The sequence below is a fragment of the Onychomys torridus genome, chromosome 17, assembly GCF_903995425.1.
Source record: "Onychomys torridus chromosome 17, mOncTor1.1, whole genome shotgun sequence".
NCBI classification, from domain to species: Eukaryota; Metazoa; Chordata; class Mammalia; order Rodentia; family Cricetidae; genus Onychomys; species Onychomys torridus.
In genome coordinates this window covers 60688885-60833063 of record NC_050459.1, presented here as the reverse complement: position 1 = coordinate 60833063, position 144179 = coordinate 60688885, and the positions used below count along the sequence as shown (strand labels likewise).

The 144179-nt window shown below is 39.6% G+C and overlaps 4 protein-coding genes across 5 annotated transcripts; all 4 read right to left on the bottom strand.

Annotated features, from left to right (window-relative positions):
• Nucleotides 1–15867: 15867 nt before the first annotated feature.
• On the bottom strand, nt 15868–16815 carry LOC118569084 (olfactory receptor 7E24-like). The gene has a single exon (XM_036166801.1). It carries the CDS (start codon nt 16753–16755, stop codon nt 15868–15870), a length of 888 nt encoding a protein of 295 aa, XP_036022694.1. The 5' UTR covers nt 16756–16815.
• A 31624-nt stretch (nt 16816–48439) lies between these two features.
• LOC118597782 (zinc finger protein 844-like) lies at nt 48440–49932 on the bottom strand. Its single transcript, XM_036209446.1, is given in 1 exon segment — nt 48440–49932. A coding segment is annotated over 1 exon segment (1032 nt). The 3' UTR covers nt 48440–48900.
• Nucleotides 49933–51452: 1520 nt separating this feature from the next.
• LOC118569061 (zinc finger protein 431-like) lies at nt 51453–135285 on the bottom strand. Of its 2 annotated transcripts, XM_036166770.1 has the most exons (4): nt 135233–135285; nt 91799–91965; nt 51719–51845; nt 51453–51517 (listed from the first exon to the last, which is right to left on the bottom strand). In XM_036166770.1, exons 2-4 carry the CDS (start codon nt 91889–91891, stop codon nt 51453–51455), a joined length of 285 nt encoding a protein of 94 aa, XP_036022663.1. In that variant the 5' UTR covers nt 91892–91965; nt 135233–135285. The 2 variants fall into 2 exon arrangements, 1 of the variants encoding a protein (XP_036022663.1); XR_004943013.1 differs by lacking the exons at nt 51453–51517; nt 51719–51845; nt 135233–135285 and adding an exon at nt 88689–89060 and having other exon boundaries at nt 91799–91859.
• Nucleotides 112815–135332, bottom strand: LOC118569058 (zinc finger protein 431-like). The gene is made up of 4 exons (XM_036166769.1): nt 135233–135332; nt 116162–116288; nt 115907–115967; nt 112815–114790 (listed from the first exon to the last, which is right to left on the bottom strand). The coding sequence occupies exons 1-4, from the start codon at nt 135269–135271 to the stop codon at nt 113749–113751; spliced, it is 1269 nt and encodes a 422-aa protein (XP_036022662.1). The 5' UTR covers nt 135272–135332; the 3' UTR covers nt 112815–113748.
• Nucleotides 135333–144179: the final 8847 nt, after the last annotated feature.

The following is a 144179-nucleotide window of genomic DNA, read 5'->3' as shown; positions in this document are numbered from 1 at the left end:
TTGATCTCCTCCAGCTGCCTTATTTCTCAGGCAAAAACATCAAGTACTATATTACATAGATATGGGGAGAGGGAAGAATTTCATATTATTCCTGATTTTAGTGGAATTGGTTTAATTTTCTCTTCATTTAATTTGATGTTGGATATAGGCTTGCTTTGCTGTAAATTTCCTTTATTATGTTTAGATATATTACTTGTATTCCTAGAACTTCTATCATGAAATGGTGTTAGATTTTTGATCGTGACTTTTTTTTCTTTCTGTTTGATATAAAGTGGATTATATTTACTGCTTTTGTATATTGATACTTCTTCCCATCTTTTGGTTAAAGTCTATGTGGTCATGGTGGATGACCTTTTTTATGTGTTCTTGGATTCAGTTTGCAAGTATTTTATTGAGTAATTGGGCATCTACGTTCATAAGGCAAATTGGCATGTAGTTCTCATTCTTTGTTGAGTCTTTACATAGTTTGGGTATCAAGATGACTATGGCCTCATCACACAAATTTGACAATGTTTCTTCTGTTTTTATTTTTGCAATAATTTGAGGAGATTTAGTGTGAAATCTTCTGTGAAACTTGAATAGAATACTGCCCTAAAACTGTCTGGCCCTGGGATTTTATTGATTCACAGACTTGTAATGACTTCTTCTATTTCACTAGGGATATATAGGTCAATTTAAATTGTTTTATCTGATCTTTATTTAATGTTAGTATTTGGCACCTATTGAGAAAAATTATCCATTTCTTTTTTATAATCCCATTTGGTAGAATGTAGGTTTTTAAAGTACGTCCTTATAATCTCTGGATTTCCTCTGTGTCTTTTGTTATGTCCTTTTTTCATTTGTGACTTTGTTAATTTGGATATTCTCTTTGTCTTTTAGTTATTTTGGATAAGGGATTTTCTATCTTGTCAATTTTCTCAAAGAACGACTCTTTGTTTCATTTATTCTTTGTATTCTTCTCTTTGTTTCTCTTTTATTGATTTCAGCACTCAGTTTGATTTTATCTTGCTGTGTATTCCTCTTGAGTGTGCTTAATTAGTTTTGTTCTAGAGCATTCTTGTGTGTTTTCATGTTAGTAGTATGTGACCTCTCCACTCTTTTGTAGGCAGTTAGTGCGATGTGAGTGGCTCTTACCACCACTTGCATGTGTCCCACTAGTTTGGTGGGTTGTGTGTTAATTTTCAGTGAATTCTAGAAAGTCTTGAATTTCTTTATTTCTGTCTTGACCCATTTTTTTTTTTTTTATTCAGCAGAAAGTTGTTCAGGTTCCATGAGCTTGTAAGCTTTCTGTTTTTGTTATTCTTGTTGATATCCAGCTTTAATCTGTGGCAGTCTGATAGGATGCAGGGAGTTACTTCAATTTTCTTGTATGTGTTGAGACTCACTTTGTGTCTAAGGATGTGGGCAATTTTATTAGATACCCAATGTCCTTCTTAGGTTCCATTTTCTAAAAATATCCTTTTCAACCCTCAGGAAATGTCTATGATTATTGTTGATGTGTGTTACTTGAATGCAGCAGGATAGCTCCTGCTTTTTCATCCATTCTGTTTATCTGTGTCTTTTATTGTGAAATTTTGTTGTCGTTAGTAGTGGTAGTGGTGGTGTGTGTCTTTGTGTGTGTGTGTGTGTGTGTGTGTGTGTGTGTGTGTGTGTGTATGTGTATTTGTGTATGTGTCTTTGTGTGTGTGTGTGTGTCTGTGTATGTGTATTTGTGTGTGTTTCTTTGATTTTGGTTTTGCTGGTTTGAGATTATTTATTTCTTGGGTTTTCATGTATGTAGTTAAGTTCCTTGGTTTAGAATTTTCCTTCTATAACATTCTTTAGGGCTGAATTTATAAGTAAATTTTTTATTTGAATTTATCATAGGATATCTTAATTTCTCTTTTCATTGTGAATGGAAGTTTTGCTGAGTATTGTATTCTGAGAATCTGTGGTCTGTTGGAGTATGCAGCACATCTGTCCAAGCCCTTCTGGCTTTTAGAGTCTCGACTGAGAAGTCAGGTGTAAATCTGATAGGTCTGCCTTTATATGTTGCTTGGTCTTTTTTCTTTCAGGTTTTAATATTCATTCTTTGATCCGTGTGTTCAGTATTTGTTTATTATTTGGCTAGGGGACTTTCTTTTCTGATGCAATTTATTTGGTGTTCTGTATGCTTCTTGTACCTTTATAGGAATCTCTTTCTCTGAGTTAGAATAATTTTCTTCTGTGATTTTGTTAAAAATATTTCATGGACCTTTGAGCTGTGATTTTCCTTCTTCCTCTATTCCTATTATTCGTAGGTTTGGTATAGTCACAGTGTGCCAGGTTTCCTGGATGTTTTGTGTCAGGGATTTTATAGATTTAATATTTTCTTTGACCATTGTATCCAATTATTCTATCATATCTTCAATGCCTAAGAGTCTTTCTTTCATCTCTTATACTCTGCAGCTGAATCTTGTTATTGCAATCCTGTTCGGATTCCTAAATTTTTCATTTCTGGAATTACCTCAGTTTTTTTTCCCTTAATACTTATATTTCTATTTTCAGGTCTTAAAATTTTAAGTTCATTTCCTTGAATTGTTTGTTTTTTCTTGGTTTTATCTAAAAGATTCATTCATTTCCTCTATTTGTTTGTTTGTGTTTACTTGGTTGTCTTTGAGGGATTTATTAATTTTTTTCAATTGTTTGTTTATGTTTTCCTGGATTTGGTTTTTTGTTTTTGTTTGTTTGTTTGTTTGTATTTCAAGACAGGCTTTTTCTTTGTGGCTTTGGAGCCTATCCTGGAACTCTCTCTGCAGACCAGGTTGGCCTTGAACTCACAGATATCCACCTGCTTCTGCTTCCCAAGTGCTGGGATTAAAGGCATGAGCCACCACCGCTCAGCATTCCTGGATTTGTTTAAGGGATTTTTTGTTCCTTTTTAAGAACATTTATTATCTTCATCTTGTTGGTTTAATGGTCTCTTCTTGTGCCTCAGCTATGTTGGAATGTTCAGGGCCTGCTGTGGTAAGACAGCCGGGCTCCAGTGGAGACTTATTGCTCTGACTGTTACTGATTGTGTTCTTACTCTGGAGTCTAGGCATCTGGATTTGTGGTGATTATAAGTCTAGGCTATAGTTTCTAGGCTTTCATCATTCCTTGGATTCTGTTTCCTGTCTGGATTTCTAGAGATTGTGTTGACTGTCTGTCACCTGTTACCTTAACCTGTTCTCCTGGTGTGTTCATGAGGAATGCTTGCTGGTGTGGGAGGCTGGAAGAAGTGGGGCCACTGGGAGAAGGTCTGTTGCAGTTCTAGGGATGACCCTGAGGATTGGGTCTGGGAAACAAGATAGTAGAAAAGGTCTTCAGGCAGGTTGCCTGGTCATCTGGCAGGTGTGGCCTGTGATTGTGTGTGGGGTGTCTGCCCAAGTTGAGGGCTGAGATATAGCAAAAAGCAGATTAGCAGAAGCTGAAATTCTGTCAGATCCACAGGATGCATAGATAGGAGGAGGGGTAGCTGTAGATTGTGTTCTGTTAAACCACTGTGGAAGACCCTAAGAACTGGGCCTGGGGAAAAGAGAGTGAGGAGATAGTCCAGAGGCAACTTAACTGGTCTTCTACTACTGTGCATATTTTTGTAGAACAAGGTGCTGGCCTCTCTGTGGTGTGATTATATCCTATATAAACTTGATTATAGTGCCAATATTTCAGATTTTGAGGAGTGTATATTACAGATTATTTTTTTTACTTCAAATTAATTCCTTCTTTGGTTCAATCCTCAAAAAATGTATTAAAGCCTTCATTCATTCTTGTGGCTTTGGAGAGGAAAGGCTCCATTTCATATAATATTGGCATCATGAATGTTAGTTTTTTCCATAAATAACATGCTAATAAAAAGAATCAGTAATATAAAAAGTAGATTAATTTAGAAAACCTTGACAAAGCCTATCAATAGATTTGTCAGGCAATATTCTGAAGTCAGACAGGAAAGGCATACCTTTTATATTTGAAGAAAAATTATGTTCATATTTTTTCATTAATGGCAAAATTGCAAGTTCATTAAGTATTTATGAGTCTTAAAATATAGCTTGCACAATAAGATTTTAAAGAGAGAAATACATGAATAACCTCAGCAAGATGTAACTTACTCTTAGAATATTGGTGAGTCAATTTCAATTTCAGCCTAGACACCAGATAATCAAATAACTTTGAAAGAATCTGCAAGGTTATAAAAAATGACTCCTCAGAGGTAACCAAGTAATTGTTCTTTTTCAGTGCCTATAAACCAATGTTTAACTTAATGTAGATTTTGAATATTTTTATATTATAAGTAATTTGAATTTAGTTTTTTAATTTAAAAGGGGAGTTAATGATTTAAAGTAAAATCTCTATATATGACAGAAAAATCTTTCATGTCAGAAAACTCTCACAATGTATTATTTGTACATAAAAAACTTATGTTAATGCTGAAGTAGGATGAATACCATTTGGTGACACTGAATATTTTCATAAGGATATTTTCTCACAGAACTTAAACCTTAAGTGTGTTTTATTACTTCTTGTAACTCTTGTAGTAATGTTTTCATTTCTAATATTTCAAATGACTCATAAAGTGAGTTCTGGTGACTTTTGGTGATTTAGTACCAAACACTGAAATACAGATTGGCAACTTAGCATAGTCAGAGCACCATCTGTGCAAACACAGCAAACCTTTTCCAAGAGGCTTTATGCTCTTTCTAAATGCATCAACTCTGTCAAATACATTATGTGCCATAGTTGTTTTCCAAGAGGTTTATAAAAAGGAAACTTATTTTTAAATTGCCATCATTAATATATCTCATGTAAACCAGTAACTGTGGACAGTTTGAAACTTCTGTAGATTTATCAAACTAGATAGTAAATGTTGGAAGTGAAGCAAATATAATTTCTTTGACTACTTGCTCAAGAATATCAACAAACTTGTCACTTACTCTTCTGCAGACAGTGTTGTTAGATAAGTAAATTACATTCAATTGTGTAACAAATTCATCTCTGATCATAACTCAAATAAGGTCTTTGACAACTGGCAACAGTAAATCTGCAGCGATTGTGTGAAGTATCATAGCTCTGGTGATTTTAAGTGCTATCAAATGTGAAACTTTGATAGATACTAATGGGATTATATCACTAGCAATCCACAGAACCTGTTTAATAGTCAAAGGAATTTATTTGGGAGTTAATCACAAGACATGATAGAGGTATTTGTCACAGTATTCTAGAATGGTGAGGCATGGTCCAATATGGTTCTCTGCCAAGCTCTGGTCCATACCAGCATCCAAAACCATGATGTAGTGAAGAGAGAGAGCATACATGCATCCCAGGTCTTAAGAGTTCCCCAGCGGCCACATCCCAGAGGCATGTACCTCAAGGCAGGTGGATCAGCTACCTACTACATCAGTAGGGGTATTGCTTCAGGGGCATGGCTCAAACAGCCACCCACTACAGGATGCTACATTTTGTTTGTGGTTCTTGCCATCAGTGTTAAGTGTGGCTTTCTTGAGCCTATCAGCTTTGCTTCTAAGATAGTTGGTATCTTTGGCAGCAAAGCTCAGATGCTTGCTGTCAAAATGGTGGTTTAGTTTGTTCAGCATTATAGATTCAGCTCATAAAACTTCACAACAAATAACACATTGGAGTTTTCCCATTACTAATGTAATTAATGAAGTAAAAACCTACTGTAAAAATTCTTCACCATATTTTCTTTTCTTTCTCCTTTACATGATCCATTGTCATAATATGGTATTCTAGTAAAATAATATATAATAATAGCTTTAGTAACACATAAGATGATACATGACATACTTCAGTCAATAGAGTTCACTAAAGTTTCCTATGACTTACCATTCTCTGTGCTGTTGTTTTTACATACCTCTAATTATCACAATGGGGGCATATTCACATCAACTATAGCTGAATATAAAAATACAGATCAGCATTCAGATTAAGTTCCTATGGTAAAGATTTTTTGCAGTAGTACATGATTTTACATTTACCCAGTAATTATAATTCTTGAAGTGTTTACCCTTGATAACATATTAGCTACTCTCTACTACACATGAGTGACTGAATAGCTTGAACTGTTGTGGAGGCACCCAGGCAGTGGGACCAGGACATTTCCCTAGTGCATGAGCTGGCTGTTTGGAACCTGGGGCTTATGCAGGGACATTTTGCTCAGCCTGGGAGGAGGGAACTGGACCTACCTGTACTTAATCTACCAGGTTGAACTGAATCCCCAGGTGAGTCTTTGCAGTGGAGGAGATGGAAATGGGAGGTGGGCTGGGGAGAAGGCAAAAGGTAGTGGGAGGGGAATCCATGGCTGATATGTAAAATTAAATTAAATTATAAAATAAAAAATTAAATTAAAAAAGAATAATGTAGAGGTAATAAAAATAAGAATAAAAGCAAAATGTTACTGTTTAAAAAAAAGATTTCCTATTTCAGATATGTTTAAGTTTATGTATACCTGACAACTTCCCATGAAACGTAATATGAAGAGGAGTGACGGAATACTAGGTATTGCAAATGCAAGAAAGGATTGGATCAGAATGATGGGAGAGAAGGAGGAGGGTCTGGGTATAGATAACAAAATGATAGATATATGAAAAATCACTATAAAATAATTAGTTTATAAAATAACACAGGACATATGTTTTAATTTTATTTTATAATTTAATTAAATTTTACATATCAGCCATGGATTCCCCTGTCCTCCCCCCTTCCGCTATGCCCCCCCCAATGGCTTCCCCCCAGGCCATCCCCCATTCCAACCTCCTCCAAGGCAAAGAACCCCTATGGATTCAGCTCAAACTGGTAGATTCAGTCCAGGCAGGTCCAGTCCCTTCCTCTCAGGCTGAGCAAAGTGTGCATAGCCCCAGGTTCCAAACAGCCAGCTCATGCACTGAGGACAGGTCCTGGTCCCACTGCCTAGGTGTCTCCCAAACAGTTCAAGCTAATCAACTCTCACTTATCCTGGGGGTCTGATCTAGTTGGGGGCTCCTCAGCTATTGTTTCATAGTTCATGTGTTTCCATTAGTTTGGCTATTTGTCCCTGTGCTTTTTCCAATCATGGTCTCAACAATTGTTGCTCATACAATCCCTCCTCTTTCTTGCCAATTGGACTCTTGAAGCTCCACCTGGGGCCTGGCCGAGGATCTCTGCATCTGCTTCCCTCAGTCATTGGATGAGAGTTCTAGCACAACAGTTAGGGTGTTTGGCTATCTTATCACCAGAGAACGTCAGTTCAGGTTTTCAGTGGAGGTATCTTTGTGGATTTCTGGGGACCTCTCTAGGACATTGCTTATTCCTGTTCTCATGTGGTCATCATTTATCATGGTCTATTATTCCTTGTTCTCTCTTTCTGTTCTTGATCCAGTGGGGATCTCCTGCTCCCCTAAGCTCTCTCTCCCTTGATCCTTGCCCTGCATTATCCCCACTCATGTCTGGGTTGTTCATGTAGATCTCATCCATTTGTTTGTCATTGGGTGATCCCTGTGTCTTTCTTAGGGTCCTGATTTCTAGGTAGCCTCCCTGGAGTTGTGAGTAGCAGTCTAGTCATCTTTGTTTTATATCTAGTATCCTACTATGAGTGAGTACATACCATGTTTGTCTTTCTGAGTCTGGGTTACCTCACTCAGGATGATTTTTTCTAGACCCATCCATTTGTCTGCAAACCTCATGATGTCATTGTTTTTCTCTGCTGAGTAGTACTCCATTGTGTATATGTACCACATTTTCTTTATCCATTCTTCAGTTGAAGGGCATCTAGGTTGTTTCCAGGTTCTGGCTATTACAAACAAAGCTGATACGAACATAGCTGAGCAAATGCCCTTGTGGTATGATTGAGCATTCCTTGGGTATATGCCCAAGAGTGGTATATCTGGGTCTTGGGGGAGATGGATTCCCAACTTTCTAAGGAAACGCCATATTGATTTCCAAAGTGGCTGTAAAAGATTGCATTCCCACCAGCAGTGGAGGAGAGTTCCCCTTGCTCCACATCCTCTCCAGCATAAGCTGTCTTCTGTGTTTTTGATCTTAGCCATTCTGACAGGTGTAAGGTGGTATCTCAGAGTCATTTTGATTTGCATTTGCCAGATAATTAGGGATGTTGAGCAATTCCTTAAATGCCTTTCAGCCATTTGAACTTCCACTGCTGAGAATTCTCTGTCTAGTTCTACAGCCCACTTCTTAAGTGGACTGTTGGGCATTTTGATGTCTAATTTCTTGAGTTCTTTATATATTCTGGATATCAGCCCTCTGTCAGATGTGGGGTTGGTGAAGACCTTTTCCCATTCTGTAGGCTGTCGCTTTGTCATGTTGACTGTGTCCTTCTCTCTACAAAAGCTTCTCGGTTTCAAGAGGTCCCGTTGATTGATTGTTTCTCTCAGTGTCTGCTACTGGTGTTATATTAGGAAATGATCTCCTATGCCAATGCTTTCAAAACTACTTCCTACTTTCTCTTCTGTCAGGTTCACAGTAACTGGATTTATGTTGAGGTCTTTGATCCACTCGGACTTATGTGTTGTGCACAGTGACAGATATGGATCTATTTGCAGCCTTCTATACATTGACATCCAGTTATGCCAGTACCATTTGTTGAAGATGCTTTCTTTTTTCCATTGTACATTTTTGGCTTCTTTGTCAAAAATTATATGTTCATAGGTGTGTAGATTAATGTCAGGGTCTTCAATTTGATTCCATTGGTCCACATGTCGGTTTTTATGCCAGTACCAAGCTGTTTTTTATTACTATAGCTCTATAGTAGAGCTTGAGGTCAGGGATCATGATGCCTCAGGAGGTTGTTTTATTGTACAGGATTCTTTTGACTATCCTGGGTTTTTTGTTTTTCCATATGAAGTTGAGTATTATTCTTTCCAGGTTTGTGAAGAATTGTGTTGGGATTTTGATAGGGATTGCACTGAATCTGTAGATTGCTTTTGGTAAGATTGCCACTTTTACTATGTTAATCCTGCCTATCCATGAACATGGGAGAGCTTTCCATTTTCTGACATCTTCATTTTCTTTTCCCAGGGACTTAAAGTTATTGTCATACAGGTCCTTCACTTGCTTAGTTAGAGTTACCCCAAGATATTTTATAGCATTTGTGGCTATTAAAAATGGTGATGTATTTCTGATTTCCTTCTCAGCCTGTTTGTCAATTGTATACAGGAGAGTTACTGATTTTCTTGTGTTGATTTGGTATCCTGCTGTGTTGCTGAAGGTGTTTATAAGCTGTATCAGTTCCTTGGTTGAATTTTTGGGGTCACTCATGTATACTGTCATGTCATCTGCAAATAGTGAAAGCTTGACTTCTTCCTTTCCAATTTGTATCCCCTTAATCTCCTTATGTTGTCTTATTGCTCTGGCTAGAACTTCAAGTACTATATTGAATAAGTATGAAGAGAATGGACAGCCTTGCCTTGTTCCTGATTTTAGTGGAATTGCTTTGAGTTTCTCTCCATTTAATTTGATGTTGGCTGTTGGCTTGCTGTAAATTGCCTTTATTATGTTTATGTATGTTCCCTGTATTCCTGATTGCTCCAAGACCTTTATCATGAAGGGGTGTTCAATTTTGTCAAATGCCTTTTCTGCATCTAGTGAGATGATCATGTGGTTTTTTTCTTTGAGTTTGTTTATATGGTGTATTCCATTGATGAATTTTCATATGTTGAACCACCCTTGCATCCCTGTGATGAAGCCTACTTGATCATGGTGGATAATTGTTTTGATGTGTTCTTGAAGTCTGTTGGCCAGTATTTTATTGAGTATTTTTGCCTCAATGTTCATGAGGGAGATTGGTCTGTAGTTCTCTTTCTTTGCTGCATCTTTGTTTGGTTTAGGAATCAGGGTAATTGTAGCCTCATAGAAGGAGTTTGGTAATGTTCCTTCTGCTTCTATTGTGTGGAACAATTTAAAGGGTTTTGGTATTAACTCTTCTTTGAAGATCTGGTAGAATTCTGGGCTGAAACCATCTGGTCCTAGGCTTTTTTGTTGGGAGATTTTAATGACCATTTCTATTTCCTTAGGGGTTATTGGACTATTTAAATAGTTTATCTGGTCTTAATTTAACTTAGGTATGTGGTAACTACCCAGAAAAGTATCCATTTCTTTTAGATTTTCCAGTTTTGTGGAGTAGAGGTTTTTGAAGTATGACCTGATGATTCTCTGGATGTCCTCATTGTCTGTTGTTACTTCCCCCTTTTCATTTCTGATTTTGTTAATTTGGATGTGCTCTCTTTGTCTTTTGGTTAGTTTGTATAAGGGCTTCTCTATCTTGTTGATTTTTCTCAAAGAACCAACTCTCTGTTTCATTAGTATTTTGTATTGTTCTCTTTGTTTCTATTTTATTGATTTCAGCTCTCAATTTGATAATTTCCTGGCATCTGTTCCTCCTGGGAGACTTTGCTTCTTCCTGTTCTAGAGCTATCAGGTGTGCTGTTAAGTCACTAGTATGAGATTTCTCCAGCTTCTTTATGTGGGCATTCAGTGCTATGAATTTCCCTCTTAGCACTGCTTTCAAAGTGTCCCATAAGTTTGGGTATGTGGTATATTTATTTTTGTTGATCTCTAGGAAGTCTTTAATTTCTTTCTTTATTTCTTCCTTAACCCATTGATGATTCAGTTGAGCATTATTCAGTTTCCATGAGATTGTAAGTTTTCTGTATTTTTTGTTGTTGTTGAAATCTAACTTTAAACATTATAGTCTGATAGAATGCAGGAGGTTATTCCAATTGTTTTGTATCTGTTGAGATCTGATTTGTGGCCAAGTATGTGGTTGATTTTAGAGAAGGTTGTTGAGAAGAAGGTGTATTCTTTTGTGTTAGGATGGAATGTTCTGTAGATATTAAGTGCATTTGAGTCATAACATCAGTTAAGTCATTTATTTCTCTGTTAAGTTTTGATTTGGCAGATCTGTCCAGTGGTGAAAGTGGAATGTTGAATTCTCCAACTATTAATGTGTGGGGATTTATATGTGATTTAAGCTTTAGTCATGTTTCTTTTACCTATGTGGGTGCCTTTGTGTTTGGAGCATAAATGTTCAGAATTGAAACTTCATCTTGGTGGATCTTTCCTGCGATGAGTATGTAATGTCCTTTTTGATCTCTTTTGATTGATTTTAGTTTGAAGTCTATTTTGCTGGATATTAGGATGGCTACACCCACTTGCTTCTTAAGACCATTTGATTAGAAAGTCTTTTCCCAGCCTTTTATTGTTAGGTAGTGTCTGTCTTTCAATTTGAGGTGTGTTTCTTGTATGCAGCAGAAAGATGTGTCCTGCTTTTGAATCAGTTCTATTAGCCTGTGTCTTTTTATAGGTGAATTAAGTCCATTGATATTAAATGATATTAATGACCAGTGATTGTTCATTCCTGTTATTTTCTTTTTCTTTTCTTCTTCTTCTTCTTCTTCTTCTTCTTCTTCTTCTTCTTCTTCTTCTTCTTCTTCTTTTTTTTTTTGGTGGTAGTATTGTGTACTTCTCTTCTTTGGGGTTTACTACTGTGGTGCTATCTATTGCCTGTGTTTTTGAGGGTGTATCTCATTTCTTTAGGTTGGAATTTTCTTTCTACTGCTTTCTGTAGGGACGGGTTTGTGGATAAGTATTGTTTACATCTGGCTTTGTCTTGGAATGTCTTGTTCACTCCGTCTATGATGATTGGAATTTTTCCTGGGTATATTAGTCTAAGCTGGCATGCATGGTCTCTTAGTGTCTGCATTATATCTGTCCAGGTCCTTCTGGCTTTCAAAGTCTACATTGAGAAATTGGGTGTTTTTCTGATGGGTTTTCCTTTATAAGTCACTTGGCCCTTTTCCTTTTGCAGCCCTTAATATTATTTCTTCATTCTGTACATTTAGTTGTTTAATTATTATGTGGCGAGGGGACTTTTTGGGGAGTCTAGTCTGTTTGGTGTTCTATAGGCTTCTTGTATCTTCATAGGCATTTCCTTCTTTAAGTTGGGAAAGTTTTCTTCTATGATCTTGTTAAATATATTTTCTGTGACTTTGAGTTGGTATTCTTCTCCTTCCTCTATCCCTATTATTTGTAGGTTTGGTTTTTGGTCTTTCATGGTGTCCCAAATTTCTTGGACATTTTGGGTCATGACTTTGTTGGTTTTAGTGTTTTCTTTGACTGATGAATCTATTTCTTCTATCGTATCTTCAACACAAGAGATCCTCTCTTCCATCTCTTGCATTCTGATGGTTATACTTGCATCTGAAGTTCCTGTTCCTTTTCTCAGATTTTCTATTTCCAGCATTCCCTCTGTTTGTGTCTTCATCATTTTTCTATTTCCCTTTTCAGGTCTTGGACTGTTTCCTTCATCTGTTTCATTGCTTTCTCATGATTTTCTTTCAGGGACTTATTGTTTTCTTCTGCTTTATTTGTCCTTTCCTCTAGTTTTTTATAGTGTTCTTCCCATTTTTGTTTGTCTGTTCCTCCACTTTATTTTTGATTTGATGTCCAGTCCAACTACACTTCGCATATTTGGAGAAAATACTTCATTATCTATCCTCTCTTGGTGAGCCCAAAGTTTTGTACCTAATTTATCTTCTATAATATTGAAGGAAAACTACAACTATAACTATCTAGTCTTCAACTCCATCAAAGACCACAGAAGGATATAATATTACCTGAGTAAACAGGAAATGCAGCACAAGCTACTTCTAAGCCTATAGAAATGACAGACATCTGGCTGCCTAGTCAGTCATCCAAGATCCCTATGCAACATTGGGGCATCCAATCTTCAGCCTACAGACATAGAATATCTGACAGATTCTTCTGTGAAGCAGGCATTTTGAAAGACTGTCCTGCCTTATCTTGGCAAAGCTCACCAGTCCCCCAAACAATGACTAACATCCATAACCCACTGAATGATCAAAAACTGCATTCCACATCTTTTGAAAAAGAGAGAATTGTGCTCTCTAGACAGATTCCTGTTGTCTGGGTGCATTGGAAACTTCAGGGGACCCTGAGGAAATTAGAATAATGGTTAAGTACTGACTAGAATAATATGTGAGACTGGACCATCACAGACAGCAATCTTGAAGCTGTTCTGGATGCAGAACTCTGAGGAAACTGTAACAGGAGCACTCTGAGAGGCTGTATTATATGGGCCACCCATTTTCATTAATGTCTGGTCCCCCTGCTCTGAAAACACATAAACTTTCACAGGTAACATACATATCTGCATTGACACAAGTATGGACTGTGCATTGTGAACAACAGGCCAGCCAAAGGTTATTTTCTGTTCTATATTTGAGCAGGTAAAATATATGTCACCTGTCTTATAGTTATTTCTGGTTTATTTCTTTATGTCTGTAACTAGGATTTTCAGGGGGTCAAATCTGATCTCTATCAACCTTGAATGAATCCACATTCTTTTAGTTCCTATGGAAACAAAAGCACAATCTCTTCCCTAAAGCAATACATTTTTTGAGTTCCATTTTAAAGTTTATGCATTCTTAAAGCATCTAAGTTGGCTATGTCTCTCAGCAGCTGTCATTTGTTTATCAGCACTAAAAAAAAATTCAAAGTTAGAACAATAGCATAGAAGATCCAGACTCCCTGTATATTTCCATCTCTACATGGCTTGTTCTTTTTTATTATTACTTTACTCTTTTTTAAGACTTTACTGTATTATTTTTTAACTATTTTTACAACTGTCTATACTCTTTTTCTTTCTTAAGCCTGTGCACATTGTTAAACACACTGTAACCTATTTAGAGGGTTTTTTTTTTTCATTTTAACCTGTTTTACTATGTATCTGCAACCTTTTATGTCTGCATGAGCTAAATCTTAAACTACCATGCAGCTTAACTCATGGAGTGCAGGTAACTGGCTCTGCCCACCTCAGTTCCCTGAGAGACTAGCTTCATTGTGGAGATACCAACTGGAGCCATGTTTACTGCCCCAGGTCTCAGGAGTTTCTGTGTCTGTGCTGCTGTATGTGTTTCTACCCAGTCTTATGCTACCAAGCAACATCCTGCCCACCAATGCTCATAAACCCCATTCAAGTGCTTTGTATCAGGGTCTCTCTTAAAAGAACCATGCCTCTGTGCTGTGTGCCACTAACACAAAGCCTACCTGAAAGACCATGGTCAACAGGAAGCTGCATGTGATTCTGTGTTCTGAACTTTTTTTTAAAGCTTTTTTGGGCCTTATGTGGATATATGTGGCCAGATGTTTGGTGTCATATATAGGCAGACTATTCTCTCCCACCTGCCAGCTTCCAAATAACCACATGGAGTCTTTTTCTTAACTATGAAAGTTTGGCCAATAGGTTTGTTTCTAACTAGCTCTTATTACTTAAATTAGCTCATGTCTATTAATTTACTCTCTGACACATGGCTTTGTTACCTTTATTCTGTACTGCACATGTTACTTTCCTGCTTCCTCCATGTCTGGCCTATGACTCCAAATTCTTCATCCCAGCATTCTTTCTGATCAAAAAATTCTGCCTAGCTACTGGCTGCTCAGCTTTTTGTTAAACCAATGTAAGTAACCTTTCTTCACAGTGTAGAAAAGGATTATTCTCCAACATGAGCCTTTTAGGTTTGCATGTCAGTTTGACTTCTGATGCCACTCTCTGTTTTCTAATCATCCAATATATGAATATTGACAGCTACACAGACCTTCTACCCAGCATTGCACAACTCTTCCGTGCACTACTTTACTTGATGTAGTGTGTTCTCTAAAGGCACAGGATAAATAAATCCTATAATCCTTAAGATGTCTATGATATTTACTTGGTGACAGTAATAAGGTAGGAACTAATAGTAAAAATGTGGAGTTGGGTTATTGCTGTGGTGAACTTATTGTAAAAGGATAGAATTAGTTGGAATGGGGAATGTAGGAAACTTTGGAGAGGGAGACAAAGGAGGCTTTACATAATTTAGAAAGAGAAGAATAGAATATCTTGATGGATAATTGGAAAAAGAAAAAATAGGAATGAATATAGAGAGACTGGGCACTTCATATGGCATTCTATTAGGAATTGGATTGTAGGACAATTGCATTTAATTCTGAAAAAGAGTACAGATCCATACTGACTGGTATGTTATGTGAAGCTAAGAGGTAACTAAGGTTGATGGTAATAGTCTATGTTGTTTGGGGAGTCTGTTGGACTACCTTATCAATAACTCACATGAAAATTTGGGACTGTAAAATAAAACCAGTTGTCAAAATGCAGAAGTCAAATAATCCTGCAGGTGTGTCTAAAGTACAACTCCTGTTCCTAAGGATCAGGAAGCATCAAGGTAGAGATTACTAAAAGTTTTAGATTCAGGAAAAAATTAAAAGGTCTACAAAGAGAAGATATGAAATAATGATATACTTAGACCCCACCAGCAGACAAATAGGTTTGGAAATTAGTTGGGTCAATTGTGTTTCCAAATGAGCAACAAATATTGGTTAACATGGTTAGATTATTGGGAAAACTTAAATGTGGCAACATTTCTGAGAAACTATGAAATATAATTCCTTATTTAATATCATTAGGAAAAAGTGATGTTGTTCATGAAATGTTTGAATAGCCGTGGAGGAAGTTAGAATATATAGAAGTGGCAGAAAATCTAATTATTCTACTGAAAATAGGTTTCAACAATTCAACTACGTAACACTTCAAGAAGTTAAATATGTTTCAAAGGGAATCAACTAACCTATATAAGATTCAAAGGAGTGAGGGTTATAAGGGCAAGATATGTGTTTTACCTTTGAGGGTTACTATAAGTATATTTTTAAAAAACACATTCAGTTTGTAACATTTATTAGCATTCCAAGTATCTGGAAAAACACAAGGGTGGAATTAAATAAAGTTTTAAATATTAAAGTTTGAGTATATCCTAACTTATTTTCCAAATGAAGACACAATGCCTAAGTTTAAACTTTCTTCCTATAGACTCTCTTCAAAGCACTAACAAAATCCCTGTTCCTCAGGCTATAGATGAAGGGATTCAGCATAGGGGTGATGACAGTGTACATTAATGTGGCCATGATGCCATTGCTGGGAGAGTGTGACACAGCTGAACCAAGATACTCCCAAATGCCTGTTCCATAAAATAAGCAGACAACAGACAGGTGAGACCCACAGGTAGAGAAGGCTTTATACTGTCCACCTGATGAAGAGATCTTCATAATGGACGAAAATATTTTGTAGTAGGAAAAAAAGATTCCTGACACTGGAAGAAAACCAAATATAGCACCAACAAAATATGTCACTAAGTTTTTGGTAAAAGTATCAGAACAGGAAATATTAAGAACTTGAGAAGGATGACAAAAGAAATTAGAAATTTCTATGCTATTAAAGTAGGAAGGTTGTAAGATAATCAAGTTGTGGACCTGGGAGTCAACAACGCTAATGAAGTAAGATACCAAAACTAAGAAAACACAGAAGCGAGGTTTCATAATGACTGGATAATGCAGGGGATGACAGATGGCCACATACCTGTCATAGGCCATGGCAGTCAGAAGCATGTCATCCATAACTAAAAACAGTATAAAAAGGGACATCTGTGTCAGGCAGCCTACACAAGTGATGACTTCACTGTGTGTCTGAATGTTCACAATCAACTTTGGGATTGTGGTAGAAATAAAACAGATGTCAACAAAGGAGAGGTTGGCCAGGAAAAAGTACATAGGTGTATGGAGGTGGGAGTCGCTAGTGACAGCCAGGATGATGAGCAGGTTCCCAAGCACTGTGACCAGGTATATGGACAGGAACAGTCCAAAGAGGATGGGCTGCAGGTCTGGATCTTCTGAGAGACTCATGAGATGGAATTCTGAATCACATGTTATGTTTTGACTTTTTATAATCCTTGGTTGCCTTTTAAAATAGTTGAGAAGTAAACACAAATCAGGCTTCCAACAATATATAGATAGTTTCAGTTCAAGCATCTGTAAGTCAATGGTTCATACTATGTTCAGAATATACATTAATATTTCTGAGCTACAATAATCTCACCTCTGAAACTATAATTGTTTTCATTTGTATCCAACTCTCTATCCACATCTTTAAATATAAGACACTGGACAGATGTTGGAAAGCTAAAGACCCTTAGTTTTAACATTTCTATGATCATAGCAAAATGCAAACTATTCAAAATACAGACTTAAGTATTATCATTAATCTTTGATGAAGTAGAAAATTAGTTGAATTAATCTATAGGCATTATATGTTGTCAGGTAACCCAATTTCAGAAAGAAGACAGCATCACACATTCTCCTTTTTATATGGATATAGCCTACAAAGTATATGTGTATATATTTTAAAAGGTGTAATTGTAGCTAAAATCTGTAGTTCTAGAAAGAAGACCAAAAGTGGGAAATAATATATGAGGTAAAAGGATAGAGAGTAGGCAAAAGGACATGTGGCATAAACAGCAACAGAATATTGTCTGGGAAGCTGCAGGAGAAACAAAGTTAGCAGAGCTTGAGGAGATGATGGAAATAATAACCATGAAACATGCTTTGAGTGTGCTACAAGGCTGTTATTTGTTGACTGAGAAAGATTTTAAAAATAATTTACATATTTTATTTGTTCTAAGAAAATTATATAAGCTCACTGGCACTTGCTTCTTCCCCTCTACCTCATTTACCTCATAAATTTTTCAAGACACACTTTTGATCTACAGTCCATGCTCGCCTAGAAGTATGAATACCAAATATTTAACATATTTTCTGTAAAGTGTCATAATTACATTAAAACATGGTTGTAAGTCTTTCAGTGAAGTACTTTTGCTTAGGTAAAACAGTTTAAGGAACAGATATTACCTGTGCCATACCTCATATAGGTAGTGGGGTTTGTATTATAAAAAAATTCTTTGAAAGTTTTTGTGCCTGTCAATGTCACATGAGTGAGGATTTTAAAATAAGACATAGGTTGTTAGTAGACATTGTCTGGTGTTGAACAATACATGACTCCAGAATGTTACTAGAAGTAATCAACATTTGTTTTCTGGATTGTAGAAAATCATTGTATATCTCATTCATGAGATGTAACAACATAACATACCTAAGATCTTAACTATTGGATTTTGATAACAAAACAAGAAATGCCATTCTAATAGTAAGGAAGTAATAGTTCCATTAAGCTCCCACAGAGGACATATTGTCATAGGATTAGAGGCATAGCATAAATGTTTTCATCCTACTTTAGAGATCCCATGCTGATTAGAATATGTCTAACCTTTCTATCTCTTTCACCAGTGGAAACAGTAAGAATAAAAGCCACTTGGATAGCATGTGTGGCGAATAAGAGAAACCTGGGATTTAATAAATAGTGATCATTGCTGGAGACTGGAAAAATAAAGATAGTGATAGCTATAAAAACCCCAACTTTATAGAGACCACAGTTTAAATGAGCTAAAACATGGAAGGAAATGTTGTTTGTTTAGGCCTGAGCACCCCACAGACTTGTATCCTATGTACTTTGACCAGTCATGATTTTCTTATTAACCACTACCAACTGTAAAAGAAGCTTTTTTGATGATTTTTGAGAACTGAACTAATTCATGAGTATTTAGGTATTCATTTTAATCCAGCACATATTTAGGCTCTTGATTCTCCAATGGATTATCCTACACTCATCCTCACACTGGCAGCACTAAGTAGACTGAGAAGTTTGAAAAGTGCATGAAGTGGGTATGGGAATGACATGGATGTTTGGGAAGGAACTGAAGGGTAGGGAAAGGGAATGGAATTGATAAAAACACAGTTATATATGCATATATAATACTTTCAACAAAAAATATAAAGTGTAGCTTAAAAATGTGTTTCCATTTTCTTGCATTGTACCTTAATGTCTCCTTTTCCTTTTTCCTCTAAGCAAAATTCTAGTTTTTTAGTAACTGATGAGTGTGTATGTAATTAGATTAAAAATAATTGCTAGATGCCCAGGTTATAAACACAATCATTGGCTATTTGGATTCCATGAAATATTCCTGAAAAGATGAAAGTAAAGACAGGAGAGGACTGTGCTGAAGCCACAGAGATTACACACCTGTGGGAAGGACAGTTTCTATTGTGGTGTCCCATCTGTTCTAATCATTTTAGTGGCTCTTTCCTATAGGACAAAAAATTGTTAGTGGATCTAATAATATACTAAACTAAACTGCCATGCCTATCTCTAAAACATTGATTAGATCTTAAAACCCTTCAGATTGTATCTGGTGTATTCTGTAAGTGTGATTAGTAGCTTAAGTATTAATCTAGTCCAGAACTGATAGTGTATATCTATTCAAGATTTTTTTTTCTTTTTCAGAGCTGAGGACTGAACCCAGGGCCTTGCACTTGCTAGGCAAGTGCTCTACCACTGAGCTGAATCCCCAACCCCCTGTTCGAGATTTTTTTATGCTGATATAATGATAAATAAGATGTGAAAAAGCTGCACAGACATCCTAAAATGGTGAGAACAAGTGTGCATAACTGTAACCTTATTGCTCTTTCTGTGATCTGTGAGTGACTTTCCTGTCATGTCTGTGCTGGTGTGAGTCTTTGCCTTCTTTGGAGATCTGAGAAGATATTCAGCAAAAATAGAGTAGAAATCAAGGAATCTCTTTTCATAGTAAAATTGCAGTGACTATTTTAGTCTTCAAGGGACCTGAAAATATCCCCCTGGTATAAGATCCTGTTTTCAAAAAGAGACAAGCCAGTGTAAAGATTTTTCATCCATTTTTATTATAATAAAACTACTTGAGATAGGAGAATGCAAATATAAAACAACCTCAATTGTGAGGACTATAATTATATTATTTCTTAATGTACCTAGAGTAGTTAAAACTACTATAATTCTTTATGTTCTGTAACTCCATAGTAATGTGGCTACTTTTCACTACTGGAAAATTAAGCCCATAGAATGAAGAACAATTATAGTTTATGACCTCACTTAAGATCCAGTACAAAGTTGTATTAAAGTGACTCTGGTCTTCTTACAGAACCATTTGTACTGCTTAACAAATGGTTCAGAAAAATCTTATTTTCTCTTGCTGTGGGTTAAACATCTAGGGGAAGTAGAATATTGTAGGCACAATGAAATTTCTCAGTAAGTTTCATTTACCTCACCACACTAAAAACAGAAACATGAAATTCCTCATAATTATAGTTGTTTCATATTGGCATTCTCCTACCCATGAGGCTCATGATGACAAATCAATAGTTATCATAGTTCTACTAATACAAAAATCTCTATTAGCACTTACTGGATTGGGCTTCTTCCTTGATGGGCCGTAACAATGAAGTGCAGATATGAAGATTCCTCCATTTACTGTGCCCAGTGACTCGTCAATCTCTGACCGAAAGATGGATATGATTCCAAATAGGTATTTCTCAATGCAGAGCGCTGTAGCTGAAGAGACACAGATATTCATAACTAATGAGCTACTGAGCAGAATGACTAGCAAGGCTAGTTATTGTCTTTCTATGGCCCATAAAATCCCATTCAAACCTCATTACCCAAATTGGTCAGTGTTCTCCCAGTCTCTAGGGAGTAGCTGCAATTAATGAAGGAAGAAGGAGAAAATATTTTTTCACATAGGATTTGGATTATTCCTCTATTTGGGTGTTATTCACTATATGTATATATATTCAACAATATATAGGCCCACATGTATAGACATATTTGAAAGTCTCACTTGATATTATTATATTTCAGTAGGATAAAGCATAGTTTTAAACACTTAGCACTTTCATCACAGAGACTCACCTCAATGACATCAATCAAATTCTAACTTCCTTGAAGCAATCAACATTAGACAACTCCAGAAACTGTCTGTTTTTTTCCCAAATAGAAAATATATACTCCATTTTAGAATCTACATTCTCTCTAATATCCAGTTATGGACATTATCATTTCACTATTAATAGGATGGGGAAATTAAACAATGAGAAACCAAAAATAATGTGATCAAAATGTTTTCATTTGCATTTAATTTACACCTGTTAAATTAATTCACTCTGTTGTCAATTTTTTTTTTATTTTTTAAGATTAATGTATAATTACATAATTCCCCCTTATCCTTCCTCCTTCCAAGCTACCTAATATACCTCTCCCTCCTTTTTTCATATTTGTTGCCCCTATTTTCATTAACTGTTGATATGTATGTATGTATGTATGTATGTATCTATCTATCTATCTATCTATCTATCTATCTATCTTTCTGTCTATGTATAATTACATTAAATGAGTTACATTCAATTTATGAGCTTTCTCCTGGAACTGTTAGATAGGAAAATGTACTCGTGTATAGATAATATAATACAAAGTACTCAGATTTCATAAACAATAGTATGATACTCTATGAAATATATGATTTGATATAATTTAGTATTAGTGATATAACATAAGCATTGATAGTAGATAGTCTTAATTATGATAATGGTTACTACACATCTAAGTTCAACAAATATTTTCGATTTTTAATTTATCTTGAATTTCTCACTTGTGTGATATGTCATAGCATGATAATTTTGGAAGGAATGCCCAAAAAGTAAATGTCAAACAAAATCATGGCCTCATGGAATTGATATCACATAAAACAGATCATTTGATGCTGGGTGGTGGTGGTGGCGCACCCCTGTAATCCCAGCACTTGGGAGACAGAGGCAGGTGGATCTCTGTGAGTTTGAGGCCAGCCTGGTCTACAGAGCTAGTCCCAGCACAGGCTCCAAAGCTACAGAGAAACCCTGTCTCAAAAAACCAAAAAAAAAAAAACAACAAAAAAAAAAACCCAGAACATTTGAAGTTACTGTGTTTCACTGAGAGACAAATGCACTTGTCGGTGAAAACTAGGGCATTTCAGGAACAATAGGTGCATACTGTATGCTCCTATGGACCAATAGCTGTGGAGCCTCCACTGGACTAGACTAGGTCCTCTGCATAGGCCAGACATTGTGTAGCTTGACCTGCTTAAGTGGTTTCCTGGCAGTGGGATCAGGATACATCTCTGGTGCATGAGCAGGTTTTTTAGAGCCCACGACCTATGGTGGGACGCCTTACACAGCCTTGGTGCAAGGGGAGGGGCTTTGACCTACCTCATCTGAATGTACCAGGCCCTGCTGACTCCCCATGCAAGGTCTTGCATTGGAGGAGGTGAGAATGGGGGATGGGTTGGGGGGAAGGCTAAGGGGTGGGAGGAAGGAAGAGAGGGAGATCTGTGCTTGATTATACAAAATGAATAGAAAATTTCTTAATAAGAAAAAAAGAAAAAAAGGCATTAGCACAGCAGAAGGATGGATCACATTTTGTATCCATTCTGTTAGCCTGTGTCTTTTCATAGAAAAATTGAGTCCACTGACATTAAAGGACATTAATTTCCAATGATTGTTAATTCCTATCATTTTTTCTTGGTTGTGTGGTGGTAGTATTTGGATTTGTTGGTGTGGGATTATCTATTACCTGTATTTTCATGGGTGCATCTAATTTTTTTTCTTTAATTTTATTATTTTATTTATTTATTTATTTATTTATTTATTTATTTTCTATTACTAGCTTGATACAGTATAAATTCTTATCTTAACAATGAAATGTTTCATTGAGGCTTGCTCAGTAATTGAGCAAAACCAAAATTTATTATAAGGCACCCTAATCCTAGGGTCCCCCCTGTTATATATATATAGCCTCCATGGTTCTGTGGGTTGCAGTCTGACTGTTCTTTGCTTTATACTAGAATCCACTTATGAGTGAGTACATACCATGGTTGTACCTTTGGGTTTGGGCTACCTCACTCAGGATCATTTTTTCTAGTTCCATCCATTTGCCTGCAAATTTCATGATGTCATTGTTTCTCTCTGCTGAGTAGTACTCCATTATGTATATGTACCACATTTTCTTAATCCATTCTTCAGTTGACAGCATCTAGGTTGTTTCCAGGTTCTGGCTATTACAAATAGTGCTGCTATGAACATAGTTGAGCATTTATCTTTGTCGTATGATTGAGCATTCCTTGGGAGGCATCACCATCCCTGACCTCAAGCTGTACTATAGAGCTATAGTGAGAAAAACAGCTTGGTACTGGTATAAAAACCAACATACAGACCAATGGAATCAAATTGAAGACCCTGACATTAATCCAAACACATATGAACACCTGATTATTGACAAAGAAGCCAAAACAAGTTCTATACAATAAAAAAAGAAAGCATCTTCAAGGTATTTTATATCATTTGTGGCTATTGTAAAGGGTGATGTATCTCTGATTTCCTTCTCAGCCTGTTTGTCTATTGTATATAGGAGGGCAACTGATTTTTTTTAAGTTGACCTTGTATCCTGCTATGTTGCTGAAGATGTTTATAAGCTATATCAGTTCCTTGGTTGAATTTTTGGGGTCACTCATGTATACTATCATGCCATCTGCAAATAGCGAAAGCTTGACTTCTTCCTTTCCAATTTGTATCCCCTTAATCTCCTTATGTTGTCTTATTGCTCTGGCTAGAACTTCAAGTACTATATTGAATAAGCAGGGGGAGAGTGGACAGCCTTGCCTTGTTCCTGATTTTAGTGGAATTGTTTTGAGTTACTCTCCATTTAATTTGATGTTTGCTGTTGGCTTGCTGTAAATTCCTTTATTATGTTTAGGTATGTTCCCTGTATTCCTGATCTCTCCAAGACCTTTATCATGAAGGGGTGTTCAATTTTGTCAAAGGCTTTTTCTGAATCTAGTGAGATGATCATGTGCTTTTTTTTCCATTGAGTTTGTTTATATGGTGTATTCCATTGATGGATTTTCATATGTTGAACCACCCTTGCATCCCTGGGATGAAGCCTACTTGATCATGGTGGATAATTATTTTGATGTGTTCTTGGAGTCAAAGAATAATATTCAACTTCATATGGAAAAACAAACAACCCAGGATAGCCAAAAGAACCCTGTACAATAAAACAACCTCTGGAGGCATCATGATTCCTGACCTCAAGCTCTACTATAGAGCTACAGTAGTAAAAACAGCTTGGTACTGGCATAAAAACCAACACGTGGACCAATGGAATCAAATTGAAGACCCTGACATTAATCTACACACCTATGAACATATAATTTTTGATGAAGAAGTCAAAATTGTACAATGGAAAAAAGAAAGCATCTTCAACAAATGGTGTTGGCATAACTGGATGTCAACATGTAGAAGGCTGCAAATAACTCCATATCTGTCACCATGCACAACACATAAGTCCAAGTGGTCAAAGACCTCAACATAAAGCCAGTTACTCTGAACCTGATAGAAGAGAAAGTAGGAAGTAGTCTTGAAAGCATTGGCACCAGAGATCACTTCCTAATATAGCACCAGTAGCAGACACTGAGAGAAACAATCAATCAATGGGACCTCTTGAAACCGAGAAGCTTTTGTAGAGAAAAGGACACAGTCAGCATGACAAAGCGACAGCCTACAGAATGGGAAAAGGTCTCCACCTACCCCACATCTGACAGAGGGCTGATATCCAGAATATATAAAGAACTCAAGCGAGGCGGTGGTAGCGCATGCCTTTAATCCCAGCACTCAGGAGGCAGAGTTCGAGGCCAGCCTGGTCTACTAAGTGAGTTCCAGGAAAGGCGCAAAGCCACACAGAGAAACCCTGTCTCGAAACCCCCACACACAAAAAAACAAAAACAAACAAACAAACAAACAAAAAAAACTCAAGAAATTAGACATCAAAATGCCCAACAGTCCAATTAAGAAATGGGCTATAGAACTAAACAGAATTCTCAACAGAGGAAGCTCAAATGGCTGAAAGACATTTAAGGAATTGCTCAACATCCCTAATTATCTGGGAAATGCAAATCAAAAAAACTCTGAGATACCACCTTACACCTGTCAGAATGGCTAAGATCAAAAACACAGAAGACAGCTTATGCTGGAGAGGATGTGGAGCAAGGGGAATCTCCTCCACTGCTGGTGGGAATGCAAGCTTTTACAGCCATAAAATCATTGGAAATTACAGCCATTGGAAATCAATATGGCGCTTCCTTAGAAAATTGGGAATCCATCTCCCCTAAGACCCAGATATACCACTCTTGGGCATATACCCAAGGAATGCTCAATCATACCACAAGGGCATTTGCTCAGCTATGTTCATATCAGCACTGTTTGTAATAGCCAAAACCTGGAAACAACCTAGATGCCCTTCAACTGAAGAATGGATAAAGAAAATGTGGTACATATACACAATGGAGTACTACTCAGCAGAGAAAAACAATGACATCATGAGGTTTGCAGGCAAATGGATGGATCTAGAAAAAATCATCCTGAGTGAGGTAACCCAGACTCAGAAAGACAAACATGGCATGTACTCACTCATAGTAGGATACTAGATATAAAACAAAGATGACTAGACTACTATACAACTCCAGGGAGGCTACCTAGAAAACGGGACCCTAGGAAAGACCCAAGGATCACCCAATGACAGAGAAATGTATGAGATCTACATGAACAACCTGGATGAGAGTAGGGGTAAGGGCAAGGTTCGAGGGAAAGAGAGCTTAGGGGAGCAGGAGATCCCAGCTGGATCAAGAGCAGAGAGGGAGAACAAGGAATAACAGACCATGATAAATGATGACCACATGAGAACAGGAAGAAGCAAAGTCCTAGAGAGGTCTCCAGAAATTCACAATGATACATCCACTAGTTGATAGTTGAGAGAAAGCCCAAACTGACCTAGTCTGGTGATCAGATGGCCAAATACCCTAACTGTCATGCTGGAACTCTCATCCAATAACTGAGGGAAGTGGATGCAGAGATCCTCAGCCAGGCCCCAGGTGGAGCTCCAGGAGTCCAATTGTTGAGAAAGAGGAGGGATTGTGAGAGTGTGAATTGTTGAGACCAAGATTGGAAAAAGCACAGGGACAAATAGCCAAACTAATGGAAACACATGAACTTTGAACCAACAGCTGTGGAGCCCCCAACTGGATCAGGCCCTCTGGATAAGTGAGACAACTGAATAGTTTGAACTGTTTGGGAGGCACCCAGGCAGTGGGACCTGGACCTGTCCTTAGTGCATGAACTGGCTGTTTGGAACATGGGGCATATGTGGGACACTTTGCTCAGCCTGGAAGGAGGGGACTGGAACTGCCTGTACTGAATCTACCAGGTTGAGCTGAATTCCAAGGGTAGTCTTTGCCCTGGAGGAGATGGGAATGGAGGGGAGGGGCTGGGGGAAATGCTGGGGTAGGGGCGGGAGGGGAGAGGACAGGGAACCCATGGCTGATATGTAAAATTAAATTAAAAAAAATAAAAAAGCATCTTCAACAAATGATGCTGGCAATACTGGATGTCAACATGTAGAAAAATGAAAATAGATCCATATCTGTCACCATGCACAAAACTCAAGTCCAAGTGGAACAAAGACCTCAACATAAATCTAGTTACACTAACCTTAAAAGAAGAGAAAGTAGGAAGCATCTAATTTCTTTAGGTTGGACTTTTCCCTTCTAGTGCTTTCTCTAGGGGTGGATTTGTGGATAGGTATTGTTTAAATCTGGTTTTGTCATGGAATATCTTGTTTACTCTGTATATGGTGACTGAGAGTTTTGCTGGGTATAATAGTATGGGCTGGCATCCATGGTCTCTTAGTGTCTGCATAACATCTGTCCAGGATTTTAGAGTCTCTATTGAGAATTCTGGTGTTATTTTTCCGGGTCTGCTTTTATATGTTACTTGGCCTTTTTCCTTTGCAGCTCTTAATATTTTTTCTTTATTCTGTATGTTTAGTGGTTTGATTATTATGTGGCAAGAGGAATTCTTCTTCTATTCCTATTTTTCTTAGGTTTGACCTTTTCATGGTGTCCCAGATTTTCTGGTTGTTTTGTGTTATGACTTTGTTTGCTTTAATGTTTTCTTTGACCAACAAATCTATTTTCTCTATGGTATCTTCAGTGCCAGAGATTCTCTTTCCCATCTTCTGCATTCTGCTGATTATGCTTACATTGGTAGTCCCTGTTCGTTTACTCAGATTTTCCATTTCCAGTATTCCCTTGGTTTGTGTCTTCGTTATTGCCTCTATTTCAATTTTCAAATCTTGACTGTTTCCTTCACTTGTTTGATTGCTTTTTCTTGATTTTGATTGATTTCTTCTATTTTGGTTTGTTTTTTTCCTTGATTTCTTTAAAGGAATTTTTCATTTTCTTTTTAAAGACCTCTGTCATCTTCACAAAATCATTTTTAAGGTAGTTGTCTTCTGCTTCTTCTACATTGGATGTCCAGGTCTTGCTGTAGCAGAACTGCTAGGTTCTGGTGGTGCTATATTGATCTTTATGTTGTTGAGTGTATTCTTGGACTGGCACCAACTCATCTTATCCTTCAGTTGGTGCAAACGGTGTCTGTGTCTGGGTTAGCTGCTATTGGTCCAATCTGCACTGGCTGAGTTTGTGTCTCAGGAAGCTGCTGGGGTCTTGGTGGGGATGGGTGAGTTTTGGGGACAGAGTGGGGACTTAATGATTGTAGGGTCCAATGTGGGAATGGGGTTGGGAAGGCTTGCCCAAAGGAGTCTTGCCTGCTGGCCAGCAACAGGGCTGCAATGTGTAGGGGGCACGAGTTATGCCCCTGAGCCTAGGACCTAGATGCTGGGGTGATCAGCTGGGAGAAGAGTCATTCACCTCTTGGTCCAATCAGAGTCTGTGTCTCATGGAGCAGCTGTGTTCTCAGGGGATGGGTGGGTTTGGGGGACAGAGTAGGGCTTGTTGATTACAAGGTCCAATGAGGGGATAGTCAGGCATGCCTTCAGGAGTCTTGCCTGCTGGCCTGCAAGTGGGGCTGCAATGGCTGGGGGTATGGGAGCATGGGTTGTGCCTCTAGGCTGTGACTGCCTAGGAGAACAGTCACTCACCAAAATGAATCTTTTTATTAATGAGGACCTTAATTACTTCATTCTCCTCCTTTTCTGTGGCACTAGGAATTAAAAACAGGACCTCATGCATGTGCTTTACTCCTGAGCTATATCCCCAATATGATTAACAACCACACATATGTAATATACATATGTGTGTATATATATATTATATATGTGTGTATATATATATGTATTATATATATATATATGTATATATATATTCTCAAAACTTAAATATAGTTGATTTTTGGGAAGAAGTATGGTTCAGGGACAAAACAGACACTTTAAATTATATAACTCTATATAAAATTTGGAATTTATATTCAGAAACCATAATGTATTTGGGCTAGGAACTTAGGAACTTAGCTTTTAAAACCTCAGTTTCACCAGATCTGGTCTCCCCATAGTTCTTTCCCTTTTCTCCTTTCAGTCTTTCATTCTAAACATTTCCAGTCCTTTGTGAATCTCCCAAGCCCTGAGAACTTCTCTCTACCATGGACCAACTGAGGATACACTAGGCTGGGACTCAGCCTATCTTAATTTCCTTGTAACTCCTGATGAACTGCAGAACCATTCTCTACCAGGGATCACACAGACACCATGTTAGGCTAAGGCCCATATCTGGAAATTGCAAACAGGAATAGGACAACCACTCAACAAAGACAAGACAAGATAACTACACGTCAAGCATCTTAACTCCAGATGCATAGTGCCAGCACAAAAAAAAAAATGAACATAAACAACCAAGACAATATGCCTTTCCCAGAAGCCAAATTTGTTGGACAAGTAAGTTCAGAAAGTCCATTTTTCCCCATATGTCATATATTGTACTGCATATGATTTCTTCTATCAGTTTCTGTGATTCAGATGTCATGGTTATAGGCTTTGATTCATTCGTAGTTAATGTTTGTGCAAGGTGATAAATACAAGTCTAATGTCAGTCTCTGCACATGGATATCCAGCTTTCCCAGGACCATTTGTTGAAGATGTTTTCTATCTCCAGCCTATATTTTTAGCACCCTTGTGAGATGATGAATATGAAGTTCCATGTACTCATGTTTGGATGTTCAATTTACTTCCATTAGTTTTAATGTTTGTCCTGCCAGTGCCATATTATTTTTCTCACTATTGGTCTGTAATATATGTACATACATAATATATACAGAATGCTAATCTCTCCAGAATTGTTCCTTTTGTTCCAGATTATTATAACTGTCTGGGGTCCATGCGAGTTTTAGGATAGATTTTTCAATTTTTATGAAGAATGATATGGGGATGTTAGTTGAGATTGTACTAAATAGCTTTATGCAAAATGGTCATTTTCACATTATCATCTATCAATCTGTGAGTACAAGATGATTTTTGTCTATGTACAGAAAAAGCTGTTGATTTGTGCAAGGCAATTCTGTATCCTGCCACGTTGCTGAATTAGCTTATTTTTATAAGTTTTCTGGTAGAACTTGATATCCCATGCTATAAATAGGGATGATTTGACATTTTATTTCTGCATCTGTATTCCTTTAATTTCCTTCTCTTATCATATTACTCCAGCTAGTATTTAGAGCTTAGAACAATATAACTGAGTGGGTATAATGGACAACCATGTCTCATTCCTGACTTCAGCTGGCTTGCTTCAAGATTCTCTCTGTTTTGATTACTGGTAACTGTGTTTCTCATATACATCTTTATTATGTCAAGGTAGGTTATGTCTATCCATACATTGTCTAGGACATTGATGGTGAAGCCATGTTAAATTTTCTCAAAGGCTTTCTCTTCATCTATTGAAATGATCATGTTATTTTTGCATTTTTGACCATTTATATCATTTATTACATTTATTGGCTTCCTTAATTTGTAACATCCCTGCATTTCAGGGATAAACTCTACTTGGTCATGCTGGATAACCTTTTTGGTTCATGTCTGTATTCTGTTTGCAAGTAACTTTATTGAGGCATTGGAGTCTATGTTTATCAGGGATATGGACCTGTTGTTATCTTTTTGTTGTGTCTTTGCCTTGTCTTTTGTATCAGAGAGACACTAGCTTCCTAGAAGAATATTGGGAATATTTTTCCTTTTCAGTTTTTAATAGTTTAAGAAAGACTGGTTGTAGATGTTCTTTAAAATTCTCAGAATTCTCCTATGAATTCACCTAACCCTGAACATTTTTTTGTAGTTAGAGTTTTCCTGCCTGGCCCACAGTCAGGACAAATCTCTCACCTGCCAGGCCCATAGACACTCAGACCCAACCAAGTAAACACACAGAAACTTATATTGCTTACAAACTGTATGGCCATGGCAGGCTTCTTGTTATCTTAAATTAACCCATTTCTGTTAGTCTTCACTTTGCCACATGGCTTGTGGCTTACCGGTGTCTTTACATGTTGCTTCTCATGGCGGCGGCTGGCGGTGTCTCTCTTCCCCAGCCTTCTACCTCCCACAATTCTCTTTTCTGCTTGTCCCGCCTATACTTCCTGCCTGGCCACTGGCCAATCAGCACTTTATTTACATAGAGCGATATCCACAACATTTTTTAGCTGTGAGAATTTTTATTACTATTTTTATTTTTATTAATATATTTAATACTATTGAAATGCCCTTATTGTTCAGAGTCTGTTCATCTTGTTGATGTCATCTTGGTTTAATTTTTATGTTTTTTATTGAATCTAAGAATTCATCCATTTTCTTACATTGTTCAAATTAATGAAGTACAGGGTTTTTTTTTAACTTTCCATCATTATATTTGAAGTTCAATATTAATATGTCTGCCTTTTGATGTCTCAACAGAGACTCTAAAATCCAGAAGGGCCAGGATAGATGTGCTGCAGACTATAAGATACCACAAATGACTGCTGAAACTATTATATACAGAAATATTTTCAATCACAATATATGGACAAAATAAGGTATCCCATGATAAAGTTAAATTTAAGCTACATTTATCTATAAATCCATTCTTACTAAAGGTGCTAAAAGAAAAAGTACAACCAAAGTATGTTCTATATACCTGTGAAAACACAGGGAATAAATAATTTGACTCCAGCAAAATAAGAAAACACACACAAAAACATACACACACACTCACATGTATACACACCCCATGACCAACAACAAAATATCAGGAAATAACAACCATTGATATCTCTCAATATCAATGGTCTCAATTCCCCCAATAAGAAGACATAGACAAACAAAAAAAATATTTTGAATTTCATTGTTTCCTTTAATACCATTTCCCTGTTTATTTCTGATCTTTTAATTTGGGTTTCTCATAGGTTTATTTTGGATAGTTGGGCCACGGCTGTGTCGGTCTTATTTGTTTTCTCAAAGCATGAGCTCTTAGGTTTGTTGATTCTTTGAATTGTCCTTTTAATTTCTTTTTCATTAATTTCTGCTCTGCATTTTATTATTTCTTGCCATTCATTGGATTTGGAATTGGTTTGTTCTCATTTTTCCAAACGATTGTATTGCATCATTGTAACTGGCTTTCTTTTGGACCATGAACCAGCTCACTAATCATGATGTGAAGACTTGCTAGTTATGAATGTCCAGCCTAGCTTAGGCTCATTCCTTGATGTCTCCTATAAGTTAAATTACCTTGTTTCTCTTCATCTATGCTTGGCCTTGGGGCTTTTATCCTTTCTTCCTTCTGTGTATCTTACTTTCACTGCTTCTCATGTCTAGATAGCAGGCAGATACCTGGCTTCTAGCCTTGGGCATCTTGCTTTCTTCCCCTTCTTCTCTCCTCCTTTTTCTCTCTTGTTCTATTTATGTTCTCTGTCCACCAGTCCTGCCTGTCCATTTCCTGCCTAGCTATTGGTCAGCTTTTTATCAGACAAGTCTGGTGCCTTACACTGGCAGTGTGAAACAAATGCAACATACATATCTTTATATGTCTAAACAACTGCAACATAAACAAATATAACACATCTTTACATGGCTAAAAAGCAGTATAAACAAATGTAATACTTCATATTGTTAAAGTAATATTCTGCAGCATAAACAAATATATCACATCTTTGCCCAGTTAAAATAATATTCCACAACATGCCATGAAGTCTTTTATTTGTCTTCTCTCTCTCTCTCTCTCTCTCTCTCTCTCTCTCTCTCTCTCTCTCTCTCTTCAAGTAAGTACTTGGAACTATGAATTTACCTCCAAGTATATTCCATTGGTTTTGTTGTGGTTTCATTTAGTTTCAGGAATTTTCTTCCTTCTTCCTTGATTACTTCTTTGACCTATTCTTAACTCAGTAATGATCTCTTTATTCTCTAAAAGTTTGGTGGAATATTCTGTAGATATCTATATCAGTTAAGTGCATTTGATGTAAGATAAATAGACATGCTAATCTGGAAGGGGGAATCTCAGGAGCTCACACTTCTAAAAATAGACCTATAGTCAACTGAGAACTGTTAAGAGAGGATGAATTGGTGACTTCCAGTAATGAGTCCCCTGCCTGGTTACAAAATGCAGAGTGGTCAGCCCTGAAATCATTCTGTCATAGACATATCAACAATAAAACTGACTCTGAAAATTGTATTTAAAGACTTTTAAAGCGCTTTCTTTTTTGTTTCTCTCTGAACGTAAGCATGACTGTTAATTTTGTCATTGCCCACATCTTATTTAAGCATCCCTTTTGAGGGAAGATTAGTCTCACAGCAGACATCCTAACCCTCTAACTCTTAAATGGCTGGACTCCCCATGATCCATTGTTCTCTGCATATATCAAGTTGTGGTCCCACAGTGGTTTCCATTTGCAGTAAAGAGAAGTTTCTTTGATGAATGCTTACACTACACTCATGTGTCTATATCACATCCATTTGACTGAAAATTAGGAAGTGCATTAGAGGACTTGTCAGGTGGAAAGGGTAATCAACATAATTATATTTTAATTTTAAATATATACCATTATAGAGAAAAGACGAAATAAGGCTTTATTTGATAAAAGACTAAAAAAAATATGGTCTATATCAGAATAAAATTGTATTTCTCCTAGAGATTTGAAGATTCTTTACCATATATGTAGTAAATCAAACAAGTAGATAAAAACATACAATTTGCTTCACTGGGTGTATAAAAAGCCTTTGCCAATATCTAGCATGTGTGTATGACAAAAATCTTTGGAAGTACCTTAGAGAACATAATACATCATAATAAAGGCTATATCTTTCTACAAGGGAAAAACTTTAAAGCAATCCCATTAAAATAAAGAAGAAGACAAGGCTGTCCACTATCTCTATTCCTTTCCAATATAATGTTTAAAGCACTCACTAAAGCAATAAGGAAAGAGAATAAAATTAAAAGAGGAAAAAAATTTTATTCATCCCTTTTTGCAAATGATACATATAATAAACAAGAGATTCACAATTATTTCCAGAAAACTTCTAGAAAATGTCAACACATTGAGCAAAGTGGTAGGAAATAATTCAGATGTCCTCATATGTACCAATAATAAGAATGCTGAGAAATAATTCATGAAATTCCTCCTATTTACAATATCCTCAAAATCAATTTAAAAAATTAAGTAGACATAAGCCTAAAAGAAAAGGTGAATCATTTCTACAATGAATAATTTAACGTTGTGAAAAGAAAGATTAAAGAAGATCCTGGAAAATATAAAGATTTTGAAGAACTATGTACTGGTTAGAATAATATTCTGAAAATGATCAACCCACTGAATGAAACTTCCAGATCAAAATATATTATAGAATTAGTCATAGAAATATTAAACAAAAACTGTAAAGTTTAAATGGAAGCCCAATGGACCCAGATACACAAAGAACCCCAAGTAAAGGACAGTTCTGGAGAGATAACAATACCAGACTTCAGTCTATATTATAAAGTTACAATATTAAAACCAAAATGGTACTAGAACAAAACTGACTTGCATGTCAGTGGAATAAACAAAAGATGCTTCAAGAGTGCACAAAACTACAGTTATGTGATACTTTCCAATAGTGCTAAAAATACACCCTAAATGACAGTAACCATATTCAACAAGTCATGTGCTAGGTAAATTTGAGGCCCATCTGTCTTAGAATGAAATTGGACGCATATCTGTGACACTCTACTATATTCAACTTCAAATAACCATGTCCTGTCATATGAAACCTAAAACAACAAATAATTTTTGTTTTGTTTTTTCTTTTATTTTTTTATTTATTTTACCTACCAACCACAGTTTCCCTTCCCTTCTCTCAGTCCATTCCCTCACTTCACCTCCCTTATAACCCTCCCCCACTGTTCCTCCATCTCCATTCAGAAAGGGGAAGATCTCCCATGGGAGCCAACAAAATGTGACATTTCAAGCTGAGGCAGGATCAAACTTCTTCCCCTGCATCAAGGTTGGGAGAGGCATCCCAGCATGACAAATAAGTTCCAAAAAGCCAACTCATGCCAGGGACAGGTCCTGCTCCCACTACTAGGGACCTCACAAAGAGCCCAGCCTACACATCTGTCACCCATGGGAAGAGAGTCTAGTTTGGTCCCATGCAGGCTTTCTAGCTGTTGGTCCAGAGTCCCTGAGCTCCAAGGAGCTTGGGTCAGCTGTCTCTGTAGGTTTCCCCAATATGCTTTTGACCTGCCTTGCTCATATAATCCATCATCCCTCTCTTTAACTGGACTCCTGGAGGTCTGCCCAGTGCTTGGCTGTGAATCTCTGCATTTGCTTCCATTGGTAATTGGATGAAGGCCTATTTATTTATTTATTTATTTATTTATTTATTTATTCTAAATTTTTTCATTTTACATACCAACCACAGTTCCTTCTCCCTACCCTTTCCCCTCTCCCTCCTCAAATACCCCCCACACACTTCAGCCCCATCCATTCCTCAGAGAGGGTAAGTCCTCCTCTGGGGAGCCAACAAAGTCTGGCATACTAAGTTGGGGCAGAACCAAGCCCCTTCCCCTAGCATCAAAGCTGAGCAAGGTATCCCACCATAGGGAATAGGCTCCAAAAAGCCAGTTCATGCACCAGGCATAAATCTTGGTCCCACTGCTAAGGATGAAAGCTCTTTAATGACATTAGGGTAGTCACTTGTATGATTACAGGAGAAGGCCAGTTCAAGCAGCCTCTCCACTATTGATAGGATTCTTAGATGGGGACATCCTTGTGGATTCCTGAGAATTTCCCTAGTACCAGGGTTCTCCCTAACCCCATAATGGCCCCCTCTATAAAGATATCTTTTTTATTATTCTCCCACTCCATCCCACTCCCAACTTGACCTTCCAGGCCCTTTGTGTTCCCATACCCCCATCAACTTCCCTCAACCTGCCCTGCCCCCAGTTTACCCAGGAGATCTAATCTAATTCTCCTTTCCAGAGAAATCCTTGTGTCCCTCTTAGGGTACTCCTGGCAATCTAGCTTCTCTGGAGCTGTGGATTGCAGCCTGATTATCCTTTGTTTTACATCTAATATCCACTTATGAGTGAGTACATACCATGTTTGCCTTTCTGGGTCTGAGTTACTTCACTTAGGATGATTTTTTTTTCTGGTTCTATCCATTCACCTGCAAGTGTCATGATGTCATTGTTTTTTGTTTTTTGGTTTTTTTTTTTTTTACCACTGAGTAATACTCCATTGTGTAAATGGACCACATTATCTTTATTCATTCTTCAGTTGAGAGCCACCTTGGTGGTTTCCAGGTTTTGTCTATTACAAATAATGCTGCTACAAACATAGTTGAGTCCTTGTGGTATGATTGAGCATCCTTTGAGTATATGCCCAAGATTGGTATCACTGGGCCAAGAGTGATACCAAATTTTCTGAGAAACCACCATACTGATAAACAATTTAAATTGACCTATAACCCCTAAAGAAATAGAAACAGTCATTAAAAGTCTCCCAACCAAAAAAAAAAAAAAAAAAAAAAGCCCAAGGCCAGATACTTTCAGTGCAGAATTCTAACAGAATTTCAAAGAAGAGCTAATACACATATTCCTCAAATTGTTCCACACAATAGAAACAGAAGGAACATTGCCTCTCTTTATGAGGGTACAGCTACCCTGATACTCAAACCACACAATGATATAATAAAAAAGAGAATTACAGACCAATCTCCCTCATGAACATTAAGGCAAAAATATTCAATAAAATACTGGCAGACAGAATCCAAGAACACATCAAAAAATTATCCACCATGATCAAGTAGGACTCATCCCAGAGATGAAGTGATGGTGAACATGAAAATCTGTAAATGTATTCCACCATATAAGCAAACTGAAAGAAAAAACAACATGATCATCTCATTAAATGCTGAAAAACTTTTAGCAAAATCCAACACCCTTTCATGACAAAGGTCTTGGAGAGATCAGGGATACAAGGAACATACCTAAACATAATAAAAGCAGTATACAGCAAGCCACCAGCCAACACTAAATAAAATGGAGAAAAACTCAAAGTGATTCCACTAAAATCAGGAACAAGACAAGGCTGACCACTCTCCATATCTATTCAATATAGTACTCAAAGTTCTAGCTAGAGCAATAAGACAACAAAAAGAGATCAAGGGGATACAAATTGGAAAGGCAGAAATCATTATATGCCAGTGATATGATAGCATACAGAAGTGATCCCAAAAATTCTTCCAATGAACAAATCCAGCTGATAAACACCTTCAGTAATGTGGCTGGATATAAAATTAACTCAAAAAAATCAGTAGCCCTCCCATATAGAAATTATAAATAAGCTGAGAAAGAAATCAGAGAAACAGCACCCTTTACAATAGCCACAAGTAATGTAAAATATCTTGGGGTAACTCTAACCAAACAAGTGAAAGACATGTATGACAAGAACTTTAAGTTTATGAAGAAAGAAGTTGAAGAAGATATCAGAAAATGGAAAGATATCCCATGCTCTTGGGTAGGTAGGATTGACATAATAAAAATGGTAATCTTATCAAAAGCAATCTACAGATTCAACGCAATCCTATCAAAATCCCAATACAATTCTTCACAGATCTTGAAAGACCAACACTCAACTTCACATGGAAAAGCAAAGACCAAAGGATAGCTAAAACAATCCTGTATAATAAAGGAACTTCTAGAGGTATCACTATTCCTGACTTCAAGCTCTACTATAGAGCTATAGTAATAAAAATAGCTTAGTATTGGCATAAAAACAGACACATGGATCAATGGAATAGAATTAAAGACGCTGACAATAAACTGCACATGTATGAACACCTAATTTTTGACAAAGAAGCCAAAACTTTACAATGGAAAAAAAAGCATCTTCAACAATTGGTGCTGGCATAACTGGATGTCAACATGTAAAAGAATGCAAATAGATCCATATCTATTACCATGCACAAAACTATAGTCCAAATGAATCAAAGACCTCAAAATAAATCCAGTTACACTGAACCTGATAGAAGTGAAAGTGGGAAGTGGTCTTGAAAGCATTGACACAGAAGACTACTTCCAATCTAACACCAGTAGCACTGATGCCTAGAGCAGCAATTAATAAATGGGACCTCCTGAAACTGAGGAGATTCTGTAAGGTAAAGGACACACAGTAAGACAAAATGGTAGCCTACAGAATGGGAAAAGATCTTCACCAACACCACATCTGACAGAGGGCTGATCTACAAAATATATAAAGAACTCAAAAAAACTAGACATCAAAATACCAAATAATCCTATTTAAAATTAGGGAACAGATTTAAACAGAGAATTCTCAACAGAAGAATCTCAAATGGCTGAGATACACTTACAGAATTGTACAACATTCTTAGCTATCAGGGAAATGTAAATTATAATGACTCTGAGATACCATCTTATACCTATCAGAATGGCTAAGATCAAAAATGCTAATGAAAGCTTATGTTGGAGAGGATATGGAATAAGAGGAACACTCCTCCACTGCTGATGGGAGTGCAAACTTGTATAGCCACTTTGGAAATCAGTATATGGCAATTTCTCAGAAAATTGGAAGTCTATAAACAAACAAATTAGAAAATAATGTATATTCTCTTAAATTTCATTTTACAATGTTCAAAACAGAGTAGTCAGATGTCTTAGTTACTTTTCTATTACTGTTATCAAAGACAATGACCAAAAGCAGCTTAGAGAGGAATTTATTTCTACTTACCATGTATCTTCCAACATCCCAGGTAGTCAGGGCAGGAACTCAATGCAAGATTCTAAACATGCTAAGAGATTGCAAGTGTTCCCTGAGACAGAGCCTGCCAGCACCTGACTAGACTAAGAGATGAGTCTTTATCCTCATACCTGAATACCCCAGCCCCTAGGCTTTGGGCCCAGGGGCACAAACCTGCCCCCCTACACCACCACCCATTGCAGTTCCAGTTTCAAGCCAGATGGCACACAGACCTCCTACACACAAGTCAGACTACCACCATCTCCCATTAGACCCTGTAACCCAAGCCCTACTTCCCCCAAATCCCACCCACCCTCAGAGACTGCAACTGTTCCCTGAGACAGAGCCTGCTAGCACCTGATTAGACTAAGAATCCCAGTTTCAGGCCGGTTGGTGGGCAGACCTCCTGCTGACATATAAGACCTACTACCATCTCCTGCATGCTAAGACTGCAGCTACTCCCTGAGACAGAGCCCACTAGCGTCAGTTAAACTAAGAGCTGCTCCCTGAGACAAAGAGTCCATCAGCATTGACTAGATCAAGAGCTCCCACTGGATCAAGAGTATCAATCAGACCAAGAGAGACTCCCTCAGACACAGACACTGCTTGTGCCAAGTGGAGAAAGAGATGGGTAGATGCCAGTGCAAAAATACAGTCAACAACATAAAAACCAATATGGTTCCATCAGAACCTACATCAGCAAGACCTGAACATCCCAACACAGAAGATATCTACCAAAAAATTGACTTTAAGAAGATATTAGAGATCTTAAAAGAAGAAATGAAAAATTCCCTTAAAGCAATTGAGGAAAAGTCAATCAAAAAAATGGGAAGAAATCAGTAAATCCCTTGAAAGCCAAGAGAAAACAATTAAACAAGTGAGGGAAACAGTTCAAGATTTCAAAACTGAAATGGAGACAATAAAGAAGACACAAACTGAAGAAATGATGGAAGTGGAAAATCTGGGTAAAGGAACAGGAACTATGGATGCAAGTATAACGAACAGAATGCAAGAGATGGAAGAGCAGATCTCTGGCATCAAAGATACAGTAGAGGAAATAGATTCATCAGTCAAAGAAAATGCTAAAGCCAACAAAGGCATGACCCAAAATGTCCAGAAAATTTGGGACACCGTGAAAATACCAAACCTAAGAATAATAGGGATAGAAGGAGAAGAATACCAACTCAAAGGCACAGAAAATATATTCAACAAAATCATAGAAGAAAACTTTCTCAACCTAAAGAAGGAAATGCCTATAAAAATAAAAATTAAAAATAAAAAAACAGGCCAGGCAGTGGTGGCTCATGCCTTTAATCCTAGCACTCAGGAGGCAGAGGCGGGCGGATCTCTGTGAGTTCAAGACCAGCCTGATCTCCAAAGTGAGTTCCAGGAAAGGTGCAAAGCTACAAAGAGAAACCCTGTCTTGAAAAAACAAAACAAAACAAAACAGAACACCAAATAGACCGGATCCAAAAAAACAGTCCCTTTGCCACATAATAATCAAACCACTAAACATACAGAATAAAGAAAAAATACTAAGAGCTGCAAAAGAAAAAGGCCAAGTAATCTATAAAGGCAGACCTATAAAAATAACACCTGACTTCTCAATGGAGACTCTAAAAGCCAGAAGGTCATGGACAGATGTTATGAAGATACTGAGAGACCATGGATGACAACACAGACTATTATACCCAGCAAAACTCTCAATCAACATAGATGGAGTAAACAAAATATTCCATGATAAAACCAGATTTAAACAATACCTATTCACAAATCCACCCCTACATAAAGCACTAGAAGGAAAAATCCAACCTAAGGAAGTTAGATACACCCATGAAAACACAGGCAACAGATAGTCCCATACCAACAAATACCAAAGAAGGAAAACATACAACACTACCACCAAAAAATAACAGGAATTAACAATAACTGGTCATTAATATCCATCAATAACAATGGTCTCAATTCATGTATAAAAAGATACAGGCTAACAGAATGGATACCAAAACAAGATCCATGCATTTACTGCATACAAGGAACACACCTCAACTTCAAAGACAGACACTACCTCAGAATAAAAGGCTGGGAAAAGTCTTTCGAATCAAATGGATTTAAGAAGCAAGCTGGTGTAGCTATCCTAATATCTAATAAAATAGACTTCAAACTAAAATCAATCAAAAGAGATCAGGATGGACATTACATATTTATTACAGGGAAAACCCAACAAGATAAAATCTCAATTCTGAATATTTACATCCAATATACAAGAGCACCGACATTCGAAAAAGAAATGATATTAAAGCTTAAATAGCACATCAAACCAGATACACTAGTAGTGGGAGATTTCAACACCCCACTCTCACCAATGGACAGGTCTGCCAGACAGAAATTTAACTGAGAAATAAGGAAAATAACAGACATTATGACTCACATAGACTTAATAGATATCTACAGAATATTCCACTCTAACACAAAGGTGCTTCTTTTCAGCACCCCATGGAACCCTTCTCCAAAATTGACCACATGCTTGGTCACAAAGTAAATCTCAACCTCCTGTATCTTATCAGACCACTATGGCTTAAAGTTAGAATTCAACAACAACGAAAATTACAGAAAGCCTACAATCTCATGGAAACTGCCCAATTGAATCATCAATGTGTCAAGGAAGAAATAAAGAAAGAAATTAAAGATTTCCTAGAATTCAATGAAAATGAATGTACAATATACCCAAACTTATGGGATACCATGAAAGCAGTGCTAAGAGAAAAATTCATAACTCTAAATGCCCACGTAAAGAAGTTGGAGAAAACTCACACTAGTGACTTAACAGCACACTTGAAAGCTCTAGAACAAGAAGAAGCAAAGTCTCCCAGGAAAAAGAGATGCCAGGAAATTATCAAATTCAGGGCTGAAATCAATAAAATAGAAACAAAGAGAACAAAACAAAGAATCAATGAAACAAAGAATTAGTTCTTTGAGAAAATCAGTAAGATAGATAAGCCCTTATCCAAATTAACCAAAAAGCAGAGAGAGAACATCCAAATTAACAAAATCAGAAAGAAAAGGGAGACATAAAAACAGACAATGAGGAAATCCAAAGAATCATCAGGTCATACTTCAAAAACATGTACTCCACAAAATTGGAAAATCTGAAAGAAATGGAAGATTTTCAGGATAGGTACTCTAATACCAAAGTTAAATCAAGACCAGATCAACTATTGAAATAGACCAATAACCCCTAATGAAATAGAAATGGTCATTAAAAGTCTCCCAACCAAAAAAAGCCCAGGACCAGAAGGTTTCAGCACAGAATTCTACCAGATTTTCAAAAAAGAGCTAATACCAATACTCTTCAAATTGTTCCACAGAACAGAAACAGAAGGAATATTACCAAACTTCATTTTATTTATTTTTTTATTTTATAATTTAATTTAATTTTACATATCAGCCATGAGTTCCCCTGTCCTCCCTCCACCCGCACCCGCCCCCAACTTCCCCCCAGCTCACCCCACCATTCCCATCTCCTCCAGAGCAAAGACTCCCCTGGGGATTCATTTAAACATGGTGGATTCAGTACAGGCAGGTCCAGTCCCCTCCTCCCGGGCTGAGGAAAGTGTCCCTGCATAGGCCCCAGGTTCCAAACAGCCAGCTCATGCACTAAGGACAGGTCTAGGTCCCACTGCCTGGGTGCCTCCCAAACAGTTCAAACTATTCAACTGTCTCACTTATCCCAAGGGCATGATCCAGTTGGGGGCCTCTCAGCTTTTGGTTCATAGTTCATGTGTTTCCATTAGCCAAACTTTTTTTTTAATGAGGCTACAGTTACCCTGATACCCAAACCACACAAAGATGCAACAAGGAAAGAGAATTACAGACCAATCTTCCTCATGAACATTGATGCAAAAATATCAATAAGATACTGGTTAACTGAATCCAGAAACACATCACAAAAAATTATCCAGCATGACCAAGTAGGCTTCATCCCAGGGATGCAAGGATGGTTCAACATACAAAAATCTGTCAATGTAATACACCATATAAAAATACTGAAAGAAAAAATCCACATGATCATCTCATTAGATGCTGAAAAAGCCACTGACAAAACCCAATGCCCCTTCATGATAAAGGTTCTAGAGAGATCAGGAATACAAGGATATATATATAATAATATATATATATATATATATTAAAAGCAATTTACATCAAGTCGACAGCCAATGTCAAATTAAAAGGAGAAAAACTCAAAGTGATTGCACTAAAATCAGGAACATGACAAGGCTGTCCACTCTCCCCATACTTATTCAATATAGTACTTGAAGTTCTAGCTAGAGCAATAAGACAACAAAAGGAGATCCAGGAGACACAAATTGGAAAGGAAGAAGTCAAACTTTCACTATTTGCAAACCATATGCTAGTATACATAAGTGACCCCAAAAATTCTAGCAGGGAACTCTTACAGCTGAAAAACTCCTTCAGTAATGTGGCAGGATACAAGATTAACTGAAAAAAATCAGTAGCCCTTCTATATACAAATGATAAAAGGGATGAGAAGGAAATCAGAGAAACATCACCCTTTACAATAGCCACAAATAATATAAAATACCTTGGGGTAACTCTAACTAAGCAAGTGAAAGACCTGTATGATAAGAACTTTAAGTCTCTGAAGAAAGAAATTGAAGAAGATATCAGAAAATGGAAAGATCTCCCATGATCATGGATAGGTAGAATTAACATAGTAAAAATGGTAATCTTACCAAAAGCAATCTACAGATTCAACACAGTCCTCATCAAAATCCCAACACAATTCTTCACAGACCTGGAAAGGCCAAAACTTAACTTCATATGGAAAAACAAAAAACCCAGGATAGCCAAAAGAATCCTGTACAATAAAACAGCCTCTGGAGGCATCACAATCCCTGACCTCAAGCTCTACTATAGAGTTACAGTAATAAAAAACAGTTTGGTACTAGCATCAAAACTGACACATGGACCTATGGAATCAAATTGAAGACCCTGACATTAATCTACATACCTATGAACATACAATTTTTGACAAAGAAGCCAAAATAGTACCATGGGGGAGAAAGCATCTTCAACAATGGTGCTGGCATAACCAGATGTCAACATGCAGAAGATTGCAAATAGATCCATATATGTTGCCATACACAAAACTCAAGTCCAAGTGGATCAAAGACCTCAACATAAATCCAGTTACACTGAATTTCATAGAAGAGAAAATAGGAAGTAGTCTGGAATGCATTGGTACAGGAGACCACTTCCTAAATATAACACCAGTAGCACAGACACTGAGAGAAACAATTAATAAATTGGACCTCTGGAAACTGAGAAGCTTTTGTAGAGCAAAGAACATGGTCAATAAGACAAAACAACAGCCTACAGAATGAGAAAAGATCTTCACCAACCCCACATCTGACAGAGGGCTGATCTACAAAATGTATAAAGAACCCAAAAAGCTAGACTTCAAAATACTGAATAATCCAATTAAAAAATGGACTACAGAGCTTAACAGAGAATTCTCAACAGAAGAATCTCAAATGCCTGAAAGACATCTAAAGAATTGCTCAACATCATTAGTCATAAGGAAAATGCAAATCAAAACAACTCTGAGATACCTGTCAGAATGGCTAAGATCAAAAACACTAAAGACAGCTTATGTTGGAAAGGATGTGGAGCAAGAGGAACACTCCTTCACTCTTGGTGGGAATGCAAACCTATACAGCCACTATGGAAATCAGTATGGTGGTTTCTCAGAAAATTGAGAATAAGTCTTCCCCAAGACCCAGCTATACCACTCTTGGGCATATCCCCAAGGAATGCTCAATCTTACCACAAGGACACATGCTCAACTATGTTCATAGAAGCATTATTTGTAAAAGCCAGAACCTGGAAACAATCTAGATGCCCTTCAATTGAAGAATGGATAAAGAAAATGTGGCACATATACACAATGGAGTACTGCTCAGCAGTTAAAAACAATGACATCATGAAATTTGCAGGCAAATGGATGGAACTAGAAAATATCATCTTGAGTGAGGTAACCCAGACTCAGAAGGACAAACATAGTATATACTCACTCATAAGTGGATACTAGATGTGAGGGAAGGCATAACCAGACTCCAACCCACAGCTCCAGAGAGGTTAGCTAACAGGGAAAGACTCTAGGTGGGACACATGGATGGCCCCATGAAGAAGTGGATGAGATCTACATGAGCAGACTAGGAGTGGGGGAGTGGAGGGCGAGGAGTGGGGCATGAAAACATAGGAAAATGAGAGGGTCGAGCTGGAACAGGAACAGAGTGGGAGAGCAGGGAGGGAGATACCATGATAGATGAAGACATCATGGTAATAGGAAGAGGCAGGGTGCCAGGGAAGCTCTCAGGAGTCCACAAGGATGACCCCACCTTGGAGTGCTGGCAGTGGTCTATAGGGTGCCGTCACTGGTCTACTCTGGTGACCAGTCTAGTGAATACCCTAACCATCATCACACAGCCTTTGTCCACTGACTGAGGGAGGCAGATGCAGAGATCTATGGCCAGGCATCAGGCTGAGCTTGGGAATCCAATCGATGAGAGAGAGGAGAGATTCTGCAGGTGGGGGACATCAAGATCATGATGGGAAGATGTGCAGAGATGACCAGCCACACTACTGGAAGTCTATGAACTGTAGACTAGGGGCTGTGGAGCCCCCATGGGGCTGGCCCTCTAGATATGGAAGACAGTTGTTTGGCTCGAACTCTTCGGGGGGCACTCAGGCATGGGGATTAGGATCCATCCCTTGTGCATGGATGGGCAGGCTTTTGGGAGTCTGGTGCCTGTTGTGTGATGCCTTGTGCAGCCTTGGTGCAGTGGGGAGGGAATTGGACCTGACTAGGCTCAGTTTGCCAGGTTCTGCTGACTCCCCATGGAGACCTTGATTTGGGAAAGTGAGGATGTGGGGATGTGGATGGCTTGGGAGGGAGGGCTGGAGGGTGGAAAGAGAGAAGAGGTGGGATCTGTGAGTGGTATGTAGAGTGAGTAGAAAATTTCTTAATAAAGAAAAATTTAAAGAAAATGAAAGGTGGTATAAGTAGGATGAGCAGTTATACTTAATAATATTGAAAATCAACTTATCTTTGTCGAGCCTGGGTTTCATTATATATAGAATAAGGGCAGAACTCTGACCTAGTCCCTTAATGAGTTGTAATAGACTCGTGATAAAGAAAAACAATGTTGCTCATATTTGAAAGACAGCGGACTTTAAGGCAGGAGGGCTGCATTTGATGTGAGCCTCTGGTACTAGCGTTAGGATAAGAGCCTGTCCTGGCTACCCTGACCAGCCAGCCATAGCAACTCATCTTTATTTAAGCCACTCATTTAAAAAACCGAGTTATGCCAGAAGGTGGTGTCACACTCCTTTAATCCCAACATTTGGGAGGCAGAGGTAGGTGGATCTCTGTGAATTCAAAGCCAGCCTTGTCTACAGGGCTAGTTCCAAGAGAGCCAAGGCTACACAAAGAAACCTTGTCTCAAAAAAGCAAAACAAAACCAAGTTAGTTGTTTGTGGTGTACCCACCTATAATTCAGGTACAGTGGAGGAAAAGTTGGCAAATCTCTTTGATGTTCTAAAAGAGTCTAGACTATATAGTGAGTTCTAGGCCAGTCATATATTCATAGTGACACTATTCTTTAAAATAAAAAGAAAACAATAGAAAAGAAAAACTAGTAAATATTAATAAAAAACTAGAAACATGGTAATATTTCAATGTGATTAAATTGGAAGATGGATGAAATTATAAGGTAACTAATCCATCTTTGGATCCTAAGGATGGTTTAGATAGAGGGCAAAAGACATGCAAAATTAAATAATCTAAGCAAGCTCCTCAGCTCCTTTCTCTCCTGAAAGGTATTCAGATGATGAATAAATGTTTCTTCAATAGAGACATTCTCATCTGGAAGATTCAGTCCTTTCCCACAATGAGATTCCTACAGAAATTAGAATGTCATTGACTCCCCCATTTCACTTGCAGTTAGCTAAAGGGAGAGTTTAAATGTCTTGTTAGAGTATCCTTATTCGTACTAGGAAGGTAGAGTTCAGGGATTGACAGGATAGGGACTGAATAGCTTTAAAGTCCAAGTGGGCAATACAAAGTTGGGTCCTGCATGGAATTGTCACTGACAGTTGCATGTAGTTGCCAAAAGGGGGTAGGGAAGTAGAAGACCTGGAAGGGGCTGACCCACAACTAAGTTAATACAGCGAGCACAGTAAGAGACAGTTTGTCCTCAGGTACACCCTAAGCATTGCTTTGTGGAATTTAATCCTCAGGCTTTCACACCCAAAGCTCCATTCCTAGCAATTCCTCCAAACTCCACAGCTCTTTGTAAATGCCTGATTGTCCAAGCTTAGCGTGACTTAGCCACTTTCAGGGTGCTCCTTTATTGCTCTGGAACAATAAGCAAAATTAAACTCTTTTGTAAGTTGACTTAGACATTATGTTCTATCACAGCATGAGAGAAGGTACTAATAAACATCCATAACATCTTTTTTCTTTTGATTCTTTGTGTCTTTCACATCATGCATAGTGATCATCATTTCTCCATCCCTGTCTGTCCTCTCCCTTTGCAACCTCCCACACAAAATAAAATTTAAGACAAACAAGAAAAACATCAATCTCATAATGAAAGCTGTAGTGTGACACAGTGAGTCAGTAAATCCTTTTATTCATAAAATTTTAGTTGTTTATTGCAAAGAATCATTAGTCTAGTTCAAGGCCTTTGGTTTCCACTACACTATCAATGGTGGACCCTCACTGGGACTCCTCTTGGATAGCCTGTTGTTGCCCTGTGTCATGGAGATCCTTCAGCTTTGGGTCTGCCAAACTGGCACCTTCATGTGCTCCTACAGATCACAGAAGGGGTGGGCCAACTTATAACCCTGGTTCTGGGCCTGGGTAGTTGCAAGGTTGGTCTTCTGGCCAGCTCTCCCTTGTCCTCACCTCCAAGATGAGCTCTCCAGTATGCCCTGTCTAGCTCACCCCTTGCAGCAATGAGCCAGTTATCCCACTTTCATGTCCTCAGGGTGAGCTTTCCCATACAATCATCAGGGCGAGCTCTATTGTGTTGCCCAGGTGAGGTGCAGGGGCCACTCTCCCGAGTGCTACAGCTGATGAGGGGCAGAATCAGCTCTCCTGCTCTTATGACCTCAGGGCCAGTTCTCCCACCCATCTCGGGCAGAGAGGGGCAGGGGGGAATCTCTCCCCTGCTGATGCCAACACATGGCAGATGAGGGGTGGGCCCAGATCTCCCATGCTCACATTCTTTGGCCTGCTCACCCCCAGTACCACCAACAGGTTCAGCTCTGCAGTGCTGCCTAGATGAGCTGCAGGGCTCGTGTTGAAGCTAGTAAAGGCAAGGTCAACTCCTTTGCCAGCTAGAAGCAGTAGAGCAAGGGCATCTTTCCTTCTCCCACATAACTATACCACAGACAAGGGAGGTGGTGCCAGCTATGCCCCTTTCATTCCCCCAGGGCTGGCTCACCTGTGACCTTGTTTACAGGATCTTCTCTACTGTGGTATCCATGTGGGAATACAGGGCTCATTCTCCTTAGTGCTGCAGCTGGTGAGGGGTTGAATGAGGTACCCTACCTGCTGCAGGTGTCAAGGGGGTGAGAAGAGGTATCTTTCCATCACCAAATGGCAGAAGCAACCTGCTCTCCCAATCTCACATCCTTAGTTCCAGCTTGCCTTTATCCCTGCAAACAGGGTCAGCTTCATTGTGTTGCCCAGGTGGGATGTAGGACCCTCTCTCCTGAGTGTTTCAGCCAGTGAGGGGAAGGGCCAGTTCTCCCTAGTATTGTAGCCAGTGAGGGAGTGGGATCAACTTTGTACAGCCCTATCTTCTCAGTATTCAGTGGGATCAGGAGACTTGGACATCAAAACAGACCATAGCTGCATCGGGGCCATGAAACCAGACATGGGTTCTGGCAGCAGCCCAGGCCCAGACATCACCATGGCCCTGGGTAGTAATCAATCTACCTACATCAGCCTGCTTGACACCTCTTTCAGATATACCTCTTTCCATAGGATGTGAACCATTCTGGCTCTCTCCCATCCCATCCCATACATTCACTCACCATAATAGTGCCTGTCTGCCTGGTGCTGCATGTGGGTCTCCTTGTCCCACTCAGTCTGTTGTGGTTCTGGGAAGGTTCCTGCTTCCAAAAATTAAGATGGTGAGTGAATGCCCAGTGCCAGAGACCCACCAGGCCTAGAAACGGTGGGTGGCTCACGGCTGATATCCTTCCCACACCAAGTCTAATGACCAGAAGCAGAGCAGTGTTTGTCTTCTGAGTCTGCCAGGTCAAGTAATGGCAGGTGGCTTAAAGGTGAGATTCTTCCTGCCCCAAGTCTAGTGACCTGGGGCAGAGCTGTGTTTGCCCTCTGGGGTCCACCATGCCTAGAAATGGAAGGCACATCCATAGTTTTACACCTGGATTGTTATTTTATGTAATTGAAGAGAAGTATGAAATCTAAAAGCATTACCTTATTGCTTAAATTCATAGGGCTTTTGTCCAAATCCATTTGCAGGTGCAAACAAAATAAAGAGGGACATCATAATGCTTGAACACATAGTTGATATTATCAGATTCTTTTCTACAGAATAATGTTGTGTAACTGAATTTAAATGTGTTGGCTAAAGATATTCCCAAATTCTTTACAGATTCCCTTTGGTATGAGTTTGTTCAGGTCCTCAAAGACACACTGTGATACACAAAGGCTTGAAAAGACCAATTACACATTTAAAGTTTTATGCTTATATAAAAACTACCATGAATTGTAAAACTTTTCTGTACTAACTACATTTATAGGGTTTCTCAGCACTGTGATTTTTTTCTAAAGAGTTCAGAGACTACTGACATACACAAAGGCTTTATCACATTGATTATATTTGTAGGGTTTCTCTCCAAATGTGTTCATTTTTGTATTTGAATATTACAGTGATGTGCAAAGACTTAATTGCATTCATTACATTGGTAGGGTTTCTCTCCAGTATGTGTTCCTTTAGATATTTGAAGATAAGTGTGACTTTCAAAGGCTTTAGCACATTGATTACATTCATAGAATTTCTTTCCAGTGTGCTTTCTTTTATGTATTTGAAGATGACTGTGAGTTTCAAACCTAAGTGTGACTTTCAAAGGCTTTACCACATTCATAGAGCTTCTCTCCAGTATGTGATCTTTTATGTATCTGAAGATGGTTGTGACATGAAAAGGTTTTACCACATTGGTTTCACTCGTAGGGTTTCTCACCAGAATGTGTTCTTTTATGTATTTGAAGATTGTAGTCATGTGCAAAAGTTTTACCACATTGATTACATTCATAAGGTTTCTCTCCAGTATGTGTTCTTTTATGTATTTGGAGACCACTATGACATGCAAAGGCTTTAGAACACTGATTACAGTCATAGGGTTTCTCACCAGTATGTATTCTTTCATGTATTCGGAGATTACTGTGCTGTGAAAAGGTTTTATCACATTGATAACATTTATAGGGTTTCTCTCCAGTATGTGTCATTTTATGTATTTGAAGATGCGTGTGATGTGCAAAGGCTTTTCCACATTCATTGCATTCATAGGATTTCTCTCCAGTATGTGTTCTTTTATGTGTTCGGAGATTGCTGTGTTGTGAAAAAGCTTTACCACACTGCTTACATACATAGGGTCTCTCTCCAGTGTGCGTCCTTTTATGTATTTGGAGAATAATGCATTGTGAAAAGGCTTTATCACATTCATTACATTTGTAGGGTTTCTCTCCAGTATGTGTTCTCTTATGTGTTTGTAGATGACTGTATTGTGAAAAGGCTTTACCACACTCATTACATTTATAGGGTTTCTCTCCAGTATGCATTCTTTTATGTATTTGGAGAATAAGGTGTTGTGAAAAGGCTTTATCACACTGATTACATCTGTAGGGTTTCTCTCCAGTATGTGTTCTCTTATGTATTTGTAGACTACTGTGTTGTGAAAAGGCTTTATCACATTCATTACATTTGTAGGGTTTTTCTCCTGTATGTGTTCTTTTATGTAGTTGAAGATGACTATGATATGCAAATGCTTTACCACATTGATTACATCCATAAGGTTTCTCTCCAGTATGTGTTCTTTTATGTAGTTGAAGATGACTATAACATTCAAAGTCTTTACCACATTCATTATATTTGGATGGTTTCTCTGCAATATTAGTTTTTTTATGTATTCTGAGATTACTGTGACATACAGAGACTTTAGTATACTGAATACAACCATAGGGATTATCTCTAGTAGGAATTCTTTCTTGCCTTTGAAGATAATCATGATATGCAAAGGCTTTAACACAATGAGTATATTCAGAAGGCTTCTCTCCAGTATGACTTCTTTCATACCTGCAAGGATAATTGGCACATGTGAAACTTTTACCACATTCATTATATTGTTAAATATTTACATCCGCATGAATTTTACAATTTGGTCTAATTATAAAGAGGAATCAGATCTTAAGGCTTTATCACTTTGTTTACACTCATGGTGTTCCCCGTCATTAAGGTTCTTTTGCATCTTTGAAAATACCTGTGATGGTAAGAGCTGTTATTACATGGCTCAGAGTTATATTATCTTTTTCTATATGAGGTTTTTCACATATTTGAAGAGGACTAGAAGAACTCAGAGTTTACTACACATATTAGATTATTAAATTTTTCTAAAGTGTGAACAGTACTACATTTGCAAAGTAAACCAGGACAGAGGTTTTCACACATTCCAATACTCATAGGGCTTTTCTACAGTGTCAGTTTGTTGATGTATTTCCTATGAAGTTGGAAAACCAATTAACTATAAACTTGTATCACATTCTACAAGTCTACTCAAAGTGGGGACTAGTACATATTTTTTCATTGTTTTTGGAATGAGAAAGATATGCTGCTCATTTCCATATTTCACATGGCTCACATGGCTTGTATCCAGAGAGACATATGTTATAACTACTAAAGGAAGACTAACAAATAAAAAATTTCCACATTGCATTCACACAGTTTGACTTTCTGTTCCTCAAAGACATGTGAGACAGGACTAAGGTTTTTCCAAAACAACCTTCTTGGCTCATATAAACTGCCCCCTCATTAAACTTAGCAAAGCCACTACAAGTATAGGAGTAACACCAGCTTTACTCTGGACTATTTGCTTATTAGAAGATTTTGGACATATACTGATCACCTATTCAATTATGTATACATTTGCAATATCTGAATGGTATGTAACTAAATGGATTGGAAGTTCTATAGTGTCGGTCTCATGGGGCTATGATTCAAATGGTGATACCATTTAAGTCATTGTGTCCTTGTCTTTTTTCTTATATGAATGCCTTGCAAACACAGATCAGCTACCTGACATTGAGGTATATAGTTCTGTGAGATTTTCATAATCACCAATACAGTTTAAGCTGTATTTATTTACAGTTTCCTTCCTTTAACACATCTGGGACACATTATAATTTCTTTAGAGGCACATTTGTATCAGCTTGAACATAAAAATTACCTTCCATGTATTCTAGAGTTTCCACAATGTTCTTCAATATTATGGTCTTCACAACTGTAGCCTAAAATATGGTAGCATAAAATGTATGATATATTATTGGAAATTGTGCAAACTTTAACTTACTATCTTCACTCTACCTTAGAACCATGCCTGATTTCTTCACTTCATCTTTCCTCTTTCTAAATAAAAATTATAGAAGAGTATCAATAACCAAGAAACAGTTACCCATTATTTTAAAAAGTGAAGGAAAATTCAGTCTTACCTATATCTGTGAGGTTCCTGTAGATCTCCAGCATCACATCTTTGTAGAGACACTTCTGGGAAGGATCCAGCAAAGCCCACTCTTCCCGAGTGAAGTTGACATGCACATCATCATAGGTCACTTGATTCTAAAACATCCCACACATGTGAACAAAAGAAAGTGTGATACTGACAACACTGTAAATGAATATCTCTTTGTCAATGTAGTTATATAATTCTGGTGCTTTCCACACTTATTCTATTACACAGAAGTTCTAATATAATCACCAAGTCACTTTAGAAGGAAACTGAAAAGGAAGTTCACCTCCATCATTTCTGCAATCATTGAAGATGATATAGCTGCTAGGCCCTGGGGCACAACCTGTGCCCTGGAAACTCCACCCATTGCTACCCCAGTTGCCAGCCAGCAAGGAGGACTCCTGTGGGCAGGCGTCCCCACCAACACCCCATCAGACCTTGCAATCTACAAGACCCACTCCTTACCCCAAACCTAGGCATCATCCTGCAACCTCAGTGGCTTCCTGAGATATAGAATCCACCAGCTTGAATTGACCCAAGAGGTGAATGATTCTTCTCCCACCCAGAGAGTTCTGCCTCTAGGACCTAGGATTGGGGGTACAACTATGTCCTCAACCCCCATCCATCACTGTCCCAGTTGCAGAAGAGCAGGGAAGACTCCAGTGGGAAGGCTTCCTCACCATAACCCCCATCAGTCCCTGCTATTTACAAGATCTACTCCCTACCCTAAACCCACCCATCTCCCTATGACCTCAGCAGCTTCCAGAGACACAGAATCTGACAGTTCTGATTGGACCAAGAGCAGCTCCCTGAGACACAGAATCAGCAAGCTCCAATGAGACCAAGAGCTATGATTGGACCAAGAAACCCCCCTGAGACACAGACACAAGCACAGATTGGATCAAGAACAGCTCCCTCAGACACAGACACCTCTTTCACCTGTTGGAGGAAGAGATTTGGTAGACACCAGTGCAAAACTGCATACAACATAAAAAGGAGTATGGCACCACCAGAACCTAGCAGTTCTAGAACAGCAAGACCTGAATATCACAGCATAGAAGAAGCAGAAGAAGGTGCCCTTAAAAATAAATTTATGAAGATGATAGAGGCCTTTAAAGAGGAAATGAAAAATTCCCTTAAAGAAATTAATGGAAATACAAACAAAAAAAAATGGGAAAAAAATCAACAAATCCCTTAAAGAAAGTCAAGTAAAAGCAATTAAACAGGTAAAGTAAACAGTTAAAGACATGAAAATTGAAATAGAAGCAATGAAGAAGACACAAAGCAAGGGAATGCTGGAAATAGAAAATCTGAGTGATTGAACAGGAACCACAGTTGCAAGCATAACCAACAGAATGCAAAAGATGGAAGAGAGAATCTCTGGCATGATGGATACTATAGAGGAAATAGATTTGCCAGTCAAAGAAAACACCAAAGCCAAAAAGCCCTAACACAAAATGTCCGGGAAATCTGGGACACCATGAAAAGGCCAAACCTAAGAATAATAGGATAGAGAAAGGAGAAGAATACCAACTCAAAGCCATAGAAAATATATTCAACAAAATCATAGAAAAAAATCTTTACCAACTTAAAGTAAAAAATATCTAGGAAGATACAAAAAGCTTACAGAACACCAAATAGACTAGACCTCCCCCCCAAAAAAAAGAAGTCCCATCACCACATAATTAAACCACTAACCATACAGAATAAAGAAAGTATATTAAGAGCAGCAAAAGAAAAAGGTCAAATGACTTATAAAGGCAGACCCATCAGAATAACACCTGACTTCTCAAAGGAGACTAAAAGCCAGAAGGTCATGGACAGACTTAATGCAGACACTAAGAGACCACAGATGCCACCCCCACTACCATAGCCCACAAATTTTTCAATCACCATAGATGAACATGAAATGAACAAGATATTCCAAGACAAAACCCACCCTAACAGTCATGGTAGAACTCTCATCCAATGACTGATGGAAGCGGCCCCAGGTGGAGCTCTGGGAGTCCAATCGGCAAGAAAGAGGAGGGATTGTATAAGTGAGAATTGTTGAGACCATGATTGGAAAAAGCACAGGGACAAATAGCCAAACTAGTGGAAACACATGAACTATGAACCAATAGCTGAGGAGCCCCAACAGGATCAGGCCCTCTGGATAAGTGAGACAGTTAATTAGCTTGAACTGTTAGGGAGGCACCCAGGCAGTGGGACCAGGACCTGTCCTTAGTGCATGAGCTGGCTGTTTGGAACCTGGGACCTATTCAGGGACACTTTGCTCAGCCTGGGTGAAGGGAGGAAGGGACTGGACCTGCCTCAACTGAATCTACCAAGCTGAGCTGAATTCCCAGGGGAGTCCTTGCCCTGGAGGAGATGGGAATGGGGAGTGGGCTGGAGGGAAGGCAGAGGGGGTTGGAGATGACAGGGGAATCCATGGCTGATATGTAAAATTAAATTAAATTATAAAATAAAAAAGAAGTTGGAAAAATCTGACACCAGAGACTTAAAAGCACACCTGAAAGCTCCAGAACAAAAAGAAACAAACTCACCCAGGAGGAATAGACACTAGGAAACAACTGAACCGAGGGCTGAAATCAATGAAATAGAAATAAACCTGTACTCCACAAAATTAGAAAATCTAAAAGAAATAGACAATTTTCTGGATAGGTACCACATACCAAAATTAAATCAAGATGAGATAAACAATTTAAATAGAGCTATAACCCCTAAGGAAATAGAATCAGTCACTAAAAGTCTCCCAACCACAAAAAGCCAGGACAAGATGGTTTAAGTGCAGAATTCTACCAGAATTTCAAAGAAGAGCTAATACCAATACTCTTCCAATTGTTCCACACAATAGAAACAGAAGAAACATTACTAAACTCTTTCATGAGGCTGCAGTCACCCTGATACCCAAACCATACAAAGATGCAATGAAGAGAGAGAATTACAGACAAATCTCCCTCATGAACTTTGAGGCAAAAATACTTAATAAAATACTGGCAAACTGAATCCAAGAACACATTAAAAAAAATATCATCCAACATGATCAAGTAGGCTTCATCACACAGAAGCATAGATGGTTCAACATATGAAAATCTGTCAATGTAATACACCATATAAACAAACTGAAAGAAAAAAAAAACACATGATCATCTCATTAGATGCTGAAAAAGCCTTTGACAAAAACCAACACCCCTTCATGATAAAGGTCTTAGAGAAATCAGGAATACAAGGAATATATAAAAAAATAATAAAGGCAATTTACAGCAAGCCAACAGCCAACATCAAATTAAATGGAGAGAGACTCAAAGTGATTTCAATAAAATCAGGAACATGACAAGGCTGCTCACTCTCTCCATATCTATTCAATATAGCACTTGAGGTTGTAGCTAGAGCAATAAGACAGCAAAAGGAGACCAACAGGATACAAATTGGAAAGGAAGAAGTCAGACTTTCTCTATTTGCATATGATATGCTAGTATAATACATAAGTGACTCCAAAAATTCTACAAGGGAACTCTTACAGCTGATAAACATCTTCAGTAATGTGGTGGGATACAAGATTAACTAAAAAAATCAGTATCTCTCCTATATACAAATGATAAATGGGTCAAGAAAGAAATCAGAGAAACATCACCCTTTACAATAGCCACAAGTAATATAAAATAACTTGAGTAATTCTAACTAAGCAAGTGAAAGACCTGTATGACAAGAACTTTAAGTCTTTGAAGAAAGAAACTGGAGAATATATCAGAAAATGGAAAGAACTCCCATGCTCATGGACAGGTAGAACCAACATAGTAAAAATGCCAGTCTTACTAAAAAGCAATCTACAGATTCATGCAATCCCCATCAAAATCCGAACACAATTCTTCACAGACCTCAAAAGAACAATACTCAACTTCATAATGAAAAAAAAAAAAACAAAACAGAATAGCTAAAACAATCCTATACAATAAAGCAACTTCTGGCAGCATCACCATTCCTGACTTCAAGCTCTACAATAGAGCTATAGTAATAAAAACAGCTTGGTATTGGCACAAAAACCAACATATAGACCAACAGAATCAAATTGAAGACACTGACATTAATCTACACACCTATGAACACCTGATTTTTAACAAGGAATCCAAAATTGTACAATGGAATAAAGGAAGCACCTTCAACAAATGGTGCTGGCATAAGTGGATGTCAACATGTAGAAGGCTGCAAATAAATCCATACCTATCACCATGCATAAAACCTCAAGTCCAAGTGGATCAAAGATGTCAACATAAATCCAGTCATATCAAACCTGTTAGAGAGAAAGTAGGAAGTAGCTTTGAAAGCATTGGCACTATACCAGATGGTGGTGGCACACGCTTTTAATTTCAGCACTTGGGAGGCAGAGCCAGGCGAATCTTCATGAGTTTGAGTCCAGCCTTGTCTACAAAGTGAGATCCAGGACAGGCTCCAAAGCTACACAGAGAAACCCTGTCACAAAAAAACCAAAAAGAAAAGAAAAGAAATAACAAAGAAAACATTGGCACAAGAAACCACTCCTTGAATATAACACCAATAGCACAGACACTGAGAATAACAATTAATAAATTGGACCTCCTGAAACTTCTGTAAGGCAGAGGACATGGTAAATAAGACAAAATGACAGCCTACAGAATGGGGAAAGATCTTCACCAACCCCACATCGGACAGAAGGATGATCTCCAAAACATATAAAGAACTCAAGAAACTAGACATCAAAATACCAAATAATCCAATTAAAAAATGGACTAAACAGAGAATTCTCAATAGAAGAATCTCAAATGGCCAAAAGACATTTAAGAAATTGCTCAACATCCTTAGTCATCAGCAAAATGGAAATCAAAACAACTCTGAGATACCATCTTACACCTGTCAGAATGGCTAAGAAAAACACTAATGAAAGTTTATATTGGAGAGGATGTGGAGCAGGGGGAACACTCCTTCACTGTTGGTGGGGGTGCAAACTTGTATAGCCCCTTTGGAAATCAGTATGGCAGTTTCTCAGAAACCTGGGAATCAATCCACCTCAAGACCCAATGATACCCCTCTTGGGCATATTCCCAAGGAATGCTCAATCATACCACAAGTACACATGCTCAACCATGTTCATAGCAGCATTATTTGTAATAGCAAGAACTTGGAAAAAACCTAGATGCCTCTCAACTGAAGAATGGATAAAGCAAATGTGGTACATTTATACAATGGAGTACTAAGCAGTAAAAAACGATGACATCATGAGTTTTGCAGGCAAATGGATGTAACTAGAAAATATCATCCTGAGTGAGGTAACCTGGACTCAGAAGGACAAACATGGTATGTACTCACTCATAAGTAGATACTAGATGTAAGGCAAAGGATAACCAGACTACAATCCACAGCTCCACAGAAGCTAGCTAACAAGGATGACCATAAGAGGGATGCATGGATCACCCTGGGAAGGGGAAATAGATGATATCTCCTGAGTAAACTGGGGTTAAGAGGGGGGCAAAAAGGGTAGAGAATGGGGGATTAGAACACAAGGGAACAGGATGGTTGAACTGGAACAGGAACAAAATGGGAAAGCAATAAAAGATATATCTTGATAGAGGGAGACATCATGGGGATAGGGAGAAACCTGGTGCTAGGGAAGTTCCCAGGAATCCACAAGGACAACCCCAGCTTAAACTATTAGCAATACTAGACCCCAGTAATTGGATTGGTGAATACCCTGTCATCATAGACCCTTCATCCAGTAACTGATGGAAGCAGTTGAAGAGATCCACAGTGAAGCACCAGGCCAAGCTCCAGGAATCCAGTCCAAGAGAGGGGAAGAGGGATTCTATGAGCAAGGGGAATCAAAATCATGATGGTATAATCTAAAGAGACAACTGAACCAAGCTAGTGTGAACTCATGAACTTTAGACCAACAATGGTGGAGCCTGCATGGGACTAGACTAGGCCCTCTGCATAAACGAAACAGGTTGTGTAGCTTGATGTGTTTGTGGGCCCCTTGCAGTGGGATCAGGATCCATCCCTGGTGCATGAGCTGGCTTTTGGAGCCATTGCCTGTTGTGGGACATTTTGCACAGTCTTGATGCAGGGAGGGAGGGGGGACATGGACCTGCCTCACCTGAATGTACCAGGCTTTGCTGACTCCCCATGGGAGGCCTTACCTTTTTAGAGGAGGGGATGGAAGGGTGGGTTAGGGGGTAAGGTTGGGCGGGAGTGGGAGAAGGGATGAGAGGGGAATCTGTGGTTGGTATATGAAATGAATAAAACATTTCTTAATAAAGAAAAAAGAAGACCGTGTTAAAACAATCCAAGTGAACCATCCAAATATTTATATTATAAAATATAAATTCAATAAAATAACACTCAATAGTAATTTCTCTCAAAAATATACCAGAAATGTAAAAATAATCACATGACAAAAAAAGTTGTAAGACAAATGACTTATTATAATTGTTCAAATATCAAAATTTACAAGCACACAATGCTTAGACCATGTGTGCACCTAGGTGTTTTCTAGGAAAAGTACCAGAGTTGAAACATTATGACATTAAGAATGCAGATTGCAGATAGGCACCAGCCCTTCAAAAGTACAGGCAAGAGGATCAGAAATTCAAGGCCAGCATGGGCCACTGTTTCAAAAAGATCAAAAAATAAAAGCATTACTGAGTAGCTGATGAGAAAGTTCAGAATGCAGAGAAGCTTGCTGCTGAGCCTGGCCTGCATTAGATTCCCCAGGCATCTCATGATAGGAGAGAAACAACTTCTGACCTCCACACATGCCTCCCACACGCAAATATGTAAATACAATTTTTTTAAAAAAGAAAGAATGAGGGATGCTAAAGATGGAGGATCAAGACTGGGTAAGGCTACTACACTGAAAACCTGTGTCAACAAAAACAAATCAGACTACGTATATTTCAACCTCACTTTGTTGATCACAAAATATTTCCTGTGTGTTTTTTGAACTCACCTAAGAAGACTTAATGAATGTAATTCTGTCTGTATATTTTAAAGCATGGTTTCTTTTAAAGAATGAAAACTATATGATTTTACTACACCAAACATTTGTATTAGTCAATCAAATTATTGAAATACAAATATGAGTATGTTAAATTCTGCACCAACTTTTCAACTCCCTTTGTTAAAAATGTAATAAAGACCTTTATCCTAAGAAGGGGGAAGGTGGCTTCTTTCTAGAGAAACGTGTGGTATGATTTAAAGTTAAACATCTTTTTAAGTAGAAAGCACTTGCATATAACAACTTGGCCTACAGCTATGTATATATACTGTACTATACTGTCCACACTCCTAACTTTGATATTACAAATTAATTAGGTAAAAATTAACTACTGGGTAAAGTTTAATGAAGGTCTTATGAGGGTCAAAGCCAAGTTTTAAACCAATTCATCTCATATTCAACACTACCAAATAAGTTTCCAGTTTTTCTCACTTCTGTGTTTGGAACTTACCAGCAATGAGAGAGTTTCCAGACTCACCTACCAATGGTTTTCAATTTTATTTCCTTCTTTGTAAAATTATAATAATAGAGATACTATTTATGCTACATTTCCAATGTCAACATGAGGGTCAAGTGTATCTCAGTGGTTTCTATTGTTAATTCAAACTCCTATTTAAAATGTTCCACAATGATCATAAAGCCATACTTACTACTACCAATTATAAAAAGACCCCAACTTATTAAATTATATCTATAAAACTTAAATTATTACTGAGTAATTCAAGATGCTAGTGTGCTATACAAAAAAAGAGTTCAGTACGTTTCCAGGTTTGAGGTGTCTTTTTAGACTTTACCAGCTAAGCATGTGTCCTCCATTAGGTTTTTCAACATTTTGACAAGATTTTGGATTTTTTAATGAGGCATACTCAATATACCCCATGAATATATTAGATGATGGAACACATTTCAAGATAAATACATGCAGTTTTCCTATCTACTAAAAGCAATTTACAGTTTTAAGTAATGAAATATGTAATTTACTAAAATCCTACAAAGTCAGAAATTAATAAGTATTCAATTGAGACATTGCTCAACGTAAAAGGAATGGTGTCTACCACACATACTCCAAATTACTTTTTCACACCAACTCCTGGAGGATAGGAATGGATACTCCAAGATGAAGATCTGTGAACAATTTCATAGAACCCTGTAAAGATACCACAGTCTTCTTTCCTAAGCCATTTGTACCACTCTTATGTTTCTTGTTTATGTTTTTTAAAATTGTAAGAATCCTCTCAAGACTTTTTTCCTGTTTTTGAACACAATGAACAATAAAAACAGATCCAGAAACTGCAAATCATTCCTCTAATCCTGTAACTCAGAAGGTTAAGGCAGAGGGGTAATCACATAGTAAGGCCCTGTCTCAAAGACAAAGAAAAAATATACATTACATATACATGTATAATGAACTTCAAAGATATACTCTAGAATACTCTGAATTCTAGAATAGAGATTTTATGAGAATCTGGATTTGGGCCATCCTGGTCTACAATATCAAGGTCCATTCTAGCCAGTTCTATAGTAAGAATCAAAATCTGAATAAAAAAAATAAAATAAATTGTATGATTTGTTTCACTCCTGTTGTAAAGGACTATGAAAGAATGGAGTTATGGTATATGTTTCATTCCAGGAGAAGACAGATATGTGGTGGAAGTGAATTACAAAGTGAGGTATAATTTAGCAAAGGACTAAGTGAGGAAAATGACTAACAAACTGTCATTTGGATACACATGAAAAGGAAACAAAAGTCAACAAGTACTTATGAGTTCATTTATGAAGGAAAACAAACATTAAGAAAAAATACAAAAGTGTAAATAACTAAACCACCACTAGGCCGGTGTCCAGTCAAAAATTCTAAGAAAAGTGTCCAAGCAAAAGATAACATTGTAGTTTGACTTCCAAGAGTATCATACAACTCTTGGCACATGATGCATGTACAATGTTTGTTGAATGATTAAGCAACAGAATTTGCTAACGGATAATTTCAACTGTAAAGGAACTTACTGCCTCACTATAAATTGATAAAATAATTTATAGATGTTTTCTTGAGTGAACATTAAGCTAATATGGTAGTGGCTAGCATGGGATGCAAGGTGACCATTGCTGCTTGACAAAGTTCCAGCATTTTGAGTTTGCAGACCACAGTTCTTCAGCACCTTTTTACTTTCATTTTTAATGATTCACATTATGGGCTTTGGAAGTTCCTTTATGTCTTTTCCTTTGGGATATTTTGTGTAGGCTTCGAAAGATGAAAATGTATATAATGGCAGTCTCTTTAAATAATTCTTTGGAAAAAAATCTCCACCACCATGGAACCATATGGTGTGATGGCTGAACACAGGAATCCCCATTATGTCCTCCTTATTACACTAAGAACAGGTAAATTAGAAATTTACTAACTGGACACACCTGGCCCCAAGGACATAAAGTGAACAACTAGATCCAGAGCCTGAGGCCATTAAGGGCAAGAGTTCAGTTAATAAGTATAGAAAAATCAGAATGATACAGTATAATGAAAAAAGAGTAAGACATCAGGACCTTGGTCTTTTGGAAGCATATGAAAGGAACAGGCCCATATCGTAAGACTAGGACACAAAGGAACACAATTAGGGAGCATCTCAGTGCTTATGCTGCATTATGCTCCCTGAGGGATAAAAACTGCTCTTAAACTGTAGTAGAGAGTCTGGTCCCCAGGGAAGTACTTTTCCCAAGGTCAGGCATTTGGATAATGGCCTCCATTCCCTCAGGGCCTTACAGAAAGTCCCTGCTTGATAAAAAGCAGTCATTCTCCTTAGCTCTGGCAGGAGGAATTTGTGGCCCTTCCATTGATGTAAGAGGGTGCTTTGTAGAATTACTATACCTTTGAGAACAATAGGCATTTAAGACGCTAATGATGGACTGAATACACTCAAAGGCAGATTGAATAACTTTGCAGGCTTAGCTATGGAAGGAAAGGTATCACAGTGGAAATGGTACCTATCTGAATTCTATGGTGTCCAGGATGTGGTGTCAAAGGGGTCTGTGCCTTCCCACAGTGAGGAAATAGCTCAGCTGCCTGTAGTCCCTATCTTTAAACCACTCACCCCTCATCCAAAAGAGGCTGTGGGAACCAACAGAATGGTCACAGCATTTGGCTAACAAATGGTTTACTGATGACTCATGAACCACTGATGGAACCAAAACTGAATGGAAAGCAGCAGCTTATAGACCAGGGGAGAGAATGGCTAGTTTAGAGAACACTAAAATGGCTGGTCAGTACACTTATTGATCATCTAAGACCGATTATCTCACTATTCACTGCTAATGTCAACTACTGTCAAAGCAGGAAAGTTTTCACCCTCCTTCCTGCCCATCCTTCTCTGTGCTGTGACTAAACCTGCTTCACAGTTGGTCAATGAACTCAATTCTTACACAGTTCCTTCTTCATTGTGTTAGTCCCAATAAAAGCCAGAGAGATTGGAAGACATTCATTGGTCTATTTTTCCTCCTCACTGACTAGCCAAGGCTCAGCTGGAAGGAGCAGTAGGACTGACTTCCCTGGGCAGCAGAGGCAGGATTAAACGTTCAAAGCAATTCTCAATTACATAGTCTGAGGCAAGCCTGAGCTACAGGAGACATTGATCTAAACCAGTGGTTCTCAACCTTCCTAATGCTGTGGCCCTTTAATACAATTCCTCATGTTGTGGTGACCTCCAACCATAAAGTTATTTTCACTGCTACTTCATAACTAAAATTTTGCTACTATTATGAACTGCAATATAAATATTTGTGTTTTCCAATGATCTTAGGCTACTCCTGTAATAGGGTCATTTGATCCCCCAGTGGGAACCATAACCCCCCAGGTTGAGAACCACTGCTCTAAACTGATTAAATAAATAAATAGACAAATAAATAAGCACTCAAGAAAAAACTTGAATGAAGTTCTTAATGACTAAGAAATATTGGAAAACAGAAACAAATTAGAGCAGTAATGCATTTAAAGAAAATGAATTTTTAAAAAATGATACCAATAATTGACTTTTTAAAATAAAAAAATAATTGGAAGGACACTTAGCTATACTGACTTTGGAACAGAGTAGGCACTTCCTGGGTAGAGAGAAACGCCATTAATAAGACACTGTATGACTTTGCCCCATGTAAAATGTTAGCTCCTGGGTGCTGTAAGCTGACACAGATTTATAGCCAATGGCCGGTGTCTCAAACCTCTGAGCTGACTTAACTGTGTCAATCAGGATTGCACATAAATGCATAGGAGAGTTCCCTAACTGAAACTGAATACTCAGTAGTTCAATCTACCCTCCCTGAATTGTACACCCACCAATTCTGTCTGTCTTTGTTAAGATGGAAGGAATTAATACATGCCAGGAAATTACCAGAAAGTTGCTCAGCCTGCCCTGTCGTGGAATATTAGTTTGAGATGTGTTATATTCGTTTATGCTATGGAATATCTGTTTAAAATATAAAGATGTATTGCATTCCTTTATGTTGCATTTGTTTAACTCTGTAAAGCTGTGTTACTGTGCTTGTCTAAAACATCTGATTGGTCTGATAAAGAGGTGAACAGCCAATCCAATGGCTAGGCAGGAGAGGAATAGGCAGGGCTGCCAGGCAGAGAGAATAAACAGAAGAAGAGAGAAGAAAGGGGAGCAAGAAAAGGAAAAGGAAGAGGAGGACACAAGAGGCCAGCTATCCAGCTACCCATGGAGTAAGAAAGTAAGAAAAGAATAGAGAATAGAGAAAGGTAAAAGTTCAGAGGCAAAAGGTAGACAGGATAATTTAAGTTAAGAAAAGCTGGCTACATTGGAAATCAATATGGCACTTCCTTAGAAAGTTGGGAATCCATCTCCCCCAAGACCCAGATATACCACTCTTGGGCATATACCCAAGGAATGCTCAATCATACCACAAGGGCATTTGCTCAACTATGTTCATATCAGCATTGTTTGTAATAGTCAGAACCTGGAAACAACCTAGATTCCCTTCAACTGAAGAATGGATAAAGAAAATATGGTACATATACACAATGGAGTACTACTTAGCAGAGAAAAAGAATGACATCATGAGGTTTGCAGGCAAATGGATGGATCTAGAAAAAATCATCCTGAGTGAGGTAACCCAGACTCAGAAAGACAAACATGGTATGTACTCACTCATAGGAGGATACTAGATGTAAAACAAAGATGACTAGACTGCTACTCACAACTCCAGGGAGGCTACCTAGAAAACAAGACCCTAGGAAAGACGCAGGGATCACCCAATGACAGAGAAATGGATGAGATCTACATGAACAGCCTGGACAAGAGTGGGGGTAATGAAGGGCAAGGTTCGAGGGAAAGAGAGCTTAGGGGAGCAGGAGATCCCAGCTGGATCAAGAACAGAGAGGGAGAACAAGGAATAACAGACCATGATAAATGAAGACCACATGAGAATAGGAAGAAGCAAAGTGCTAGAGAGGTCCCCAGAAATCCACAGATACCTCCACAATAGACTACTGGCAATGGTCGCGAGAAAGCCCAAACTGACCTAGTCTGGTGATCGGATGGCCAAACACCCTAACTGTCATGCTAGAACTCTCATCCAATAACTGAGGGAAGTGGAAGCAGAGATCCTCAGCCAGGCCCCAGGTGGAGCTCCAGGAGTCCAATTGTTGAGAAAGAGGAGGGATTGTGAGAGTGTGAATTGTTGAGACCAAGATTGGAAAAAGCACAGGGACAAAGATTGCAAAAAGCACAGGGACAAATAGCCAAACTAATGGAAACACATGAACTATGAACCAAAAGCTGTGGAGCCCCCAGCTGGATCAGGCCCTCTGGATAAGTGAGACAACTGGATAGCTTGAACTGTTTGGGAGGCACCCAGGTAGTGGGACCCGGACCTGTCCTTAGTGCATGAGCTGGCTGTTTGGAACCTAGGGCATATGCAGGGACACTTGGCTCAGCCTGGAAGGAGGGTACTAGACCTGTCTGTACTGAATCCACCAGGTTGAGCTGAATCCCCAGGGGAGTCTTTACCCTGGAGGAGATGGGAATGGGGGTGAGGGGCTGGGGAGAAGGAGGGGGCAGGGGCGGCAGGGGGGAGGACAGGGGAACCCAGGGCTGATATGTAAAATTAAAACACAAATATCCGTATATAAATAAATAAATAAATAAATAAATAAATAAATAAATAAAATAAAGCTGATTTTAAAAAGACATAATTAAAATATGAAGCCAGTGACTGCAAGTCAAAGCAACAAGAGGTACCTATTAGTGCATTATTACTTTAAAAAAAAAAGAGAGAGAGAGAGAGAAAAGAAAAGCTGGCTAGAAACAAGCCAAGCTAAAGCCAGGTATTCATAAGGAAGAATAAGACTCTGAGTATTATTTGGGAGCGGGGTGGTGGGCCCTCAAAGAGTGAAGTTTAAAAAAACCAACTCCATTGCCCCATCAGGTCCTTCTTTGTAATGGAGACCCCTGCAGCTTACTGCCTTCAACTTCAGCCTCTGATCTGGCTATTGCCTAGTCTGTTTTTCCCTGCAGTGTGCACAGTACACTGTTCCTCCTCTTCTTGTCTATAGTAAGAAGCCATGATCCACATGCAAATCTTTTTCCTATTACTGCAATGGACAGTCCACTATATAACTCAAACCGGTAATTTTATAACTCTGTAGTGCTGCAGACCTATAATCTAAGAATTTAGGGGTACTATTCAGAGAGATAGCAAGGGCAATGCCGTGGGGTTACAGAGAGTGTTCACATCCACTTCAATCAACATAGGAGACCTTGACTCAGAACTAATTTTCCAAAAGGCTGGGGATGCAGCTGTTCTAGAATTATTATGCCTTTATGGCACACCAGGACTTAATGTTGGTTGTGACTCTGTAATGGTTCCTTGAGCAGCATGTTAGAGGCCTGTTCTTTGATGAGGAGTGGGTCTTTTGGTTGGTTAATCCTGGTGAACAAACATTAACATCTTATCATGCCAATCTCTAACAAGCATGGTTCATGCTACTTATCTTTGGGGTATTTGGGAGGCAGCCCTCCCTTAGCTGAATTCTACTTTGTGTGACTTACTGTTTCCTAAGAATTGGTAAATTCTTCTACCATCAATTCTAATTTTCTACATCACAGTTTAACAGTCAAGCGCTACTCTACACAGGAGATATTGTTTACAAGCTCCACAAAATTAACTCCAAACGGATCCTAAACCTAAATGTTAAATGTGTTGAACTTCTGGATGATACTAGAGAGATCAGGGCTTTCCGAGTCTGGCAAATCTGCCTTCCAAAGCACTACAGGGTCAGCATTTCACAGTGACCTCAACAAAGTTATTTCTAAGCACAGTCCTGCTCCCAGTTCCCTGCACAGATGCAGCCCACAGAGTGAAGTTATTCAGAGGAATACACCCCGGCCGACAGGACTACGCAGGGCCACACAGGGACCACAGGACCAGACAGGCACACGGCGAACTCTGCTTCTAGCAGAGTCGAGGGAGGTCCCACCACTTGGGCTCCCACAGCTCAGCGGGCTGCTCTGTCCAATCTGGGGCCAGCAGCCCCTCGCTCAGCATGGCCGGCCACTCCTCCTCATCTGCGGACATCAGCCCCTCACTCACCATGTCACTGGCTGCCGAGCTCCCCCACGCTGTTCCCACAGCGGAGCCCACAATGCAGCACAGCAGCCAATTTCCGACTTCCTCTGCAGAGGAGCTGAGCCAGAAGCCTGGTGCCTGGAAGCACCCTCCCATCCATCTGGCGGGTCCGCTGGAGGTTCTGATATGCTAGTGAGGCCTGAGTGACAGGATCTGGTGAGCTGAAGGAACACAGCATGGTGGTTCCCAGCCCTGGCTTCCATCACTAGCACATACTGGTGGAGATTTGAACCAAATTCACCAGCAAGTTTCTTGTTAATGTAAACCAATGGGTTTAATTTTAAAAGAAGTATACAAATTCAGAAGGAGGCTAATCAGACAATGTTGCGCAAAAGGAACACAGGGTATCTCAACAACATTATAAACCAAGGCCACAGTGGTGATGGGACTGAAAACCACAGTGCCATTTGTGGAGAGTTGGGTTCTCAAGATCTGAAGCAACCCCTTCCCTAAAGTCCTGGCCCCAGAACTCTACCAGCTCTCCCAAGAATATTCTTGGTTTTAGTGAAGGAATTCTATTTATCCTCTAAACATCCTGGCCTTAGAGAAACCTCCCAAGGCAGGCTGCCAAACTTGGAAAGGTCTAGTTTTTCAAGTATCTTCTAGAAGTTTTGCACTTCCCATTTGACATTAAGGTGTAAGATGTATTTGGAGTTAATTTTGTGGAGGTTATAAATGGTATCTCATGTACTGGGTAGCACTCCACTACTGAGCTGTGATGTAGAAGAGTAGAATTGGGGATATAAAGTATTTACCAGTGCTTAGGAGTCACACAACGTAGACTTTAGCTAAGAGAGGGCTGCCTCTAAAATATCCCAAAGATAAGTAGTATGTTAGCCAGACCTGTTAGAGATTAGGATGTTAGCATGTAAATGTTTGTTCACCTTTTGTATAAACTGTAATTGGTCACATGCCTGTGATAAAAACAGCTAATAGGATGCTCATCCATGGAGAGGAAAGAGAGAGACCCTCTGCGCAAAGATCTCTCTATGGTAAGCTGGAGCATCATAGTTTTAAGAGGGATTTCTTAGTTGTATTGTACTGGATGCTGGAAACATCAATTCAATAATGTTTTGTTATGTATTTGCTGTTTCTTTGTATCACCTACATATACCCATTAAAAACCAAAAACATGGGTATAGTAGTGATGGCAGGTATTATATAAAGACTGTCTTGTGTTTTCTCAAAGTTTTAGTTTAACAGATTGTACCTAGGAAATAGTAATTATACACAGTTTCTATTCAGCTTTCTTATATTTAATTCTTGTTGCTCAGCACTGTCTTAAGACAAACAATTGGCATCTTCCTGTGATCATAAATAATGTGCTGGCTCACAAAAGGGTGACCACTACCAGGTTGGCTGACTGTTGATATTCCATCATGAAAGAAGGTATCCCCTCCTTCTGAGTATCCAGACTCTTTCCCAGGAAACTGAAGGCAATTCAGCTCTAATGAGATGTGACTTTGTGGTTTTGGGGGAGGAGATAGAGTATATGGCCTGGAAAAGGCTTGGAAGGAGGTGGATTCTGCATTTGGACCTATGAGAAAGCCATCTTGATTCTATCAGGCTTACCTCCTATGTACACTGAGAAATGTAATGCTAGAGTATATGGGCAGTGACAGAGTAGAGAAAAGGTGAGCTCCACATACACAATTATGATGGAGCCTTGTATATTCTGGGTGAGATATTCCTGTGTGGCTCCTTTTGGGTATTTCCCCTAGTTAGAGTTATTACTGGTGTGAAGAGACACCATGACTATGGCAATTTATAAAGAAAAACATTTCATTGGGGCTGGCTTACACTTTCAGAGGATTTATTCCATTATTGTCATGGTGGGAAGCATGGTGGTGTGCAGACAGACCCTGGTGCTGGAGAAGGAGTTGAGAGTTCTGCATCAGCAGGCAGCAGAAAGTGACTGTGACATAGTTCCTCCAGCCATGCCACACCTCCTAATAGAGCCCCTCCCTATGGAACTATGAGGGACTTTTTTTTTTTCATTTTTCTTTATTAAGAAATTTTCTACTCACTCCACATACTATCCACAGATCCCCCCTCCTCCCTTCTTCTACCTCCCAGCCCTCTCTCCCCAGCGACCCCTCATCCCCACATCCACCAAACTGAGGTCTCCAATGGGGAGTCAGCAGAGCCCAGCACATTGAGCCTAGGCAGGTCCAAGCCCCTTCCCACTGCACCAAGGTTGTGCAAGGTGTCACACCACAGGCACTGGATTCCAGAAGCCTGCCCATAGACCAGTGCAATCCCCCTGCCTAGGTGCCCCCCAAACAGTTTGAGCCAAACAACCATCTTCCATATCCAGAGGGCTTAGTCCAGTCCCATAGGGGGCTCCACAGCCACCAATCCATAGTTCATCGGATACCAATGTTGTGTGGCTGGTCATCTCTGCCCATCTTCCCATCATGATCTCGACGTCCCTCTCCTGCAGTATCTCTCCTCTCTCTCATCAATTGGATTCCTGGAGCTCAGCCTGGTGCCTGGCCGTGGATCTCTGTATCTGCCTCCATCTGTCTGTCACTGGACAAAGATTCTATGATGACAGCTAGATTATTTGCTAGGCTGGTCACCAGAGTAGACCAGTCCAGGAACCCTCTGGACCACTGCCAGCAGACCAAGGTGGGGTCATTCTTGTGGATTCCTGAGAGCCTTCCCAGCACCCTGCCTCTTCCTATTCCCATGATGTCCTCATCTATCATGGTATCTTCCTCCCTGCCCTCCCACTCTATTCCTGTTCCAGCTTGACCTTCCCATTTCCCTATGTTCTCATCCCCCACTCCTCGCCCTCTGCCACCCCCCACATCCAGTCTGCTCATGTAGATCTCATCCACTTCTCCCTCACAGGGTCACCCATGTATCCCTCCTAGGATCTTTCCCTATTAGCTAGCCTCTCTGGAGTTGTGGATTGCAGTCTGGCCATCCCTTCCCTATGAGGGACAGTTTAATTCAAACCACCACAGTATCCAATGTCCTGTAAGAATCTCCTCAACCATGTTTAGTAAGTAAGCTCAAAAAACTCATTGGTTCCCAAGGGTGGACTTTGGTTCAAGTTGTACTTTCCATTGTCACTGGGACTTATGGGGGTGGTATAGAAATTGCTTTATCCCCCTCCACAAAGGAGAAAACTCTCATAACAGATCATAAATATATTTGCTAATGTTCCTCTGTCTCATAGTATTACAAAAAAGAAGTACTATATACAAGAACATGTTAGAAGAATATAAATATGGAAATGGTCTTTGTAAAGAACTTAGACATATGAAGATGATGATGACTGGATGGCTCTACAATAAAAAGACTGGAAAGCTTTTGCAAGTTAGAAGGTCTGAGTGAATTGTTTAAGCTATATATAAAGGATGAGATTTAGAGACCATTTATATTAAAGTTTACAAGATCAGATATCAACTATTTCAAGGACTGGTTAAAATATGTCAAACAAAAGTTTATTGAGTTATGTCTGGTTATTGAAATAGTATACAGTAGAAAAAAGTACCAAAATGGTGTAAAACTGATCTTCTGGGTGTTTCATAATCATTCTTACAGGCTATTCTAATGTCAATGAGATCCCTGGGGACTAAGATTGATCACTTGTTCTCTTATTCATGGAGGCCATGGAGACCCCACTCGATGAATTCGAAACATTGTCCAGTCTACAAAAAGGCAAGTCATTGTGGGAAAGGTTTATTCAAGGCTTCAAAGGAAGCCACAGTACATACAGCGAAGCCTTTGACTCATCCTCACATTGATGGACAACTGGTAAAAGAAGGGCTGGAAGAGTCTGAGGTTCCCCTGAAGCCCAAGTGAGCCCTGAGGACTAGTTGCTCCACTGGTCTTGACAGCACAAACAGAAAAATTAATTTTGGCCACTTGCAAACAGTCTTCAGCATTCAGGAGGAAAATTTTAACCAAAGATTTAGGGAATTAGTAACAACCCAAGGGATTGCACTCCACAGACATTAGACTTAAGTCTACATGAGATGTTATTTAGACAACCAATTTCACTAATATTATCTTCTTCACAAAAAACGATGTTGCCCAGATGGGAGACATTAGATGTTGGCTCAGTGAGCACCTGCCCACAGCCATGGAAGACAGGTCCATGATTGTTTTAACCTCAAAATTAAATGATGGCTAAGTACATCTTCTCTCCCTATCCAGAATCCACATGGGAGGGCATCATGGTTCATCACTCTGGAAAACAACTGTAAAGGTCAAGGGAAATATCTAAGGGATGGGGGCTATGGTGAGCTCATGGAGAATACCTTTTGGACATTGGACATTTTAGTCCTTCTAGACACCAGTAAAGGGATTCCTTTCTTGTCTATATCTGAGAGGAGCAGGTAAGAGACAGGAAGGAAGCAAAATGTCTAATTGGAAAGAAAAAAGAAGGTCTTTGACATTTTTACCACCTCTACTTTCAGGATGACTGAGTATCAAATGTAGCAAACACCTTGGAATGAAGGAAGTCAGTCTGCAGTGGCAGTTTCATGGGTTCCCAGTTGTGAGCATGGGCCTAAAAGTCAGAGACATGGTACAGTTGCAAAATAAAATGGTGGGTCTGTCAGCAAAGGAGAAGTGAATGAGATCTACATGAGCAGACTGGGTGTGTGTGTGAGGGGGGCGGTGTTGGAAGGTGAGGAGTGGGGGATGAGAACATAGGGAAATAGGAGGGTCAAGCTGGAACAGGGATATAGTGGGAGGGCAGGGAGGGAGATACCATGATAGATGAGGACATCATGGGAATAGAAAGAGGCAGGGTGCTGGAGAGGCTCTCGGGAATCCACAAGAATGACCCCACCTTGGTCTGCTGGCAGTGATCCAGAGGGTGCCTGGACTGGTCTACTCTGGTGACTGGCCTAGAGAATAACCTAGCTGTCATCATAGAGCCTTTGTCCAGTGACTTATGGAGGCAGATGCAGAGATCCATGGCCAGGCACAAGGCTGAGCTCTGGGAATCCAATCAATGAGAGAAAGGAGGGATTTTGCAGGCAGGGGACATCAAGATCATGATGGGAAGATGTGCAGAGATGACTGGCCACACTAGTGGAAGCCCATGAACTGTAGACTAGTGGCCGTGGAGCCTCCATGGGACTGGACTAGGCATTCTGGATATGGAAGATGGTTTTTGGTTTGAACTGTTTGGGGAACACCCAGACAGGGAGATCAGGATCCATCCCTGGTGCATGGGCAGGCTTTTGGTAATCCAGTGCCTGTGGTGTGATGCCTTGCACAGCCTTATGTGGGAGCCCATTTGCAGGTTCCTCGTGGCTTTACTCAACAGGTCCACATAGAGAGGAGGATTAGGACCACGGGCTTGAGTGCAGGTGTCTGAGATGGTCTGCACTTGGCTGTGCTGCAGGGAGGTCTTTTGCTCCACCCCCTGGCATCTCTATATAAATACCCTGAGGCAGAGACAGTCAGGGCCAGTTGGAATAGATTCCAGGCCCTTTCAGGGTTAATCTTTATTTTCTATCTGTTTATCTCCACAATCTAAATCCTTCTATCTAATATTTCTTGCTGCTTACACTCAAGGAAAAACTCTGGGGAGCTGTGGGGTTGGTGGGTAAATGCCCTGCAGCCTTAGTGCAGTGGGAAGGGGCTTAGACCTGCCTAGGGGCAGTGTGCTGGGCTCTGCTGAATCCCCATGGGAGACCTTGATTTGGGGGATGTGGGAATGTGGGGTGGCTTGGGAGAGAGGGATGAGGGGTGGGAGGAGGGAGGAAATGGGATCTGTGGATGGTATGTAGAAAATTTCTTAATAAAGAAAAATGGAAAACAGGACACCCCCCCCCAAAAAAAATGGTGGGTCTGGGATCTCACCACTGCAGCCCTCACCTGGACTGTCTTCTCCAGAGCCAGAGAAGTCAGAGGAGGTCAGGGGGAGAAAGGAGTTTGGGGAGGCAGAACGATGCCACCAGGCTTTCTGTTTTTATGTGTCACTCACCATTTTTCTCCCAACCCTGTTTGTTTTTAAATAAGAACCAGAAAATTGCTACCAGGTTGGGAGTGGAAACTGAAGAGAGAGGGAGTTGGGACAGTGGTGGAAGAAGACGTAGGTGGCAAACTTAAAAGATCTGTCATGCCCACAAGGCTGAGAAGGCCCTTCATCACTTTCCACTCTTTGCAAAACAGAAAAATACTACCTTGAGCAGGAGGGCAGTTCATACAAAGCTTTTGTTTTGAGAATGGTCTTTATGCAGGGTAATCCGCCCTTTGTACAAGTCTTTGGGCTTCTTCAGGTTCTAGTGGGGATATCTTTTAAAGGGTGAACTTGAAAGGGCCATTGTAAGGGAAACAAAGCCCCCCCCACTAGCTCTGCTAATTGCAGATTCAGTGGAAAATACTGCACTCTGCCCCCACGCCCCATACCAGAAAAGTTAGCCCATCATGCTGTGCTAACAGGATGCTTGCAGGATGACCCCTGGGGTTGCGTTTGCAAGATAAATTGCTTGAGAAGAATGCTTGCCAAATAACCCCTTGCTAGATAAGCTTGGAATTCCTTTACCTACCCAGACTCTGAGAAAGACCGTGGAGACATCTGGCGTCCAGGTGTCTGCATTCTGGGTGACCCCACTCCCCTGCCCTGGTAGAACTGCCTCATAAAAGGCCTGTGAGCCTCAAACTCGGGGTCACCAGCTACTCCTCATGCTGGTGTCCCACAAGCTCGTGTAAAAATAAAGCTTCATTTGTGACCCGATATCAGAGTGGAGCTCATTGTTTTGAACGCCAACCCTAACAAACTGAGGAGAAAATGTAGAGAAAGGGTATAAAATGAAATAGGATAAACTCCTTTATGAGGAAGTGAGAACTGTTTTGTTTTTCCCTTTGGAACACATAAAAGCAACCAGGGTGTGAATCCAGAAGATTGAGACTACTCTGTGTATGGCATTTTGAAATGCTTCTCAGTGGAACACATTTCACAGATGATGAAGTGGAGTTCAGGATGGCATGTGAGGGACACTCTCCCCCGTGTTTAACTCTCCTCCTCTTCTTCATGATCTTCTCACCTTCACTAGTCTCCTGCCATCCGCAACAGCTTCTTGAAGTTTGGACATGAAACTCTCTTAAGGGGTGATGAAAGTCTCTAAGCAAGTGAAGTTAGGGGCAGATGATGAGGGATGGGGAGGAAGAGGAAGGAGCACGGGATGGGATGAGGGGAGTAAAAAACAGTCCCCATGTGGCACCACCATGTATTGAATTGGCCAGACCTATGTAAATGACTGAAGACCTGTCAGTACCAGAGGAGAAAAAGCACCTTCACTCCCCCTCTGACTCCTCCATCCCCAGCTCCCACCTTTTCCTCCAAAAGGCATCTGGCTGCTGTGGTCAATTAGGTGCAGTACACTTGGCTGGCAGGAGAAAGTCTTTGGAGTTGAGGAGTGTCAGGGAACAAGATGTCAGGGACCAAACATGAACCATGGAAAAGTACTAGCTAGGCCAGAGAACAAGTCATATGCCCACTGCCTTTTCCTAGAGCAGTAACACTTGTTTACTAACCAGAGGCCCCCAAAGATAAGAGAACATTCCACAATTAGGTGCCATGACAACCGAACATAAAGAACATTCCACGGTCAGGTAGCCTAGCAACAGAAAAAATGGACCCTCACCACAGTAGAAACCAATCTTTGTCTTGAGTACTTGAGTACAGAGAGAAGCCAGGGAGTTGGGAAGAAAGGAGAGGCAAACAGAAGAAATGCCAACCTAACTCTCAATGCTCAGGTTTAGTGGAAATCTAAGATTGGCCATTAGTCTTGATGCCCAAATCTGAGTGCTCCCTCTAAAGAGTTCTTCAGGAGGCCCAGGCCTCAGTTAACTTTAAAGAACCCATGATGGGTTGGAAATTTAGGTCAGTAGTAGAGCACTTGCCTAGCAAGCGCGAGGCCCTGGATTCAATCCTCAACTTAAAAAACAAAAAAAAACAAAAAAAAAAAAAACCCTATGAAAAGATTTCATTGGAAGGTTTTGACCCAGGAAATGGTTAATAATCCAACATTGTATCAAAAAATTGTAGCTCAAGCTATCCAAAAAATTAGAGAGCAATTCCATCAGGTTTATATTATTCTTTATATGGATGATATTTTGCTTGTGCATAAAGCTGAAGAAATTTTGTTTGCCAACTTTTGACAGCTTCAACATCATCTTATTTTTGCAGGGTTAATTATCACTCCAGAAAAAGTACAATGAGAGCCACCTTTTCAGTATCTAGGACATATATTATACCCCAAGAAACTAAAGCCTCAAAAATTAGAAATAAGAAAAGATGGGCTAAAATTTTAAATGATTTTCAAAAACTATTAGGAGACATTCAATGGTTATGACCTTATTTGAAATTATCTACTAGTGATTTGAAACCTTTAAGTGATATTTTAAAAGGAGATAGAGACCCTGATTTGCCAAGACCATTAACTGAAGAAAGTAGATAGGTTCTTTTACAAGTGGAGAATGCTATTTAATATCAGCAATTATGCTATATTATGATCCACTTTGGCATGCATATATTCTACCTACTAGACATACTCCTACACCAGTATTATTATTATGCCCAGACTTTAGAGACCCTGCAAAAGACAGTCACAGAGACCAAATCTCATATGTATAAGCAAAGAGCCTTTATTTCAAGCTCTGGGGCTCATTCCCTCTGTCTGATGCAGCAGTGAGACCAGAGAGCCCTGAGCTCAGGTGGGGCAGACTTTTTATCATAGCAGAGGTTGGGATGAGGGGATTTCCACGGTCCAGGACGCTGATTGGCTGACAATTGTCTAGGGGTATCTGTTAAACAAAAATAGGTGTGTGCTAGACTCAAGGACATCCCTGGGTGGTATTCTCTTAAGGCTTTTCCTGAATCTGGGTGTTGGCTACCAGTAAGCCTTTCACAGAAGCTGTGTCTAGGACCCTAAGCCTATCATGGCTGCTGTGTGGTCAAGCTGTTTTGGGGACCTCCACAATTATGGCAAAACAATCCTTTTTTATGGTTACATCTTCCTGTTTCACTGGGTAAGGAATTTCAATGGCTAAGTAGCTTGTTTGGTATAGAGAAGCAGGATTGAATCTAGACATTATTTTGGTAAAGAACCAAGTATGATTAGTGTTCCTTTTATGAAACAGCAAATTGATTGGCTTTTTCAAAATAATGATTCATGGGCAATTGCCTTTCCTCAGTTTTTGGGTCAAGTTGATAATCTGTTCCCAGCTGATCAGTTGTTACAATTTGTTCAAATGCATTCATTTCTATTTCCCAAGATTATGATGTAAAATCTCATAAGAGATGCTATACTAGTTTTTAGTAATGGCTCTTCTAATGGGAAGGCTAAGGGAAAAGTTATGTAGTACCAACAACTCCAGCTTCTGCATAGATGGTGAAATTATGGGCAATGAATATGTTTTTTCAGTTTGGTGTAGACGGTTCATTCAATTTATATACAGATATAGAAACAGTTATAGAAACTGTTCCATACACTGGGAATAGAAACAGTCAAGTCAAAGTGTTATTTCAACAAATTCAAGGCGCTATTCACCAAAAAAAGCTACCATGCTTTGTGGGTCATATTAGATCTCATTCCAATCTTCCTGGTCCTCTAGTCAATGGTAATACAACAGCTGACAAATTGACATGGATAATTGCCTTATTCCAAGTAGAAATGGCTCAACAATCACATGCTTTTCAACATCAAAATAGCAAAAGTCTAAGGAAACAATTCAATCTTACCAAGGAAGCTGCTCAACAAATAGTTAAACAATGTGGGGTATGTCTAAAATATTTTCTTGTCTTTCACTTAGGGGTAATGTGGTGAGCCACAAGAATATATTATAAAGATTCAGCTGTGTATTAAAGCTATACTTTGACCAGCTAAGGGTCTATTAAAAGACAAGATATTTATTATGAATATTTGGTGCTATCCAGCTTTTAATATTTCAGCTGTCTTCTGCTATGAAATTCTTGCATGCCCAAATATTTCCAGACCATTTGGCTAACATTTCAGCTCCCCAGATCTGCTGAACTTCTAGGTAACTAACTCCTCTGCTAAGCCTAGGAGACAAGCTGACTAGAGCCCATAGCTTTGCTTCTCCTGCAAATGATGCCTTGAGGCCTATTGGCTCTCCAGAGCAATTGACTGAGAACAAAAGAGGTTTTTATCAATGTGGAAGGTAGAGCAACATTCCTGAGGAGGCAGAGAATAACGTGGCCAGGAAAAGAAAGGACAGGCATTTTCTGTAGAGAAGACAGAACAGCATGACCAGAGAGAAGAGAAGAACACAGAGGTAATGTAGATGGTAGGGCAGAACTTTAGAGCCAGGAGTAGAGAGTAGTAGATGATAGACAATTACACGGTTGGGCTTGCCCGGCGGACCGCCTAACTATTTCCGGTGTAGAATAGCCATCTCCGGGTCAGACATCTCGCGGGACCGGGACTCTGTGGCCTTACGTGGTTGCGTAAAGCGCGCGCGCAGCCATGTAATCTACACGCATGCGTGGAGTACCCACAGGAGTCCCTGTACGCATGCGCGGCCCAACCTTTAAAAAGCCGGCGCCATCTTGCGCGAGGCTCTCTCTCTCTGTCTCTCTCTCTCCCCACGCGTGTTTCACCCAGGCCTGTCACCTCTATCCTCTTTAATAAAACTCTCCAGTGGTTCTGTCGTGTTCGGGACGTGTTCCTAGCGCCGCATAATAACTAACATTTTTGGTGCCGTGCAAAACCGGGCGCTTCTGGGCGCTCTGTGCCTGGAAACCCGGGAACCGGGATGGAAACTGCGCTACACACGCCGGGAACTCTGCTCCGTTCGCGACAGACCACTCTCCATTAGCCTGGTCGCACAAATCCGCATGCAACACCGCTACTGATTGGTGAGTTTTCCCCTTTTCTTTACTGGCTACCGCTGGCCCCCATTGCGGGCCCGGATTTCCAGCCACTTCCCACGTCTGCAGCTTGAGATATTTCGTAAAGGGACCACCACCGTCAGGTGCGTCCTGGGGGCTGTGTGAAGCCGGCACGTTCTTCGCACCCGACGGGGTGGCTGGGCGTTAAGGGCTCCCGGGGAGACCTTGCCTCACACAGCGGGGGGCCCCCGCTTATCGGCTGACGAGCTGATAAGGCGGCTTGTGCCCGAGATCTGTCCAGACCTCCGGGAGGTCTTGGCTCCGGATCATGTTTATTTTTCGTTTTTGTCTCTCCGCTGCAGACATGGGAAATAAGTTTTCCAACTCGATCAGCCCTACTTATAGATTCCTAAGCTTAACAAAAAATCCCAATCTTTTACGGCAGTTATCTAATTCTGACCAGCGAACAGGCAAATGGAAAGAGTTGCTCTTTATCTTAGCTTTCTCTCTCTCCAAAAGCTCTAAAAAGGTAACCATGGCTTGTGATTCTTCCGCCAACCAGCACGCACCTCCTGCTGGCCGCCACGGATGGTGGCCAGCCACGAGAAGCGCGGCTTTACATTATTGATACCGCCACGATTTTTCACAGTGAGTCTGCTGTTCTAATGGCTGAAATCTGAGCTATATGTTTGCGACGGACAATCCCGGGGGTTGTCCAGGCTGTGCTGGCATTGGCAGGCACATTTTTGCTCGGAGCAAGAATGGCGTCTGGGTCTACCAGGTGGATCCACGGCAGCACAGTTGCAGCTCTTAGCTGAGCTTAGATCTTACTTCATTCTCAGGAGGCCTGAGTTGAAGTCTGATCCCGGTTTGTTATTTTAATTTTTTATTTTCCACTCAGTTACAGCCATGGGACAGAGGGCATATACCACCCACTTACTTTGGCGGATGGGGCGGTACTGGTAAATATGGCCGCTTAACAGCTTTGCGGTACCGATAAACCTGACCACATAACAGTATGGCAGGTACTTCAGCCAGTAAATGTTAAAATAAGAGTTGCTTCATCTCCAAACTTTCTGCTAAAGCGCTAAACCCTTTCCTTTCCCACTAAGGCGTCTGCCACGTGTAACCTCTGTCTGACTTTCGCGCCATTGATGGGCGGGCTCAAATGCGCAGGCTTGGGCGGTTCCTAAGAACTGCCCTAACTCACTTAAATCCACCCCCACCCTAACTCCACCCACTCATTCTCAAACAGCCTTGAGAACCACAGACGGGTCTAAAAGTAGCTGAGATCTAAACAATTAAGTTTACAATAATCGGGATGGCTCCTAAGCCAAAAGAAATCAGCTTATAGCCTCAAGCAAGTCTTCCAAAGGATTGGTTTACAGTCTGCCTACTGGCAGATCCTTCCAAAAGCTGTCCTTAAGCCACCAATCGTCAGGAAAAATTCAGGACATAGAGTAAAATCCATCTCTTGTTCCCGGCTAAAAGTTAAGTACCTGGAGAACAAGGCTCCTGACCCCACGGACAAAAGAGTCATCTGTGGCATTTAAGGTGTGTCAGGAAAAAAGCCCAAAAACGAAATTGCCAAATGCTGGCACTTGCTGACTCCTGAAAGCTGTTGGGTCCCTGTTTTAAATGAAAAAGGCCATGGGCTAGCAAATGCCCTGCCCATCAAAAGCCTTGTCCTTGTGCTGCCTAGAAAGACAACCAGTCAGCTGACTGCCCCCAGGCGCCAAGACGCATGGGTACAGCAAGCTAAGACCTCCAGCAAACCTAGGCTTGGCTACAGACACAGCAGGGAACCCAGAACTCAGCAGGGAAGCAATCAGTTTCCTTCCTTCTGGACACCAGAGCCATTGACTCAGTCCTGGGAGTTTAGGAAGTCACTCCTTCTTTCTATTGTCGGGAACAGAGGACAGCCTTCCTTCCCTCACTAGATTTAATTGCACTTTCAGAGTTACTTAATGAAAAAGATTTCCAACTAAGATAAGAGCTCATTGTCTCATTTCAAAGTTACCGCCTGTGTTTCTCATGTGCATACAGACAGGGCCACGATCTTTGCCTTGTATCTAATAAAAAAAAAAAAAAAAAAAGTTCTCTTCCACTTTCAAGCTCCAGAGGACACCAGGATCCACTGCCTTGTCACCAATTCCAGAGGAATAAGGTATCCCCCTTTCCCAACTAGGGCCACATAGAGCCGGAGGCAAAAGGGACCGTCAAAATATCCAGGCGGTAAGGATATAACAGTTTGTCACTGTTCAATACTCAGTAACTGATCACCTGTGTTTCCCAAACGCTAAACTAGCAAAACAAACAGGTGCCTTAAATAAACCACCTCAAATGAGGCTTGTCTCAGGTAAAAAATCAACCAGAGTACTTAAACATCACAGCCACCCTTAACATGTCTCCAACCAGACCAGATCTACCTCAGATAAATGTCAACTCCAAAAACAAAATAATAATGAGTCTTTTCTCTAAGCTTTTATTTCACCGGTGTTTTGTCAGATAGAAGGTTCCCAGCCACACCATGGAGGACAGACAGCTGCAGGATCTCATCCTAGGATCAGCCACACCTTGGAGGATGGACACAGCTACAGGATTTCATCCCAGAACTTCAGGAGACGGCTTCCCCATCTCCCCCCAAAACCAATCAACGTCCACCATTCAGCCTGAAGCAGTCTTTGAGAGAAACGGCGTCCCATATCCATCTATCCACATTGTTTTTCTTTTTAAAAAACATGAGAGTCGGGAATGATAGACAATTACACGGTTGGGCTTGCCCGGCGGACCGCCTAACTATTTCCGGTGTAGAATAGCCATCTCCGGGTCAGACATCTCGCGGGACCGGGACTCTGTGGCCTTACGTGGTTGCGTAAAGCGCGCGCGCAGCCATGTAATCTACACGCATGCGTGGAGTACCCACAGGAGTCCCTGTACGCATGCGCGGCCCAACCTTTAAAAAGCCGGCGCCATCTTGCGCGAGGCTCTCAGTCTCTCTCTGTCTCTCTCTCTCCCCACGCGTGTTTCACCCAGGCCTGTCACCTCTATCCTCTTTAATAAAACTCTCCAGTGGTTCTGTCGTGTTTGGGACGTGTTCCTAGCGCCGCATAATAACTAACAGTAGAGATAGAAAATGAAAAAAAAACAAAAAACAAAAAACAGAGGATGAAGATGAGGCTGGAAGGGTAAGAGCTTAGTCATCAGCAGGACTAGGAGAGGGAACCTGACAAAACTGAAGCTGCGTAGACAGGATTTCATCCGAGAGAAATGAAGTAGATGGATAAGGAGCTTGGTGTATCTCAATTTATTCTTGTCCAGAATGCCTGATGGAGCTAGAGCTGAAATAGATGAAATTTGTCAAAGAGAAATAAAGTTAACAGACATAAAAGTATAGTATATGTAGACTTTTCCCTCAGATATGCCATGCCAAACGTAGTGAAATCCCCAGGATCCTGAGTAATCCATAGGGTAAACCCTCCAGGTCTTCTTTCTAATTATTTATGGCAAACAGATGTCACTCATATTGCAGAATTTGAAAAATTAAAATATATACATGTAGCTATCAACACTTATTCAGGATTTCTAATGGGAAATGCATAACCAGGAGAAGCTACAAAACATGTAATTACAAATTGTTTGAAATGTTTTTTCCTATATGGAAATACGAAAAAATTATTAAAACTGATAATGGTTCTGGCTACACTAGTAAAGCATTCCAGAAATTTTGTACGCAATGGCAAATTGAACATAAAACAGGCATTCCTTATAATCCTCAAGGATGAAGCATATTGGAAAGAGCTCATGGCAGTCTTAAAGTGCAGCTTCAAAAAATTAAGAAGGGGGAATTTTACCCTCAGTCTCACATAATGCATTGAATCATGTTGCGTCTTTTTCTTCTGAATTTTTTTAATGTGGACGTCCATGAGCAATCTGCCACAGATAGATTTTGGCATTATGGCACCCAAGTGACTTTTGCTCAACTGAAATTAAAAGACCCTTACTTAGGATTATGGAAAGGTCCTGACCCTGTTTTAACATGGGATTGAGGGCATGCTTATGTTTTCTCACAAGATGAAAATGAAGCCCAATGGCTACCAGAGCATTTGGTGAGGTGTGTGAAACAGAGAAATGTCAGCTCCAATGACGCTTCTCCAGAAGAACTGGAGTAAAGAGAAGAGGAACCAATGTTCCTAATATTAAGGTTCCATCCTGCAGTCTGGGAAAAATAGAATAAGGTGACCCCTAGACTGTTGAGGAGTATGGGACAAAGGTTTTGTTGGAATGATACAGAACCCAGAGCCATACCACTTCTCTGTTTACTAGTGGTAAATTTATGTGTGGCTCCTAATAGCTGTGCAAGAAGTTTTTTTCTAAGAGATTTACAGCAGCACATTATAATAATTCCATTCTTGCCCCAAGGCAAGACCTCTCAGGAATGTTAACCAAAAGTGCTGCTGTAGTGAGGTTAGGAAGTTTCAGCAATGTTTATTTGAATTTGGGTAAAGGACAGCCCCTGTCTAGAAACCATCTGCTTCTGAGCATGTTTCTGCCAGTTCCAGTATGTCTGAGAGGGCCGAGTTCCAGAACAGCTGAGAGAGCCTGGCAGGAAAGGTGACTTTGAGGGAATGACATTGTCCTGAGTGTTATAGCCCACTAGCACTGAGTGTTACAACCACTAGTAGCAAGTGTTATAGCCTCCTAGCAATGGCATTCACAGGGATCTAGGAAGCTAGAGCCACTGATAAATTAGGCTCTAACTTCAAACTGTCAGGAAAACTTTCAGAATAATATTAAAGCTAACTATGAACTCCAAACTTTAGAAATAAAGCAGTTTTGAGTTCACCTACAATTTTAACTGTGGTAACTCATGATTTGCAAACTTTCTGCTATGTTGAAAGAAAATGTAACAGTTCAATTAGGAGATCTCTCCTAGATGTTTGCTAAAGTTTGTAAAGTAGTCCTATAGAGTTTGCTTTTGAATGTAAGTTAGTTCTGTTAAGAAATTTTTCTAGCCAGGCGGAGGTGGCACATGCCTTTAATCCCAGCACTTGGAAGGCAGAGGCAGGCAGATCTTTGTGAGTTCAAGGCCAGCCTGGTCTACAGAGCTAGTCCAAGACAGGCTCCAAAGCTACAGAGAAACCCTGTCTTGAAAAACCAAAGAGAGAGAGAGAGAGAGAGAGAGAGAGAGAGAGAGAGAGAGAGAGATTCTTCTAGATGTTTGCTAAAGTTTGTAAAATAATTCTATAGAGTTTTCTTTTGAATATAAGTTTGTAAAAAGTATAAATAAGCACAGTGATATTCATGTTGGTAATGTTCATATTAGAACTATGTTAATTTATTTATGAACCATGGTTTGATAAAAGCTAAGAGAATCTTTAAGTTTGATATAGTTTATTTGATGCATTTGCATCAAGAGTTATGATTTAGAAAAGGGCTTGGTGCAGCTAAGACTGCTGTAGTTACCTTAGACTCATTCCAAAAAGGACATTCCTTCTTTATTATCCTCTACTCCTTTACTGGGAGGTGTGACAGCTAAGGAGATCACTGTGGATATTACAGCTATTTGCAAGCTCGTAGTAGGGACCTTAGTTAAGCTCCATACCCCCTCCTGCCAGAGGCTGGTAGTCAAAGATGGGCAACGTTCTTCTTGATAGCTTCCAACCTAAGTCAGAGTGTGCTTCATGGAAAGTGTATCTTCATGATGGGTAAGGAAGAGTAAACAAGGATGTGTAGTGGGTAGCCATTCCAGCCTTGGCCTGGAAGTTCCAACCCCCATTGAGGCTTCGGTAATGGTCACACCCACAAGGCAGGGCTGAGAGAGGATGCTGAAGACCCAGGATCCAGAGGAGAGGCTCGCTTGGTTCTAGGACCCTGGACGCTGGAGGCAGACCGAGCAGAGTTCTCCAGAGAACACTGCCGGACTGCACCATCCCTTTCCCAGACCCTGCAACCTATCCCTTCATTTGTAAGTTACCCCACAAAATAAACCTCCCTTTGAACTATGTGGAGTGGCCTTAATAATTTCACCAATAAGGATGATCTAAGACAAACACAGTCTATGTGAGGGGCCTGGGAGGCCCTTTATTGTATCACGAAGGGGGAGTTGTGGAGGCCCACAAAGATTTCCTAGTGAGATCTGAGCTTGCTTCACCCAGCAGGGCTGCATTAGAGAATTGTTTGACCATGTGCACAGTTACCAGGTGATTGGAGGGGTCTGCAGTTGGCTGTATTATGGGGAGGTCTTTTGCTCCACCCCTTGGCATTCCTATAAAAAGCCCTTTAGAAAAGACAGAAGGTGCTGGTGGATATTGATCCAGGCCCACCCAAGGCTGTCCTGTGTTTCTGTTTTTCTCCCCTCTGTCTTTTTTACCTAATATCTCTTATCCCTCTCTCCTCAAGGGTACCCTTGAAAAAAGTGGGAGCAGGCTACCCACACCTGGTATCCACAGGTTAAAATGTGCTGGGTCAAAGAGTGTGTACAAATTCAACCTGAGAGGAGCTCAGGCTTATTTCAGTAGTTATTTAATAAGAATAAGATAAAATATCAGGAATTCTCTTGCTAATAAGTACAGAATTTGGCAGCAAAATTAATATTGTGTCTTGTAATAAAATGTAAGCACTCATGAGTGAAACTTTTTTGTATGGGCTTACATATCAAAGTTTAGTTTGGGTGGTAAATATTTATTTAGTTAACAAGGACTCCTTCATGTATTGCCTATTTGTTTTATAAAAATTATGTATAATTTGAGACAAGATTATTAAGTAGACAAATGAGAAATATATTTACAAAGATAGCATGGTTGCTTACTGTTTCTTTTTTGATTCCTTATTTTTCTGAGCTTGTGAATAAAAAGGCAACATTGTTTAAATCAAATATCCCTAAAACACAACAAGTTAAACACTACTGACTTTTTGTATTGGGTGTGTTAAATTTACTTCCTGAAAAATTTTTTTCTGAGATGATTTTACTTGTGTTAACTTCTCAAGGCAAATTGGCCAGTGGAACAGCAACTTGGATGTCCTTGGTAACGGTAATTGAAAGAACATGTGTCCATTGATGGGGAAAAAATACTTGTTCACTGGGGCTGGAGAGATGGCTCAGAGGTTAAGAGCACCGACCGCTGTTCAAGAGGTCCTGAGTTCAATTTCCAGCACCCACATGGTGGCTCACAACCATCTGTAATAAGATCTGGAAACCTCATCTGTGTACATAATAAATAAACAATTTTTAAAAATACTCTTCAACAGTCTATAAATGCAGAGAGGTCCCCAAAGATCATCAATTTCCAATTCCTTTAACTCTTTTTTTTCCATTTTTCTTTTCTTTTTTCTTCTTCTTCTTCTTTTTTTTTTTTTTTTTTTTTTTTTTTTTTTTTTTTTTTTTTGGTTCTTTTCGAGACAGGGTTTCTCTGTAGCTTTGGAGGCTGTCCTGGAACTGACTCTGTAGACCAGGCTGGCCTCAGAACTCACAGAGATCCGCCTGCCTCTGCCTCCCGAGTGCTGGGATTACAGGTGTGCACCACCACCACCCGGCCTCATTTTTCTTTATTAAGAAATTTTCTACTCACTCCACATACCACTCCCAGATCCCCAATGTCTCCCGCTTCCCACCCTCCCAAGCCCTCTCTCCCAAGCCACCCTACATCCCCACATCCCCCAAATCAAGGTTTCCCACAGGGAGTCAGCAGAGCCCGGCACATTGAGCCTAGGCAGGTCCAAGCCCCTTCCCATTGCACCAAGGCTGCACAAGGCGACACACCACAGGTAGAGGATTCTCAGAGGCCTGTCCATGCACCAGGGATGGATCCTGATCCCCCTGCCTGAGTGCCCCCAAGCAATTTTAGCCAAACAATCATCTTCCATATCCAGAGGGCCTAGTCCAATCTAGTCTTACTCTGTGATTATATTGAATAACAAATGTTTACATTATGATTCATAACATTTGAAAAATTATAGTTATGAAGTAGCAACAAAATAATTATATGCTTTGGGTCACCACAACTTGAGAAACTCTATTATAAAGTGTCACAGCATGAAGAAGGTTAAGAACCATTGCCTTGGAACATAGGTTTCAGGCAGTTGTGAATCACTAGACTTGGGGTATAGAGATCCAACTCAAGTCCTTTGAAAGAGTACTTTTAGTGCCTTAGACATTTATCTAGGCCCAGGCTAATTTTTATTTTTAATCATATTAAAATTTAATTTACATTTCACATTCTCTATCTCCCCCCCCCACATACACACATACACACACACACACACACACACACACACACACACACACACATGCACACGTGCTTCTGGAGTGTCTATGTTGGTATTTCCAGACAGGTTTAAATGAGGGAAGACTTCCTGAAATTGTATACACAATCTTACATGTCCCAGATTGAATAAAAAGTAAAATAAAGAATGCAGAATGCAGCTAAGTACCAGCTTTAGTTTTGTTTTTTGTTTTTGTTTTGATTTTTTTTCTTTTTTTTTGCTTAGTGAATGTAAACACACTCCTGTTACCAGAAGTCTCTGCATGGAAAAGTTAAATTTGTTTTTTGCATCTTTCTAAAATATATTTTAATTGCATACATACTGCAAAGTATCAAGGAACTATTAGAAAGCAAAGCAACAATTGAGTACTGATACTCTGCCAAAAAGAACTCTGAGTGAATTGAATTATAGAATTTATAAGGGTCTTGATTAGTCTTTGGGTTTTCCTTCTATGAAGTTCAAAAGGAGATTCATTGTAGTAGTTTCAATGGGACACTCCTTTTGTTCTAGGCATCTTAATACTTCATACCCTCTTGGTGACACCACTTGGCCAGTTTAAATGATTGGGCATTTGCTGCTGGATCCTAAGGGCTCCCTCAGGGGTAGGGGTAAGAAGGTGCAGCATCAACAGTACAGACACCATGAGTCAGTTAAAGGCAAACAACAAACTCCTTTATTCAATAACAGGGAAGGCCTATATACCCTCCTCCAAGCACCCAAACTATGTCCCAAACTGGTGGCATTGTGTGGTCATCCCTCATTGGCTGGGCACAATCAGGAACTGACAGCACCTGTTGCTAGGCTCTCAGGCAGACTCCAGGTTGGCTCATAAGGAAGTACATTATGTGCATGCTTTGGCAACTGGCTTGAGCCAATTTCTTTGACCCTATGGGCCTGTCCTACTACATATCCACCCTTTTATTTTGTCACATGGGCACTCAATGAGAGTTGGAGTTTTTTTGCTCCAGCCTTGTTGACCCCACCTCAAGGGGCCTCAGTAACTGAACTGTGCCTGCTTAGTTTGGCTTGCCAAACAAGCTCTTACCCATCATTGACTATCAGACCTCAAAAAGTGTCCATCCCTGGGGAGTCACTCCAGGTGGAGAGGGTCAAGCCTTTTGAATTTCAGAAGCCAGGCATGCATAACCTCCTGTGGAGGGCTATGAGTTGGGTGTCTAAGAGCTATTAACACCTGTAGAGTCACCTTAGTGGCTGCCTGTTGTTGCCAGATGTGCTGTAGGAGACAATTAAAAAGGAGAAAGATTAAAAGCACCACCCTGCCAATCAAAATATAACTGAAAATCCAGGAGGGATCAAACAGCCTCTTTATATCATGCCAAACCTTTTCAAAAAATAGTCAAAGGCTATGACCTCTGCCCTTGTTTGATTTAATTGGAAAATTTGTGTGTCAGCTGCAATAGATAATATAGAAACTTAGCTGACCATGAGCCCTTAATATATTTAGCTGGCTCCTGGCCTGCTAAACTAATGTTATTCATCTCAAAAGGCATCATGAGGAAAAGCGAGACTCCACAAGTCTTCAGCCTTTAGAGGGGCAATGAGAGGAAGAAAGGGGAGTATATACATTACCCATCTTGGGTTATTTCCTCCTTGGTGGAAGCAAGCTGATCTGTAGCCAAGTACACATCTCTTGCTAGGACCTATATTAGCATAATGGCACTCTGAGGAAAAATACAAGCATGCCCTCTCCCACAGGTTAGCAAGGAGGCTGACAGCCATTGGAGGAAGATAGGATCTCTTCATCTAACTAGGGCAGGGGTGTGTTCCTTGGCAGAGACGCCCAATGCTTGTAGGCTGGGCTGAGACCCTTGTCATCAAAACTGAGAAATTTCACATGGAAAAGGACCTCTGTTAAGGCCAGATGAGGATCTCTCCTAGCCTCTGGCAAGATAGTCCTTGTCAACAGCCCCTTAAGAGCTCAGTTGGTCCTCTCAACAATGGCTTGTCCCTGTGGATTGTAGGGGATGCCAGAGGTATGGGAAATATTCCAGGACCCCAGGAAGTCATTAAATTGTTGAGAGACATAAGCAGAGCCATTGTCAGTCTTAAGTGCCCAAGGTACCCCCATAACTACCATGGCTGATCATCATTGGCCAATCTCCAACTGAGAAAGACTTCAGGCTCCCACAGAGCTTTAAGCAAATGGTACCAATCGAAATAAGTTTGTAACTGCATGGACCATTGAGCAAGGACCTGCTGAAAATAGGGGGAATATGGGTCTGACTTGTTGGCTGCCTTTTAGATAAGGGAGAGATATGTTATGGGGGTGGGAATCCAGGCCTGGACATCAGCATTTGGGCCCACATTAACTGGGAAGGCTTCTGTGGGCCTACAGATTGACAGTGGAACAGGCTGTGAGGTTGTAAGACACCTGGTACCACAGGAAAGTAGCCACCTCCTAATGCAGGCAGGTATTGGGGTAGATTGCCCCAAGAATACTGCAGTGGAGGTGTCGCTGCCCACAGTGGCGGTGGAGCAGAGGAGGTAGCAGTGCATGACTTAGTGACAACTGCCTTCTCCTTGACAGACTTCACATGGCCCAAACTGTCTGTCTCCTCCTCCTCAGATATTGATTGTAGAAATATTTGACATGGAAGTGGTGGGGGTGATGAAAGGATTACCCACATTTTAAAGGGAAACAGCAAGCAAACAACACTCAGATAGAAGATGACAGTCAACAGGGGTGGAATTTGTATCTGACCCTTATGTCTTGTGCTTACTGGGGGACTTCAGTGGTTTTTTTTTTAGGCCACGGCCATATGCCTATGTAATGTTTCCAGATGAGGGATGGTGTTAGGGAGCTGAGTCTTGGTCCCACCTCCTGGGGAGGTCAATCCTTATGTGGAGATGCCAGATAAACAAAAACAAGGAAAAAAATGCCATCCTAATGGGGACAGGCAGACAAACATGACAGACAACACAAAAGAAGGAAAGAAATGGGGCCCCAACATTTACCTGCTGAAGGGACCAAAAGAATACTACACTGAGGGGCCTTCTCACTGAAACGCACCACCGTTTGGGAGGCACTTTCAAGTACTGTGAGTGAAGGGAAGGAGATGCACCAGGAAAGGGAAAGTAACAGAAACCCCCACATTCAAGTGCCAGATGTTGCTGGATCCTAACGGCTCCCTCAAGGGAGGGGGTGAGAAGGCGTAGCATCAACAGCACAGACACAGTCAGTTGAATGTAAACAACAAACTCCTTTATTCAATAATGGGGAAGGCCTTGCATACCCTCCTCACAGCACCCAAACTGTGTCCCAACCTGCGGGCATTGTGAGGTCTTCCCTCATTGGCTGGCCACAATCAGGAACTCTTGACTGTGATCAGGAACTCTGACAGCGACCTATTCCTTGAGGACATGTGTCACTGGTTGGGATTTAGGGTTTCAGAAGCCTTGAGCCATTTCCAGTGCACTCTCTCTGTCTCTCTGCTTCATGTTTGCTGTCCAAGATTAGAGCCCTCAGCTCTCAGCTTCTTGTTTCAGTTTTCATCCCGGCCTGCAGCCATGCTCCTCGGCTCTGGATGTGAACGACTTAATCCTCCTGGATCTCTACAGCACAAATAAACACTTGCTTCTGTAAGTTGCCTTGGTCATTTTGTTTTACTAAAGCAACAGAAAAGTAACTAAGCAGAGACCTTGGGCTCCAGGAGGAGCAAATCATAGACATACCTGAGAAGAGGGAATCTTAATTGAGAAAATTCCTCGAAACTGTGTTTGTAGTGTGGGGAGCTGTCTGAGACACTGGTCTTGGCTTATATAAGAAAGCAGGCTGAGAAAGATATGGGGTTCAATCCAGTCAGCAGCACTCTCACATGGCTTCTGCTTCAGTTCTTGCCTCCAGGGTCCTGCCCTCCTTCAGGATGGGCCCTGACATTCTTCCTTAGTAACTGACTGTTTACTGGAAGTATAACATGAAGTGAATCCTTTCCTCTGTAAGATGCCTTCCGTCTGTTATTTGTCACGGCAACAGGAGCGAACTAGAACACTTGCTGAGTTGCATAATTCTGGTTTGTTTTTTGTCTGTTTGTTTTGAGGTGGTGGGGTTAAGGAAACTCTGCTCAGCCCCTATGCTTACTAATTTTATGCTTACCCAGTCTGGAGAAGATAGTAAATATCTTATTCTCAGGAAGATCCCACTCACATGATCATTGCCTTATTTTACATACAACTAGTTCAGAATGGTTTTGCCTATTTTTTAAATATGCTTACACATATAAAGGAATATATTTGAATATAAATTGCCCATGATTGGGGATTATTAATAGTTATTAAGTATTAAAACCTCATTTTATTGCTATATAAAGTTTAAAAATTTTGCCAAAATATTATTTCTTTGGGAATTTAGTCAAACATGCTTTGTTCATAATCGACCCCCAGACCTCTTCCTATATCCAGACTTTTTTCCTATGGAATATTGTATAGTACCTTTTCTAAAACCCATCATTATCAATTTAATTTTATATTTCCTCAGCAAGTTTATGAGTTAATGCCTTAATCTTCCATGTTGTTTTACTGGGAGTTAAGCTTTAGGAGGTAAGCCCCACTGTGGGATAAATAGATTAGGTGTTTGTGGCATTATAGGAAACGTAACATGCCCTTTATTTGGTGTCTGTGTGTTTTTGAGACAGGGCTTCTCAGTATAGTTCTGGCTGACCTGGACCTTGCTCTGTAGACCAGGCTGGCCTCAAACTCAGAGATCCACCTGCTTCTGCCTCCCAAGTACTGCAATTAAAGACATGTGCCTCCATGCCTTACTTAACATCCTGTTCTTTTTTTTTTTTTTTTTTTTTTTTTGGTTTTTCGATACAGGGTTTCTCTGTGTAGCTTTGTGCCTTTGCTGGATCTCGCTCTGTAGACTAGGCTGGCCTCGAACTCACAAAGAACATTCCCTTCTTAATCCACTGTCTGTCTCTCATTCTGCTTTTCCCTATAAGACAAGTATGTTTGTTCCTGCAGAAATAGTCCTACACCTCATGAAGTACTTGCCACAGGCTCTAAATAGAGAGAGTATATCAATAACAAATTAGAAACATCAATACAAACAAATTAAAATGAACACTGGGACAGAGGGCTGGCTCAGTAATTATGATAGTTGGCAGCTCCTTTAAAGGACTCAGCTTTTGTTGCCAGCACCCATATAATGAATCACAAATCTATTACTCCATTTTCATGGAAACTAATGTCATTTTCTAGCTTCCCAGGGAACCAGAATGCAAGTAGTACATAAGTTTATATGCAAGCAACATCAAACTAAATTTAAACTAGAAAATAAACATTTCATTTATGATTTATACAAAAAATGGTTCCAGAGTTATGGTTCATTTGTTAAGAGTACTAGTTGCAACTAGTTGCTATAATTGGTAGTGGTGCACACCTTTAATCACAGCACTTAGGAGGCAGAGGCAGGTAGATTTCTGTGAGGTCCAGGACAGCCTGGTCTACTGAGCTAGTAGGACAGCCAGGACTACAAAGAGAAACCCTGTATCAAAAAAAAAAAAAAACAAATACACAAAAAACAAACAAACAAAGCAAAAACTACAAATGAGTAACAGTGGATGGTATTCCAGAGGATCCAGATTTGATTCTCAGCACCTCTTGTTAGTCATATGTAACTCTAATTCCACGGAGTCAAACGCTGTCTTCTGGAACTCACAGACACTAGGCGAGGTGGTAACATGCAAACTTACATGTAAACAGAACACTATTACCCAAAAATTCACTCTACCTAATTTAATAATATAAATGTTTCGTTTTTATATGTAGATTCTTACAGATACGTTGCTATTGTAATGGAAAGCTGCCAAGCACAGGAGCTGGTAATCAAAGTTTTGCTGAAGGAGCCATAAATTGTAAACAGAACACATGGTATATGGAGCCTTAGTGCCACTAAGCTCAGTTCACACAGCAAGTGTGACTGAAGACCAAAAGAGTTGGAAATAACTGTCACCCCCTGGGTTTAGATAAGGAAACTACCATGGAATATTTGTCCAAATCTGTACATCATTCCATGTTTTGAATATTGGTTTGTTCATCCCTGGGACCAATCTCTTTCATTACCTTTCATTCATTTGAAGTTTCAGTCCAATTGGTTTCTCAAACCTAATTAAGAAAGGAATAATTCTGGTACTTCCAATCCACATTAACAATCTTTCTTCCCAAACCTCCCTAAAATAGGTCAATGTCTCTTCCACTCCACAGGAATGCAATCCAAGGATATCCTTTAACAACAATGATCTCTCAGATATCCTCAATTCTTGGATGACAGTAAAAACAAGAGTTCCACTTACCTTTTCTGAGATACCATTTCCCAATCCTGCATTGAAGACATTGCCTTCCACAGAACACTCATATATGAACTGATAAAAGATGAGCTCTGTCATAAACGGAAGAATGACTAAATCTTGTGTAACACATGGATAACTTGTTCCAAAGGGAGCACACTGGATTTTTGCATCTGTTATAAAAGACCAAACAGAAAAGGGAAAGTTTTATGTTTGCCTGTTTGTTTTACAGGTAATGTTACTTATATATCTGTAAGTACAAAGAAAATGGGAACATTGTAGTATAATCAGAACTCAAAGGAAATCTTCAAGAACATAGGAAAAATATTGTCTAAAACATTTTCCATAAAACAATTCCATGTATGGTATATTGGGAATTTTAATTATGTAAGTACGCATGTATATGTACTTCATGTGTGCCTGGTACCCACAGAGACAATAAGAGGCTATGAGATCCCCTGGAATAGGAGTTACAGATATTTGCAAGTCATCATGTGGGTGCTGAAAATGGAATCAGGGTCCTATCGAAGAACAGGCAGAGTTCTTCCCCACTGAGTCATCTCTCCAGCCACCTTATTGATACATTTAATATGTAATTTAATATCAATACAGTTAACACTTCTGTGACATTTTAGAATGTGGTGAACAGAAAGCACAGTGATGAAATTAAGCATGCACTTACAAAGGCTCCTTCTAATGATGAGGCAGAGATGCTGGGGTCCTGGCCAGTAATGGGAGCTCCAAGTTCATCTGTTACATTACAGATCATTCTAGGGAGTAGTAAATCAGAAAATACTGCAAAGAAGTCAAAGCTGAACCTGACATGAACTTCTCTGGCTTGTTACGGTGTGTAGGTACATGAAATGTGTGAGGGTCAGGCAGGTACACTGGTATACACCTGGAGTCTCTGAAATCAGAATGATGCAATGAGGCCTGAGTTTAGCAGCTAGAGTGGGTTTCAAAATAAATCTCAAAATTAAGAATAAATTAATAATTGAAAAATATTTAATTATTTTGGAAGGAAAAAGAGCCAGATGTCAAAATATCTCATTGTCTTCAAATGCACATTTCCCTTTTCTCGCTAAATAGTTCCAAAAAGTTCACTATTAACTAAATCAGGAGGCACCACAGTCAACTTTTTTGTTTATAATTCAATAAAGATTGAACTTATTTCAGTGGTTTTTGAGCTGCTGTATGCAAGGGTCAGGAATGCTTTGAGCCATCAAGGATAGAGAAATGAGAAAAATGGAAACATCTCAAGTCTTCTTATACCTGTAAGTGTTATGCACACACAAGGCTCCTTCACTTTGATCCCCTGGGTGTGGTCCCAGTTTTCTGGCAATGACAGCAAACACAATTTAGCAAGCTCCCTGAGTCAAGGAGGAATCAAGTAGTACCTTGGCTTGATGTCATAGGTCTTGCGTGCTCTCAGAACATTGTCTCTTCTCTGCATGTCTGGAGTCACGGTTCGAGAATCTACTGAGTGGTGAACTCAGAACATGCCCCAGAAAAACCAATGATATTTGCTCTAGAACTACTGCTTACACACAGCTACTTGGCAAGTTCAATGGAGTAGAATAATCATGAATGTGTTGCTGTGGATATCGCTCTGCATAAATAAAATGCTATTTGGCCAGTGGCCAGGCAGGAAGTATAGGTGGGACAAGAGAGAATTCTGGGATGTGGAAGGCTGGGGGGAGAGACACTGCCAGCCACCGCCATGACAAGGAGGATGTAAGGTACTGGTAAGCCACGAGCCATGTGGCAAAGTATAGATTAATAGAAATGGGTTAATTTAAGATAGAATAAGTAGATAAAAGAAGCCTGCCATGGCAATACAGTTTCTAAACAATGTTTCTGTGTGTTTACTTGGTTGGTTCTGAGCGTCTATGGGCCTGGCGGGTGAGAGAGATTTGTCCTGACTGTGGGCCAGGCAGGAAAACTCTAATAACAGTGTGTTGAGCTAATTCTTGATTATCTGACATGTGAAAATACTGAAGTATTTTTTTTTTTGCTAGGAAATGAAATCAATTTTATGGATGTGCTGAACAGAGAACAACAATCCAACTCTTGGAGAACCCATTACATGCCTGTGGTGGACTACCCACATTGACCTGTTGTTATTTAGAAAGATGTTTGTTTTGGTGTGCATCCATTAAATCATGTGTTTCACACATCACACTTTTGCAACTATTATCACTTATTTTGTTATTATACAACACAATATGGTCTGAGGGGAAAACAATGAAGTGGTTTGCAATGCAAACCAAAAGTGCATCTGACATATGGGAATGTTAACTCCTAAGAGATCTTCAACAATATCTTTTTGACATATCCTTTAGCTTATCAGACTTTTATCTACCATGCCTCTTGTCCTCAGGTTATCATGTTGAAGGAAACTATCATCATTTTACTCCTGCATATCTACAAGGATGCTGAGTATGGATAATGCTAAAACTTTCTCTACCTTTAAGAGAGATGCTACAGGAAGGACATGTTCCTTCTTCAAGTTTATTCCTTGTCCAGAATCAAGCTTTGCTTTTAGTGTTCCATATGATTTTTTTGGCTGATGATCTAAAAATTCCCTTTCATTCCGTTCCCTTTTTATTGATAATGAAAAGCAAATAAGGGAATGGGGGAGAAAAGCAGATCTGTGTGGGATAGAGACAAGCATCTATCACTACAGATCCAGAATGCTGAAGCACTGATGTGCCCCTTCCTGTGAACCAGAGCAATATAAGAATGGGAGGCGGGGTTGGGGATTTAGCTCAGTGGTAGAGAGCACTTGCCTAGCACGTGCGAGGCCCTGGGTTCAATACTCAGCTCAAAAAAAAAAAAAAAGAGTTACATATAGCTCAGTGGTAGAGCACTCGCCTAGCAAGCACAAGACCCTGGGTTCGATCCTCAGCTCAAAAAAAAAAAATAATTTGAATTATTACTGGGGCTGGAGAGATGGTTCAGAGGTTAAGAGCACTGACTGCTCTTCCTGAGGTCCTGAGTTCAATTCCCAGCAACCACATGGTGGCTCACAACCATCTGTAATGAGATCTGGCGCCCTCTTCTGGCCTGCAGTCAAACATGCTGTCTACATAATAAATAAATCTTTAAAAAAAAAATGGGAGGCGGAGCTACAACTGGGCAGAATGAAGTAGTTTGAAAATTTTTTCCTTTTTTTTTTTCTTGTAAATATATTCTTCCCTAAATCTTTTACCCAATTTGAAAAACTGGTTTTGTTTGGATCCTTGGTAGTGAGTTGATGACTTTATATCACATTCCAGTGCCAGGTTTTTCGGTTAGTGATGTTCTCTTACTATACCCTTCTTTCCTGTGAATATCCTTCCTAAGTATATCATTTTCAGCTGCTATTGAAATATTGCCCATTGAGCAACCCAAACTCTATTCTAACTTTCTGTCTCTCCTGGAATCTTTCTTAGCCCTAAGACCTGTTCTCTAGAAAGACTTGTCTGATTACATATCCTTCTGTTCTGACTTCTTACTTTCAACTTTCTGTGTAGAAAAATACAGTCAGAATCAAGAACACTAGGAAGTTAAATCCCTCTTCCACTGCTTCACTATGAAAAAGAAAACCTACCATAAGTGCAAATCAGAGAATTCTTTTTTTAATTTTATAATTTAATTTAATTTTACACATCAGCCATGGGTTCCCCTGTCCTCCACCCTCCTGCCCCTGTCCCCACCTTCCCCCCAGCCCTTCCCCCCATTCCCATCTCCTCCAGGGCCAAGACTCCCCTGGGGATTCAGCTCAACCTGGTGGACTCAGTACAGGCAGGTCCAGTCCCCTCCTTCCAGGCTGAGCATGTGTCCCTGCATAGGCCCCAGGTTCCAAACAGCCAGCTCATGCACTAAGGACAGGTCTGGGTCCCACTGTCTGGATGCCTCCCAAACAGTTCAAGCTATTCAATTGCCTCACTTATCCAGAGGGCCTGAGCCAGTTGGGGGCTCCACAGCTTTTGGTTCATAATTCATGTGTTTCCACTAGTTTGGCTATTTCTCCCTGTGCTTTTTCCAGTCATGGTCTCAACAATTGTTGCTCATACAATCCCTCCTCTTTTTCGCCAATTGGACTCCTAGAGCTCCACCTGGGGCCTGGCTAAGGATCTCTGTTTCCACTTCCATCAGTTAGAGAGGTCCCCAGAAATCCACAAAGATACCTCCACTGTAGACTACTGGCAATGGTCGAGAGAAAGCTCCAACTGACCTAGTCTGCTGATCGGATGGCCAAACACCCTAACTGTCATGCTAGAACTCTCATCCAATAACTGATGGAAGAGAATTCTTTTTTAATTGCCTTCAACAAGCGAAAGAATTTGGGCCTTTGTTAAAACCAGGAATACTTTTTTTTATTGTTACGTGGTCCAAACTTCAGCAGCATTTTGTTTTTTAGGCACTGTTATGAAAGCCTCTCACCTTTATTCATAATTTATCTAAACACTCATCAGTTTGGTATAACTGAATGAGAACACAGGCCCCCACAGGAATTATTTGGAGAAGCACAGATGTGGGAACATAAAATGAGGCTCACAAGAATTGCAGTAGGCAGACAGATACCATCACAGACACCCATGAGGGAATTTCCACAGTGGTGTCCCATGAATGTTGCTGTGAGGTCTGAGAAATTTGAACAATATGTTCCTTGTATGGTACTGTTGTGGTCCTGCATATATTGTCCTGGTTGGTACTAGATCCCCTCCTAAACATCTGTTTTATACAAGATATTTTGAGAATGTTTTTCAGAATCTAAGAAAGAAGAAAGGTCATTATATATGGCATTTGATATGACAATTTCTCACTTACTTTTACATGCAATTTTCATTTTATACCATTCCTTCTATATCACTATGAAGAGAGAAAAATGAATAATCAATAATACAAGATTTATGATATTGCAGGATTGGCCAATGACACCCTTGTGTTAACCTAAGCTAGAGGCCAGATATGACTCAGGTTATGTTCATTCAGTTTAATTCTCAGATACTGCTGTTTAAAACACAAGGCACTGCATTATAAAGTAATTGATATCTAATGGTTTATGACCCAAAATTCTAGGTTTCATCAATAAAATCTGGTGTTTGTTTCAAAAGCTATGCATATGGGTATCAACATGAAGCAGTTTTAGTAAACTCTCCCAAATCTTCTTGTTCTAAATGATATTCTCATGTTCTAAAGGATTCTTTTGTGATTCCATCTTACAAATGTCAGAATGGCTAAGATCAATAACACATGGGAAACTCATGCTGGTGAGGATGTGGAGCAAGGAGAACATTCCTTCACTGTTGGTGGGAGTGCAAATTAATACAGCCAATATGGAAATCAATATGGTGGGTTCTCAGAAAATTGAGAATTGATCTACCTCAAGACCCAGCTACACTTCTATTGGGTATATACCCAAAGTACATCCTATCCTACCACAGCAACTCTTGCTTAACTATGTTCATTGTGGTCTTATTCATAATAGCCAGAAGATGGAAATGAAGCAGATGCCACTTAACTAAAGAATGCATAAAGAAAATGTGATATAGTTATATAATGTAGTATTGCTCAGCTGCTTTTAAAAAATGACATGAAATTTATAAGCAAATGGATGCAACTAGAAAAAAAACATCCTGACATGATAACCCAGACTCAGAAAGACAAATATAGTATGTGTTCATGGATAAATAGGTATTAACTGTTACATAAATGATAATCAAGCTACAATCCCCAGACCCAGAAGGTTATGTATAAAGGAGGACTATAGGAAAACACATGCATATCCTGAGAAGGGGAAGCAGAATAGATTGTGTGGGTGGGTGGAACAGGAACAGGAGGGAGGAATCAGGCATGGTTAGAGGGAGAGAATTAGGGGGCACTGGTGTGGAAACCTAGTGCACTGACAACTTCCTAGAATCTACGAGGATGACACTAGTAATGACTCCTAGTAATGGAAGATAAGGAATCTAAACTGACCATCTTCTGTAGACAGGTAGGGCTTCCAGTGGTAGCACTGGGTTACATTTGGTTGAGTTCTTGGCCAAAGAGGTCTCATGGAGACCCCTAAACAACCCAGCCTGATGCTAGGACAGAAGGCTGCTCTCTGAAAACTGACAGTGGAGCCCCATTTCTGAGGACAACTTCCACACAGTTCACTGAATGTAGAGTTATTGATAGCCTCTGGAGAACCTGCTCCAAGGCCACCTGCAGGGTATGCAAAAAAGTCCACAAATTCAGAGAGGACTGGACTTTTTTCTATCTGAGGGGAAAGTAAACACACACACTTTCTGATGGTAACTTTCCTTTTACTTCATCTTGAAAAAAAAATCTTCTCTTAAAATCTTTCTGCACTGGGCGGTGGTGGTGCATACCTGTAATCCCAGCACTCGGGAGGCAGAGGCAGGAGGATCTCTATGAGTTCGAGACCAGCCTGGTCTCCAAAGCAAGTTCCAGGAAAGGCACAAAACTACACAGAGAAACCCTGTCTCGGGAAAAAAACAAAACAAAACAAAACAAAAAAACCAAAAATTGGGGGAGTTGGGGATTTAGCTCAGTGGTAGAGCACTTGCCTAGCAAGCGCAAGGCCCTGGATTCGGTCCTCAGCTCTGGGAGAAAAAAATCTTTCTGCTTTCTCTCTTGCCTAGCTATACATCCTCTCTCCTCAGCTCCTTCTGCATACCCATATCCACCCCACAACACACACACACACTTCTACATAATTCACTCACTTTTTACTCACTCACCTTCTCACACTTCATCTCTTACACTTTTTCTCTGCCTATTCAGCTACATCTCTTACTCAACACATACCTCACTCACTCACTCACTCACTCACTGCACAGCTCTTTTTCACAGCTCCTCTACATAGCAATGCATACACACTAACACACATTCTCTTCCTCTCCTCTTCCAATAGCCCAGCTCTGGACAATTATGTGTTACATTTTCAGGGTTACAAAGTATTTCTTGAGTAAACAATCAGAGACAGAGCCAAACTGATACATGTAAGGAATCACCTGGTTTCTCTCAGGCTAGGATGGTCACATTGACCAGCCAGTGAGTAACACTTGGCCATGCATGTAGCTCTTTTCCCAGGCAGAAAATGACATTGAAATTCAGGACTTAACAATAACAAGTTAGTTGGCTGAACTCTGAGTGGTTAGGAGTACATGCAGGAAGAGAATTACTACAGAGGGTTATAGCTTAATGTTGTCAGTCTGACTTTGTTCAACAAACAGACACTTGGGAACTTGCCCTTGTGTATTTCATTTGCAGGCACAGCTTAGTCTGTTTTGAATTTGCTCTGAAGTCTAAAATTAGCTGATTTGGGACTGAGAACACTGTTAGTTTCCTGTGTCAATTAAGCAAAATATTCTGGCATTATCTCTATTCATACAGATTAAGCAAAAATCATCTTCCTGACCATCCACAACCATAAGTGTGCCCAAAAGATGGAATGTTTATACACAAGCGGTGGGAAAACACCCATAGCTGTTTTAAGGAAAGAAATGCAGTGGCACATGTGAAAAATTACAGACAGAAACAACTGGTCATTTGCAGTCAGTAACTCCACGACTGCCAAGTGGGACTCCACTACAGAGAATTATTCATCTGGTAGGTAGACTTGTAGTGGGCAGCCATCCCAGCCTTAGCCTGGAAGTTCCAACCCCCATTGAGGCTTCAGTAATGGTCATACCCACAAGGCTGGGCTGAGGGAGGAAGCTGAAGACCCAGGATTGAGAGGAGAGGTCTCTCTTGGCTCTGGGACCCTGGGCGCTGGAGGTAGACCGAGCAGAGTTCTCCAGAGAACACCGCTGGACTGTGCCACACCTTTGCCAGACCCTACAACCTATCCCTTCATTTGTAAGTTACCCCACAAAATAAACCTCCCTTTAACTACGTGGAGTGGCCTTAATAGTTTTACCAATACAGACTTGTTAAACACTATAGTTGTCACTTGTTGTATACTCACAAAGCCTCTGGTAAAGTCATAGCTACCAGCATCTCTCAGCACTGAGTGCCCAAAAGAGTGCAGACTTGGAGCCTTCACCCCTGTTCTGGTCTCCTTGGAACAGGAAGGTACTCTACAGGCTACAAAAAGGGAAACATGGACTGCATGAAAAGGTAAACATGAGGTTAAGAAACAGACTCATTTGTTTTGTTTAAATTTACACAATCACAATAAATTATAATTTTACAAAATGTTATAGGCTGAGTCAAGTGACTCATCTCTTTTCTTCTGATCAAATAACTCACCTTTTCAGGTTGGGGATTTAGCTCAGTAGTAGAGCACTTGCCTAGCTTTAAAAAAACAAAAAACCAAAAAACAACAACAAAAAAAACCCCTCACCTTTTCATGCAGTGCAACTCATTGGTAGAAAGCTCTCATACCATCCAAATAAATCAATTTTCTACATTGTTACATTATAATAGCACATTTGCATCTCCTCTCTATGACAACTGTTGCTACAAAAACCTTGGTATTTAATTTTTCTTCTCTACATACCAAATAAACAAATGTTAGAAAAACCCCTTGAAGGTGATTGTTTCATCTAGATTCTGAGTTCTTTCTGCCCTTCATTTTCTATTGCGATCTGCAGAGTAGAGATGGCTGAAGCTTTTTATCCTGTGACAAATACGAGTGATTTAGAGATTAAAATCAGATGCAAGAAAGAAGTGGGTGGACAACGCCTAAGCTGAAATCACATGCTGCTTCATGACTGATACAGCACCAACTGTGCAAGTCCTTTATAAGTGAATACTCCTGTAACTACTGTTACAGTCTTCATTCACTTAGCACAGTGGCCTGCTGAGACACCAAGCTGGTCCTCAAAAAGTAAACATCTAGGTTATTTTCATATTTAGGCCACCATGAATACAACTGCAATGAGCATGAGAATTCTGATGCTTCTTAAAACTAATTTTAATCATATGGAAACTCTACTGAGAAGATTGCTGGGATCTATAGCAATTCTGTCATTTTATGAGAACTCTATACATTGTGGACACACATAAACACATGGATATAATGAAAATGTCTAAACAACATGGTTTACTGTGTTGATTGTGGTAATGGGGTTGGTGCGTGCTTGGAGGAAATACGTCCCAATGCATCAGAATACATATATGAATTATGTGCAATTTCACATCAACCTTAACAACGTAACATGTTTTTTGTTTTTGTTTTTCCAAGACAAGGTTTCTCTGTGTAGCTTTGGGCCTTTCCTGGAACTCGCTTTGGAGACCAGGCTGGCCTCGAAGTTACAGTGATCCACCTGCCTCTGCCTCCTGAGTACTGGGATTAAAGGCATGTACCACCACTGTCTGGCTAAAAGTTTTCTCTTCCTTCCTTCCTTCCTTCCTTCCTTCCTTCCTTCCTTCCTTCCTTCCTTCTTTTCTTTTCTTTTTTATTCTTTTTTCTTTTTCTTTTTGGTTTTTTGAGACAGGGTTTCTCTGTGTAGTTTTGGTGCCTTCCTGGATCTCACTCTGTAGACCAGGCTGGCCTCCGAACTCATAGAAATCCACCTGCCTCTCCCTCCCAAGTGCTGGGATTAAAGGCGTGTGCCACCAGCACCCAGTACAACATGGTTTTAACTAACTTTGATATCTGCAGGAAATCCCAACCTAATGCTATCAGAGTTTACTTTGCATGCTACTACACAATCCCACATTCACATTCACTGTTCAGTTCTGGAGCATGTTTTACTTTCGCTCTTTCTGTTTTCTCAATTAAATCATACTTAGTGGGATATCCTTTATGTGAACATTAAAATGAATTCTGTGATAATACAACATACCATAGTGCTCTTTCTATGGCTTTGTACATTATTTCATATCAGTTTCAGTTTCACACACTTACTGTAGTTTGATAAATGAATGCTTTTGTAGAACTATATCTTTTACACTTTTATACCACTGTAAGCAATGCCATTAAAATGATGTATTTTAAAACAAACGATGTTAGATATGTTCAATTGGCATCATAGTTCAATACAATCCAAAGAAAAATCCCAACAATTAGTAACAGGAAACTTGATTCCAAAGCTACATTCCATGTGGAAAAACTCAGAATTCTCAATAAGATTATGAAGAAATAGTACACACATTGACACAATGTGACTTCTGTACTCACCACAAAGCTACAACAAACAAAAATGCATATACTATTATAGGTGAACTTTTCTTTCCCACCACCCAGTTCCAAATAACTGACATGGAGAGTTAATTATAAATGACTGTTCAATAGCTCAGGCTTGTTACTAGCTAACTCTTACAACTTAAATTAACCCATTTATATTAATCTACAGTCTGCCACATGGTTTTACCTCTCTTTCATCTTGCATCTGCTGTTTCCTTTCTGTGTCTCACTGGTGACTCCTCTGACTCCAGCCTTCTTCCCAGTGTCCTTAGTCTGGTTCCTCTGCCTAACATGGTCCTATCCAGCTGTTGGCCAGTTAGCTTCTTTATTAACCCAATCACAATGACATATATCCACACAGTATAAAAAATATTCCACAGTCTCCCCTTTTTGTCTAATTAAAAAGGCAGGTTTTAACTTCAACAGTAAAATTATATACAACAAAACAGTTATTAAGTAAGAATTATAATTATATATCTAGCCCATTTTATTTGGTAAATTTAAAGAAAATAACCTATTTTTTATCTTATCTTTTTGAGTCTCAAGTTTTATACCTAATTTACATTTTGTCATAACTAAGGAAAACTTTAACTATGACTATCTAGTCTTCAACTTCATAAAAGACCCCAGAATGGTGAAATGTTACCTAACCACAGGGATATCTGGCTGCCTAGACAGTCACCCTAGGTTCTTCTGTAATATTGAGGCATCCAACATTGGACTACAGGCCTGGTATGTCTGATAGACATTTCTGAGAAGTAGGAAATTTTGAAAGACTATTTTGTCTTGCCAAAATTTGGCAGTGCTTTTTTGTGTCCTGCTGGTCCAGTTTGGACAATATATTGTCAGCAATTAAGGCAAGAGCAGTTTCTTTGCCCAAATGGCTAGATTTTGCCATAAGGAAAGCAAATTTCATATGGAGTTTCATCAGTGTCCATTATCTTCTCTAAAATAAATTGATGCTTTCAGGAGCAGAGATGTCTTACTATCAAGAAAAGTCTTACATTATTAAAACATTTTAAATGCCAGATTCTGTAGGTATTTGAATTGTTTGAAGACTATCTACTGATCAAAATATATGTTTAACCTTGAAAACATACCTAATATGACTACAAGATTGATTATAGATGACTAACTACTAAACTGTGTTTTTTAATTATACATTACATTTTCAAATGGGTTGTAAAAGCACAATATTCCAAACAAGAAGAAAAACATATATATAGTATAACAAAAATAACTTTAAATTTGTATTAATTGACAAAAATCCACACCAATGTAAAATATTTAAGAATAGTAGTTGCTTTTTTAGTTTAAAAGTAGATTCAATAATTTACCCTCTTATCCTATCATTTCTGTATCCCCTTTTTCTTTTCAGAACAAGATTCCTGAATCTAATCTCCTTTGTTCAGTTTTTTCCCTAACCATTACCAATAACAACTTGTAACCAATCCCTCTTAAATGATAATAAACACCAATAACCCATCTTTTGGGAATGTAGATGTCATTCTCTAGACTACTTCCTGTTGTTTGTGGACACTGGTATTGTGGGGCAGGGGGAACCTTGAGAAAATCAGGATAACTCTAGATCTTAGCTGGAATAGTTTGTGAGGCTGGATCATTTCTGCCAGCAGCCTTGGATAAAGAACTCTGAGGAGACTATAACAGAGGCATTCTGAGATGGTAGATCACCTGGGGCATCCATTTTCATTGGACCCTTCGTTCTGAAAATACGTAAACTTTTCAAGATAACATAAATTACAAGTATGGAATATGTGGTGTGTACAAGTCAGTTAAAGATGATTTTTTTAAGCAGGTAAAATATATGTTACATGTTTTGAAGCATTTTTAGGTTTATTTCTTTATGTCTGTAGTTAGGATTTTCAAGAGTCTTCCTTCATCAAACTTGATCATCTTTAACATGGAATAAATCCACAGCCTCTCATTTCCTATGGGGAAAAAAGCATAACCCCAAAGCAACACCTTGGTTTTTGATCACATGAGATGAATCTTAAATTGCCATATCAGTTTCCAGCATGGTTCAGCTTAGTACATGGCACTGGCAGCTGGATCTTCCCACATTTAGTTCCTTGAGAGCTTAGCTTCATAGCAGAGGTATAGGTGGGAGACATGTTTACCACCTCAGCTCTGGGAAGTTGTTGGGTCCATACTGCCACTTAGTAACGTGCCAATTGCTGCTCATGAACCTTATTAAATTGTCTGGTAGCAGGGCCTCCTATAAAATATATGCTTGCTAGCAGCCAAGAAAGCCACCTTATAAAGGAGCCATGCCTCTGTCTGTCATTAGTATCAAGTATTAGCACCCAAAAAAAGCTAGTTGTCAGGAAGCCTCATTTGGCTCCATTTCTGTGTGCTTAGAATCTTTTATTTTTTTTAAGCTTTGTTAGGTCTTATGTGGAAATTCTAGCCCCACATTGAAATGCCATATGTAGGCAGACTTTTCTTTCCCACCCCCCAGTTTCCAAATAATTGACATGGAGACTTAATATTAATTATAAAATCTTGTTAACTCTTACAACTTAAACCATTTACATTAATCTACATTCTGCCACATGGCATTACCTCTCTTTCATCTTACACCTCCTGTTTCCTTTTCATGTCTTGCGTGCAGCTCCTCTGGATACTGCCCTTCTTCTTCCCAGTGTTCTTAGTCTGGTTTTCCCATCTAATCTTATTCTCTCAAGCTATTCGTCACTCAGCTGCTTCATTAACCCAATTACAGCAACATATATTCACACAGTATAAAGGAATATTCCCACACATTATTTGTGAAAGAATAAAGGGATGGAGAGAAAAATCCAAGAACACAAGCACAAAAATATACTCAAGTTTTCCTCAAAAGACCTAAGGAAACTCAGCTAGAAAAAAAAAATGTGTACTTGACCTATGTTACCTACAAATGTAGATATAGAGAAATTAAATAAAGACTTTACAAAAATGACTCAAAGTAGCCACTAACCTGTTACATTTCTGATTTTCCAGCTACTACTGATCTCTCTTCCAAACAGAGAGGCCCCATGCTCAATAGCTATCTCTGGAAATGGAGATCATCAGAAAGGTTGTCTATGGCTCTTTAGCCCCTCCCTCATGTTCCCTTGTGGTTTCAGGCAAACCCAGCCCCACTGACACATGAAACAATGTTGAAGAATAATTTAATATCTGCTTCTGGTCACATGGATTATGGCACAAGATGGGGAATCTGCCCTATTCACCTGTTGAAACCCATATACACCTGAAAAGCCTCTGTAGTTCAGAAATTCCTTTTGTCCCCTGGAATTGAATTTCCCTGAATCATGCCATTATAGTTGATCGTAGAGGAAAATTAAAAGCATTCTAGTCAAGTATTGCTGAAGGATCCACACAGGCCAACAGAGCCACAGTCTGGCTCATAGCCCATCCCAATCCTAGCAGCTTGGACTCTGATAGTTCAGCCAACCTGATGTTCCTGGTCTGGGGACAGTGGCCCCATACTCACCATGACATGACTTCTGGTCTTCCTCACAGCTCCCTACAGCTGCATCAGAGGAGATTCCTGGAAAGGACCCACAAGCTACCACCCACTCAAACGCCCTCCTTCCCAGAGTTCATTACCTTGGACCACCCACTTGGACCTCAGGAGTGCAGCAGCTACCCCACTGGGTGCAAAGATATAAAATGACTCAGACAGCCCAGGGCTTCTCAGTTCTGCCCTTCTACCCATGGCCAGACAGGGTCAAAGTCTGTAGAATTTATATTTTAGTAGAAATTCTTTCAGTCTCCCAGAGCACTTCCTGTTCCGCTTCTAAAGTACAAGGTCCTTTTTGTGCACATTCCATTACACACACAATGTTGGGTATAGATAACCTTTGCTTCATAGCAGGGAGATCCTACAGCCAAACATAGGTCACTTTCAAATAATAACTGTTGTTACTGTTGAACTGTTGTTAAAGCAAACAAGGACATAGATTAGAAAACAATGAGGAGTCTATGGGAGGGCTTGGAGGCAGCAAAGAGACAGTAGAGGTTATGTAATTTTAGTCCCAAAATGTTTTTTAAATGTTTAAACAGGCCAGAGACTAGGGATTTGTATTAGAGAACATCAGAAATTACTCATGTCTTTTCTCTCGTACTGTACATATTAAACCTGGAAAATACACTCCTGTAAGGCAGGGCCATGCCATTTCATCCTGTTTTTCTATTTTGGTGGAACTAGCATAACTACAATAATTCACAATAAGTTTAGGTCTCTATCTGTAGAGAGCAAAGAGCCTAGTGTACACAGATAAGCACTGGAGAAGCCAGAAAAGTTAAACATGGCTGCTCTCCTGGAACTTTAGGAATGATGTCATTTTATGACCTGGTGATCCTTTGTTGTCTGAAGAGACAGGCTCTGCCCTTATCTCCTGGAAGTTATGTTTTTACTTACTCATGACCTTTTTCCCTAAATCTTGAGCATTGCTTTTAGACCATAAAACCTACTTTTATGAGGGAGGTCACTTGTGCTTTACAACAGCCTAAGGGACTTCTATGTTATTTTAGGGCCAATCCTAACACCCACAGACATTATGTTTACCTCAGTAAATTTCCTAGACCCTAATTCTTGGGCGATCTCAGAATCACCAATACCTATTCTTATGACAGAAGCCAGATGTACTTTGTAAGGAAGCTCAATGTAAACATGTCTTAAATTGTTGTGCACTAGATAGTGAGTTGTTATTTGAATACATTTTTTTTTAAATTGTACTGTGCTTAAATATAGCTGAAGGAAAATGATCTGGGTCAGACTCCAGAAGTTCTAGTCTAGCTCTCGTTATAATAAAATTGCGCTGAGCCAAGCTGCATTCTTTTCTCTTCACAATTTACTTTTATTCCCTGCCTGCTGGAAAGCCTGCAGGGAAATCACATTTACCCACATTCTATATTGCCTGGTCTGTGGGTGCAAGAAATGGCCAGTCAGGACATTTATTGATCATCTATAAGTGATTACCTCACTACTCATTGCTAATGTCAACTACTCTCAAAGCAGGAAAGCATTCACCCTCCTCCTTGCCCCACCCCTTTCTGTGCTGTACACCTACATAAAAGCTGGTCAGTAACCTCAATTCTTATACTGTTTCCTCTTCATTTGTAAGTTTCCAATAAAAGTCAGAGGGACTGGATGGCACTCATTAACTGATCTATATTTCCTTCTCGCTGACCAGTCAAGGCCCAGTCTGAAAGGAGTAGCAGGACTGTCTTGCCATCACCAGAGAGCAAAGATAGGATTAGGTGTTCAAACAATTCTCAATTACATAGCATGAAGCAAGCCTGAGCTATAGGAGGCACTGCTCTAAACAAAAATAATCAATAGCATTTGAGAAAAATGGAAAGAAATTCTTAATGACTGGGAAACATCGGAGAATAAAAACATAAAAGAGATTAGAGCAGTGATGACTTTCAAAAACTCATATTTTAAATCTAGGAAACCAGATCCTGTACCCATCCCCTAAGCCACTGGAGCCCTAGGGACTAGCTAGCTGCTCCTTCCCCTGCTCCCTTGCCAAGAAAACAGCCCCCTGCAACACCAGTGAAAACTGGAGCCACAAGCCCATCATGCACTGATTAGGAACAGAATCCATCAGCACAGATTGGACCAAGAGCCAAGATTAGACCAAGAGCTCCCATTAGACCAAGAGTAAACTCCAGACCAAAAGAGGCCCCCGCAGACACACACAGCACTTGCATGGAAGGGAGGACAAGCTGGGTAGATGCCAGTGCAAACATACAGTCGACAACATAAAGACCAATAAGGCGCCAACAGAAACGAGTGGTGCTACGTCAGCAAGACCTGAACATCCCAAAGCAGAAGAAACAGAAGAAATAGACCTCAAAAATGACTTTAAGAATGTGATAGAGGCCTTTAAAGAGGAAATAAAAACTACCATTAAAGAATTTGTATAAAACACAAACAAAAAATTGGAAGAAATCAATAAATACCTTAAAGAAAGCCAAGAAAAAGCAATTAAACAGGTAAACAAAAAAGTCCAAGATTTGAAAACTGAAATAGTGGCAATAAAGAAGACAAACTGAAGGAAGACCAGAAATGGAAAATCTGAGTAAATGAACAGGAACTACAGATGCAAGCATAACCAACAGAATGCAAGAGATGGAAGAGAGAATCTCTAGCTTAGAAGATACAATAGAGGAAACAGATTCATCAGTCAAAGAAAACACTAAAGTCATAACATAAAACATCCAGAAAATTTAGGACACCATAAAGACCAAACCTAAGAATAACAGCGCTAGAAGAATGAAAAGAATACCAACTCAAAGGCACAGAAAATATACTCAGCTAACAGAATACCAAATAGACTGGATTAAAAAAAGAAAAAGACCCCTTGCCACATAATAATCAAAATATTAATCATACAGAAGAAAGAAAAATATTAAGAGCTGCAAAGGAAAAAGGCCAAGTAACATATAAAGACAGACCCATCAGAATAACACCTAACTTCTCAATGGAGACTCTGAAAGCCAAAAGGTCCTGGACAGATTTTACGCAGACACTAAGATACCATAGATGCCAACCCAGACTATTATATCCAGCAAAACTCTTAATTGCCATAGATGGAGTAAACAAAATATTCCATGATAAAACCAGATTTAAACAATACCTATCCACAAGTCCAGCCCTACAGAAAGCACTAGAAAGAAAATTTGAACCTAAGGAAGATACACCCATGAAAATACAGGCAATAGATAATCAATCGAAAGACACTGGGAAGGACATTACACACTTATCACAAGGAAAATCCACCAAGATGAAGCCTCAATTCTGAACATTTATGCCCCAAATACAAGGGCACCAACATTTGTAAAAGAAACATTACAAATCATACATCAAACCCCACACAATAGTAGTAGGAGATTTCAACAACCCATTCTAACCATTGGATAGATCAGCCAGACTGAAACTTAACAGAGAAATAAGGGACCTAACAGAAATTATGACTCAAAAGACTTAATAGGTATCTACAGAACATTCCACCCTAACACAAAAGAATATACCTTCTCAGCACCCCATGGAACCTTCTATAAAATTGACCACATGTCCCATCACAAAACAAATCTCAACAGACACAAAAAAATTATTTGTAATAGCCAGAACCTGGAAACAACCTAGATGCCCTTCAACTGAAGAATTGATAGGGAAAATGTGGTACATAGACACAATGGAATACTACTCAGCAGAGAAAAACAATGACATCATGAAGTTTGCAGGCAAATGGATGGAACTAGAAAATATCATGCTGAGTGAGGTAATCCAGACTCAGCAGGACATACATGGTATGTACTCACTCATAATTGGATACTAGATATAAAGCAAAGGATACACAGACTGCCACACAGAGCTCCAGGGAGGCTAGGTAGTAAGGAGGACCCTAGGAAGGACACATGGATTGCTCAGTGATGAAGAAATGGATGAGATTTACATGAGCAAACTGGGAGTGGGGGGTAATGGAGGGCAACGGACAGGACATGAAAGCTTAGGCAAGTGGGAGGTTCAAGGTAGAACAGGAACAGAGTGGAAGAGCAAGGAAATGAATATCATGATAAATGAAGACACTCATGGGAATAGGGAGAAGCAGAGTGCTAAGGAGTTTCCCAGGAATCCACAAGGATGACTCCATGAGGGTACCTGACCTGGCCTACTCTGATGATCAGATGGCTGAATACCCTAATTGTCATCATAGACCCCCTCATCCAGTAACTGATGGAAGCAGATCCCAGGCAGAGCTCCAATAGTCCAATCAATGAGAGAGAGGATTCTATGAGCAAGGGATATTGAGACCATGATTGGAAAAAGTACAGAGACAACTAGCCAAACTAGTGGAAATGCATGAACTGTGGACCAATAGCTGAGGAGCCCTCATGGTACTGGACTAGGCCCTCTGCATAAGCAAGACTGTTGTCTAGCTTGAACTGGGTAGTTCCAGGCAATAGGATTAGGACCTGTCCCTAGTGCATGAGCCAGCTTTTTGGAGCCTAGTGCCTATGATGAGACACTTTGCACAGCCTTTGTGCAGTTAGGAGGGGCTTGGACCTGCCTCAACTGAATGTACCAGGCTCTGTGACTCCCCATGAGACACCTTGCCTTGGAGGAGGTGGGAGTGGGGGGAGGGCTGGGTGGTGGGAGGAAGGAGGACAGGTGTGGTAACACATGCCTTTAATCCTAGGAAGTGATGGCAGGAAACAGAAAGGCATATAAGGTGTGAAAACCACTGGTTAAGCTTTTAGACGTTTAGCAGCAGTTCAGCTGATATTCATTCTGGATGAGGACTCAGAGGCTTCCAGTTTGAGGAAACAGGATCGGCTGAGAAGTTGGCCAGGTGAGGTTAGCTGTGACCTATTCGGTTTCTCTGGTCTTTCAGCGTTCACCTGGCTCTGGATTTGTTTTTATTAATAAGACCTTTTAAGATTCGTGTTACACTGGAAAATTACAAAACCACTCATCCTGCCACAATCAAGTCCTTCTTCATACTGGTGACTCCAACAGATGATTACCTACCCTGTTTTCCCCTGGGGTATACACAAGAAACTATTCTTCCTATTCTGGTCTAAAGGCAGAAACTATGTTCCACATGCAAATTGTTTTCTTGTTACTGCAATGGACAGTTGACTACATGACTCAAATGCAATTTTAAAACTCAGTGACGGTTGGGCCCTTTAAGAATTTAGTTGGTTTGATCAAGAGGACAGCAGAGTCACGGCCCGCTGGAGCAACAGAGTGCGATCATGGTTACCTGAGTCAACATAGGAGAACTTGTCTCGGAAACATTTTTTTTTTTTTTCTAAAAGGCTGGAGGTACGGCTGTTTTAGACTTATTATGCCTTTCCAAAGAGAAATCACCCCAAATACTTAAAAGGCTAATAAACAAAAATCTTGGTTAAAAAAAAAAAACAGTGTGCATCCAGCTCTGGGTAATGCTAAGGAGGAGGTCAGCCTAGAACAGATTTTGCATTCCACACATGCTGTCATCCTTAAATCTATTCTAGGTTTGGGTCCCAGGTTATACTTTGAATAGGTTAAATAGGGACAGGAGAGCGCAAGTCTAGCCACTTAGGCAGATGGAGATACATGGCAAATCCACAAATCCATCTTTTAGATTATATGATCTAAACTATACTTTGAAAAGATGTATCAATGTCACAATTCTCACACATACAAAGGACAGAGAACACAAATACTGAAACCACCAAGGAAAAGTCCCCTATCAGCACTGGATGCTGCTCTCACATGAACAGTCCTGCAAAGCTATTCAAAAAAAGAATAAAGCTGCTTTTGCTTCTGAGGATGCTAGCTTGGAAAAAGGCCACAGCTGCTTCTGTGCAGTAACAGAAAGAATTCATTTTACCTAGCACTGATTATTATCTCAGGGTTGTGACACCACCATAAAGAATTCTAATTATAAACAAATCTTTTTATTTGTTCATTTCTATTTGATGTGCATTGGTGCTTTGCCATGGGTTTCCTGAAACTGAAGTTAGACAGTTGAGTTGCCATGTGGGCGCTGGGAATTGAACCCAGGTCTCTCTCTCCAGCCATTAGAATTTCATTTTTAAGCTTTATTTTTGCAATGGATATGGGTGTTTGTCTCCATGTATCTGTGCAAAGTGCCTGCAGAGGCCAGAAGGCGGCGTCAGATGCCTTGGGAGTGGAATTACAGGAGGTTGCTAGCTACCAGGAGGTTTCTGGGATGGAACCTGTGTTGTCTGAACAATGTTTTAACTCCTACCTCTCTAGCCACTCTTTTACTTAAAGTTTATTTTCATATTTTAATTAAAATATTGCATTACTTTCCCCCTCCCTTGTCCTCTCTCTATCCCTCCCAAACTCTTCCCTTCCAATTTCTTTCTTGTTAAGTATGTGTGAATAAGTATGCACAAATACATGAAGAAAACTGATAGAATCCATTTGTTAGTTGTGTGTGTGTGTGGTGTGTGTGTGTGTGGTGTGTGTGTGTGTGTGTGTGTGGTTTCACAGCTGAACACATTGCATTGGATATGCTATTAGGGAGCTTATCTTTTCCTAAGGCTAATTCTCCCACCTGCAAAATTCTACTCTTTAATGAGCAACAACATTCCGACCCTGAAGTGACCTAGGCCACCTTAGACAGGAAACATTATCAAGAACAGAAGATTTGGGATGGTAAATACCTCAGCCAACACTTGCTGGTCTCATGGCCCTGAAGTTCTGGTGCTACAGGGAAGACTATGGACATTGGCCAATCACAGTCTCCCTATGTTCTCTGGGTCTTTCACCATCCCCATTGACCATACTTACCTTGGATGACTTCGAAATCCTAAAATTCCTGCCTCCACTTTCTAAGTACCATGGTTACAGGCTAGTGCCACCATTCCTGGCTTAAGTGGCTTCAACTTCATTTAGTGAGGTGTTACTTATTTCTGTGAGCCTAGGTTTCACCATTTGAATAAGGACAGAACTCTGAACTAGTTCTTGATGAGTTATAACAGACTCGGTGATAAAGAAAAACAATGTTGCTCATACTAAGAAGACAGTGGACTTTAAAGCAGGAGGGCTGCATTTGATGGGAGCCTCCTGTTACTGGAGTTAGGACCAGAGCCTGTGTCATGGCCACCTAACCAGCCAGGTTCAGCCACTCATCTTTATTAGGCCAATTAAAAGAACCAAGTTGTCCAGTTGTGACATGTCCACTATAATGCAGGAACTCTAAAAGCAAGATGGGCAGATCTCTCTGATGTTCTAGGGACAGTCTAGTCTATAGAGTGACTTTCAGGCCAGTCAGACATTCATAGTGAAACTATTCCCTTAAAATAAAAATAAATAAACAATAGAAAAGGAAAAATATTAAGAAAAATTGAAAACACCTTTATTCAGTGTGACTGATTTGTAACAGTGATGAGGATATAAGGTAACCAATCAATCCCTGGAGTACAAATAGGTTTAGAAGATGGCAAGAGGTACGCATAACTAAGTAATCGAACTAAGCCATATAATGAATTTTTTCCATCCCTAAATCCCTCCCCCATTCTCAGCTTTCTCTAGTGCAAGGTATTCATATAAGGAGTACATGTTTCTTCAGCAGAAAAGTTGTTTTGTTTTTTTTCCCCCAAAAGACTCAATCTTTGCCCAGAATGAGATTCCTGGGAAATTAGAATTTCATGGGGTCTATTGTATCATTAGTGGTTAGCCAAATGGAGATAAAATGTCTGTTTAAAATAACCTTACTCCTACCAGGCAGGAAGGAGACAGGGGTGAGCATGTGGGGACCGAGGAGCTTTAAGGTCCACGTGTGGTCCATGAAATGGGGGCTTGCAGGGTGCTGTCACTGACAGCTGCATGTAGTTGCCAAGAAACGAAAAGAGTGGAAGACTTGGAGGGGACAGAGCCACTACACCCATGACGTTTTACACCTGGATGAATTATTTCATGTAACTGAAGTGAGAAATCTAAAAGGGTTACCTTATCATTTAAATTCATAGGGCTTTTTCCACGAGTTTAGAGGTGCAAATAAAATAAAGAGGTACATCATCATGCTTGAACAGATTGTTGACACTTGTCAGATTTTTTTCTTCAGAATAATCTTTAGAATAATCTTCAGAATAATAATTTAACTGAATATAAGTGTTTTGGCTAATGGTCCTACAAAATCCTTTGCTTGGTTTCCATTTGGTGTGAATTCTTTCAGGTTCTCAAAGATTACTGTTGTATACAAAGTCTATAACAGATTGATTATACATTTAAAGTTTTCCTCTTGTATAAAGACTCATGAAGTTCAATGACTTTACCACACTGATGACATTTTTAGGTTTGCTCTCCAGTATGATTTCTTTTCATGACTTCAAAGACTACTGTTACAAGCAAAGGCTTAACCACATTACTTGCATTCAAAGGGTTTCCTCCAGTATGTGTTCTTTTGTGTATTTGAAGACTTCTGTGATGTGCAAAGGCTTTACAACACTGAGTACATTGGTAGGGTTTCTCACCAGTATGTGTTCTTTTATGTATTCGGAGATAACTCTGTTCTGAAAAGGCTTTATCACATTGATTACATTTATAGGGTTTCTCTCCACTATGTATTTTTTTATGTATTCGGAGACTAGTGTGGCGTGCAAAAGCTTTACCACATTGACTACATTTGTAGGGTTTCTCTCCAGTATGTGTTCTTTCATGTATTCGAAGATAGCTGTTATATGCAAAGGCTTTACCACATTGAGTGCATTCATAGGGTTTCTCTCCAGTATGAATTCTTTGATGCCTTTGAAGGTAATTGTGACGGGCAAAGACTTCACCACATTCATTACATTTGTAGGGTTTTTCTCTAGTATGCGTTCTTTCATGCTTTTGAAGATGACTATGACTTGCAAAGCCTTCACCACATTCATTACATTTACAGGGTTTCTCTCCAGTATGTGTTCTTTTATGTACACGTAGAATATTGTGTTGTGAAAAGGCTTTACCACATTGATAACATACATAGGGTTTCTCTCCAGTATGTGTTCTTATATGTATTTGGAGACTAGTGGGTTGTGAAAAGGCTTTGTCACATTGATTACATCTGTAGGGTTTCTCTCCAGTATGTGTTCTTTTATGTCTTTGGAGGCTGCTAAGATGTGCAAAGGCTTTACCACATTGCTCACACTCACAGGGTTTCTCTCCAGTATGTGTTCTTTTATGTATTCGGAGATAACTGTGATTTGCAAAGGTTTTTCCACATTGATTACATTCATTGCGTTTTCTTCGAGTAGAAATTCTTTCAAGTCTTTGAAAATGACTGTGATGTGGAAATGCATTGGCACATTGAGTATTATCACAGGGTTTCTCTCCAGTAAGACTTCTTTCGGGCCTGCAAAGATAATTGGTACATGTAAAAGCTTTACCACATACATGACATTCATGAATTTTTTTACCTGAATGAATTAACTTTACAATTTGGTCTAACTGTAAAGAGGAGTCAGATCTTAAAGTTTTATCACTGTGTTTACACTCATGGTTTTCCCCCTCATTAATCATTGTTTTCCATCTTTGAAGAGACCAGTGATGGTAAGAGCCTTTATTACATGGCTCACATTTTTATATGTTTTTTTTTCACATATTTAAAGACAACTGAAAAAACTCAGAGCTTTGCCACACTGATTGCATCTGTAAATATTCCTACACTATGAACCATACATTTGCAAAGTGAACACGACAAACCAAAGAATTTCAACATTTCTAATATTCATAGGGATTTTCTGCAGTGTGCATTTACTGTTGTATTTTCAATGGAATTAAAAAACTAATTGTAAACTTGTATCACATTCAATAAGTCTACTAAAAGTAGAGACTACTATATAACTTCCAATTACTCTGGGAAAGAGATTACTTTTTTCCATAGCTCTATGCTCACATGGCTTGTATCCAGAGTGACATATAATATACCTAGTAAAAGAATAACAAAAAAAGGGTTTCCACATTGCATTTACAGTTTCACTTTCTGTTCCTCACAGACATGTAATATAGGGATTAAGGTTTCTCCACAACAACTTTCTTGACTCTCATAAACTTCCCCTCTCACTAAACTTAGCATTGTTTGCTACAAGTATGAGTAATACCAGCATGAACTATTTAGTTATTAGAAGATTTTGGACATATACCTTTGGCAACTGTGTATACCTCTAGCAATATCTGAATGGTATGAAACTAAACAGATTGGAAGTCCTACAGCATTGCTCTCATAGGGCTATTATTCAAATGGAGATATGTGTTAAGGCATTGTTTCTCTGTCTTCCTTCTTACAAGAATGACAGGCAAACACAAATCAGCTCCATGACACTGAGGTACATGATTTTGTGAGAATTTAATAATCATCAATACACTTAAGGCTGTGCTTATTTACACTGTTGTTTTCCCTTAAAAACTCCTAGAACACATTAAAATTTACTCAGAGGCACATTTGTATCCACTTGCACATTAAAATTACCTTCCATGTCTTCTAGAACTTTGATAATGTTCTTCAATATTATGGTCTTTCCAATTGTAGCCTACAATATAGTACAAGAAAATATACGACATATTATTGGAAATTATATAAAATTTAAGCTATTATCTTCAATGAACCCTTCCTAATTTATTCAACTCATTCTTCTTCTTTCTCAATCAAAATTATAGAAGAACATTAATAACCAAAAAACTGTTATCCCCTTATTTTAAAAAGTGAAGGAAAATTCAGTCTTACCTATAGTAGTGAGATTCCTGTAGGTTTCCAGCATCACATCTTTGTAGAGATTCTTCTGGGAAAGATCCAGCAAAGCCCACTCTTCCCAAGTGAAGTCAATATGCACATCATCATAGGTCACTGCATTCTAAAATATCCCATACATGTGTATAACAGAAAGCATGGTAGTAACAGTGTTGTAAATGTATACTTCTTTGGCAATATATTCATATATTTCTGGTGCTTCTCAGACTTATTCCATAACATAGAAATTTTAATGTAATCACCAAGTCACTTTAGAAGGAAACTGAATAAGAGGTTCACCTCTTGTCATTTCTGCATGCCTTGCAGGAAGAATGCCAATTAACAGACTTTAAAAGAGAGATAAGCAAACAGATCAACAGTACTGAGTAAACACCATAGACATTGTATGAACAATTACTAACTTAAAAAAAAAAAAAGATGGACAAGCTGAGTGTATTGGCTCATGCCTATAATCTCAGCACTCAGAAGGCAGAAACAGGTATATTCCATTGAGTTGGATGGCAGCCTAGTCTAGGCAATGAGTCCCAGAACAGCCAGAGGTACATATTAAGACCCTGTATCCCCCACAAAAAATCAATTAATCAAAGAAAAACACAGAAAGAACTCAAAGATTTTTACTGAAGTTCCTAAAAGATTTATGCATTTACTCCAGTTCTGTTTAACTGTAGCATTAATAAAATCTTATTAAAAAGGGAGTGTATGTCCAAACAGTTACAAGTAGACAGATGAAAACATTAGCAATATAAATGTTGGTCATAAATAAACAGTGTAGGGCAGATCTTGCAAATGGGTGGCCTCAATTGCCAGTACTTACATGAGGGCTCATAATTATCCATTACTCAAAGTTCAAGATTTCTGAGGCTGTCTTCTGACTACTGTGAGGACTTGTGGTACATGTTGATGCTTACAGGCAAAAACTCATACTCATTCAAAAAATGTCAAAACATATACAACAGATAGAAAGAATGCCACACAACTGCAATCCAATAACTCACAAGACTCAGACAGTATTAATGTCATGAATACATGCTATCCTGGGAAACAGAATAATAACCTCTGTCAAATTTCAAAATTCAAGATGTGGCTGAAGATCAGCACAACACCATATGTTTGACATGTACCAAAACCTATGTTCCAGGCTACCAGCCAATAGTATAAGAATAAAAAGAGCAAAGCATGCTGGCCCACCTTTAATCCTAGCACCTGGGAACCAGAGTCAGGTAGATCCCTAAGTTGGAGGTCAGCCTGGTCTACATACCTCCTTTCAGGACATCCAAGGCTACATAGATAAACCTTCTCTTCAAAAACAAAAACAAAAAATTATAAAATAAAAACAGCAGGCCAGCAAAATAGTTTAGCATTGAATAGCAATTGCTTGTAAGTAACTGTGTTGACCCAAGTTCAGATACCCAAGTCAGGAAGCTCTTAACCACCTGCTATGCCAAATCCAGGGGATCTGACGTCCTCTTCTTTGGTATGTCACCAATACACACATGGAAGACATTCTTTCTTACATACACAAACATACACATAAAGATGAGGATAGACTTGTTTTCAAAAGTTCTTGTGACTTACTAAGCAATTAGAGCAAAACAAATTGCTTTAGATGTATAATGCAAATCATACATTATTTCTTTAAAAATCTATGATCTTGTGTTTGGTTTTTAAAAATTTACATTTCCATAGTCAGTTGCAGACTTACATCCAGTTTTCAATCATTGGAAACAAAATAGTATCTAAGTAATCCGAATAGACATACTTTTTCTTTATCATAAGGGAATGAGATACTTAAAGTAAGCAAAACTATTTTCTACAATCTCAAAACATCAGAAGGCTTCTCTAGTTTTAGTGGAACAACCCTTCTTGCCAAACCCATTTTCTATTTTTGGAAAAGAAAAAAAAAAAAAAAAAACAGAGTGTACAGGATGAGTTCTGGCTAGTGATTTCTTTGATTTTGATCTTTTGTTAGAATCTTGTAGTTCTTGTTTAAGGGACTGTGTTAAATTTGTGTCAAGTCTTTGTGTCCCCCTTAATTGGTGGTGCCACCTATGTTATGTGATTTTATTAATTATAGTCTAATTATTTTGCTGTTTCTCTGAGAAATGATAGACTTTCACCTATTTTTATATTCTAAAAATATACTAAATTATGTTATGAGTTCCTTGAGTTTTTATTTGTTTGGGGACTTTCTATGGGGAAACAAGTTTTAGTTTTTTCTTCTTGATGCTAAAGGTTCTCTCCTCATTTCTTTACACATCCATCTTTTCCAGGTGTTGCAATCATCAATGTTGGGTTTTTTCTACTTTAAGTATTAATATGGTTAACACATTGGTTTATTTTATTTTTATTTATTTTTTTTTTGTGAAAGACTTACTTCTCCGCCCACATAGTACCTTTTATCCAATAAACTGAAAGTCTTTCACAAATTAACAACAACAAACTAAATAAAGAAGTATATAAATGATCTTTGTGAACCTGATGCCTGAGTTAAGATACTGGGTACGGGACTGGGTAGGCTGCCCATGGGGATTTGCTACAGTCTGTTACCAGAGACGCAATATTCAGGGTTGCCCCTAGTGCTGCAACACCATAGCAGGTGCAGCTTCCCCTCCCACTATCAACACCTCCTACAGATCCCACAGACCATCCCTACCTGCCCTTCCCTTCTGCCCCACCTCTGTGTCCCAGCCCCCAACTTGAGCAGATACCCCCTGCTCAACCACAGGGCATGCCAGCCAGAAGACTGCATAGGCTGCCCAAGGACCTATCCTCCTATCTGTTACCACAGACCCAATTCTCACAGTTGCCCTTAGCACTGGAACAGAATACCAGGGGCAACTTTATCTCCCACAGTCCATGTGTCCTTCCCTGACACCATTTCCACGTGCCTCACCTCTGTGTTGCAGCACCCAACTCAGGCAGACACCCCCTGATCAGCCACACGTCATGCCTGCCAGAAGACCAGGGAGGCTGTCTGCAGATCTACCACACTATCTGTTGCCACAGACCTAATTTTCACAGTTGCCCCTAGAACTGGAATAGAATACTAAAGGCAGCTTCTCCTCCCCCTCTCCACTCCTCCTGTGGATCCCTAAGATCTTCCCCCCCTTCCCCTTCCTCCATCCTCCAAGAGCAACAACATTCCCCCATGAACACACTAGCCAAGCACAACTGTAAAAAAGGTAATGCTCAGCCAATACACTTTCTGAAAATCCAGAGAGATAACAGAAACCCAGAAAGAAAAAAAAAAAAAACCTGCCACCCAACCAAGACAAATTCAGAAATCAGTACCTAGAACTATACTCACCAGAAACTGAGATGCCTAGATGTTAGCTTATGAACATAATCAATAACAGCCAAGGTAACATGTCACCACTACAGCCCAGCTATCCTACCACATCAGGTCCTGAATATTCCAATGTATCAGAAGCACAAGAAAAAGACCGTAAAACCAACTATATGAAGATGACAGCGGTCCTTAAAGAGTAAATGAATAAATCCCTTAAAGAAATCAAGGAAAACCAAAACATTTAGAGGAAATCAACAAATCCCTCAAAGAAATCCAGGAAAACTCAAACAATTAGAAAAAAACCAATAAATCTCTTAAATAAGGCCAAAAAGAAACACACAATTGAAAGGAAACAAATACAACTATACAAACCTGAAAATGGAAATAGGAGCAATAAAGAAAACACAAACTGGTGGAATCATGGAACAAAAACTTTAATACTACAAGAACTGTACAGGCCAGCTTCACCAACTGAATACAGAGATGGAAGAGAGAATCTCAGGTACTAAAAATGGTAGAATAAATGGGTATATCAGCCAAAAAAAAAAAAAAAAGAAAGAAAAAAAACATTAAAAAATTCCTGACACAAATATTCAGGAATTCTGGCAAACTATGAAAAAGATCAAGCAAGGAGAAGAATACCAGCTTAAAGGTCCAGAAAATATTTTCAACAAAATCATAGATGAAAAATTTTCTAACCCAAAGGAGGTGCCTATCAAGCACAAGAAGCATACAAAAGACCAAATAGGGGATGGAGAGATGGCTCAGAGGTTAAGAGCACTGACTGTTCTTCCAGAGGTCCTGAGTTCAATTCCTAGCAACCACATGGTGGCTCACAACTATCTGTAATGAGATCTGGCGCCCTCTTCTGTATACATAATAAATAAATAAATCTTAAAAAAAAAAAAAAAAGACCAAATAGATTGGAATAGAAAAGAAAGTTTCCTTGCCACATAATAATGAAAACACTAAACATACAAAACAAAGAAAGAATATTAAAAGCTGCAAAGGAAAAATACCAAGTAACATACAAAGGCAGATCTATAAGAATTATACCTGACTTCTCAATGGAGACTCTGAAAGTCAAAAGGGCTTTGGACACATGTGCTGCAGATTAAGAAACCACAGATCCCAGCCCAGATTACTAGACCCAGAAAATTTACATTCACCATAAATGGAGATAATATGATATTGCATGATAAGGCCAAATTTATACAATATCTATCTACAAATGCAACGCTGCAGAAGTTGCTAGAAGGAAAATTCCAAACCAAGGATATTAACTCCACATATGAAAAAAAAAAGGAAATAAATATGTCACATCAGCAAAAGCAAAAGGGAGGCACACAAACACATACACACATCACCACCAACAACAACAAAAACAATAACAACAAAATAACAGGAATTAACAATCATTGTTTATTGATATCACTCAGTATCAATCGCCTCAATTCCCCAATAAAAGACACAGATTAACAGAATGGATGAAAAAGAAGGTTCATCTTTCTACTGCACCTAAGAAACACACTTCTCAACATCAAAGATAGACATTACCACAAGATTAAGGATGGGGAAAAGATATTCCAAGAAAACAGACCTTAAAAGCAAGCAGGTGTAGCCATTTTAATATCAAACAAAATAATATTCAAACAAAATCAAAAAATATGGGGAAGAACACAGTAGTTCAAAGGAAAAATTCAGCAAGATAACATTTAGATTTTTAACACCTATGTCACAAGCACAAGGTTAACAACTTTGTAAAAGAAATACTTCCACAGCTTAAATCACACACTGAGCCTCACACACTGATAGTGAAAGACTTCAATATCCCACTCTCAACAATGGACAGGCCTTCTAGACAAAAACTAAACAATCCCTTGTTTGAGAATGCATGAGCTAACTGACTTTATAAACCAAATGAACCCAACTGATATTTACAGAACATTCCATCTAAACATAAAAGAATAAATCTTCTTCTCAGCACCTCATGGAACTTTCCTCCAAATTGTTGACATACTCAAACACAATGAGATATGAGACAATTGAAATAATCCCCTGCATCCTGTCGGAACACCATGGATTAAAACTAAGCATAAAAAACAACAGAAAAAAAAAACCAGAAAGCTTACAAATTCATGGAAACTGAACAATTATCTAGTGAATAACTACAGGGTCAAGACAGTAATAAAGAAATTAAAGACTTTCTAGAATTCAATGATAATGAATACACCACCTCCTTTTGTATGAATCCTAATTGGTCTTAATAATAAAAACCTGGAGCCAGATATTGGAATAAATGCTGAAAGATCAAAGAAGCAGGGCAGCCAGCCACTAGAAAGACTTCTTACCTCTCCTGGATTCTCAGCCTGAAAAACTGAGTTCCTTTCTCCTTCCACCTTATATTCCTTTCTCCATCTAGCCATATCACTTCCTGTCTCAACCTCCCTAGTGCTGGGATTAAAAGCGTGTGTGCCTCTCAAATATTGGGAGCAAAGGCATGAGATCCCAAGAGCTGGAATTAAAGGTATGTGCCACCATTGCCTAGCCTCTATGGTTGACTAATGACTGGCTTTGCCCTCTGATCTTCAGGTAAGCTTTGTTAGATCATACACAAAATATCACCACACATACCCAAATTTATGGGACACAAATAATGCTAAGAGGAAAGTTCATAGCACTAAGCACCTACATTTAAAAAAAAAAAATGGTAAAGATCTCATATTAGCAACTTAACAGCACACCTGAAAGCTCTACAACAAAAAGAAGTAAGGTTGGTAAATTGTTCCGTGTGGAACAACTGAAGACAGACAGTTGAGGATACAATCAAGCCTTAAAGAGTGCAGGGGTCAGCCTCAGAGGACTGAACTCCAAGCAGCTTTGCAGAAGCGTTTTTTTGTTACATTAACAGTAATTTTTACCAAGTCAATTTCCACATACCAGAACCATTGATCTGATCTAAGAGTTGTCTGAAGGATCACATTACCAAAGCAATTCTCAGCCATTACAAGACTTCCTGGTTTGCGAAGAATGTCTTATGACTGAAGACATGCAAAAGCTCTGAAGCTCCTACAGGAAAAACAACTCCATAAATCTCAGATAACAATCACTGACTATTTTCAAAAGATTACTACAAAACCTAGGTGAGCCATCACTCAGAGTTTACATCAGGTACAAACAATGGCTCTACTAAATTGTCCACTACAAAGTAAGCATAACAGAAAGGAAGGAGTAGACAGCAAGAAACTATCCAACTGAGGGCTAACATCAATAAAACTGAAAAACAGAGAACACAATGAAAAACAGAGAGTTGGTTCTTTGAGAAAATCAACAAGATAGAAAAACCCTTAACCAAACTAACTAAAAGACAGGGAGAATATCCAAATTAATAAAATCAGAACTAAAAATGGGGACCTAAAGACAGACACTGAGGAAATTCAGAGAACCATAAGGACATAGTTTAAAAACCTGCACTCCATCAAATTGGAAAATCTAAAAGAAATGTATAATTTTCTCAAAAGGTACTACTTACCAAAGTTCAATTAGGATCAGATAAACAATTTAAATAGACCTGTTAACACCTAGTGAAATAGAAGCAGTCATTATAAGTCTCCCAACCAAAAAAGCCCAGGACTAGACAGTTTTTGTGCAGAATTCTACCAGACTTTCAAAGAATAGTTAATGACAATACGCCACAAATTATTCCACAAAACAGAAACAGAAGGAACATCACCCAATTCATTTTATGAAGCTACAGTTACCAAGATACACAAAGCACATAAAGACTCAACAAAGAAAATTACAGACCAATTTTTCTCATGAACATTGACACAAAAAATATTCAATAAAATATTTGCAAATAGAATCCAAAAACACATTAAAAAGATCATCCCAAATGTTCAAGTAGGCTTTTTCCCAAAGATGCAGGAATGGTTCAACATATGAAAATCAGGAAATGTAATCCACCATATAAATAAACTGAAAGAAAAAATGAACAGGATCATCTCATTAGACACTGAAAATGTCTGACTAAATGCAACATCCTTTCATGATACAAATCTTGGTTGAGATTAGGGATACAAGGGAGATACCTAAACACAATAAAGGCAATTTACAGCAAGCCTACTGTTGTAGAATATTATTTTAAGGTGTGTTACTTTTGTTTATGTTGCATTTGTTTAACTCTGTGAACCTGTGTTACTGTGCCTGTCTAAAACACCTGATGGTCTAATAAAGAACTGAATGGCCAATAGCAAGGCAGGAGAGAGAGGCAGAGATGGCAGGTAGAGAGACTATATAGGAGAAATCTGAAAGGAAAAAAAAAGATGGAGGAGTGAAAGAAGAAGCCAGAGAAGGAGGAGGACAACAGGGGCCAGCCACCCAGCTACACAGCAAGCCACAGAGTAAGAGTAAGATTTACAGAAGTAAGAGCATTTAAAATGCAGGGTGAATTTCTAGTTTTTGAAAGCTATTACTATAAACTATATAGGATAACCAGGAACATAAGCTAGTGGTTAGTCGTTTGTAATAATCAAAATTCTAGATATGTTAGGTATGCTTTCCAGATCATATAGAGAAATATTTTAGATAGATGGTCTTCAAACCTTTCAAAGTCCTACAGAATATGTTATTTAAAATGTTTTGTCAACCTAAGGTTTTTCATGACAATGAGACACATCTGCTCTTGGGAATACCAATTTACTTCAGAGAAGGCGATGGGCATTGAAGAACCTCCTTATGGAGTTTGCTTTCATTGTGTCAAGGTTAGCCACTAGGCGAAGAAACTTTTGCCTTTGACTGGTGACAATGTGTTGTGCAGGTTGCACATGCAGGACACAGAGGAAAGTGACTGTTGAACTTGGCCCAAAACAAGGCAGGACAGTCCTTCAAAATTCCTACTTCATTGAAGAGTCTCCCAGACATTCTGAAGGACACAAAAGAAAGTGACTGATGAACTTTGCCAAAACAAGGCAGGACCATCCAATATTCCTGCTTCATAGTAAAGTCTGCCAGGCACTCTAGGCCTGTAGGCTGAAGAGGGATGCCCCAACATTGCAGAGGAACTTTGGTGACTGTCCAGGCAGCCAAATGTCTTTTTGTTAGATAATATTACATCCTTTTGGGTCTTTGATGGAATTGTAGACTAAATAGTTGCAGTTTTCCTTAGTTATGATAGAAAGTAAATTAGTTGTAAAATTCTGGATTCACTAAGATAGGACAGATAGATAATGTATTATTTTCTCTGAATAGGCTAATTACGAATGGACAGAATATTGTGAATGTAACCCTTACTTGATAATTGTTATTGTATATAGTCTTACTATGTCTAAGTTAAAACTCTTCCATTTTTATTTAGACAAAAAGGGTGAAATGTTGTAGAATATTATTTTAAGGTGTGTTACTTTTGTTTATGTTGCATTTGTTTAACTCTGTGAACCTGTGTTACTTTGCCTATCTAAAACACCTGATGGTCTAATACAGAATTGAATGGCCAATAGCAAGGCAGGAGAGAGAGAGGTGGAACCAGCAGCCAGAGAGAATATACAAAAGGAGAAATCTAGGAGGAAGAAAAAAGAGATGGAGAAGTGAAAGGAGGAGCCAGAGAAGGAGGAGGACTCCAGGGGCCAGCCACCCAGCTACATAGCAAGCCATGGAGTAAGAGTAAGACTTGCAGAAGTAAGAGCATGGGAAAAGCCCAGAGGCAAAAGATAGATGGATTAATTTAATATAAGAAAAGCTGGCTAGAAACTAAGCCAAACTAAGGCCAGGAAATTAAGAATAAGCCTCCGTGGAAATGCATGAACTGTGGACCAATAGCTGTGGAGCCCCCATTGTACTGGACTAGGCCCTCTGGATAGGCAAGACAGTTGTTTAGTTTGAACCGTTGAGGTGGCCCCCAGGCAGTGGAATCAGGATCCATCCCTGGGATATGAGCCGGCTTTCTGGCGCCCAGTGCCTATGGTGGTACATCTTGCAAAGCCTTGGACCTGCCTCAGCTGAAAGTACCAGGCTCTGCTGACTCCCCATGGAAGACCTTGCCTTGGAGGAGGTGGGAATGGGGGGTAGGTTGGGAGGGAAGTCTGAGGCTGGGAGGAGGGAGAAGAGGGAGATCTGTGGTTGGAATGTAAAATGAATAGAAAAATCTAATAAAATAAAATTTAAAAACAAGAATAAGCCTCCATGTGTGATTTATTTGGGAGCTGGGTGGTGGGCCCCCCAAAAGGAGTAAAAGAACAACAACAGCTTATAGCCAACATCAAATTAGAGAGAAACTCAAACCAGTTCCACTAAAATCAGCAACAAGACAAGTCTCTCCATATCTGGTCAATATAGTAACTGAAGTTCTAGCTAGAGCAAAATGACAACTGAAGGAAAACAAGGGGATATAATTTAGAAAGGAAGAAATCAAAGTATCATCATTTGCAGATGATATGATAGTATACATAAGTGACCCCAAAAGAATCTATCAGGGAACTCTTACATCTGAAAAACACCTTTAGTGAAGTGGTTGGATACAAGATTAATTAAAAAAAAAAAAAATCAGTAGCTCTCTATACACAAATGACAAGCAGACTGAAAAAGAAATCAGAGAAACAAAATCCTTCAAAATAGCCTCAACTAATATAAAATATGTTGAGGTAAAAAAGCAAGTGAAAGACTTATGTGAAAGACCTGTCAGAAAACCCCTTTGAAGATGATCACTTCAGCTAGATTCTGTGTTCTTTCTGCCCTTCATTTTCTATTGCTACCTGTAGTAGAATATTATTTTAAGGTGTGTTACTTTTGTTTATGTTGCATTTGTTTAACTCTGTGAAGCTATGATACTTTGTCTGTGTAAAACAACTGATGGTCTAATAAAGAATTCAGTGGCCAATAGCAAGGTAGGAGAAAGGATAGGCAGGGACAGCAGACAGAGAGAATATATAGAAGCGGAAATCTGGGAAGAGGGAGATTTAGAAATGAGAGAGGAAGGAGGAGGACTCCAGGAGCCAGCCACCCAACTACACAGCAAGCCAGGGAGTAAGAGTTACAGAAGTAAGAGAATAGGAAAAGCCCAGAGAAAAAAGGTAGATGGAATCATTTAATGTTAAGGAAAGCTGGCTAGCAACCAGCCAAGCTAAGGCCAGGCATTCATAATCAAGAATAATATCTCTGTGTGTAATTTATTTGGGAGCTGGGTGGTGGGCCCCCAAAAAGAGCCAAAATACCAACAACAGTTACCTGTAGTGTAGACAAGATGTCTGAAACTCATACAGACATCTGACAAATGATTGTGCATTTGTCAGATTAAATCCAGATAAGAGAAACGGCTTGACACTGCCTAAGCTGTAATTACATTCAGTTTCATACCTGATACAGCACTGACTGTGAGAGTCCTTTATAAGTATATAATCCCTTAACCATTGCTATTGTCTTCACTCATTTAGCACAATGGCCTCCTGAGACACCCAGCTGTCCTCAACAAATGAACATTTAGGTTATTTTCATATTTAGGCAGTCATTTTCATAACTGCCATGAACATGAGAATTCTGATATTTCATAAAACCAATTTTAAGCGCATGGAAGGTATACTGAGGAGATTACAGGGATCCATAGCAATTCTGTCATTTTATGAGAACTCTGTACACTGTAGATATACATAAACACATGGATAGAAAAAGAAGGTCTGGACAACACAGTTTACTGTGTTGTTTGTGGTAATGGAGTTGATGCATAGAGGTAATATGCCCAAATGTATCAGAACACACACACTAAATATGTGCAATTTTACATCAACTATAAGAATGCAACATGGTTTTAACTAATTTTAGTTGATAACTATGGAAAATCCCAACCCACTACTATCAGAGTTTATTTTGCATGCTACTACACAGTCCATGTTACATTCAGATTCATTGTTCAATTCTGGAGCATGTTTTATTTTCACCTTTTTGTTTTCTCAATTAAATCATACTTACTGGGATATCTTTTATGTGAATATAATAATGTATTCTGTGTCACTAAACTCTACACTGGAGTCCTCTTTCTATGGCGTTATACATTATTTCACATCCAGTTTCAGATCCACACTTACTGTAGTTTGCTAAATGAATGATTATGTAGAATACTGTCTTTTACTATTTTATTACTGTAAACACCATTAACATGATGTATTATAAGAAAGATGTTGGGTATGTTCAATTTGCAGCATAAATTCAATATAATTCAAAAAAAGTTCCCAAAATATTCTAACAGGAAAAATGATTCCAAACCTACATAGCATGTGGAAAAACTCAAGCGTTCTCAACAGGATTGTGAAGGATTAGTACACACAATGACACAGTGTGACCTCTGTACTTACCACAAAGCTACAACAATAAAAAATGTGTACAATATTTGTGAAAAAATAAGGAGATGGAGAGAAAAAGCCAAAAACAAAAGCACAAAAATATAGTCAAGCATTCATCAAAAGACCTAAGGAAACTCAGCCAGGGAAAATGTGAACTTGACCAATGTTACCTATAGTTGTAGGTGCATAGAAATTAAATAAAAACAGACTTCACAAAAATAACTCAAAGTGGCCCCTAAACTCTTATATTTCTGACCCTCCAGCTTCTGATCTCTCATCCAAACAGAGAGGACCCCATGCTCTGGACCTCTCTATGAAAAAATGAGGTCTTCAGAAAGGTAGGCTATGGCTCTGTAGCCCCTACCTGATGATGCCCCTATGGTTTCAGGCAAGACCAGCCAGCCAGATGATCATACACAAAGCAGTGTTGAAGAATAATTTAAAGTCTGCTTCCTGCTACATAAACTGTGGTACAGGTGTGGAATCTGCCCTATCCACCTGCTTAACCCATGCACACCTGTAAACCTCTGCAGTTCAGAAACTCCTTTTATCCCCAGAAATTAAATTTCCCCAATCAAGTATTGCTGAAGTGTGATCCCCATCACCTCCTCTCTACCACCTTCTAAACTATTTGTAAAGTTTTTCACATTAATGAATATGGAGTGCAATATTCAAAACTTCTAGAAAACTGACCTTCAGTTTTCCAATCTCTCTTCCCACTCACTGCAAATCAAAAGCAATGCCTGTGTGTGCACAATGGACAGTTACATTACAAACACCACAGTTTCTCAATGCTGCAGAGCCAAGGCTCCCCAATGAATCTGCACTCAGAGGCTCGGAGGCCAAGGGCTACTGCTGTGGGATGTTCTGTATGCTGTGAATATGTTGCTCTGATTGGTTGATAAATAAAAAGCAGATGGCCAGTAGCCAGGCAGGAAGTATAGGCAGTATAAGCAAACAAGGAGAATTCTGAGAAGAGGAAGGCTGAGTCAGGAGATGCCAGCATGTTCAGGAAGCAGCATGTAATGGAACACGGGTAAAGCCACAGAACATGTGGCAACATATAGATTAACAAAAATGGGCTGAGTTTAAGTGTAAGAACTAGTCAGTAGTAAGCCTGAGCCAATGGCCAAGCAGTTTTAACTAATATAAGCTTCTGTGTGTTTACTTGGGTCTGAGTAGCTGTGGACCAGGCAGGACACAGAAAAACTTCCAGCTACAAATGGCACCAAAACATGAGACCTAAAACCTGACAAAGCTTTAAAAAAAAGAAAAAAAAAAAAAAAGATTCTAAAATGGAGCTAAAAACAGCTTCCTAGATGTGTCTCTCAGGCAAGCCGTGAGCAGCTACAATATGGCTGGTTCATGGTGGCTTATGGGCTTGATGCAGCATGGCAGATTCCTGCCACTGTACACAGTGGTGTCTGCAAGCCACGCAGTGCACCCTGTGATGGATGTAGCTTTTGCTAGTCCAAAAGAAAAAAGAAGAGGTTTTTAGGCTACACGCTGCTGGGTAGAGGCATAGACCCACTGCCTCCCAGAGTCCAGCAGTAAGCATGGTTCCCCCAAAGCTGGCAGTAAATGTAGTTCCACAGTTCCTCCATGTTGGAAAGCTGAGGTAGGCGGAGCCAGCAGCCAAAGCTGCCATTTCAGTCCTAGTAATACTTCAGTTTAAAGCAATCGATTCACAATATAGATTCAGATTAAATAAACCCTGAACAGTTCACACTATGTGTAAAAATGTATGTAGGCGTGAAAGAGAAAGTTAAAAAAAAGAATTTAGACAGTTATATTAAAGAAATAGAAAGTTTGTAAAAAAATAAATTCTTTAAAGAGAAAGTAAAATTAATATAAAAAATAAGCCACGTAAGGATGGAAATCACACAAAGAGTCTGGATTATATTGTCTTTGGGATTTTTAACTGCAAAAAGACATTTGATTGTAAAGGCTTCTCAGTTAAACCAATATGTATATTTTAAAGGTATCTTGACTTCAAAATTTGGATCCTAGGATATGTTGCTTTGGAAAGGAAGTTCTGCTTTTGTTTCCACAGAAAGCAAGAGGTTATGGATTTGTTCCAGGTTAAGATACATCAGGTTTGACCAGCCAAGATCCCCTGAAAGGTCTCCAAAGACACCATGGCCCAGATCATCTAACATCAAAATCAACTTCAAGGCAACTGGCTCAGAGAATACAGCCTCACAGACTACTTCAGTCAGGACTTGACCATAATCCTAAAATTTTCTTTGTGTCCCCATAAGAATACAGTGCCCTTTATTGGCAGGAAGTAGCATAGAAAAACTAGGCCCAATTCCCAAAAAAATGGATTATGGATGTTTGTCTTTGTTTAGATTGTTGGTTACAAATTGTTATTGGTCATAGTCAATATCTTTCTAAAAGAAGAAAGGGGGATATAATATGGAAATATAGGATATTACAGATATGATAGGATAAAAAGGTAGATTATTGAACCTACTTTTAAAGAGTAACAACTTGTTTAAAATGTTTTACATTGGTATAAATTTTAGTTTATTGATACAAATTTAAAGTTAATTTTGTTATATTGTATGTATATTTCTACACTTGTTTAAGGTATTATGTTTGTGCAGTTCATTTAAATTGTAATGGATAATTAAGAAATACAGATTAATAATTAATCTTCTATGATAGTCAAACTTATAGTCATGTTAAGTTTTCTAGGTATACATAGATATAATTCAATTAGGGTGGTAATCTTCAAACATTTCAAAGACCTACAGAATATGGCATTTAAAATGTTTTAAAAACTTAGACATTCCTGAACAATGAGACACATCTGCTCCTGGCAGCATCGATTTACTTCAAAGAGAAAGATGGGCGTCGAAGACACTCCATATGGAGTTTATCTTCTTGGCAAAAATAGCCATTTGGGCAAGAAACTGTTCTTGCCTGGACTGCTTGACAAAATGTTGTGCTGACTGGACATGCAGGACCCATAGGAAGGTGACCACTGAACTTTGCAAGGTGAGATGGTCCTTCAGATTCCTGCTTCATAGAAGAAACTGCCAGACATTCTAGAGGACATAGGAAGAAGCAACTGAGAGACTCTAGGCCTGTAGGCTGAAGATGGATGCCCCAACTTTACAGAAGAACTTTGGGTAACTATCCAGGCAGCCAGCTGTCTCTGTCATTCTAGATTTTTGGAAATTGCTTACAATGCTCTTCCTGTTTACTTAGGTAATATTATATCCTTCTGAGGTCTTTGATGTATTGAAGACTAGATAGTTATAATTTTCCTTAGTTGTGATAAAAGATAAATTAAATATGAAACTTTACACTCAAATATAAGATAGATAGAATATTATCTTTAATTTTGTCAAATACAAGTAGACTAGATATTATAACTATAATTCTTGCTTGATAACTGTTTTGTTATATGTAATTTTTCTATGTTAAAGTTAAACCCTTCCTTTTTGATTAGACAGAAAAGGGGAGGTGCTGTGGGATGTCTTTATGTATGCTGTGAATGTGTTGCTCTGATTGGTTGATAAATAAAACACTGATTGCCCAGGAGCCAGGTAGGAAGTATAGGCAGTATAAGCAAACAAGAAGAATTCCGAGAAGAAGAAGGCTGAGTCAGGAGACGCCAGCCCACTGTCCAGGGAGCAGCATGTAATGACACACAGGTAAAGCCACAGAACACGTGGTGACATATAGATTAACAGAAATGGGCTGAGTTTAAGTGTAAGAGCTAGTCAGTAGTAAGCCTGAGCTAATGGCCAAGCAGTTTTAATTAATATTAGCCTATGTATGTTTATTTGGGTCCAAGCAGCTACAGGACTGGTGTGGGCGAGGAAAACTTTTAGCTACAGGCTACTGTGCAGGTCACCAAATGTAGCAACAGAATCAGTCTGTCTCATGGTCCACCTAGTTCCACCAGCTGGGACTCTAATAACAGAGCCAACCCGCTCTTCCTAGTCTGGGAACAGTGGTCACCATATTCACCATGGCATGGCTGTAGTCTTCCTTACAGCTCCCTAGAGAAGAGTCCTGGAAAGAACATGCAAGCTTCCTCCCACTGGTGCTCCTGATTGCTAAGCCTTCTCAGAGTTCCTCATTAGCCAGGGCTAACAATCTGGGCCTCAGGACAGCAGCAGCTTCCCTACTGGGTTAGCAGAAATCAAATGATTCAGACAGTATTAGCCTTCCCAACTCTGCCCTTACACCCCAGCAGAAAGGCCTTACTCTCGAAAAATTGTAGTTTAGTAGAATCTCCCATTCTCCAAGAGTACTTCCTGCTCCTTTTCCAAGGCACAGGGTCCTTTGTGTGCACATCCCATTACACACTCTATGTCCAGTGCAGCCAACCCATTGCTTCATAGCTGGGAAGTCCTGCAGCCAAACACAGCTCAAACTCAAACAGTTGCTGTTGCTTAAGCAAAAAGAGGCCATAAATTAGAAAATAATGAAGAGTCTATGGGAGGGCTTAGAGCCAGGAAAGATATAGTGGAAATAATGTAATTATAATCCCCAAAAATTATTTTAAAAAGTTGAAACAGGCTTTATGGCAATATGATCCAGAGACTAGGGATTTGTATCAGAGGACACCAAGTATTACTCATGCCTTTTCTCTTAGGCTGTACATCTTAAATCTGGAAAATACAGTCATTTTAGGCAGGGCCACACCATTTTACCCAGTTCTATTTTGGTTGAACTGGTGTAACTAACTACAGACTTCACACTAGTTCTTTATCCACATTCTTGACTTCCTGGTCTGTGAACCCAAGAAATGGCCAGTCAAGACATTTATTGATCATGTTATACTGATTACCTAACTACTCACTGCTAATGTCAACTACTGTCACAGAAGGAAAGCTTTCACCTTTCTTCTTACTCATCCCCTTCTGTGCTGTGATTACACCTGCTTTACATTTGGTCAGTGAACTCAATTCTTACTCAGGTCCCTCTTCATTTGTAAGTTCCCAATAAAAGCCACAGAGGTTGGAGGACACTCATTCACTGGTCTAATTTTCCTTCTTAATGACCAGTCAAGGCCCAGCCTTGAAGAAGTTGCAAGACTGTCTTCCCAGAACTAGGCAGCAGAGACAGGTATTCAAAGCAATTGTCAATTACATAGTATAAGGCAAGCCTGAGCTTATAGGAGACATTGATAAAAACCAGTGGTCCTCAACCTTTCTAACCTGTTATCCCTTTAATACAGTTCCTCGTGTTATGGTGACCCCCCCCACTATAAAATTATTTACACTGCTACTTTATAACTACAATTTTGCTACTGCTATGAACTGTAATATTAGTATCTGTGCTTTCCAGTGGTCTTAGGTGACTCTTGTAACTGGGTCATTTGATCCCCCAAAAGGATGCCTCCACCACCCCAGGTTAAGAACCACTGCTCTACTCACTACCTATGATGGGACACCTCACATAGCTTTGAAGCAAGGGGAGGGGCTTGGACCTGCCTCAACTGAATGTACCAGGCTCTGCTGACTCCCCATGGGAGGCCTTACCTTCTTGTAGAAGGGAATGGGGGTGTGGGTTGCGGGGGAGGTTGGAGGAGCTGGGAGGAGGGAAGAGGGGATCTGTGATTGGTATATAAAATGATAAAAAAAAAATTCTTAATAATAAAAAGAAAAAAAGAACCACTGCTCTAAACTAATATAAATAAACAAACAAACAAATAAATAGCACTTAAAATAAATGGAATGAAATTCTTAGTGACCGGCAAACACTGGAAAATTGAAAAAAAAAATAGAGATTAGAGCAGTACTGCATTTAAAGAAATGAAACTAGAAAAACTAATACCAATAAAATTGACTTTTTAAAATGATAAAAATAATTGGACGAACAATTAGCTATACTAACCATGAAACTGAGTAGGCAATTCCCTGGTAGAGAGAATGCCATTAATAAGAGACTGTATGACTTTGTCCATGTAAAATGTTAGCTGCTGAGTGCTGTAAACTGACACAGATTTAGAGCCAAAGGCCTGTGTCTCAAGCCTCTGAGCTGACTTAGCTGTGTCAACCAGGATTGCACATATCTGCACAGGAGAGTTGCCTGACTGAAAAGTGGATATGCAGTAGCTCAAGCTATCCTCCCTAAATTGTACACCCATCAATTCTGTCTGTCTTCATTCACATGAAAGGAATTAATACATGTTGGGAAATTACACAAAAGTCACTCACAGTGCCCCATCAGGCCCTTCTTTATAATGGAGAGCCCTGCAGCTCACTGCCTTAAACTTCAGTCTGTGATCTAGCTATTCTCTTGTCTGTTTCCCCCTGCAGTGTGCACAGTACACCATTGGACAGAAGGGAGAGAAGTCATGCTCCAACATACAAATCTTTTTCTTGTTAGTGCAATGGACAGTCCACTATGTGACTCAAATTGGTGCTACAGACATGCAATCCGAGAATTTAGGTTAGTCAGGAGAATAGCAAGGGCAATGCCCTGTGGGGCTACAGACAGGGTTCTCTCAATCAGTATAGGAGACCTTGACTCAAAACCACTTTTCAAAAAGGCTGGAGATGCAGCTGTTCTAGAATTAATATAGTGAGTGGCACACCAGGACTAAATGTTGAATGTTGGTGTGACCCTCTAATAATGCCCTGAGCAGCACCCAAGAGGCCTGTTCTTTGATTGGGGGGGTGGGGTTAGCCGGTAGTAAATCAGAGTTGTTTCTTTGGTTATGGTGACTATAGCTTAATGGCTGCTTAATCCTGGTGAACATTTACATCTGATCATACTAATCTAATAGGCATAGTTTGCATACTGCTTATCTTTGGGGTATTTGGGAGGCAGCCCTCCCTTAGCTAAATTCTCCTAAGAATTACTAATTTTTTTTCTTTGGGGGGGGATCTTTATACCATCAATTTTATTATCATCAATTCTACTCTTCTACATCACAGTTTAGCAGTGGAGTGCTACTCTACACAAGACATACCATTAACAAGCTCCACAAAATTAACTCCAGATGGATCCTACACCTAAATGTTCAATGTCAAACGTGCAGAACTTCTGGAAGACACTAGAGAGACCAGGGCTCTCCAAGTTTGGCAAATCTGCCTTTCACAGTGAGAATATAAGCACTGCAGGTGCCAGCATTTCACAGTGACATCAGCAACAAGGATATTTCTAAGCACAGTCCCCACTCCCAATGCTCTGTCCAGACGCAGCCCTTAGAGTGAAGTTATACATAGGCTGCCGCACCAGCCCAGGGAACTGCAAGGACCACACAGGACACACAGTACACACAGGACCAGGAAGGAACACGCCGAACTCTGCCCACTGACTCCTGCCCAGCCCCGGAAAGGACCCACCACACCGGTTCCTGCGGCTCAGCCGAAGGCTCCTTCCAGTCTGGGGATAGTTGCCCCTCCTCACCATGGTGGCCCCTCCTCCTCCTCTAGGGACAGCAGCCCCCTTACTCACCGCGCTGTAGCTGCAGAACTCATTGGCACTCTCCCCCATAGTTTCCAAAGACGGACCCTAAAGCACAGCACACCAGCAAACTTCCTACTTCCTCAATGGAAGAGCTGAGCCAGAAGCCTGGTGACCGGAAGAACCCGCCCATCTGATTGGCAGGTCCGCTGAAGGCCCTGATTGGCTAGTGAGGCCTGAGTGACAGGAAGCTGAGTGACAGGACCCGGTGAGCTCAAGGGACACAGCCCTGGCTTCCACAGACCTATCCCAGATTGGCTGGAGATTTGCACCAAATTCAACATGTCCCTGTAATATAAAATCAATGGGTCTGGTTTTAAATGGAAGTACACAAATTCAGGATGAGGCAAATCAAAAACTGTTGCACAAGAGGAAAACAGGATCTCTCAAGAACATTATAAACAAAGTCCACAGTGGTGTTGGGACTGATAACCACAACCCCAGGTGCAGAAAGAGTTGGCTTCTCAGGATCAGAAGCAACCATTTCCCAAAGCCCTGGTGCCAGATCTTTACCAGCTCTCCCAAGCATATTCTTGGTTTCAGAGGAGGAGATCTGCCTTTTTCCCTACACATCAGGGCCTTAGAGAAGCCTCCCAAGGCCTAGGCAGGTTGCCGAACTCAGAGAGGCCTAGTTTCTTCTAGAAGTTCTGCACATCACATTTGATGGAGTGAATTTTGAGGAGGATATAAATGGCATCCCACATACTGGGTAGCACTCCACTTACTAACCTGTGACGTAGAAGAGTAGAATTGGTTATGTAAAGGATTTACCAACTGTGGCAGTTTGAATGTATTTGACCCCCCATAAACTCATAGGGAGTGGCATGATTAGGGTGTGTGGCCTTGTTGGAGGAGGCTGGATGACACATGACTTAACCTAGACCTTGAGGCTGAAGGGCGCACCTTTAATCTGAGCCACACTTTCTGTTAGAAGTGTGTCACTGTGGGGGTGGCTCTGAGGTTTCATATACTCAGGATACCTCCCGGTGTGTCAGTTGATTTCCTGTTGCATGCAAGATACAGTGCTCTCAGCTTCAGCACCACCTCTGCCTGCATGCCATCATGCTCCCCGCCATAATGGACTGAACCTCTGAACTCTAAGTGAGCCACCACAGTTAAATGTTTCCTTTATTAGACTTGCCATGGTCACGGTTACTCTTCACAGCAATAAAAACCCAAACTAAGACAACAATGCTTAGGAGATAGTAAGTCACACAAAGTAGAATTTACCTGAGGGAGTGCTGCCTTTAAAACACCCCAAGGATATTTAGTATGTTAACCAGGATTATTAGGAATTAGGATGCTGGGATATGAATGGTAAACTTCTATGTATATTGTTATTTTCATGTAGGAGAGCTTGTCTCAGAAACATTTTTCTAAAAGCCTGGAAGTAGAGCTGTTCTAGAATTAATATGCTTTCCCAGGGAGAATTCACTTGAGATAGTTATAAGATTAATAAACAAGAGTATCTTTAATAACAGTGTGCATACAGTTCTGGTTAATCCTAAAAGAGGAGCCAGTCGAGAAGAGAGTTTTCATTCCATTTATGCTATCATCCTTAAGTCTCTTTTAAGCCCCAAGATATACACTGAACAATTTAAATGGGGACAGGAGATTGCAAGTCTAGCCACTTAGGCAGATGAAATCTCTCTTTTAGAGCATACATTATGATCTACATTTAAAAGATGTATCAATACTTTTAAAATGTGTGTCATTGTCACAATTCTCACACACACAATGAGCAAGAAACACAAATACAGAAAACATCAAGGAAAAGTCACCTACCAGCACTGTGGATGCTGTTCTTAGATGAAGAATCTTGCTGAGCTACACTAACCTCAGAATAAAGCTGCCTTTGCCTCTGAGCATGCTGGCTCGGAGGAGGCCAGAGTTGCTTCCATGTAGGAACAGAAGGAGTTCCTTTTAACTATCCCTGCCTGTTGTCTGTCTCGGGGCTGTGACATCACTGTGGAGAATTTCATTTTTTAAGCTTTGTTTGTGTTTGGTTTTGGTTTTGTATACAGTTGTTTGCCTGCAAGTGTCTATGTGCAGTACCTGTAGAGGCCAGAAGAGGGCAACAAATCCCTTTGGACTGGAGTTACAGTCGCTGGTTAGTTAGCCAGGCGGTGGTTTCTGGGAATGGAACCTCTATTCTCTGTAACAATATCCAGTGCTTTTAACTGCTAAACTGTCTCTCTAACTTCTTTCTTACTTAAAATTTATTTTCATACACTTTAATTAAAATATATTACATCAGTTTCCCCCTTCCTTGTCCTATCTAAATCCCTTCCCAAATTCTTCCCTTCCAAGTTCTTTCTTGTTAAATATGTGTGAATAAGTATGCACAAATATCTGAATAAGACCGATTGAATCCATTTCTTTTTTTTTAAAAAATACATAGGTTGGTTTAATTTAAGAGTTTCCATAATCCAATGTCTCTCAGCAGCTATTGTTTTTTTGTACAATAGCATTTTCAAAGTCAACAAAACACCATACAGAATCCAGACAGCCTGTATATTTTTCATCCTGACATGTTTTTTTATATTACTTTACTCTTTCTTGAAAGATTTCACTTTACTGTTTTTAAATTATTTTTTCTATGACTATCTATACCCATTTTTTTTTTTTTTTACTGAAGCTGTTTAGAGGTTTTACCAGTCTGGACTGCATTACTGAAGGCCTGTAGCCTTCTCTGACCACGTGAGCCAAGCCTATCTTCCTATCTTATCATATACCCCTTTACATTTTCTCAATATGTATTAGTCTGTGGTACTACAATCTGCTTTTTAATAATGAGTAGCGATTCAAAAAACAATTTAAAAATCATTTAATATGCAAAGTGAAAAACTAGGGATATAAAAGCATTTCACATTTTTTCAAACAAAATAACACCTTCTAAATTATTTAACAGAAGGCAAAAATCCACAATCTTTTATCTGAAATTCCTAAATCCAGATGTTTCAGAATTATGAAATTTTCAGACTTTAGAAAGATAATTCAGTGCATATACCAGACTACATTAACTCTCAAAAGAGTTTGTGGCAGCACCCCCCAATAATCAAACACATTAATATTTATGCAGCAAAATAAATGAATATTCACACTAAATGGGATAAACAGATTCAATGTCAAGTCAGCATAGATCCAGAAACAAATGAATTTTGTTAGCAAGCTTAGGAAAACCTTGTTTTCAGAACTTCTTGGATTTTGAGACTATAATTACAGATAAAGGAATGCAGGCCTTTTGAAACTTGTATGACAAGACACAAAAGATTGTTTAAACAAGCGACCCATTTTTACAAATGCAAAAACATGCAATGTTCAAATACAATATAAATTAACAGGCATCTCCTCTTTGATATTATTAAATGTATACCTTAAATACATATACATATAGCACACAACACAAATCACTATGGTCAGTTGATATCCAAGGCACACACGCACAATCCCTTATGTAAGAAAAGGACACTATTCCGTGCGTGGTTAAAGAGAGGATTCATCTAACTCCTTATGACGTCAGGTAGAGCACTTGCTGAGAGCAACACAAGGAGGCAGGTTAGTCTTGAGGAAGCACGGTTTTACTTGTGAGCAGCCTCTTCCACAGAAGAGTGAGAAAACAAGCTTTACTTAAAATGAACACTGGATTTGGCAGGGGTGGTGGCACACGCCTTTAATCTCAGCACTCAGGAGGCAGAGGCAGGCGGATCTCTGAGTTCAAGGACAGCCTGGTCTACAAAGCAAGTTCCAGAACAGCCAGAGCTGTTACACAGAGAAACCCTGTCTCAGAAAAAGGCTATTTTTCATCAGTTAAACAAATAGTATTTTGTCAATTTTAAAGGTAAGTAAGTTACTAATGATCTCCTTAGAAAGCTGCAGTGTTAAAAATAATTAGCTACACTAAATTGTAATAAAATTCTGTTCAGAGGTCACAATCATTATAAAAAAATTAAGGTTCTGTGCTTGTAAAGTCATTCATAGTTTCTGATCACAGCCATTTCTTCCACTGACTGGTATGTGAAGAATAGCTCAGGGAACAAAGATGAATTCCGAATATTCGCAGGAACAACTTGCACAGGCTTGAGGACAGTGGACACATGGCAAGTCATTCTGTTAACCAACTCCAATCAAGACTCATCATACTCCTGCTCTGTTCCTCATTTGCTTCACGAATAATAGTACTTAAATGGCCAAGACAGTTCAGATTTTCTTCTATCATTTGTGCTAAGGTCTCTCCATCTTGAGGAGTTACCACACGTGTCAGAGGATGTGATGTCTCAGGTACTCCTGAAGAACACATTATCCCTCAATTTGGCATGCCATCTTCCCAAGCTCCTGGGACTTCACTGCCAGTACCACCTCTCCAGGCTCAAGCAGACACCTACCTAGCAACTGGAACCTGGTCTTCCAAGATGTCCCAATGAAGGGCATGTCTGCTCTCATGTCTCACTCATTCATCTTTGCCTCTTCTGTACAACCAGGATACTTCCCCATTCCGTTCTTTCTGGCAGTTATCACTCTTCCTATGACTAGTCCCACTTGTGGGACTGATGATAACAATCAATTTCTTCTCCTAGTAACCTGTCAAGGTATGCCACTAAACAAACATGCCACACACAACAGAATAACTGCAAGAAGTTTGAGGGAGGGGGAGAGCAAAGGAGTGAAAGACTACGTCGGAGCAGGGACTTGGGAGAGGTGGGCCCCTATTGCTCACAGTGGTCATAATTATCCCCAAAAATACAGCTTGGTTCCCATGGATGAGAGAGGGGAACGGAGTCACTATAGCCTGTAGTCGTGGGCATCTCCAGAACTAAAGGGAGGACCGAATGAGGACTAAGTGTTAGTTATTATGCAGTGCTGTGTTAGTCATTAAGTGCACTGTTTACCGTGTGAGAAAAGCCACGAGGCACAACAAAATGCGCTGTAAGGGTTTATTAGGGGAAAGAGAACAGAGGGGTATGCTTAGGCCTATGGAAATGGTCATGCAAGGAGAGGGGAGGGGGTCTGTGACCCTCTTTTATGGATTCCCCCTCACATGTGCATATGGGATTATGTAGCTATGCCACGCATGTGCATAGATTATGTGAACACGCAGCACACGGATTACATGGGATGTAAGGCCCCAGGATAACTAAGCCTCTTGCTTGGCTACTGGACAGCGCATGTGCAGTCATGTAGCTGGGGGAGTAGCCAGGAATTCTGACACTAAGACATTCAGAAGGTCATCACCACACTCAACAGGGGTCATGCTTAGTCTGGCAAAGCCAGAGGAGACTCGGCAACTGGTACCAGGTAGTTCATAGAGGCCAGTATGTCTAAGAGGGATCCCATCCATAGGAAAAGGTTAGGAAAGGTGTTGTAAAAGCCACAAGGGCCTAAAGGAGCTATGGGATTATGGGCAGCTCTGGAAGGGGCGTAATAACCCAGTTGAAACTGCCACTGATGGGATGGAATGGTGGTTGATCTGTGAGCTGAAAGGTGTGCCTGTTGTGGGTCCAGGGTCCCAGCATGCCTCAGACTGAGGAACTGCCAGGAGAGCCTTCTGAATCACAGTACCAGTGTTGTATTTAAAAACTGGTGCCTGGTGGTCAAGGTGTGTGGGAGCTCATGTGGTGCTCGTGTGGAGTTTTATTAGTGGTCATGCAGACGGTGCTCGTTTGGAGTTTTATTAGTGGTCATGCAGACGGTACGCACGTGGAGTTTTATTAGTGGTGAAGGGAGAGGGGAGAAAGAGAGGGAAAAGGAGTACAGAGCTACCTCCTGGGAAGACAGAGGGGGAGAGGGAGAGAGAGGAAGAAAGAGAGCAGACTAGGGGCTGTGGAGAGAAGGTACATGGTGGCCCCACCTTTTATGAGAGGATTTCATGCATGCACAGAGAGACTATGTAGCAATAAGTGCATGACATTATCAGGACCCTGAGTGGGCCAAGGTATTGCCTGCATATTGGCCAGGTCCCCAAGGGGCAGGTCTGAATGTCATGGCCCTGAAGTTCTTGAGCTGCAGGGAAGACTACGGACACTGCCCTGAACCATTCATAGTCTCCCTTGGTTTCATGGGCCTCATCCCATACCCCATTCTCACCTTGGATGACTTCAAAATCCTGAAATTCCTGCCTCCATTTACCGGGATTAGAGGTCTGTGCCACTATGCCTGGCTATGGTGGTTTCAACTTCAATAAATGAGTCATTGGAATGAAAGGGTGAGTAGGATGAGCAGTTACACTTAATTCTATTGAAAAGCACTTGTCTCTGGCGCTTAGGTTTCATCATTTGAAGAATAAGGACAGAACCCCGCCTTTGTCTCTTGAGTTATAGCAGACTCGATGACAAAGAACAACAATATTGCTCCCAGTTGGAAGACAGGGGAGTTTAAGGCAGGAGGGCTGCATTAGATGGGAGCCTTCTTCTGTAAGGACCAGAGCCTGTGTCCTGGCCACCCTTACCAGCCAGACTCAGCCACTCTTCCTCAGTAAGCCAGTTAGAAAAACCAAGTTATCCAGTTGTGACCTGCTCACCTATAATGCAGGCACTCTGGACAAGCTGGGCAGATCTTCCTCATGTCCTAGGACAGCCTAGTCTATAGAGTAAGTTCCAGGCTAGCCAGGGATTCATAGTAAGACTGGTGTTTAAAAGAAAAAAAAAAGGAAAGAAACAAACAAACAAAGGAAGTAAAGAAAGGGGGAAATTATTGATGAAAACTGAAAACATGATATATATTCAGTCTGACTGATTTGGAAAAGTGATGTAACCCCCTTTTCTTGTATAGTAAAAAAGGACATTTAATTCTCTCTAGAACAATGAATGATGTGGATAAATATTAAGTTTGGAGGTGACTGGAAAAACAATAAATAATTGTCGGTTAATATTGATATATGATCAATATTTGCATCAATAATATATATTTATAATCTATAAAATGTATTTATAATCAATAATCTATACAGATGGCAAGCAGATTTAGTTTAACCATCTAATAGGTATGTTTGTATATAATTAGAATATCTCTGTCCCTAGAAGTGGAGGCAGAGGAAAAACATAAGAATCTACCATTAGCTAGTATAGCATAATATGGCCAAATGTGTCTAAATACTATGATTCTGGCTTATCAAAAAGAAATGGTTGGTTTGGAACATTGACTCTATCTATTAATCTCTGGTAGTGGTATAAATTTGGTTAAACTGTATTTTAAAGAGGCATTGTTAGATAAAATTACCTGAATTAGTCATGAGCATCTGTGGGACCAAAGCTGCAATTGAAGCTTACCTAAGTGAAATTTGTAATCAGTACAATATTAAACCATTAGCTATGAGAGGACAGTAATAACCTGTGTCAGGGTATTCATAGCAAGACTTACACACAGAACAATTGTGAAAAGTGCATGAGGGGACTATCTGATAGCACATACATTTCAGGATCATTATCAGAAGGGCAGTCCAGCCCCTGGGCTGGAGAGTTCAGTACAGAAAGAGGGGTAAGTGACAAAGGGCTGTAGAATTCATTCCTACTTCTTGCTAATATAGGGGTGAAGCTGAGGATCCTGAAGGCTGGGATGCAGTGGAAACCCAGGAAGAGCAGGCTGTTTCAGGCTCTGTAAAGCATGTGTAGCAGGATTTTCTATCTCATGGGCTGGAGGTTGGGTGCAGGGTTGAGCTGGACACCACATCTGTGTGGACTGGAGGATGAGATGCCGACCTGCAGCTAGATAACATGTCCGTGGTCCAGAGGATGACAATCTGTAACTCTTTAAATGATTAGAAGTTTGCTGGGGAAAAAAATATATGTATTAATGGTAGAACATGCAGTTGAGGAGTTTTAAAGAGGAAAATGTAATCTAAGGTGTACCTACAGAATATTAAATACATGGTTTTAACAATGAGAGAAGGAGATATCAGGCCAAGGAAAGGGAAAGCCACGCCCCCCCCATAGAAAAAAATAAAATTTGTAAGTGTGAGACATAAATTGTAGTCAGGTTACATTCCTCCTGGTCCTTCTTGGCTTGTGAGGATTAATGAATTTTGATGAATTTTAAAAAACCAAAGCTGAAATTTGTTAAAAGGTAAAGGGTTATGGATCCTAAATGGTCTCACCAAATGGTGGGGAGGAGGGGAGAATCTGTGAAGTGACAGATATGTTAATTAGCCTGACAGGGTGGTCTGGGGTGACCATTTTACACTTACTTTGTGTGTGTGGGGTGGATGTGTGGTGTGTGGTGTGTGTGTGTGTGTGTGTGTGTGTGTGTGTGTGTGTGTGTGGTGTGTGTGTGTATGTGGTGCGGGGGGTGTAGGGGAGTGTTTTATCGTATGGAGTCAGTTCACCTTCTACCTCATTAGTCCCAGGGACTGATCTCAGGTCGCCATGTTTGCCAGCTGGCACCTTTACCCATTAAATGCCAGCTCCGTGATAATTATAAAACGTATATGTGTATCAAAGCATTAGTCAGTAAGGACAGCATTTTTATTTGTCTGCCTATCACAATAAAGCTGGGGAAGGTGAAAAAATAACAAACAAACAAAACAGCTGTTTCTGGCAGCAAATAAGTGTGAACATTAGGTATTTTTATTCTACCCCGTGGAATAGTATGCGACCATTTAAAAAGATGAGCAGAGTACTGAAAGACACAGAGAAATACTGTGTAACAAATAAAGCAGAATGTGCATTGGCGTGAAACAGGCACAATTGCCTCAGTCTTGACAATCCCACAAAATAAAAATCTGTTTTATCAGTCCGATGACAGAAATTAATTCATTGTTCTTCCTTTAAAGAGGCTCTTTACAGTTATTGGAGTGGCATAATTTTAAAAACAAGAAAATACAATCAATAGTAGTTGTGTTAACCCCATCTCTTTTTTCCCCCGTTTTTTAAGACAGGGTTTCTCTGTGTAGCTTTGGAGCCTGTCCTGAACTCACTGTGTAGCCCAGGCTGGCCTGGAACTCAGA

What these genes read in the sequence shown, in the direction of transcription:
- LOC118569084 (XM_036166801.1), bottom strand. Translation starts at nt 16,755, where the DNA reads ATGAGTCTCTCAGAAGATCCAGACCTGCAGCCCATCCTCTTTGGACTG.
- LOC118569061 (XM_036166770.1), bottom strand. Translation starts at nt 91,891, where the DNA reads ATGACAGAGCTCATCTTTTATCAGTTCATATATGAGTGTTCTGTGGAA. An exon ending in GAAATGGTATCTCAGAAAAG is followed by an intron (nt 51,846 to 91,798) that starts GTAAGTGGAACT and finishes GGGATGTTTTAG; the next exon opens with AATCAAGTGACCTATGATGA. An exon ending in CAGGAACCTCACAGATATAG is followed by an intron (nt 51,518 to 51,718) that starts GTAAGACTGAAT and finishes ACCATATTTTAG; the next exon opens with GCTACAGTTGTGAAGACCAT.
- LOC118569058 (XM_036166769.1), bottom strand. Translation starts at nt 135,271, where the DNA reads ATGGGGGAGAGTGCCAATGAGTTCTGCAGCTACAGCGCG. An exon ending in AGTTCTGCAGCTACAGCGCG is followed by an intron (nt 116,289 to 135,232) that starts GTGAGTAAGGGG and finishes GGGATATTTTAG; the next exon opens with AATGCAGTGACCTATGATGA. An exon ending in CAGGAATCTCACTACTATAG is followed by an intron (nt 115,968 to 116,161) that starts GTAAGACTGAAT and finishes ACTATATTGTAG; the next exon opens with GCTACAATTGGAAAGACCAT.